Raw genomic sequence first — 143,105 nt, forward strand, 5'->3', positions numbered from 1 at the left:
AAGTAAAAAAGAAGATTAAAGTAGGAAAAAATAGAAAAGAGAAAAGAAGAGAGAGAGAGAGAAGGCAAAAGGAAGTGACGGCAACTACAAGTGAAGATGGGAAAATGAAATTGGATTTGGGAATGATGGAGCACGCCTTGTAGCCTCACCAAGACACATCAGCCGTCATTCCATAAGAACCCACCATCCTCATCATCGTCTTCATCCTCTCATCTCATCCTCCTAACTTTTTAAATCATTCATAGAGCTTTCTTAAACAAATTCAAGGACAACTATCAGGGAAAAAAAGGTTTAAAACTTTGCAGTATGCTAACAGTTTGACCATTTTTTTCAAGATTTATACATCTTTGATCTTCCAAATACCTAATACATGAGCTCCTATCGAGTTATCCTGTGTCTCGTCTTCCATTCGATACGAATTTTGTTTGATCCGGTTGTATATACTCGCATGTCATATATGCAATCTCCCCATGGCTTGTGGAACCAAGTGATTAATAATTGGAAACCAAAGAAGGAAAAACAAAAGAAAATTCAGCTTAATCTGGGTACAATCATATTTTCCTAGAGCCATTTTCAAATGGTAAACATCAGTTTGGGACAAAGATAAAAGGGTCACTCTCATTGCAAACCCATCAATCTGCGCCTAGCAACGTTAAGAAACCTGTCTAATAATTAGTATAGTAAAGTATTAATGGTTTTTGTTTGCTCTTGGATGCTTCTTCCGGGTTTCTATATATATATATATATATATATTGCAGAAGCCAAGTGATCGAACAATAAATTTGACAGAATAAAAAAATAAATCGAACACCATATTTACGTGGTTCGGTCGTAGTGACCTACGTCCACAGGGAGAACAGTACGGAATTTCACTATAGATCAAGCGATATAACGGAGATTACAACCACACTCGAGTCACCCAAACACTCTAAGTATTTTTCAAACCTCAATTACACTCAATAACTCATACAATGTTTAGCCTTACAATTCCTCGCGAAATAATCTATCAATCTCACGAAGGAATTATACACAAATCTTACAACAAGATTTAATCGCCACAAATACTTAAACTCTTAGCGTAATTTCATGAATAAAATTATGAAGCCACTGTCGTGCACCCAGCACCTATGGATGTCACTCAGAAATTTAGCACTCACGGCACTCAGAGATAACGACGCTTCAAGAGGATTTTGGCGTGCACCCCTTGCGGCAAAAGAACAGATCTGCCCATATATATTCATGCGTGGCGTCCATGGTCAAGTTTCCTCTTGCAGAGTCCAACAAGGAAAGGAAAAATTGAGGAAAGTGCATGGTCAACTTTCCTTTTTAACTGAACTTGGCCGACTTCAGTAACTAAGGGAAATTGAGGGCGCCCCTCTTCCCTTTTCGTTTCTCTTACACAATTTCCCACCAATTCTTGCACACAAATATAATACCAAGACAAAATAAGAAAGGTTTTTTTCTTTCTCCAATGCCGAACAGGAAATCTGTATTTCCACGGCAAACGTCCGCAAATATTCAACTTATTTCGGGTCAAGTTTTATTTACGGGTTCAAATTCGATATATATTTTAACAATATATATACACATAAACTTGACATTTTTTTGTGGTCAAATCACAATTGAGATCCACAAGCGGTCAAATCCACACATTCTTGGAAAAAGAGGGAAGACCATGATACCTATTTGAATTTGTCAAATAAAGGGAAAAAAAAAAAACAAGAATGTAATGGAACGCGACAATATATGGTTTGGCAACACGCCACGAGTGAGAAAAGATTCCTTTTGGGAAAGCCACAGCCCATGATTGGAAATTGGAAAGTGTGCATATATAGTGTAAACTTGATGGAAGTAATAAAGGTTTACTTTTAAAATGTTTTAATGGTAAAATTTCGGTAAAAGCAAGTTCGAACTCATAAGATACGTTTTGTTAAAAGATAGATGGATTGATGCGATTTATCTATGTGACGTTATCGAGATGGTGAAAAAGATAAGCATGCCTAGGGTTTTATGCATCCACGGAATGCTACTCAATCTTTCATTTAGGGCAATCTTGTGGACGAGAACTAAAGTTTGTTATAGTTGATCGCCCAATGGTCAACCGTGAACACATAAGCACAAAATGAGTGTAGCTAATACTTTAATGTACTTACGTGGTTTGGAATGTAGGGCGAATGGTAGTGCTCAAGTAGAAGAAAAAGTTCAACAAATCATCCATTGAAAAGAGGAGAGAAAGACGAGAGAAAGTGATTCGAATAACAAAGCAATAAATTTTCGATATAGCATACGTTATATATGTGATTTTCACATGGCACACAATTTGTGAAAGTGCTATCCATTTATTACAAATTTACAACCATCGATGTTGATCTGAGTAGTTATAATTTGAAAATTTGATTGACTATTCTAAATTAATAGTTGTTAATGTGGGTTGTGCGACAAATGACTACACCGAAATTGTGTACTGTGTACTTATAAATTAATCCATAAACCATAAATTTTCAGATAAAGTTGATCATGGTATGATAGCTTCGGATTGGTGGCTTCATTATAAGTTGGGGATGGTCGCACTCCCAACGAGTTGATAAGATCGTGGGGTCACGATTTCACAAATGTTTGTAATGAATGCCTGAAGGCAATGTTGCCAACAAGTGGGACACGAGCAGGTACAATCCGATACGTGTCGCTCACCCGGTGATGGGAACCAAATTCTTTTTCTTTTCTGCTCGTGAATGCTGGTGTCACCAATTAAAGTGGGAAGGATCTAATGTTCACTTGTTTGATTTGACTTTGATGCTTTTTGTTTTTGCAGATTAGTTTTGAGTGAAAAGCGAATGAGATTGATTCTTCTTAGTGCCTTATGCATTTGATTAGCCAAGCAATTTGACTCTAAAATGTCAGTCCCTGTAATGGCAAACTTTCCCTTTGTCTTTTTTTGGGTAAAACTAGATGCATTAATGTGAATGTTTTTTGGATCTGATTCTCCGCCACTTTCTAAGCGCAGAAAATCACCTGTCTAGGAAAAAATATGAAAAATCCTAACACGATAATCATGTATAATGTATAAACTAAGTTCACTTTACCTACCAATTGCATTGCAAATAGACTATGTTCCCGATCAACCTAACTTCTTTAAGATTAAAATAAATAAAATATGAGTACTTAATAATACAACTTATTAATAAGTAATACTCTGCAATTTAACAATACCTTCATTTAATTTAGTAAAATTGCTTAATTTTAAGTGAATTGGCAAGTTTAAGTGAATTTAGTCTATTCACTATACATGATTACTCTATTTAGGGTTTTTCATCTTTTTTACAAACAAAATGCTATAGCAATTGTCGACGGGACTCGCCACTTGGCCTTTTAACATCTTCTTTTTTTAAAGGGAAAAATGCCGTTTAGAATCTATGAGGGTTAGGGACACATGTCGGCCAAATATGTAAGAGACACGAGATAGGGACACGACCGGGAATAGGTGATCTCCGTCCTTTCGTCGATGTACCGTGTGGATCAATTAAACAATTAATCCATCCCAAGATAAAAGAAGAACAAGAAAGAATATCTGAGGAAACAAAAGCTAAATGTAAGGAGCCAAAAAGGAAGTAAAGAAAAGTACTTGTTTGACTAATATACACAGACACAATTTGATTTGTCTCAAATTTGGTTAGTGTACGAGGAATTTGATGCACAAACAATCCCATTTCCTTAGATAGATGAAGAATTGTTTGGATTACGAGTTTAGTTACTTTTTGTATCATCGGTGCACATTCAGCATGATGCAAAAGTGGCCTAATACTTAGTTAGAGCATTAACCCCTTGTGGAAGAACCCTGTTTAATACTTTAAAATCACATTCACAAAGACATTTCAATGATGATAAGCTCTTCCACGTGTAGAAGATTTGCCTCTACTTAAAATATAGTATAGACCCATCTCATGGAGAGACCTAGGAAACATGGATACTTCAATCATCCGATAAAACTTTTCGTGGAGTTTCATGTAAGTTATGTATATTTTGTAAACATGTTACAATCCAATGCAATTATCGAATTGCGTGAATCCAATCATCCATCACCTGAGTTTGGCCACGAGGACCACCATTTATCTTCCCACTCTCTTCTTTGACCCCCACCCCAAAACACTAAAAAAAAAACCCTAAAAAACCCTAATGAGAGTAATATTAGGAAAACCTCCTTCCATATATGGTGGATCCATGGCACGATTTCACATCAAGATCTGGATTGGAAGCTGCTGTATCCTACACACCAGTTGACCAAGACCACGAAGCTTCATTGGCCATGAAGCTATCCAATAACATATGTTTGCGTCAAAGGAGGAGACGCAGCCAGTTGGGGAAGGTCACTTGCAGAGAGAGAATTGGAGGGAGATTCTAGCTCTAGTGTTCTAGCTCCATAAGGCATGGCGATCCCCCATTTGTTTCCAGCTCAGTTCCCACATTCACTGCATCAGATTCGATGCTGTGTACGCGACTTCAATCGAATTGATAAAATTTATCATGTGCCCAAGAAAAATCCACTGAGAATGAATAATAAAATTATGCTGGGGATGGGGTTTTTTCGGACAAAGGGGGAATCTCTCTATCTTCGGGCCAGGGCTTATCTGCTCTTGATCCAATGCCTTTTCACATCTTTCCCCCACTTTTAGAATAATATCTGCATCCCCACGTTGTTCGAGTGCCTCATTTAGTATGCCTTTTCCCCCCCCCATTTTCTTCTCGATTGTTATTCACCTAGATTTCTATTTCGATGATGGTTGTGCATATGCCATCTTATAAATGGGAAGCGTGATTGTGTCTTTCCCTAGGTATCATGCGATGTCAGTAATCATACAAGCGAAAGAAATGGATTCTTTCGAAGGCATCAGAAATTCATTTGAAAAGCAAGAGAAAAAAGCAATAGATGAGTGAGAACATGATCGAGAAGCTAAACTCTCTTAGTCGGTAGTTAGTCTTGAACACAAGAATTATATTAACGCAATATATCGCTTTAACCGCATGAAAAGGGAAAAAAAAAGGTTCGACTTAAGTTTCATGGATTTTCAAGTCGTAAGTTGTCAAATTTTTTTAAGGGAAAAATAATAAGATTTTCAGTTAAGAATAGTGAAAAAATCACTATCTTCGCTTTTCGAGAGGACATGAAATTAGGTGCATGCACATATTATTGGTCGAACGTGCGCGATATCCCAATGCTTGCAAGTGGAGATTTTTTCCTCTCTTTTTTTCCATTCTTCTCTTTTAATAGGTTAATTAGTTAATTATTTTTTATATTCGATAATTAAAGCATCAATTACAACATTTATGGCCTTAACATTTGATTATGTCACGACAGTTGGCATGTTGGAAAAGCGAGAAGCACATGCTTACTTTGCTCCTCTGGGTTGGGGCAAAAAAAAAAGTGTGAACGACTTCCCTCTGATTGAACTAAACTTGCTACTTTAATGTCCAATACTTAATTAAGAAATAAAGCCCTTAATTTTTTGAATAATTATTCTTAATCTATGTCTTTTCTTTACATGGAAGAGGCACTAACTGGGGAAGTTGGATTCCACAATGGAAAAATTGTGGAGTGGTGATCTGATCAGACAAGAATCTTAAATTTGATTGCTGATATTGCTGTCTAGGGATCAACTATAGATTTATCAACATGGATTGTACTCTTCTCAAGGTATCTCTAGGGAATGATGCAAAGTTCAGATGATGTTGTTGATTGATTGATTAATAAAAGCATCTTTTGTTCTGTTTCTGGTTCATTAGCCTGAAACAAGAAATGGGTTGCCTTCATATAAATGTGCCATGAACTTCTTGTGTAATTTCCACCAAGATCAATGTGAGTGTCGCCATAATAAAGTTCAATTTGCAGGGCAAACATTGGTACTTTCTGAATTTTTTTTTAAATAAGTAACATTTTTTAATCACGTTCAGAGGTTGCGGAATAATTGGGAAATGCCACCGAAGATTCCTTCTAAACAAACCAAATTCTAACTTTGAACTTTTAGCAAACTAAAGTTATTTTCTCTCTCGCAGTTAGGCCAATTAAATCAACCTCTCAGAGTAGCTATGGACGTTGATGTTTCATAGAAATACATTTGGCCATGAATTGCGTTTCGAGATGTCCGTTGAGATGAAAGTGAGAGTGGACATTCTTTGGTTATGATGTGACCGAATAATCAATGCGCTTCTATCTATTTCAGGAAGCTCTTAGGACTTATTTGCAACATTAATTGCTTCTAAGCTTCAAAAAACATAGCAAGTCCTATCCATTCCTAAAGGATATGGTTGTTGAAACCTGTATGGTCAGATTGGATATGTTTTGGGGGGAAAGTATCATCCTAAATTGAGATAGATATAGATCTGAGAGGTGCCCAACATGGAACAAAATGAGCCCACTAAAGAAGTTTAGAGTTTAGGGTCTTGGGCTTTCATGAAGCAAACGAGTGGGAAAAATGAAATTTAATGCGAGTGGATTGACCTTTTCAAGTTGCTAATATAGATAATTTTCTAACTTAGAGATGAGCCAATGTTTCTGTTAGGGAGGGGAAAAGAGGAGTAGTCCTAGAAAATGGTCATTAATACTTCTGTCTCATTCCTAGTGATTAGTTGTTCCAATCTATGTCCATAGTTGCAAAAGGAGGGGCAAAAGAAAGAAAAAGAAAAGTAAGAAAGGCAGAAAATGTGTTAATATTATGCTAGAATGGTAGGATATGCATAACCAGATAAAGAAACTGATTAATACTTTTCGTTTGTAACTTTAAAACAGGGAGGAATCTAGATATTTCTCTTACTAGTGGAAAATTCTATATGTGGTCACATACAGATTGATCTACTTTCCGACTGATGATTAGTAGGATAGTTTATAAGCTCAGTTTAGATGGATATGTTTCAGACTAATTAATCAGATTTGACCTCGATGCATTGCCTATGATTTCGTAATTATAAAGTTCATGTATCGGGCCACTTTTGATTCGTGGAGGGGAAAGTTTGATTAATGATAATTCAATAATTACTATGGAGGAGATGTCTGTGAGGAAATGCGTAGTCTTTCTTTCTGTTTTCTTCAGATACCCAACTAGTCTCAAAAGTCTAAAGCGAGTACTATTTCGTCACACATATTAGATAACTATGGAACCATAATGTTCATCATTAGAAGTGGACATGGTTGACTTGCCCTAATTATCACAAAGTTATCATGGGTCAAACTTCATTTTTGGAAAACCATATTGCCATAGGAATGGTTGCCCTTGATGAGAAGACTATAGGTACGAGAATAAGCTCATATGCCTGTGAGAAAATGAGAAAATGAGAAAATGGGACCTCTTCTTGTTTTGAGACATTGTTCAAGAAATTTGGCAAATCAGCCTTATCATGGATATATCCATCTATCCATTTGCTGTTAGTTTGTTCATATTAATCTTGAATTAAACAATTATTTTTCTGAAATCGGATCATTGTTTCCTCGAGATTTACTCCTACAAGGTTCACTGTCAAAAATGGCGTAGCTAAATATAATCGAAGTTATGAAATATGGCAGAAAGAGAGACAAGTTTAAAAGCTTGAATTAAAGACTGAGAGGATCATTGGTGTAACAAAGTCTTACATAGCTCCTCTATTATACTGGACGGTGGAAAAAGAGAGGGCAAAGCAAACATGAGCCTTCTTTCTGGCCTTCAAATACATGGAAAAAGAAGGGAGGGAACAAACAAAAAGAAGAACGCGCAGGGAGATATTATGATCAAGAAACCCTCTACTCCCTTGCACAAGTTTTTAGCTAGTTAGTCCTTTGACTCGATTGTCTCAACCATGATAATTATGAAAGTGGCCGACCTCGGGACCACCTTTTCCGCAACTCTTTTGACGGAGTTCGATGAAGTTATTCACACGGTGTAATGCTGCTGGATCGTGTCGATGTCCAATCCTTTCAGCTTCACCACGGACTCGACATGACCTTTGAGTGTATGGAGCTCCCGAAGCCTGCAAAATCCGAAAAAGTTTGCTTCTTATTCAGTTCACTAGGAAGCATTCCAATGAGAAAGATCCGTTTGAAAGAAAGAAAGATTGTCATCTTGTGTTATATTGAGCAATAACTAGGGGAGACCGGACAACATACCTTGCAACTTCAGCTCGTCTCTTGGCCTGCTCAGCAATCTCCGACAACTCCCGGTAGCTGTTCTTGTCATTGAAGATGCTGGAAGTCTCCGGGGGTTGAAGACCGTGAAGAGTCCTTTGAGCAAGAGCCCATTGGGCTTCTCTCTCCTCTTTGCCGTAATCTTTCTTGGTCGTAAATGCGGTCTATTGCATCGTCAAAATAGAGCAAAAAGAAATCAGTCATTCGCATTTCGCCCATTTAAGTTTAGGTCGATTACTGTATGTTGCGTTAAGGTAAAATGACTAAAACATACCTTGTTCTCTAGCAAGTTGAGCCATGCCTTTCCACTCAAAATGTAGCGAATAGCGAATTTGAGGAGATCCAGAGGCACGTAGAAGACGATGCTGTAGAGCCAGATGACCCCAGCCCATCCCCACCCGCATCCCTTAATTTCTGCAAAGCCCCAGTTGGCATATACAGCTATCAATGTAGCAACCTGCCAAAAGGAACGAAAAAAGAATTTGTTCATCGTGTATATTAGAATTACTATCTTTTGAGTTTCATAAGCATCAGGTGGAATAGCAGAAGTAGTAGAGTAGTGTAATTGAAGTTCCAAGAAATGAAGAAATAGCTCGAGGTTCTTACCAGTTGTGCAATCAAGAAAGCACTCATTAAAAGAAGCCCCGGGCGCTCAACGTATGACCAGCTACGAGATCTCGTCACAAATATCAACGCCTGACTCACAATACTCACTTGAAGGTACAGAGCTGCCATCATTTCGTCTCGGCTAGTCCTCAGTGATCTGACCCCAAATTTGTCCTATCATATAAGAAGCAACAAAAAAGAGTTAAAAAGAAAATTCTTTACATCATACAACAGAAGCAACGGCAAAATCTGTAAGGGTGGAGGAATCTCATGTCTCTTACTGAGAAGAAGTCGGTTTCCTTCATGACCCAAAAGAATATAACGGTCATCAGTGCCAAGTAGCCTCCAAGCACAATACCAGTGGCAAAAATCTCTTTCAGTTTCCAGCTGTCGGGCATTGGAGACGGCTTCACTCTGTCCTTTGAAATTGTCATGATTGTTCCTTTGAAGAGTAAAATAGGATGATATTAATTCACATTGTCGCTATGCCATTGTGAGGAAAAAAAAACTACCGAGAAAAATTAAAGCCTTTCCCGAATAAGTGTAAGTGCTTACCGTCATTTAGAATGGCGATAATCAAAACCATGAATGGAGAAAAGTCAAACCTCCAAATTAGAGCAATAAGCATGAAACCAAACTGCAGAAGAGGGAGCAAACACACAAAAAGAGAATGAATAATCCATCCATAGATTGGTGCTAGTCAGACGTAGTATGAGTAAAACTTAGAAATTACCACTATACGGATGGTAATGGAGACTGCATATATCTGCAAGAATCAAAAGAACAGAACCAATGATTAGTTCCATTCAAGAAGAAAAAAGAGAGAAAAAAAACATAAGAAATTAAAGAATGTGATACTGACAGTGAAGTGCCATTCAAGAAGGAAAAAGAGAAAAATAAAACATAAGAAATAAAAGAATGTAATACTGACAGTGTAGTTCTTCATCCTTTGGAATATAGCTCTGCTAGTCAAGACAGCGCTGATGATAACACTCAACCCAGGTTCCGTGAGGACAATATCAGAAGCACCCCGTGCAGCATCAGTACAATCGGCAACAGCAATTCCGATATCTGCCTTTTTTAAAGCAGGGGCATCATTGACACCATCGCCCGTCATCCCGCAAATATGCTTTCTCTCCTGCAATTTCTTCACAATCTCGTACTTATGCTCTGCCAAATAGAGAATTGGATAAGATTAGGCGTCACTTGTTAGAGTAAGCAAATCTTATAGTTGAAAACAGGCACAAGAGTAGTGATGAGAAAAGGAGGGACGAACCAGGGAAAACACCAGCAAAACCATCTGCTTTCTCAATGAGTTCTTCTACCGGAAGCGCCGCAATACTAGCATCCTTGTCTTGACCTAGCAGAGAAGCAGATGGGTACATATTGGTTCCCATTCCGAGTCTCCTCCCCGTCTCCTTTGCAATGGCAAGTTGATCACCTGAGAGAGCACGTGTTAACATATGCCAAACATTAAATATCCACTGCAATTTAATTGAGCAATGAACCAACACATCATTACCAGTAATCATCTTGACATTGACACCGAGATTAAGAGCTCTGCGAATAGTTTCTGCACTGTCATGCCTGGGAGGGTCAAAGAGGGGCAGTAGACCAACAAATTGCCATGGGGCGCCGGCACTCTCTTTGCTTCTCTCTGGCACTTCCTGTGAATGCCAAAAATAAAGAATCTCAGGGTTGCTTCCAAGTGAAAAGAACACTTCCATAGGAGTCTGAAAGGTTATATATCAAACACCTGTCTAGCGACAGCCAGGGACCGCAGCCCACGTTCAGCAAATTTGTCAATGACAGCATGGACCTTCTTTTTAAGGTCTTCTCTGGCATTGCAAAGGGTTAAAATCTGTATCCCAGAAAAGGCGAGAAACAAAGTCAGTGAACCAATCTAATCACATTTTACTACACGATGCATTAACGGCGCATGATGCATTACTTGCTCAGGTGCTCCTTTGCTTGCACGGTGCCAGTGTCCATCCGAATCAACGTAAGTCAAGGCAGTTCTCTTGTCCACAGGATTGAATGGGAAGAAATGCACCTCTGTGATCCCAGCTCGAGCCTACATCGAGCACATGAAAAGACACGTACATCAGTCTTATCTGATTAAAACTAGCTCACTAGAGAGAAGGCCGCGATGAGAACGCAAAAGGTACTGTACCTCCTTCGGGTCAGCAAGCATCCCAACAATGGCCGCGTCAATGGCATCCTGGTTTTCTGTCCTTGAAGCTCTGGCCGCGAGCAATAACACATGTGGCTTCTCCACTCCTTTGGTAAACACTTCGACCAGGTTTACATCGACACTCAACTTGTTCAAGGTCAGCGTCCCGGTCTTATCACTGCAGAGGACATCCATACCGGCCATCTCTTCGATGGCAGTCATCCTCTTAGTAATAGCACCTTGCTGAGATAGGCGATGGGACCCAATGGCCATGGTCACTGACAGAACCGTGGGCATGGCAATGGGTATGCCTCCAATCAAGAGGACCAAGAGATTGTTGATTCCATCTCTGTATTTGCGGCGCTGGATCGGGTACATCACTATAATCTCGATCAGCATTCCGACTGCTATTGAGCAGATACAGAAGTTCCCGATAGCGGTGAGCACCTTCTGGAAGTGCCCAACTTGGTTGGTGCTGTCTACGAGATGCGCGGCTTTACCGAAGAAGGTGTGAACGCCGGTGGCAATGACAACGGCTTCGATTTCCCCTTGTTTACATGTGGAGCCAGAGAAAACTTCATCAGAGGGATTCTTGGTCACCGGGAGCGATTCTCCTGTAAGGGCAGATTGGTCGACCTTTAACGGATCACCCTCAAGAAGACGGGCATCAGCAGGAATGATGTCTCCCAATTTGATACTGATGATATCCCCAGGAACCAAGATGGCAGCATCTTGTTCACTCCACTTGCCATCCCGAAGCACCTATGAAATGCAACAGAAACTAAGTTGATGTGCCAACAGACAAAGCTTTGTCAAAGCCTAGGATCGACACTCTCAATGAGTGATGACATGTACGACTCTGATCACTAAATATTTCATTATGGCCAAGGTCCTAAATCGACATGACAGCACAATTTACCACATGACAGCACACAGGTTTAAGCCATTCATGATATGATACCTTGGTTTTGGGGGCCAGTCCAGCCATGAGAGCCGCAGCAGCATTACCGGCGTTGTTTTCTTCGATAAAACTGATGGTGGAGTTGATCACTAGCAAGCACATGATACCAACAAAGTCTTGCCAATCTGGAGGCTTTTTGTCGCCATTTGCCAGTGCAATGGCCATAACGGCTGCAGCTTCCATGACCCACGACAGAGGATTCCACATAAAGCCGAGGAACTTGAGGATTTTGCTTTCCTATTGACAGAGAAACAATGTCAGACGTTCACAGATCTCATGAGTAAAGACCACTAGAAAGTGTAGCTAGCGAGAAATAACCTTCTTCTCTTCCAACTTGTTGGGTCCAAAGATCTCGAGACGGGTGTTTCCTTCGTCGGAACTCAAACCCTTTGGAGTACATTTCAGCTGCTCAAACACTTCTTCAATAGGAATTTTCTCCTGAAAAGATTTTTCAGATGATAGGGAGGGTTGAGTTTGAAGTCAGCTGATAAAGGCTGAGATTCACCACGTGATACTCATAATCCTAGAAAATTATCAGACATGCCAGGTAGCGAGGAAGCGTACATGTACATATTCAAAATCGGATACGCTCGGAATATCCAAAAGCCTATCAGTATTAAGTAACTCTGCAACGAATGCAGTACACCGCTAACACTACAAGCATCTTAACAGATTTTCTTCATTGTTTATGCCTATATTTACTTTTAAGAGATTCCTAATATTTCGTTTTCCTTGTAGGGAGATACAGCTTTTCAATGTTTCATCTTAGAAAATGTTTCGATTGAGAGCAGTACTTGTACTTCCTCACTCTTTTCTTCCTTCTGTTCTGCATTCCTCAATCACTTCAAACCATAAATTTTCTCATGATGTGATGTAAAACTTGTCTTGCTAGGCCCCACTAATATCGAAGACGAATTTCCAACTGCCTTGATCTTTTCAATCTAGATTCTCCATCGACGATAAAACCAATTTGTGCCTTACAAAAGTACAACAAATAGTCCAAAGATACATAAACCAAACACGCCATCACATCCATCGATTATAAAATTGCGATAACATTGCATCATCGTGAGAAAAAACATATACGCGAGCCAATTTTCTTTGTTCCTTCAGACATCTGGCAAGATTGTTTACATTTTACCGATCCAGCCATCGTTCTATTAACTTTATTCATTTTTTAAGAAAGAAAGTCACAGGCAAAACCTGCCATTACGGAGGGGTTTGGGAAAGAGAGTCAGATTTTTTTGTGACAGCCAACGCATTAGCGTTGACCGACGCCGCGTTGGTCCGTGCACGTAACGCGCCCAAGAAAAATAGAGATTAATTTTTTTTCTTTCCTGCTCATAAATTCAGGATTCCATTAAAATAATTTCGACTGCGTTTTCCAAGAAAATAAAATTTGGACTGACATGGCAGGTGTCAGAGCTCAGAACCGTTGAACGTGAGAGTTGTAATAAAAAGACGCAGAGAGAGAGAGCGTGTAACGGTTAAAGAAGAGCAAGATAAAATTAATATTAAAAAAAGGCAAATATGGCAAAATCTCATTTTATTTTATTTATTTTTGGTCAGAAATTTTCATTTTATTTCTCACGGCGGAAAATGAAAGAAAGAAAGAGCAAAAAAGAGGATTAAAAAAGTACCACGGAAAGGTACCCAAAATTCCCCTCTCCTCTTTCACTGTAAGAAGCAAAACAAAAACTCTCAGACTCTCTCCTCACACACAGTAGAGAGAGAGAGAGAGAGAGAGAGAGAGAGAGAGAGATTGGGGAACATGGGTTGGCATTAAAAATGGAGAATTTGCGAGAGAAAGATGATCGCTTTGAAACTCTCTATCTCCTTCCTTATCTCTCTCTCTCTCTCTCTCTCTCTCTCTCTCTCTTGCCCTGCCTCACATGTTTAGATCCGGTGATGAGCCGAGCTAAACCAGCTGGGGCCTGATCTGTCTGTTCTGATGGGAGAGGAGATGAAATGCAGGGCCTCAAGACATGTGGGGAAAGCATCAAGCTTTTCTCTACAGACCCAAGAAAAGCTTTAGCCTCTGGGGATGATGGAAGCAAGGATCTGATCGACCCTGAGGAGTCAGAGAGGCTTGCGCCTTTTTTTCTCATTTCTAGGACGATCCCTCTCTGCTTTTCTCAGCACACACAGAGGAGTCATGGCCAACAGCTCAGGGTCGGGTAGGCTCAGATCATTACAAGGGTGTGTGAAATCAGCACATGCACTTCTATATCTGAACAAGAGACCAAGGAACGGAGAGCGAAAAGGCACATCGCGAGACAGGACATAATCGTACACGGCTTAGCATTTGAGAAAAAGGCGCACGCCCAGATAAAAATGGAATTCCCGAAACGGAGAGCTAAGCTTAGCTACAAGAACGCCCCACAAAGAACAGAGAGAGAGAGAGACCCAATTTTCCTGGGACTACTGTGTAGTAATGAATGGTTCTTACCAGATCAACAGTCTCATTCTTGATCTCCTCCAGGCTGATGGCCGCCTTGTCTCCACCCATTTCTGTGTTCCTTCAAACCCAGCGCAAGAACAAAGAAAAAAAACAGAACACCAGAGACAGAGAGCAAGAGAACACCCAACTAGAAGATCGTAAAAATGATTGCTTTTCTTCAATGGAGAGACAACCGACGAAGAGTTAAGGCCACTGAATGATAAATTCTCTCCCTTTTTTCCTTACAAGAACACCCCTTCTCCAAAGGAAATGAGAGAAGCTGAAGTGGGCGGTGATACAACGAGAGGAGGATTGTGGTGGCTTCTGAGCACCTCTCCCTTTATACACCCTCCCAAAACACACCCTCTCTCCCCCACCCCCCACCCCCGACGCATCCAAAAGTGACCCGCCGTTTCAACCCCCTCCAGTGGGGCCCCACGGACACACATACACACACACACACACATGTGCGCGCGCAACTGTGATCGTGTGTACGTAAGCCTACATGTTATCGAGCGACTTTTGTCTGGTTGCGGGTCGTCTCCCTCGTGATCGATCATGATCATTTCTTCTTTCCTTCTCTTTCTGTGTTGTTTCGTGATGGGTTTCTACCACGCCTTTCGGGGTTTCAACCCGTTCCCAAGTACCACCTCGTTCTTGAAAATCGACATATAAAAGAAGAAAATTTATTCCACCGGCAGGAACCTGATCGGTGTAATTAGCCGGGCGTGCATCGTTTGCCACTGGTTACCATCTATTCGAGATCATCATCATCATCATCATCTGCCATTTCTTCCGGTTCTTCTTTTTTTTTATAATCTTTCGGGCAAGACTTCCTAGGCGATTAAGATACTTTTGTCTATGCCACGGGATGCCATCTAATCCGATTATTTATGTCGTATCATATTGAGCTCATCTCGAATTGAATCGAAAGCGGGTGGGTCACTCACGTTGCGATCGGGAGATTGCCAAAGGGTACTTTTCTTCCTCGTGAGATGGCATCGGTATAACACTGTCAGGAGTTGAACCTTGCTCAAGCACCGATGTTCTAGTCGTGTTCGACCCATATCTTAAGATGTTGCCGCACTTTTGTCTTTTAGGAAAGAATACTTGCATTTTTGCCCACTTCGTTGTTTCGATATAAAATTTATTCGCTTTAATTAGTTAATACTAAGGAGACGTTAGTTACATAATCTAGGAAGGGTTTATATGGCCACCGATTTATTTGCCTTAACTAAATCGATGTTCTCCTGCTTCGACCCAAAAAATAAATTAATATTCTCCTGTGCAATATGCTGATGCCTTGTAACTTAGCAAAAAGCAAAAAAAAAAAATTGAAGTTAATAGATCTTTTGACTTTTATTATCAATTGGAAGACACTATATATATGTCATCTTCATAAATACTAAGAAAGTAGTGATTGGTGGAGAAATTCATTCAAAAATTCTAGTAAATGCCCTCAGATTCTCTTGTTACATCCATCCACAAAAAGAATGCAAGGAATTAAAAACCTACCCTTCTTCTTATAAGTTCATAGACTAATAACCATATTTAGGTTCAAATGATCAAATAATTAAAAATGCTCATAAATAGTCTCAAAAAGGGAAAATCGGATGGAGAAAAAAGGGGTAAGGTCCAACTACGACCCCCATTCACATCCACTCCCACCACACAAGGATTCCAAAACAAATACGAAAAATGAAAAAAAAAAGGTGAAAAAAAAGGTGCACATTGCAGAAATTATTTTCTAGGAGCAAAAGGGAAAAAAAAAAAAAAGAAGAGGGAGGACGGGATAATATTTATTTGGAGGAGATATTTTGACTTTTAATTTAGTGGGGCCTCACCCCAAAAATAAATAAAATAAAATAAAATAACCAAAAGTCGTCGCAGCCTCGAAAGCCTAAACCAAGCTATTCGTACACGAATTGGGTACAATAACGGAGGCGTGGCCGGTGGCCGTGACCGTTGGACTCCCTTAAGAGGTGTTCAACCATTTCCATGGAAAAACAAAATAATAATAATGGGAATTAAATTAATTAAATGAAAGTAATTCGAGGGGTTTGTATTTTAATTGACAATTAGTGATCCGATGTTGTCGAGGCTACTGTTAATGTTCATGTTCTCGTGCCAAGTTGACTGCCGGTGGTCCCTCCCTAATAGGGCCCCCCCCCCTATAAATGTTCCAATTTTGTAGAATTTTTCTTTTTCTCTTCGGGCGAAAGTATCGATGTAGTTTCTCTAATTATACTTTTTCTCGAAATGGGTGTTCAGGTGCACGTGTCGTTTACGCAATTATTGGGGTGTATTTTGAGGGAAAATAAACCAAAACATTTTAAATGTCTGCGACACCTGTTGACCGGCAGAGAAAGAAGGAAAACAAAAGAAAGAGAAATATAATATAAAAAATATATAAAAACTTGGAAAAATAATGAAAAAAATTTGTCCGCATTAGTGCCGGTTGTGCCTTGTAGGATAGCCAGCGTCCATATCGGCAATCTTCGGCCAAAATTGACCAGATTGATTATATTGACAAATTGTCAAAATGTTTAAGACTAAATTGGTCAAATTGAAAGATTTATGACTAAATTGGTACGAGGACATATGATTTTTTGGGTAATTTTTCCGAATTTTTTTGACAAATATCTAAGGCTCTCTTTTATTTACTTTCATTGGCAGGACATTTAGTGCTACGGTAAAAGAGCAAAATTACGGAATGTAAGGACCAGTACCACGCGATGCTCAATTGACAATACGGCCATAAAATCTGTTGGGTAGCTTTCCTTGATCTAAAACACCACCTATGCTCTACAAATAGAGAGGAAAAAGAAAACATCAATCGGTTCAAATCTATATAAAGTTTATTTGCCCCTAAGTATTGATAATGGTGCTTGATATAGCATGATTTAATGGCGACTTTTTTGCTTCCAAAAAGCATTGCACAACATTCTATCATTCCAAATCCCCGAGATCTTGAAGAACTTTTCAATGGGTAGGTGTTTGCACCAAAAATTAATTATGTCGTCAACGTAAGTAAGTATGTGGCTAAAGGTTATCAATATCAGATAGGTGGGTCATTGTCGATGACCGTGAGAATTGTTATCGATATTAATATACATCGATGATCGTAAGTTGTGCTATCGACACGCGACAGCGCATGATTGACGATTGTCATGATAGAGTTGGTCGATAAGGATACCGATTAGAAAGAGATAGAACGATTACCGATTTAGACACCAAGTGAAGAGTGAGTATTTGGATGGCATCAAAACTCAATTATGATATTTAAAATCACCGGTGGATAAAGTATAGAAGTTAAAGCGATTTGTGGGAGAACGAATGGAGCTATAACTCGGCGACATAGTGCAAGAGATTGAGGTGCGGATTTTTAGGGAATAGCCATGTGGAGACGAAATTGTAGCGACGCGAGAACATGGAACCAAGATTTTTGGAGACATGGAGACATGGGTAAAACTGCAAAAAAAACTCTGCTTGTAGACGGTTGTGTTGCGAACACTATAATTACCGGTGTTCATCTCCTAAAGGGACCCACTCGTACAAACAAACAAACGTATTATCTTTCAATTCCTACACCGTAGTTATAGTTTCTAAATTCACGTCATTGATTAAATTTCAATGTTGCATCTTTACATTCTCGGGTTTTGTTGTCAATTAAATTCCAGCAAAATTTGTATACATTCGATTTCGTTTGAGTTAAAATGATCGATTTCCTTGTCTGTCCGTAATATTTCTTGTCTGGAATCGCCACAGAACCTGTCACATCTAATAAATACCGAAAAACAACTTTCGGTGAAAAGTGTTTCGTTACGGAGTCAAATCCCGGCGAGAAACAGTAGGAAAAGAATTGCATTTTGGCCTTAGTGTTGGGAAATAACCATTTTGAAAAAATGATGGAGTCGGACTTTGAGGTGTGTATATGCTCTCTTTTTGCCCCACAAACGTCACTAATGGTTACTGGCAAAAATCCTCAAAGATAAAACAAAGTCAAGCAAGAATACCATATAGCAATTATGGTATTTCTCTAGGAACTCTCAAATGAAGACAATGGAAAACAATGGTTGTATATCTTTATAAAGAAATGAAAATGGAAGTTATTCTATTGAAGAGAAACGTTGAGTGATCGATAGTGAAAAATATGTTTGAACAGATACAACCTTTTAAAGGTTATAAGAACGCCTAATAATCATTAGACAAAAATAATAAAATTCAAAATTAAATAATTAAAAAAATAACTATAACGCTATCGCGAACAGTCACATTGTTTCAATAGGATACAAAAATTATTTTATAATTATAAATCTTAATCTTAATAAATAAATAATAATAATTGTTGATTAGTGCCAAATATGTTCCTAAGTGCGCAATTATTCGCGCACCCGCACACGTAGAGTCCACCCCACTAAGCCCACCGTCTACATTTGTAGAAAGGGTGTTAATACCATGAAAAATCATAAATTAGTATAAAATATGACAAATTTACCCCAAACTAACTTTTTGACCTCCAAAAACTCCAAACTGGTATATATGTGACAATTTTACCGTCCATTAGTTTCTGTTAAATTTTACCGTCAAATTTCTAAGTTAGATAACACGTGGCAGTTGACAAGTGTATCAGTTTGTGATTTTACCCTCCGTTTGTTACAGGTGTACCAATTTGTGATTTTTCGTAGTATTAATTCAATTTAACAAAGGGTAAAATTGTCATAAATGTATCAGTTTGGGGTTTTTGGTGATTAAAACATTAGTTTGGGGTAAATTTGTCACATGAGTACCAGTTTTAGGTTTTTCGTAATCAAAAAATTAGTTTGGAGTAAATTTGTCATAGATGTATCAATTTAGGGTTTTTCGTGGTATTAACCCTTGTAAGAACGAAAGACCTTCACTCTTATATATCGACGCACATCTATTTTAAGTGGGACAAGGCACTTCAAAGTTTGTTTTCCTAACGCTTGGGCAGTCATAGGTTCTTGATTTTTGTCAAGGCTAATCACCAGATAAAGGTGCGCGAAGAACGTGGAATAATGGAACAATTGGGTGCCGACAGTAATGTGGCACATGGTGATCCCCCATATCATAGGGTCAACTTCATAATGCTACATTTTAATTAAGTTTTAAGGGGGCGGTTTCCGATATACACGGCGGTGTCAAATGCCTCCGCAATTATTTATTGATGAAATTGATTTTGGAGATTCCATTCTGGAGGCGAGGTTGGACTAGGAATGGAAACTGGTCAATTGGACTTCTAAATTAACTTTTCTCAAAAAGAAAATTCAATCCTTGGATTGAGAGTCCAAAAGATTACAAACCCTATCATATCTCGTCATTCAACCACGACATTTCTTTTGGCAGTGACCGTGAGTTCATGTGAGGAAAGCGGACGGAGTTATACGACACATCGAGTAATTATTATAAATTACGAGATGGTGTCTCAATTGGCGATACTGCGTTACTTATAATTTGGTTTTTATCGTAAAAACTTGAGAAAACGACACAAACAGTTCATAAATTTTGGCATAATGTGCAAAATGATCCCTAAACTTTTTATTTATTCAATATCGTCCCCGAACTTTTGATACATGTTCTGAAATATATTAAAATGTTCAATATAATCTTTCCATTAATTTAAGTTTGGGGACTACATACAACATTTTCATATAGTTCAGGGACTATATTGAACAAATTTAAAGTTCAAGAACTATATTGAACATTAAGTTAAAGTTCATGGATTACATTGAACAAATTAAAAATTCAGAAACAACATTACACATTGAATCAAAGTTCAGGGATTGTTTGTGTCGTTACCCATAAAAACTTTAAGACTGGCAATTGTCTTTCTTTCTTCTTTTTATTTCTTTTTTTTATCCCTTGCATTTTTCCATGTGTTAGTGGAAGGCCAATTTGGAAAGCCTAGGTGCGAGAGACCCACTTCGAAGAGACCCTTGCATCTTTATCCTTTTCCTAAACATTCAAGCCTGTTTGTCCCTTCATCGATATCATATGCTTTTTCTCAAAGTCTCCTGTCCTTTTGGCTCTCACCTTTTCATTTTCTTTTTGGGGGTTGAATTGAGACCCTAACTTTTCATATTACTTGAAAGGACATATTCATGTTCATTCAGCCCGAGAATTTTTCCTCTTATGTACAAATTTCAGGAGCTTGGAATGTTTCAGATAAACCTGCACGATGCACCTTCAGAGGCACATCCTATTTATTAGTGGTTTATATTCGGGGATCTCATTAACGCATTTGATATATGCGCCCCCCCCCTCACCAAAAAATTTTTTTAAGGCATTTTATATTTTTGCCAGTGGGGTATTCGATATTTTGTGCATTTACAATGTGATTTAGCAAGACCAAGTTGGATCGTCGCTTAATATATACATTTGTTTCGGGGATTCTTGATACCCCTAAGTTTATTCGGAATTACATGTTACGTTTAAGATTTAATTATATGATTGAGGGATTTGTCGTCTTCAAGGGATCTTCCCTGATAGATTCAACCCTTTTGATCTGAAAGAGACTTTGGTCCAATATTTTTTTTTATATAATTTATGTAGGACTATAACAATTGCTAAGAAATTGCTCATTCCTAAAAGATTGGCCCTATCACGGAATAAGTATGTGTAGCCGATCATGTCCCAATAACTCGTGGATCGCGAACCGTATATTGAATTACAACAGAAGGACATAATCGCATCAATAAAAGATAAAAAGTTAAAGAACAATAACACAAATGATATTTAAGACAAATCAAACAGGACAACATCGAGAATTGCAATTCTTGGCTAAGAGCACCGGGATAAATACGAATTTAGATCATACCGAATCAGTTGCAAGATGCACGATACAAAGAAGCTTGATTTATTTCCACAAAAGTTGATAAAAGATTAGTGTCTTGCAAGAGAAAAAAGCGTAGTAGAAAAAAATAAGTAAACTAAAGTTCCGTTTGTTTCGCGAAAAATGTGACAATTCTAGAAAATATTTTCTAAAAGGTCATTTTCCAGGAAAATGACAATATATTTCGGTGTTTAGATAAGATATGAAAATAAACTAGAAAATATTTTTTACCGTTTGATATCTGATTTGATTTTCCTTTGGGAAAATTACAAAAAATTTTAATTTTAATCTTTTTCCTTTTCTTTCTTCCTTGGCTGGTTGTCGAGGACTAGCCACAGGTGAGGGACGAGCTTGCCCTAGGCCGGCAAGGTTGAGCTCGCCCGAGGTTGGCGAGACTCAACCAATTTAGTCCTAAACCTTTTGATAACATGCCAATTTAGTCATAAAACTTTCAATTATAACAATTTAGTCCTAAACATTTTATGATTTGCCAATTTAGTTCTAAACCTTTTAACGATTTGCCAATTTAGTCATTATGGCCAATTTTGGCCGGAAATCGATGTGGTGGTCTAGTTAGCACTAGCTGTCCTACGTGGCGCAACCGACGTTGACGTGGACAATTTTTGTAATTTTTTTATTTTATTCTTTTTTCCTTTTCTTTTATTTTTATTTTTGTTTTTTTTTCTTCTTTTTACTTTTTCCCTTCGCTGCCCGTTGCCGAGCCTTGTTGATGCTTGCCCTTGCCGCGGGCCATCGATGAGGCCCGGCGATGGCCAGCGAAGGGAAAAAGGAAAAAAGAAAAGGACAAAGAAAAGGAAAAAAAGAATAAAGTAAAAAATTCACGAAATTATAAAAATTATCCACATCAACGCCGACCGTGCTATATAGGACAGCCGACGCTGGCCGACACTGACCAGACCACCATATCAGCGATTTCTGGCCAAACTTAGCTTAAATGATTAAATTGATAAATTATTAAAATATTTAAAATTAAATTAATAATTTATTAAGAAATTTATAATTAAATTAATATATTTAAAAGATTTAAAATTGAATTGATCAATACACATAAGGTGGCAAAAACAAAAGGGCGCGCACGCATGCCTTCTTGATAATAACATAATAACCACAAGGTCTCCGACATGCTGAAACGTCCACATCGGAAAAGCCAAGATTTGATCTACACCAGCCAATGTGGACTAGGTGGTCTACAAATTTAGACTAGCTCGAGCCTCTTTCTTTTGGACTTCAATCGCAATTCGCCACGCCCTCGATTTCTAATAGACGCCGCCGTTAAATGAGGGCATTACCTCCAACCACCTTTCCCTTTCTTTTTTTTTGGACTTTTTTTTAATTACTTTCAAAAAAATTCTAATTCATCTTTCAATCATTCGAATTATAAAAAGTATAATAAATAATGACTCGATACATATCAACTCATACCTACTTCCTCGGATTATATGTATTCTCCCGGCTACTGACGCCGGATTAATTAAATCGCACTCCACTTGTCAATGGTTTTCCCTAGCACTCGCTAACCCTCCCTAGATACATAATGCGAAGTTGCAAATTGAATAATATAGAAAATACTAAAATTTCAATATGGACCCGAGGAGAAGTCAAATTGGCATGCACCGCTAACCCTAACCCACACCTGGGGTTTCCCTTTGCTGTATGACAACAATCATGAACACGACTAGTTAGATAATTTTATATGGGTTTTTTGGGTCAATGAAATGTAATCGTCATGCAATAATTCGATTTTAATACACGTTTTTGGCATGGTTCGTGAACATGCTCGAGACATTGTTTGACATCTTAATAAATGTTACCGGAATAAATCACTATTTTAAGGCGCATTATTTCCCCCTCCATTAGGTGGATGATAATGCTCCATCTTCCATAAGGGAAAGAGCAAATTTGACTTGTAGAGTTCAATTTTGTCTTGATTTCTTTTCCTTTCCTTTTTTTTTAATCTAGCTAGTTGGATAGAGCATATAACAACTGGTATCATAATAATAACATTATCTATCTTTGGGAAAGAGTAGAGCCGGAAAAAAAGTTCGGGTCGTAAATGCCACGTGTTATTTTCTACATGTGGAACCACAAGCTCATCGTGCATGGAGACGACACAGACACACATATATATTATTCATTCTGAGGGAGGTTAAGGTGTTTTACCAGATCCGAAGAATGTGGTCACATAGGACAAAGTTACAAGGGATTTTCCGAATATTTTTCCTTGTCTTTTGCTTTTGCCTTTCGCTTAAAGCTACGTTTGTTGTCCCCGAGCTTGCAGCATTTGCATGAAAATCGGCAGTTCTAAGTACATAGATAGGGAGTGGAACAAAACTTAGGTTTAGGGTTTTCCGTGATTTATTTTGTATTACGAAAGATAAGAAAGAAAAATGACCCTAAGTTTGGGATATTATCGTCTATTAAATCGGGAGGATCGTTCTTACCTATGCCTTCGATGAGATTATTGTTGACCACGAAAATGGCAGGCCCAGGATCACCATAATCAGAAACCGAAACACGATAATTGAGAAATTGTTGATTCGCGTACCTGGTTTGGAATCCATCGAACTTGACGCGGAATTTGCGACGGTTTCCGAACACGAACTCAAATGCTTCTCCCCTATCCCTTTGTTAGAACACTGGCCTAATGAGATTGCCACTCACGAGAAGAAAGTTATCTCTAAATCCGTATGTGAGTCAAATTGTGCATTATCAGGTTAGGGGAGGGACTTGAGCGCTATTTATAGAGTCTTCGACCACGGACCCTCTCATTACGGGCCGGGCCGTACTCGGCCCACACCAGCCAGCCCCATATTAGACTTATTAAGAACCCATATATCTTACCTTTATTAGACCAAACTAATTCAGTTAATTTCAATTAATGAAGCCAACATTAGGAAATTCTTACATTCTCCCACTTGGGCGATATTAATTGAAACAGAACTGTGTGCGCACCCTTATATTGGTCTAGAGATTATTCTTAATAGTCAATCCGATCCCATAAAGTCTCGAACACCGAATCATGGCGGTAACTGCATGTATTCACGCAGAGCCTTCCATGGTCACGAGTGCTTTCAACTTTACTGATATGGATTCAATATGGTAGTGTGTCAAATGGACAATACCTCATAATGAGTGATACTTTATGTGTTGTCCACTTTGTTAGTCCAAATTCTCTCTCCTTAAGTGTCACAAAACCTAATATGTCACCAGAGAATATCCTTCATGGTTCCAACGAATCTTCATATGTCTTACCTCGATAGTTAACTGTACTTTATGTATAACAAGACATATCGTTAAGGCTAATACTAAGAATGCCCCATAGCCTGTACTCAAGGTTTACACAATGCCTCGAGATTTTCATCAAATATGTATACTCAACTTGATAAATCTACATTCACAAATACTTCATTGAATGCAAAAGAGTTGATACATATTCAAATATTACAAAATGTAACAAAATCAGATACAAACTTCATAAGAGCAACATAAAACTAAACAGCTCCCACTAATTAGCAGTATCCCATGATACTCCTAAGCCCATGTTAATGACATGTCGATCAAATACACAAGGGCGAAGGCCTTTAGTTAGCGGATCTGCAATCATATCATCTGTTGAAATGTGCTCTACTGCAATGTCACCATCCTGAACTTTTTCCTTTATAGTCAGGTACTTGACCTCCATATGCTTAGATCCCTTGATACCTCTGTTGTTGTTAACAAACAACACTGCAGAGTTATTGTCACAATACAACTGTATGGGCCTATCCACAAAATCAAATACGGTCAACTCCTTAATGAGGTTCCGGAGCCAAATTGCCTGAGTAGCGGCCGAAAAGCATGCTACAAACTCCGCTTGCATGGTAGAGGATGTCATTGATTTCTGTTTCTCACTTTTCCATGATACTGCACCTCCTGCTAACTTGAAGATGTAACATGTTGTCGACTTCTTTTCATCCTGACAGCCAGCAAAGTCTGAATCCGAATACCCAACTAGCTGTAGGTCCTGAACATGTTTGTAAATCAGCATATAATCTTTTGTCCTCTTTAAGTACCTCAAAACCTTCTTGGCAAGAACCCAATGATCGTGTCCTGGATTTGATTGATATCTCGCCTAGAAGTCCTTTGCAAAAGCAATATCCGGTCTAGTACATACTTGAGCATACATAATACTCCCAAGTGCACTAGCATAAGGTACATTCTTCATTTGGGCTTTCTCAAAATCTGATTGAGGACATTGTAACAGACTCAACTTATCACCTTTACTGACAGGAGCAATTCCTGGCTTGCATTGCTGCATGTTGAATCTTTCTAAGATACGATCAACATATGCCCTCTAAGATAAACCCAATAGTCGCCGAGAACGATTCCTATGAATCTCAATGCCAAGGACAAAAGACGCCTCACCAAGGTCCTTCATATCAAAGTTCTTTGACAACATCCGCTTTGTCTCATGCAGTAAACCAAGGTCACTGCTCGCAAGCAGGATATCATCCACATAGAATATAAGGAAAATGAATTTCCTCCCACTGACCTTGCTGTATATACACTGATCTACTTTGTTCTCAACGAAACCAAATGAAGCGACAATACTATGAAACTTCAAGTACCATTGTCTAGAAGCTTGCTTGAGACCATAAATAGACTTTTTCAATCTACATACAAGTGTACCTGAATCATCTGCCGCAAAGCCTTCGGGTTGCATCATATAGACTTCTTCATTAAGGTCTCCATTGAGAAAGGCAGTTTTAACATCCATCTGGTGTAACTCCGTATCGAAATGAGCTCCCAATGCCATGATCACTCTAAAGGAGTCTTTAGAAGAGACTGGAGAAAAAGTTGCTTCATAGTCTACTCATTCTCTCTGAGTGAAACCCTTGGCTACCAGTCTGGCTTTAAACTTCTCAATCTTTCCTTTGGAGTCCCTTTTAGTCTTATACACCCATTTGCAGCCTATGGGTCTATAACCTTCAGGTAATTCAACAAGTTCCCAAACTCCATTATGCTTCATAGACTGCATTTCATCTCTCATTGCATCCAACCACAGGTTCGAGCGAGGACAAGAAAGCTTGACTTCCGCATAAGTCTTTGGATCGCCCGGAACCGATATCGTAGTCTTGCTCTCCTATATAGACTAAGTAGTCCGGTGGTATAGCTGATCGTCTCTCCCTAATGGATCTCCTTACTGGAACAACAACAGCCTCATCCTGCACCTGAGAGCCTTGAGGAACTTCATTAGGAGCTGTCTCGACAACAGGATCCTGAGCCTCAACAGGTTCAGTCTGTGGTGTGGGAGTCTCCACAATTATCTGTATGGGAGGAGATAAAGGTACAACATTACCCACCGTACAATTATCCTCAATAATCTGTGAGCAGCTACTTTCTTCGGCCACATCAAACTCCAGAAACTTGGCTGTCTGTGATTCCACAATTCTTGTGCCTCCATTAGGATTATAGAACCGATATCCCTTTGAATGATCTGGGTAAGATACAAAGTAACACCGAGTGGTTCTAGAGTCCAACTTACTTAATGTTGGATTATATAACTTCACTTCTGCAGGACATCCCCAAACCTTAAGATGGTTTAAGCTAGGCTTACGTCCAGTCCATAACTCAAAAGGAATCAATGGAACAGCTTTAGTAGGTACACGATTCAGAATGTACAAAGCTGTTTCCAAAGCTTCACCCCACAGAAAATCAGGTAAATTTATTCTACTAATCATACTCCTCACCATTTCCATAAGGGTGCGATTGCGCCTTTCGGTTATACCATTTTGCTCAGGATTCCCAGGTATAGTGAACTGAGCCACTATCCCAGAATCCTCTAAGTATTTGGCAAATGGCCCCTTAAGCTGTCCGGCATCGCCATGCTTGCCATAATACTCTCCACCTCGGTCAGATCTAACAACCTTTATGACCTTTCCCAACTGTTTCTTGACTTCAGTCCGAAAAATCTTGAACTTATCAAGAGACTCAGACTTTTCTTTAATCAAGTACAGATAGCCATATCGAGAATAGTCATCAATAAATGTAATGAAATAAAAATTTCTACACAAGGTTGCCGTATAGGGTCTACTTATATCAGTGTGAACGACCTCTAATAGGTCAGAACTTCGGACTGCAGTTTTCTTCCTTATCTTGGTCATTTTACCTCTACAACAGTCTACACATATCTCTAGGTCATCTTTAAGAGTAGGCAGGATGTTAGTCTTTATCAGCTTTTCTACTCTATCCTTAGAGATATGACCAAGCCTTTTATGCCACAATGCATAAGACTGTTCCTTAGGTAGTGGTCTTTTGGAAACAACCTTTTCAGCCGTATAAACGACGTATATGTCATTGGGAGACAAACACAATCTGTACAATCCGTTGGACATATAACAGCACCCAACCTTATTTGAATTAAGAAACAAAGAAATAACATTGTTCTTGATTTCAAAAGAGTAGCCATACATGTCCAAACACGATATGGAAACTAAGTTCCGTCTAAAAGAAGGTAAATAAAAAGTGTCTTTCAACATTAATCTAAAACCAGAGTCTAGAATCAAGATTACATCTCCCACAAACACAACATCAACTTTCTCGTTATTTCCCACAATGAGTCTTGACTCATCCTGATTTGGCTTCCTCCGGTTTATGAATCCCTGTATAGTAAACGCAACATGATTAGTTGCACCGCTATCAAGCCACCAAGAACTGGATGGTGCTTCTGATAGGTTGGATTCACAAACAAGTGCCAAAGAATCATTACCTGTAGGCTCACGTTTGGACAACCAAGCTTTAAACTTTCCACAGTCCTTCTTTATGTGACCTTTCTTCTTACAAAAGAAGCAGTGGCCACCATCCCTTTTGAAGGATGTTTTCTTTGGACCCATATTGTCAGATTGACCGGTAGTGTCATGAGTACCTTTATGAGTACGATTTCTGAACTTCTTATCCTTCTTTTTGTGGGAACCAGAAACATATAAGGCTAGATGCCCTTTTTCCATCTTAAGTTTCTCTTCCTCTGCCACCACCCTTGCTATCAAGTCATTCACTGACCAAGTCTCATCTTGGGAATTATAATTTATCTTTATAATCCCAAAATCAGGTGGAAGGGTGTTCAAGGCTTGATGCACAATACAAGCATCAGGAATGGAAACATTAAGAGCTTGAAGCTTCGTCTTTAGGTTTACCATCCTAAAGACATAATCTCTAACCCCAGCAGTACCATCATACTTCATATTGAAGAGCTTTTGAAGAAGTGTACCAACCTCAGCATTAGATGAAATGCGGTTTCTAGCCTCTAAGGCTGCCATCATTTCCTTAGCAGTACAGTCAGCTGGCAAACCACTTTTCAAGTGTTCTTGAATGGATTTCTTCATTGTCAATAAGCAAATCCGATTGCTCTTTTCCCAGGCAGCATAGTCCGTTTTCTCAGCTTCAGTACTGGTGGCCATGATATCTGCCGGCTTATCCTTTGTAAGAGCAATGTGAACATCCGCCAGCTCCATTCCAAATAGAAAATCCTCTTTCCATTTCTTAAAGTTCAAACCAGTAAGGACCTCAATGGAAATGGAATTGCCGTTTACAGAAAAGGTGACTGGAAAACAAACAAACAATACAATCAGCATCATGTGAGTACTTATACAGAGAGTTACATACATCATCACATAATCACCTTTGGGCAGAAAATATGACATGCAGTTGTACACTCTCCACATGACAGCGGCCATGAGAACTTATTCTAATCTTTCGTGAAATCACCACTAAGATCAGTCATTTCTCAAGCACATGCTATACATGTACCCCTCCATGAACTAATACAAGATCACCTCCTTTGGGAGTATAATCACGTAATAGATTAGGAGACATCCCACCACAATATGAGACCGATATTTCTCAAACCCAGTCAAGTGTGCCACTTTGGCGGTCACAACCCAACTGAATCCTTAAAAATCTCTCATACCAGGGATATGAGCTTTATGTATCACATTTACTATATGCATGTAATGCTAGACGTAAAGACAGGGGCGTATGTCTCTGAAATTACATGCCATGCTAATTATATTGTTCCATTCATTGATAGACAATGAATTACACCCTACACAGTCCTTATGTGGTGATATACATGTGAGCTACCATATGTATTTCCGAAACCATAGAGAAATACAAGAAAATAAGCAAAAATACCCTAAAAATACGCGTATATAGGGTTCTATACGTATTTTCACATCTTTAAAAGCTTCAAAAATGCAAAATAAATACACCACAATGTAGAGAATCTCGATACGAGTGCGTCGGTACCAAGATCGTCCAAAACGGACGTCGGACGCGCCCGCACGCTCCGCCGGAAGGCGCGGCGTGTGGGCGCGTGTTCAGCCGGTCAAACCGTTCTGAACAGCTGGTCCGACCGGTTGACCGGTCCAACCAGTCAACGGACCGATTTGACCGGTCGGGTCAACGGTCGGGTCGGGTCAACGGTCGGGTCGGGTCAGGATCCGGGTCGGGTCGGGGCAACGACCGGGGTCGGGTCGGGGCAACGACCAGGGTCGGGTCAGGGTCAGGATCCGAGTCAACCGAATCCGCGCCTCGTTGACATCATGCTGACGTCAGCCTGCAGTTACCGGCGAACAAACGCGCCGGTTTGGCACGGCCACGCGTGGCCGTCACGCGCCGCCGCGCCTAGGGCGCGTGTAGGCGCGTGACGGTGCGTCCAGCCTCCTCCGGCGACGATCCGCCCACCATTCTTCTCGTCTCGACGAATAGATTCCAAATATATAATAAAATTTAACTTTTATCCGACAAAAAATTTCGAAACTGGGCAAAAATCTCTCGGACAAAACTAAAACGGTCTTAATCCGTATGTTTCAGTTCTAATCTATGGCAGGCTCTGATACCACATGTTGATCACGAAAATGGCACGCCCAGGATCACCATAATCAGAAACCGAAACACGATAATGGAGAAATTGTTGATTCGCGAACTTGGTTTGGAATCCATCAAACTTGACGCGGAATTTGCGACGGTTTCTGAACACGAACTCAAATGCTTCTCCCCCATCCCTTTGTTAGAACACTGGCCTAATGAGATTGCCACTCACGAGAAGAAAGTTCTCTCTAAATCCGTATGTGAGTCAAATTGTGCATCATCAGGTTAGGGGACGGACTTGAGCGCTATTTATAGAGTCTTCGACCACGGGCCCTCTCATTACGGGCCAGGCCGTACTCGGCCCACACCAGCCAGCCCCATATTAGACTTATTAAGAACCCATATATCTTACCTTTATTAGACCAAACTAATTCAGTTAATTTCAATTAATGAAGCTCACATTAGGAAATTCTTACAATTATCCACAAACCCGCCCTTTGGACTTCCAATTTAGTCACTTCACCTTGGGTCATCGACCCGTATGCTAAGAACAACAACCGCGATTTACCATCTAGGGGCGAAAGCTTTCGTGGACATGCGAAACTCGAATTCGACAATAATGTGTTTAAATAAGTGGCTAGAAATAGTTGAAGGATTTGGGTCTGATGTCAACTTACTACTAAACGTAAGAAATGGAGTATGGTTCACGTCATTCATAACAAGCAAATATCATGCAAATTGGGTTTTTGCTTGCCTTCTCTATCTCTTGAACAACAGTGTGTATGACATAGGACAATTTTATAGTTTATTATTATAGGGAGATAATTCAATAAAGCATCCAAAACTGATATATATGGGAAAATTGTCCAAAAAGTTTTAATTATATTGCACTTTGTCTAATTCAGTCATAAATCTTTCACTTTTGACAGTTGAGTTTAAATCTTTTCACGTTTTACCAATTCAGTCCATCCGGCCAATTTGAACCGGAAATAGCTGATGTAAACATTGATAGTACCACGTAAGACAGCCCTTTTTAATTCTACCAAATTTGGCGAGGGTCGCTTGCTGACCCTCGTCGGCCACTGGGTTGCGAGGGCCGCGAGCCCTCGCCGGCCACTGGGGGAGGGCTCATGGCCCTCGCTCGCAGCCAACAAGGGCTCGCAGGCCCTCACATAGTGGCTAGCGGGGGTCGCAGGGCCTTGGCCCGTAGCCGATAGTGGGCTGCCGGCCCTTAACAATAAAAAAAAATTAAAAAAAAAGTAAAGAAGGAAAAAGAAAGAAAAGAAGAGAAAATTTTTATAAAAAATCAAAAAAATAATAAAGTATTATTAAAAATTATCCACGTCAGTACCGCCCGTGCCTCATAGGACAGCTGACATCTACGTCAGTGATTTCCATGCCAAAATTGGCCAGATGAACTTAATTGGCAAAACGTGAAAAGATTTAAGACTCAATCGGTACGACTAAAAGGTTTAGAATTAGATTAGCAAATGTGCAATTACTTTTTTAACAATTTTTCCATTTGGAAATGAGCAGGAAATATGAAGGTGAAGATAGAGCAGAGCTAAAGGAGGACGGGGGGACAAAGCTCCAGTGGGATGAGACACTGCCGAAGCTTTAAAGCCACATAGAGAGTCAAGCTCTCTCTCAAGTAGGAGTTTAATATTTAGGGTTTCCAACTTGTGGTGGATAACTGTACAAATAAAACTCACATGTAACTCACCAAGCAGCTACTAGCATCACGTGTAAAATTGATTAGGACCTTTTTATGTCTCAAGAAAGTAAATCGAATCACGTAAATCTTTATATGTGTTTATCACTCTGTTTGATTTGAGCCCTTTAGTCTTACATTGGGTCACTTTTTACTTTAATAAAAGACATAAGAGTATCAAGTTGTATCTTCTTCTTTTTCTTTCTTTTGGGTCAAAGGAGTTGTATCTTTAAGCATGCTATAGATGATGTAAATTGCAACTCCCGTAACATATCTAGTTAGTCGGACCTCCACTCCCGTATCCCGAAATAATAATAATAATAATAGCTACTTAGAGCGTGCATGAGATTTAATGGACCTTTGTCAAAAAAAAAAAGAAGAAGATATGAGGTGGTGGTAGGCCGGCAACATCCTACAGGTCAACTTTGCCCATGTGTGACATCGAATTTTTTTCTATTTCTTTTGTTTTTTTCTCAATTGAACAGGTACAAGTGGGACATTCCTAAGAAAAGAACGCTTTAGTGCGCTAAGCTTCATGCCTAATAGTAGACATCACTTGTTTTTGTTGCTTAGTTCTTTTGTTAATTATTGACACAAGAACTTCTGCTCATACATGGAGCCCCACGTAATAAAACACGATTTAATAATGTCGGGAAATGCTTAGTAAATGCACGTAACACTCCTCCTCGCAAACAACAAAATCGTAAAAAACAGAGAACAGATAAAAGAGTTAGGTGCAAGATACAAAACCATCGCCATGACCAACATTGTCATCCAACCGAAACGGCACGCTTCAGTTTTTGCCATTTCTTTTTCATTCATCAATCTCATGTCAAGAGCTCCTATCTTAGGTTTTTCCGTTCAATTACTTGCCCGTGTTCGTCCGCATCTGTAGGACTCCGTATAACGGTTTATTTTAGCTTTCAATGGAACAAAAGGAACTTTCGATCGTATGTTACCATGCATATATGATTAAACGAGTTTATTGATTGTATTAAGAGTTGAAAATAGGTAATGGGTTACTTAGGGATCGGGTCATTTCCATGCATATATGAAACAGTGTGATTGCATTGTTAGGACCTTTAAAGTTTGGGAAAATGACACAAATAATCCATGAATTTTGAATTAATGTCCAATATAGTCCCTGAACTTTAGCTTCATGTGCAATGTGGTACTTAAACTTTTAGTTTGTTCAATGTGGTCCTTTGACTTATGGTACATGTTCAAGTTAGTCCCTAAACTATATAAAAATGCTCAATGTTGTCCTTCCATTAATTTAACTTCATGGACAACATTGAACATTTTCATATAATTCAAGGACTAAATTGAAGATGTACCAAAAGTCCATGAACTACATTGAATAAATTGATAGTTCAGGAACAAAATTGAATATGTACCAAAAATTCAAGGACCACATTGAACAAATTAAAAGTTCAGGAACCACATTGTACATTGAGCTAAAGTTTAGGGACAATTTGTGTCATTTTCCCTTAAAGTTTCGTTCAATTGTGTACGACTATGTATGACAATAGACAAAAAGACAAATTATTGGATTCGTTATATTGAATCATCCCACAAATTTATAATAAACAAATAATTTCAATGTTAGGAATTTGCACGGCTATTTCGGGTGATCTATCCTCTTTGGATATCCTATCCCCGTTGAACATAGCGTGAGGAATATGCATGCGGGCGGTTCTCATAGTGCAAACCTTTTTGCTATATGCCATGTAAGTCCATTTCATGGGCATACAAGGAATCTTTCTTTTTTTGCCCCCATTCTTCTCCGAACCCTTTTTTGCATTTTCAATAAATAGGTTATTCACTCTATTTCCACATTCAAATTGGTTATATAACACGCCCTAACTTATGAGTTGATGAAAATAACCTCAAGAGAACTAAGGTTTCTTACGTGTTTATACAGATTCCATCTCCTCTATCGTACTTACTAATGTGCTTGAGATGAACTCTATGAGAGACTTTTAGTAATAAGCTTGAAACTTGTTGGTAATCTTTGGGGATATTGTCTAATTAGTCATAAACCTATTGTACGGATGTCAATAGTCCCAAACTTTTCAATTTGTCAATTGAGTCATAAATGTTTGTGCGAAGTTCTAGTGTTGTCTTTCCGGCCTATCTTTGCCGGAAATCACTGACATTGCGGTGTTCCACGTAGGACGGCCAGCGATGACTGGACCGCCACACCAGCAACTTCCGACAAAAATTAGCCGAAAGGATTACATTGAAATTTCTCACAAAGATTTAGGACTAAATTGGTAAATTTTGGAAAGTTTAGAAATAAATTAGCATTTGTACAATAAGTTTAGAACTTATTGGGTAATTTTCTGTATCCTTTATTAATCAACGTATCTCAAAGCTAAATTGTGATCATATAGAGTTCACAACTTTAATCAAAGAATTCCCCTAAAAAAAAGAACTTGAACCAAATAATTGGATATGACAAGGAATTCTTAGAGATTAAAACTTTAAAGAGAAATTTCAAATAAATATTCTAGGCAAGAATAAAATAGAATTCCGATCATCAAGCTTATTAAAATACTCGAATCTCAGAAGATTTTTATAAGAAAAAGAAAAAGAAAAGGCAAACCTCTGTAAACTTCTCCGTCTTGAATACAAAAGAAGAAGAAACAACAGTCAAGAAATGATGGATACAGATCATGAGATTGATTGTTCCACGTTAAAGGTATGTTTTTCCTCATTAATCAAACTTGCCCTGAACGAAGACGCAATAAGGGTTATTTTGAACCGTTTAAATTTTAGGGTGCGTTTGAAATTATTCGGGGAGTGGAAATAGCGTGAGTATTTCTTTTCTTTTCCTTTGAAAAGTGAGCCATTGATGGGGAATTAAATTGGTTGAACACATATACAATGAGAGATTGCAATGCATCTCCCCCGATCACAAGCATGAAATGCTGACAACCTTCACCGGCATGCCATATAGTAAAAATAGCAATTTAATTCAAAAAATAAAGCGAAAAGAGGCTCCACCGAGACTAATTCGAACATGTGAACATGAGGTACACTTATTTAATGCTAGAAGTACAACGACCCCCCAACCATTCATGTATCACTTAGGTTTGTGCCACGACATGACAGTGCGTGACAACAGTTAGGTCTTATTTTATGTCTAGTACTTGTCCATGCAAATTACCATATCAAGTTGCCACAAGAATGTTCTGTCATTTAATTTTTGTGGCCCATGACGATAAACTCTACTCACTTTAAAAATGACATAAACGCGTTTATATTCTTTCGGTCACACTCCAATTAGGTAGCCCTACTATCCTTTTCTCTCGTGGTACGAAGATCTGTAAAATTATGTGTTCTTGTTGCATGGAAGATCTAGCGAGTCATATCGTAAGAATGGAACTATCTTTTAACACCAAAATGCACCTTAAGCATACAACCCTTAAGGAAACAAAGAAGATCAATATCGAATGGTGAGATGAAACCCTAGTTTTACTTCTTCCCCATGCTTTAACATTGTAATCTATTATACAGGGGACATGAGAGCCACTAAATTCGGACAAAATAAAACGCATGCTGACCTACTTCCACATGACTAGTGAAATAATTGTGGCCTGGCCAAGTTGGTCATCATATGCTGACCGACACAATTTTAATGGTTGATACTTTTTCTTGGCCAATTGCCACGCATTCAACCCAATTTTGTATTTTGCTTGGCCCTTGAATCTCGGCTTAGTTGAACATCTGTACTCCTCTATGTGAATGCTATGGATTATATGCTTGTCCAGCGAGGATGGTTGAGTCTGTGAGTATAAAAGTTGTCTAAGGAGAGCACTTCTGCTCCCTCGCAAACTTAGTACATACTTGTCTATTCTCATTAGCTATAAAAGCAAGTTAAATCCTTGGTCATGAGTACCAAGATTGTATGTAAATGATGCGGAATTTTACGTGAAAACATACACGATCGAATGTTAGAGATCGGAAAGACGATATGGTACCGTTTGAGTCCCAAAGAGGAGGACACTATTAGTCCCTATTATCGATATAGTGTCGTCACTTCATTCTGTATATTGGTCTTACTGCGTCATTGAACTGAGGTATCAAAATTCAATATATGAAGATTGGATGCGGCTGTCTAATAGTTTGTACTTTGTGGTCCAGGAAAAAAGAGCAATGGACCATGTTGCTTTTGGCCACACTATGCCCACAATGAAATCCCAAGAATCTTCTCTTTTATGACATTTCTTGCATTATTGAAGAACAAAGCCCTCAAGTTGACTAATCTCTCTCTCTCAAACACACACACCCACACCCACAGATTGGATAGAGGGACAAAGGGGACCAAAACCAATCAGGACGGCCAGATAAACGCAAATGGTGTTTTTCAATTGGTCTGTTTAATAGGTCGGACCATGATGTTTCTTACATACTTCCATGACCCTTTTTAGCTTCGAGGGGGGGAAAATGAAGAGTGGACTTAGAACTTGGTACATAATATTTATAAAATGATATTGTCCAATGGTATAGTGACTTTGGGCAAATAATGAAGGGTTTTGGTCTAGGTTCAATTATTAAAGTGGAAAGAAATAATCTAAGCGAAAGGTGCATATAAAAGAGAGTTAGGGGGGTGGGTGGATTAGAATAAAGAGTTGAAGATAGTCCAAAAAGAATCATTTTTTAAAAGGGTGTAAAACGATTTATCAAATCCATGAATGGGTGGCCTTTTGTGTTGTCTGATGCTCTCTCCACTCTCTCTTGGCTTCTCTTTTCCTCCTTCTCTGTCCTCATCATGGAGATTCTTGAATGTTGTGGCTTGTCTTCTTGAGACAAAAGAATTTTAGGGCTAAGTGCTCAAAAGCTGCGTTTGGATAGTGTACAATCTGGTGTGGCTTCTGATTCTTTCTTGTGAAAATGGAATGTCCATTCCTCCCACTTACCCAACCTGGCTTGACCTTTTGTGTGCTCTTGCCCATCCCCAACTTCAAGTTTATTGTTATTCTCATCATTTTTCTAAAAAAATAGAGAGAAAGGCTTCGGACGCTCCACTGGACAAAGAATTATCTTAGGAAAGAAAGAGCCATGAAACTGTTTTGTACTTTGACTCTTATACTGGCAAATATAATGGAGCAAGATACGGAAATTTAAGGTATTATGAACTCGCATAAGATGTGAAACGCGATGCACAAAGTCCTTTTGGTCTGTATTGAGATATGGTAACCTCGATCGAATGTTGAGTGACTTAGGATCGCATTCTGATTATAAAATTGATTAGAAAAGGATTAGTGGCCAAAAGTAAATATTAGCATAAGCTTCTTAGAATAAATGAATTTCCATGACCTATCACTATCATGTCTTGGAAGGGCTCTAGTTTAGAAAAAAAAAAAAAGAGGTCAAGAAAGAAGGAAAGTAAAGGAAAAAACTTCACCAACATTATGGTACCTACATAGTAAAGGTTTAAAACACAATGGTCCCAAATGACATTGAGTTTGGGCTTTTTAAGTTTATTAGGTCAATTTCGTAGAGGGACCAGCAACTTGCAAAGGTCTAGACCGGCTTCAGCCAACAGTGGCCCACTATTTCTAGACAATTTGGAATTTCTTTTGTGTTTTGTTTCAAGGGAACGATTTACAATCTCCATTCTCCAGAAACTCATCTTTGAATCCAACATTCCATTTCCCAATTCTCATTAAACGATTCCACTACATTTCTCTATATAAACAACATTTATTCTTTTGCCATGTTTCTGGGCTTTACTATGGTCCATAATTGTTACTAAATCAATGTATTTTATCAGTATAGGTTGGTTAGATGCAATTCATCATAATCCCACTACAATGCAGTTAATGTGCTGTTCATTGTTTAAGGAACACGAGAGCTCCACAAAAAATGATATTACGATCATCCATACTTGAAGAAAATACGCCTCATCTATGTATCAATCAATCAACTCTGAGCCAAAGTGTCCGACAGACGAAATATACTGTAACACGTAAACATTGCCTATTTCATACCCTTATAATATAAAGAAAATGAGTGCCAAAGCATCCAAGAATCAAATTAATAAAGTTGCAACAAAGTATATGCTTCCACATCCCTATTGGTAACAGTACTCCAATTTGCACTAAAAAACTACTGTAGATACCCAGATACTTTTGGGTCACAGTTGGAAGTACTGGCTACGATTCTAGGCGGATGGTGCTTTCCACTCGAATGGACGAGAAACACCAAAATATTCCAGATTTTAAGCATATCAACATCCCTAAGCTGATGGGGCTGCCAGATAACAATTCAGTCATCAGGCACCAAACTTATAAATATTAGCCAAATTAATAAACGGATGAATAAAAGATGACATTTTCCTGCAACAGATACATATTTGTACCTTTGGCCGGAGGCTCGTCTTGCGGTTTCATAGCCGGAAAGAGGAGTACTTCCTGTTAACATAGAAAGCAGAACATCAAAGCTTCAATCTTGTACGTGTACATGTGTGTGCATGATTGTATGTGGGCATGCAAGCATGTGTATATACAACACAGAGAGAGAGAGAGAGAGAGAGAGCACCTTAATATTCTGTGAGTCGGTCAAAAGCATGGCAAGCCTATCAATACCCATCCCCCAGCCACCAGTTGGAGGCAAACCATACTCAAGTGCGGTACAGAATGTTTCATCCAAAGCCATGGCTTCATCATCACCCGATTGCTTATCCTGAATACCATGCAGATTCAATTCAGAATTGCTTCCTGAGAGTATTACCAAAAATTGCACCCAGCAATGATAATACCTTGAGTTGTTCGGCAAATCGCTCCCGCTGTACTACAGGATCATTCAATTCGGTATATGCATTGCAGAGCTGACCAAAGACAGACCAGAGAAAAGACGAATAAGGAAAAAGAGACGAATGATGGAAGTACAAAAAACCAGGACAGAGAGAAAGCATACTTCGTGCTTGTTAGCAAACAACTCAAATCTTTCAGTCAGGCCTGGTTTCGATCTATGCCACTTTGCCAAGGGACTCATGATCTCAGGATGATTGATGATGAAAGTAGGATTCACACAGGTCTCTTCCAAGAAGTGCCCCACAAGCTGCAAATGACAAGGATGAAATGAACTCCAGTAACAGACAGAAGGTATTGCCCAAAAGAAAAACAAAAATAAAGTTGAAATTAAGAAGCATGTAAATTTCTGCTTCCAATATATACTTTTATTCAACTAGACACCTATACCAACCAACTTCTGCATCGCATTAAATAATGAAAAAGACAATTCAAGAGGTGACATGATAGAACTACAGGCATCTTTGCATGCTCGTCTTCAGAGGCAATTTGCTGAATTAATTATGCAATTAGCTAAGCATTGGTTCGTGAGTATCAGAACACGCAAAAGTATTTATGCTTGCCTTGTCCAACAAACGAGCTGTTGTTTGAGGAGGAGGACACTTGACATCAAACCTAACACAAGCATCCACCAAGTACTTGTTAGCTTCAACACTCGACAGGTCCTTTGGAATGTCAAGATTAGCCATCTTCTCCAACTCCTCTATCATGTCAATCCTCCTGCACAAGTTGAATCCCAACAAATGATCAAATGTGTAACAATAGATCCATCATCACATGAATTTGTCATGTGTAATCACATACCTGAAAGGGGGAGTGAAATCAATCTCAATTGGATCGTTGTCAAGTCCATTTGCATGATACTTAATTTTATAACCACCAGTAAGTTCCTTAACCATCCCTGTTTCGTCAAATATGTTAAAGTATAAGATTTTGTAAAGGGAGACGAATACCATACACTATAATTTCAATTTAAATATCAAAGACCCTCACCACTAAGCATTTTCTCGGTGAGATCCATTACATCATTATAGTCTGCAAAAGCCATATAGAACTCGCAAGTAGTGAACTCAGGATTATGAGTCAAATCTATTCCTTCATTTCTAAATTGCTTTCCTATCTCATAAACACGGTCCAATCCTCCAACAACCAGCTCCTTCAAGTAAAGTTCAGGAGCAATACGCATGTACAGCCTCATGTTTAGGTCATTATGATGAGTCACAAAAGGACGGGCAGCAGCTCCTCCGGCAATCATGTTCATCATAGGTGTCTCAACCTGAAAGTTTATAAGGCTGAGAAATCTAATGCGCTAGTTACAAACAGAGCAGACAAACAGAAAAGCATGGTTCGTTTACCTCCAAGAAGTCAAGATCATTGAGGAACTTCCTAACATACTGTATGACCTTGGCTCTGGTCTTAAATATCTGTCTAACCTCCAGATTCAACATCAAATCCAGATAACGCTGACGGTATCGAGTTTCCTAGAAAGAAAATATATAGAGCAAATAAGTAAGCCAACAAAATCAATTTCTGCACATCGGTGCATTTTATCGAACGAGTCATGAGAAAGAGAGGAAAACTCAATTCAATCAACAGATTACTAAGAAAAAGCTCAACCACAGTAGCTAAATGTTAATCAAGTAAAACAAATAACAGTATAATGAATATTCATATAACCAAGAACCTATCCCTTGCAGTACCACAGAATAGAGTTAAGTCATCCAACATAAACTAAAGACACAGTTGCTTTGTAGGGCACAATAGTGTTCTCCGAGGGCTATCTCCGACGTGTTGGATTTCTATTTACATGTCAAATTGCAATAAAGCACTGTTAAAAAAAACCAGTCCCAAGTAGAAAAAGTCCTAAAACTGAACTACGGAATATTAATAAGACCAATTAAAAGATATTGATCAAGTACCTGATCTTTCAAAATATAGGTTTCAGGATTCCTGGTACTTCCTGGAACCCACAGTTCTGTTTTCTGCACAAGAACGCAGAATCAATTGCAACATGACGTAATTCCTCTCTTAGATAATTCTAAATCACGCCTTCTTACCTTCACATTTGCATTTTCTGAACCTGGAGCAGCTTTTTGCCTCGGCATCATGTGAAGACAATGGGACAAAACAATAAAAGACCTTGGAAATATGCTTAGCTCACCCCTTTTGGTTTTTCCTGAAAAAATGAAGAAAAGAAAAACATTAACAAGGTAAAAGAGCCATCCAAGGAGATATAAAGGTCTAATAAAGAATAAGTACAGCACATATACTTATATGTAATATAGATATACATAAGACTGTTAAGATTAATGATATGTCATTAATCATAAATACATAATTTGATGTAGTCTAATATATAAAAGTGGTTCAATGGACTTTGACAACTGATCTCTTGGGACAGGAGGGGGTCTCTCTTTGACCCCCTTATTATTAAACTAATGCTTTCCTTGGGCTTGTCTAGATTGACTTTCACCTTTTGTTTTTGTTTAATCTAAATCTTGCAACTTACACACCTTGAATTTATTTAAATCCAAAACTCCTAAAGCATTCACAACACTCAAATGCTGACACGTAGATTTACATAAAATATTTTCATAATTTTCTGAAATGCAAGTAATATTTAGATTTTGGTGGGAAGTAAAAAAGTACTTTCTGCTTTTACACAGAAGCAGTGTTCATTGAAGTCTGCATTAAAGAGAAAAAATTAAACCAACCGACCTAAGAAATTGTTCCCTTTGAAATTTTTGTGAAAACCAATTTATCTTATTACATAGGTGTTTGCATCCATAAAAGAAGAAAATGGTCAAATTTGTTCACCAGTCGCCCTTGTTTTTTCCCCTCCAGCTAGCATTCACAAGAAGATGAGATGAACATAAAAGGAAACATCCATTGCCAGAAGAAGCGAAAGTATGCCACAACATACAATGTTTTACACCCCTTCTCTCTCTCAGTACTAGTCAACGAGTTAAACTTCCATGGAAGGCAACAGTACCATTCTCTGATTGGATATTGAATTATCATTTGCAGATCTATCAGCAAAAGCAATTTAATAGTTCTCTCGACCAGCTAGAAGTTTTCTTCCAGTCAAAGGACATAATGAAGTTACACTTACGGACAAAGAATAGAAGATCTTACTCTTAGCAATATCAATAGCAACATCTCAGGCATCAAAAGTAAAAATGAGCCGATGAAAGAAATACAGCACTTAAGTTGCAAGAACCAAACCTGGAAAACCAGTAATGCCAACAATATCACCACGCTTCACGTTGGAATGGAATCTTGAAAACTCAGCATCGTCCATACCTGATTTACTGCAGTTTGACATAGAGAGGATTCAATTATATTATCTTAAAGAACAGAATGAAGTGAGTATCACAAAACATATATTGTCTTGAAGAAAGGGTTGATATAGTCAATAAACAGAAGGTTCTCTCTTCTTTTCCTTTTCAATATCTTACAGGTTTTTGGTGATTGTACTTATGTGGGAGAAAGGTAATGTTTTCGCACAACTGGACGCAAGCCATTAACTGTTTTCGCACAACTGGACGCAAGCCATTAACTGTTTAAGCGTGCATATGTGCAATCATGCTTTGACTATTTCGACAAGGAAGTTCTGTAGAATAAAGGCTTGCACGGAGAGGCCATTCGATTTAGAGGAAGGAAAAGCAAAAATTGTGGGAGGAAAATATCTTCAAACACAGTCAAGCATCGATGTGTTGATAATCTCTCAAACTGCGATCCAAATATTAGTATGTAACCTTATGCCAAAATTGTCACTAAGCTTTCGAAATATTGCAAACAAAAGGGCATGGAAAAAATTTAAGAAGCAAACAATCTTGAAGCTATTGTATTTCGGTTTCCGACCAATATTGCCTAAAATTCTTGGATGATCAATTGAAAAAAAACATGCGAGCATTTGAAAGAGATATCTGAGGTAACTAAAGCCACTAATATATGAAAAATGTCCAGAATAATGATAATTTCTACCGTACGCGAACTGCTAACTAAATGGAAACATAAGATGGTAAAAGTAAAAGTAGACAAAAGAATATTGAAACAAAAATTACAAAAAAAAATAATTTTCTAAGCAATAAGAAAAGGAAATGAAAGTCACCTAGCATCAGCCATGACTTGCACCTTTGCTCCACCCTCATGCAAATCATAAAAAAACAGCTTTGAAGATGAAGATCGTTTGCTCATAACTCGACCTTGAACAACAGAAACAATGCTGAGATAAAAGCAGAAGACAAGCCAAAATAACATATTTCTCCCATAGAAAGAAAACACCGTGATAAGTACCAGCTAAAGCTATGGCTACATCCTCAAGATGCTCTCCTTTGTTTAAGCCTCCATACTGGTCAATATATTCAGTGATAGACATCGAAACTTGAAACTTGTGAGGATAAGGGTTTTTCCCATCTGTCTTCTGTGCCTCGAGATACTTCAGCCTGTTTTGAAAGTATTGCTGCCAGTAGGCAAGAGAAAACAAGCATGAATATGTGAAGCTCATAAAAAAGGAGTAATATGCAATACAACGAGGGAGGGAGTAATTGATACATACTGTTGGATCCATGTCCTCATCATCAGCTGCTCCAGATTTCTGAGACTGGGAACTTGCCTTGGCAGCGGCCTTCATATTTGTACAAGTCAAATTAGCATCAGGATTCAAATCATGGAAAGAAATGGCAGTACTGACATTAACAAAAGTCGGACCAGGATTGATCCACTCATGATCTAAAATGGCCATCTACTTAAGATATAAGCATCTTTGCCATTCAAGTTCATTCAAAATAAGTGTCCTTGAGCATTATTTACATTTACGGGCTTCGTTTATGTAGGTTTAAGAACGAAAATGAGCAAGCAACTATAATTAGTAAAGTGCCACCACCGCCACCACCTGATTTGCTCTGAACTTATGTGCGCAGTCCATCTGATTTGCTCTACGAGATATACTGATAATTTATCCACATCCAACAATGCGGAGACAAAAACAAATGCAGTTTCAGCTGCCGATTGTTGATGCAAAATGCCTTTACCAGAAAATTATCATAACTAACTATATCTGCACTTATAAATAAATAAATAAATATATATCCACACTGATATAGCCAGCTAAAATACATCCCCCGACAAACCAAGGGCCAAAAGCTAAATTCAAAGAAAAAGGATAGATTTTTTGTACTCCAGTTAAAACCAGTTAGTACCGCGATGCATCAAACGCCTCTACATTATGAAATAATGCGCGAAAAAACTCTCCACCTAACGTTTTGATAGAACCAATTTCACACCAACTAACAGAAAATTCATGAGCAAAGGAAACAGCTTTATACCAGCTTAGCCTTCTCCTCCTCCTTGCGCCGCCTCTCCTCCTCCCTCTGCTTGTTCTTCAACTCTTTCTTGCGTGCACTACGGTCAATTTCAAAAAAGAGCTCGACCCATCAGAATACATAAACCAAAACTAAAAGCAGAAAAAAAAACAAGAACCAAATAGAGGCAGGCAAGCGAGTTTGATCTCAAAGCACCAAACTTTGATCGATTATACAAAAAAAATACACAGACCCACAAATGAAGCAGCACGAGAACGGCGAAGAACGCATTCAGTGAAGCACGCGGACCGCAGAAAACTTACTTCTTGCTCTGAGTTTCTCCAGATGAAGCGTCCCCGGCCAGGTCCGAGACAGCTTTCGCTGCTTCATCAACAGGGCCCCCTTCCATTGCTGGGGAAGAGGACGGAGTCACAATGCCTTTCGGAGAGACCGAGCGCAAGGATTGAGAGACTGCAGCAGAAGGGTACGACGTAGAAGCCGCCGGCACTAGGGTTTTCGCTGGGATAAGAGAGAACTTTCGGCTTTGACGGCGAAATACACACGTGCTGCCGGGGTTGGCGCTGTAAAAACCGAAACTTTATGTTGTGAACTTGTTAATGAAAATCAATGAGTTAACAAACGTGCTTTATATAGTGCCCCAACTAAAAAAGTTTGGGTTTTTAGACTCCCGATTCACACGGAAATGTCGAGTCTTGCAACCCACGGAAATGTCATGGTCATGTGCGTAGGTTCCACGCTTGGATAGACAGAGGAAATTACTTTGTGGGTTCGTAAAGATTAATCTTTTGGTCTACTTTAGAGGGAATGACAATATGCGTTTGGCCTCCTCGCGTAGATTCTAAAATGTCAATAGTAAAATTCTCCGAAATTCACAAGACAGCAGATTATAAAATGTCAATAATGCTACTTCTTTTATAAGAAGAAAACTTAATGTGGATTGGAGGAGTCATGGAAGCCACGTTGACTCTTACTACCTATATAACTACCTATATAAGGACATTGTTCTCGGATTATTGTATAACATCATCAGCCACAATCGGCAAGACGTCATGGTAAATCGAAGCATTAATAAAGAGAGCAAATTCAGCTAACGCGTAGACAAAAGTGGAACATTTTATTTCATCGGCCAATTGAGAAGTATATAATCTAGTCATATTATAAAAGTTCGTTTATTTGTTTTTTAATAGCTTTATGTTTGACAAAATATCAAGTAAGGCTTGGATCAAAATCTAATTGGATGATCTAAATTTGAAATCTCGTTCATTAGGGATGGTACTCATATTACGTGTGAATTACCCGCTCATAGGGTGAGTGTATAGAAGAACCACTCACAAATTCTCAATTTCGGGTACCATTACAATCACCTATTGATATGACATATGCTTGCAATTACAAACACGTAGGATGATTTATCATGTTAGGATTGTTACCTCCATAAGAGGAGAAGAGGGATGGTCGATAACTTCATCCTCCCACTCTTGACAAAGGAAAAGTGTAAAATAGAAGAGGGAAGAAAAGTTCACACTTGCAACACGATTACATAAGGAGATTAATAAATAAGGAATATGGGCACTGAAAGTCCTAAAATTTGACACAAAAGTGTAATTGAGTCATAAAACTTGCAAAAAGTGCAATCAAATTCTAAAACTTGTTAAATTCTTGCAATCGAATTTTTTCGTTAACTTTGTCTAACTTAGATAATGGAAAATGCTAACATGGTTTTATTTTTTTATTTTTTCCTTCCTATATGACAATGACATGACTAGAACAGAAAACATAAGGCTAAAATAACGTCGTTTTGATTTTAATCTAATTTGTAATATTAATTTTATTTAAATTAGATTTAAATATAAGGTCAGCTCTCGCCGCCTGGTCTCAACCCTCTTCTTTCTTTATTTTAATTAAATCTAATTTGAATGAAATTAGTATTAAAAATTACATTTTGACCAAAATCACGGTCGATTTAGACACGTAGGAGAGAGAATTGAATTGATTATATTAATTAGATAGACTTAATGAAAAGACTTAATTATATTTATTTGATAAGTTTTAGGATTTGATAGTACTGTTTCGACAAATTTTAAGAGTCAATTAAGATTTTGTGATAAAGTATTAGAGATTTTGTGATAAAGTATCCCCATAAACAATGACTAAAGCCGGCATGAATTGCAAGGAAAGAAAAGGAAAGAGGGGATGATGGTGGTGATAATTTGATAACAGCAGGAGATCTGCAGAACTGGTCTGTCCGCAATCCTACTCTATCCAACCCCACTATCCATCTCGATAAAACTTGTCCTTCCTGCCCAGACCATCACCTTCTTCTTCTTCTTCTTCTACATATCTCTCTTGGGCTCTCTCTCTCTCTGGACAGATTGAAGGGCTACGGTTCTATGCAAATGGAGACCCTTTCTTCATCCCCTTCATTATCCACGCGACGGGCACTCGGGCCTGGCCATCCCTTGCCAGTCAACTCCTGGAGCGGTGGTGGGTCGGTCTCCGTTCTTGGGTTTTCGCGCAAATCTCTCGCCTTTCCTTCTCTCTCCAGGAGGCCCCACACGGCCAATGGCGTCGTGAGGGCCTCCGTCGTCGTCGAGAAGGAGACCCAGGAGGCGAGGACGGCTTTTCTGGTCATCGGCACCAGAGGAAGGTGCGTCCTTTCTCGTTTCCAGAGCTCGAATTTTCACTTCTTTTGTTGCTTGCATTGGTGGAACGTAGCTTTGTTTCTCTATGTGTACGGGGGGGGATACGTGCTTGGATCAAATTTAGCTTCTGATGGAATGCAAGACGATTTTGCTCACACTCTGTGACTCCATATTGATTGGGACTGTTAAATTAACCTGAGAGCTAAATCAATTATGGGTTCTAAGAGGTGGCTCAATTGGCAAGAGAACTGGTTACAAATTCTTAGCTGCATTAGAAGTCATAGTTCTCTCCGGAAAGGTTGTGAATGCTTCTGCTAGTGTGGTTGGACTCCTAAGATTCACTGAAATTCGAAAAGAATAGTTTTTTTGAGTTACTGGACAATAGAGTACTCGAAATTGTTTGTCTGATTCCGTCATTGTTCCGTATGTTTCATCTGTTTTGTATGAGTACTTATGCGCTTCCTGCATTGGACAGCCCATTGGCACTTGCTCAGGCTTACGAGACAAGAGACAAGCTTATGGCTAGCCATCCGGAGTTAACCGAAGAAGGGGCGATAGAGATCAAGATCATAAAGACAACAGGGGACAAGATCCTTACGCAGCCACTTGCTGACATCGGGGGGAAGGGGCTTTTCACGAAAGAAATAGATGAGGCGCTGATCAGCGGAGATATTGACATTGCTGTCCATTCTATGAAAGATGTCCCTACTTACTTACCGGATAAGACTATACTACCTTGCAACCTTCTGCGCGAGGATGTCCGTGATGCATTTATCTCCATGTCCGCGGGGTCGCTCGCTGAACTCCCTGCTGGAAGTATTATTGGTACGGCTTCACTCAGGAGGAAGTCGCAAATACTTAACAGATATCCTTCACTCCAAGTAAGCCAACATCCTGTTGTGATAAACAAAAGGCATCCTATGTGTATGGACATCATGATCATCTCGCCAAGGCTATTGACGTGTTAATTCAGTTAGTATTTCCGGATAAACTATAAATGGAATTTATCATGCATGTGACTATTCGTGAAGTTTCACCATTTTCTACAAAGACGACGAAGGCCATGGCGACCAACATATTAGGAGTTCCTCGTATTTCTTTTTTCATCTTTAATTTCTCATTGTGGAAAAGACTGATAATATATTTCAAGGACTGTAATCAAAGCTTATCAATCAAAATAGCGATGCTTTTTCTCAAAATTTCACTGCACCATCTATGTTGCAGTTGCGTATACGGTTTGTGTTTTGTTGGTCAGCTACTTAATCTTACTTTTGGCTAATTCTAACTTGCAGGTCCAGGAGAACTTCCGGGGCAATGTCCAGACGCGATTGAAAAAGCTGAGTGAGGGAGTTGTTCAAGCAACACTATTGGCGCTGGCTGGGTTAAAAAGGTTAAACATGACGGAAAATGTCACTTCCATTCTTCCAATCGATGATATGCTTCCTGCCGTTGCTCAAGGCGCAATTGGCATTGCCTGCCGAACTGATGATGAGAAGATGGTGGGTTTTTTACTCTGATATCTAGTTAAGGGCTAGCAAATTATTTTCGCTCTTAATAAAAGATCGAGCACAATTTATACAGACGACCCCGGTTAGTGGGATACAGTGTTGTTGTCGTAATGGATTTCTTTTTCACAGGCTAATTACTTGGCCACTTTGAACCATGAGGAAACAAGATTGGCGGTTTCTTGCGAGAGGGCCTTTCTAGAGACTTTAGATGGGTCTTGCCGTACTCCTATTGCGGGATATGCTTGTAAAGGTGAGGATGGCAATTGCATCTTTAGAGGATTGGTTGCTTCACCTGATGGGACCCATGGTAAGTTGACCTTGGACCATCTTGTACTTATGCCCATTCTTCATTCCACTGGAGGATGGGTAATTGATCTGAAGACTAATAATCTTTCTTTACTGTTTCGTTTAAATATCTCAGTGCTTGAAACTTCAAGAAAAGGCCCATATACCTATGAAGATATGGTTTTGATGGGAAAGGATGCTGGCAAAGAACTTCTTTCACGGGCAGGTCCTGGGTTTTTTGATTCTTAAGTAGTCTGATGATTGAATAAGCAGAAGGAATTCACTGAGCCCTCTTTCTAACTTGTTGCGCCCAGCAAGTTCATCATCATTTTGAGCTTTTTCCTTGTATTTTAACAATTGATTGTTTGTATTGTAACTAGAAGAGGCTTTTTTTAATGATTAAGTCAGAATGTAGGTTGTTGGTTCTCTAGTGAATTGAGTTGAACTGTTCCTTCCTCCCTCCCTCCCTTCCTCCCTACCTCCCTACCTCTCTCCCTCTCTCTCTCTCTCTCTCTCTCTCTCTCTCTCAATGTGTTCGACTAGTGTAACCCCAAATGTTCCTTACACGTGTTAGCTGTGGTGGTACTTTTCAGTCTTCAGCTTTGTTCTGTAAAGTATGGCCCCAATTGTGAAGGCTGAACCTATAGTGGAGTATGATTCTTTATGCTATTCTAAAAGGGAATACTTATATTTCCGAATTTTTTTTATAGATAATGTGATGGCTGGCGACAACGTCAAGAGTCTTGGACATTTCAGACTAAGTTTGCTGTTATGACCTCCTTTTCTAGTATTGGCCAGAGTAGTCCTTTTTTTTTGACTGAGAACAATTTCCAATGTGGAATTTGAAAAATCCCATGAGAGTAGATCATCCATAGATCACTGTTGAATGTGCACCATTCAAGTTTAATACTGCTCTGTGGATCTTTTTAAGAAGCTTCTGATCTTTGGGTGGATCATATACTAGATTTCTTAACCATCATGGCTCTCTGCTTACCTCAACAGCTGATCTTTTTTTGAGAGACAATTTTCTCATCCTTTTATTGGGGTATTTATTGTGGAAGTGGCTAGCATTAGCTTGGTCTGTAGTGTTGTGTTGTGAATAGTTCCATGTAATGCTGATTGCAATTGCTAGGCACAGTAAGCTTCGTTACCAAGGAAAAGATTACTTGATTTTGATATTGCTTGAGTTTGCAGACAGCCATTCAACATAACGTTTTCATCCAACTGAGAGCAGGTACCTTGATACTTTAGCATTTTTTTCCTCATTTGCTGCTTCTTTATAACTTGCTGTTGGTACCTACTGCTACCAGTTTCTGGCTTTTTTTTTTTTTTGCGGTTAATAGATGATGGCTCAGAATGAAACTGAATATAATCTTCCTTGTCGGAGTGGCTTATCCTCTTAAAATGGATTTCCAGCTTTCGGGGGAACTGTCCGTGAACAGCAGCTTGCTAATCGAATGTTATAGAAATTAAATCATGCTATTTGGTAGGTTGTTGTCAAGTGAGAATTGCTCTCTTATAGAATTCCTTCATTTCATGGATTACCTAGAAGTATCTTCTTCATGATGACATTTTTATCCCTAACTCCCATTTTCACTCTGCTTCTCTGCTGCGTCAGGTTTTTTCAACCATCTAGACTCATGTTTGGCTCAATTTTGCTTTCCGTTTTCTTCTCTCTGCTCGTAACAGCTGGCCCTTTTGCCTCAGTGCTGCTTTGGTCTTCTCGTATGGACAGGGCAGAGACAGCAGTATGCTTTTGGCTTTGCAGCAGATGAATTTTTGTGTGAAACTAGGAACTAGAAAGCTGTACGCGTGCTACTTCTCGTGTTGGTATTGTTTGTTTGTACTGGTGGGATCACTTGAAATCTTCTGATTAGGCCTTAGATGACTTTGCTTCTTTGTTAAAGTGATTTCTGCATTATGTTTGATGGCCTCACGCTAAGGCCATTTGCTTTGATATTGAGAATCATACGTCTTTGATTGGAGCGAGTGCTATATTTTGCCTTTTAGAATCTTGACAGAATGACAATGACATTTCTTGACCTGAATAGGAATTGTTTACCTAACTTGACCCCCTTGGGCCTTGGAACCATTTGATGACAACTGATGTTTGACCCTTTGATGGCAAGCCGGCGCAATGCTGCAGCAAGGCCATGTGAATGCAGCCCTCCGCATCCGCAGAAACTGCAATGTCTGAATGTTGTTTTGTCAACCGTGTCATCGCTTCCAATTATGACGATAGGATTTCATTTCCCTAAATGGGTGGTTTCAGATCTAATGCTGTACTATATGTCAATTTTTGTCGAGCATTTGCTCGATTTGCTTTAGGACTAGATTGATTACTGGGATGGCAGTGATTTTCCCCCCGTTGCCGCTGCTTCAGAGGCAAGAACTCTGTTATCTTCGATGCCCGGCTCATGTTTCATTTTCATGGGGTTAATCTTTCTTCACCACCTGGATTTCGACTCGCATCATGCGCGGTTCGTGAGATGAGCATGTCACTTCACGGCTGGGAGATATACCAGACATCACAAACTTGATCGACCAAACCTGATTAGACCACAGGGGAGGATCAAAGGGGGATTGCTCTGACCTTTCTGGATGACTTTCCATTCTTGTTACAGATTGTTTTGAGTAAAGATGATGCTTTTCCCCCCAAAACAAGGAAAACTAGAAAACGTGTGATCGATAAGGCATGGAACTAAAGTTGATACTTCCTAAGACAAGGCAATGGCACCGTAATAAGAAGGCCCCCCCAATTCAGGAATGGCGTTGAGAAACGAAATCCTTTTGTTAGGTAAGCCTGCCTTGTTTATATGCCAATAGGGTTCTGTTATATAAATACTATCAATAACAAATTTTCTCAATGACTTCAGCTGTGAATAACATTTTCTGATAAGCATTCCGTCATCGCAACAGCTCAATAGGTCATGTCGTATCTCGACCGGATTGATCGAGTCACAAAACATCACAGAAGAACAAGCAAATTACACAACTTTGCAAGGAAAAGGTTGGTAACAACTGACCAAAAAGAAGAGAGTAAATTACTGGATTACGTATTCTCAAAGGAAAAATTGAAGAGATTCCATGCGAGAACAAAAATCTGATGCAACAATTCTATCAACTCTTACAAGTACAAAATAAAAAGAAAAGGCAAAAAAGAAGAGGAAAAGCAAAAATATCAGCAGAATTTGGGCCACTCCGGACGACCAGATTTTTCTACCTTCATCCTAGTCGGTCTGCAACACATCTCTTTCTCTCTCTCTCTGCGTCGTCTTCTTAGCCAGACATACTCTCTCTCTCTCTCATCGTTCTCTCTCTCGCTTCCTCTTCTTGACACCCGCGAACCTCAAGAAACCTAAAACCCTCCATTCGCACCGCCTCTCCCTCTTCTTCCTCTGGCTCGTGCGACGCGGGGCAATCTCAATTGGGTCGGCGTCTTTCCCCCTCGCGCGTTCGCTGCCGCTCCTCCGCGGAGTTTCTGTTGATGGGTTGAAGAGAGGGGCGCCAGCGAATCGGAAAAGCTCGGAGCTTTGGGAGGGATACATGGAGTGGGACAGCAGCAGCAATTCGGATTTGAGCGGGGATGAGGAGGAGTCCGGGTTCATGCTCAACGACGGCGGCCCGATTCCGTTCCCCGTCGAGAACTTGATACAGATTGCCTCGCCCTGCGGGTTCGTCGTCACCGACGCCCTTGAGCCCGACCACCCCATCATTTACGTGAACGCCGTCTTCGAGATGGTCACCGGGTATCGCGCTGAGGAGGTCCTCGGTCGCAACTGGTCAGTTCCTAATCTCTCTCTCTCTACCCTTCTGTCTTCTCTGGTTGTTTGCATTTGATTGAGAGATGGGAGAGGTGCATTTTTTGTTGTTGTTTTTGGAGATTAGGTCATTAGCTTTGCTGTTATTTCCATGTGTTCTTGGGATTATGTTGCGGTTAATTGAGCGAGCTGGTTCCGGTAATTTCAATGGACTGATGTGAAATGATGTTGTTTCTAGCCTTTTTATCTTGTTTTTAAAGCTGGAAGGTTTTAGTTATCCCTAATCTGGAATGAAACCGTGGGAGGTTTTATGTGGAGAGAAGTACTGGATGGTGCTTTTTGGATGTGCCTGAGGAGGCTTACTTTTTTGTTCTTATGCTGATCCCTTCCTGAGAAGTCTTGGTGAAGCTTCGGTAACATGCGGCATCAAGTATGATACTTGATTGTCTTTTTACTAATGTCTAGGTGGTCGCTTGCTCCAAAGAAGTTACAGGCATGGACTATTCGATGGAATTTAGTAGTTGTGAACATTCTGATGTTTTGTGGAAACTATAGTCATCTTTTAACTATGGAATCATTTGTTTGTGACTCTTTTGACAGTTTCATTTCTAATTCATTCATCTTTCTTGCAAATCTTGATAACAATGTTGCTATATATCAAAATTGATGGAATACATTCAGATGCATTTTTGTCAAAGACATTGCTGAAGGAGAATTCCATACTGAAATTTTGAGTGGTAGAAATGTAAAGAACAAATAGTATGTGGAAATTTATTTTTAGCCGTTTGCATAACTGATTACGCCTTATCATGAAACATGGCAGATTAGTGCGTGCATTTTATTATACCTATCTACAAGAATCTTTTTCTTGGGGGGGCGAAGGGGGTGGGTGGGTTTTCCAAGTTCCGTCAAACAAGGAGCTGTCTGGTTGATGAGTAATGAAATTCCAATACAAGAGTGACTGAGTGTCGATTGCACCATTCTCAAGATTGAAATTGGCTTGCTTGCTGGAAGGATCTGCATGGATGAAATTTTGAAGGTGGTGAAAAGATGTGGCTTTACATACCATAGATCTTGATTGAATCATTTCCATTCGATATGGCAATCACCCAACGCAATGTGCTGTGGCACCTGCGTGGATGCCTCATTCCAGCATGGTGTGAGAATGAGGTGGGAAATTTTGATATGATGGAGCATGCAGTGGTGATTAGGGAAAAGGGCAGGGCTGGGAGAGGAAACTTTTTAGTCCACCTTTATCCCCTTGCCTCTTGAATGCATGCGTAAGCACTCAAAAGAAGGTTTGACTAGAGGCACAGATTTTTCTAGAAAAAGTTGGTGGGAACATAATTGAGGGAGAAAGAAGTTCAGTGGAGGTGGTTTGACATAGATTCTAGGAAGAGCATGCAACTTTCATAGATACGCAGACAAAATGTGTACTATAAGACCTAGCTGAACATGGTCGGGGGGCCTAAGAAATATTTGTTTAAGGTGGTCGGAGATGAAGTGTAAATGGCAAGTAAATAATTGGTTGCGGTTTGAATGAAACAATCATAGAGGCTTAGGCTCAAGATATGTCACACGGTGGGTTCATGGGGATGCTGAAATACAGAAGCTTACTGAGAGTCATAAATGAGGATAGAATGCTGCATAAGCTCGTGATGAAATGTTAAAAGACAGAAGTCATACCAATGATATGAAATTGAATGTTGGGTGGTCACAATTCAGCGTGTGCATGAAATAAGTAATTATGGTGATGATTAGTCTGTAGATTAAATGGTGGTATCAATTAAACGATCGAAATTTTTTAGGCTCAAGATATTTTACGAAGTTGGTGGGTTAATGGGGATATCATGCATGAGAATGGAGTGGATGCTGAAATACAGAAGTTTACTGAGAGTCATATGTGGGGACAGGATGCTGCATAAGCTCGCGGTGAAATGTTAAAAGACAGAAGTTATGCCAATGATATGAAATTGAATGTTGGGTGGTCATGATTCAGTGTGGGTATGAAATGAGTAGTTACAGTGATGATTAGTCTGTAGATTTTCTGGCTTTGTGTTTGAAAACCAGTCGGTATTGCCTATTTCAACTTTTCTCAGGGACCCACAAATTTCTCCTGTATGGGGTTGCAATTTCCTGGACATATTCTATGTCAAAGGGATTGGGCAACTCTGAGTAGGCACCAGAAATTTCAGAAAAGGGCCTTGAACATGCAAAGAATATGGACTAGGAGGATACTCAACTATGTAGGGTGCAATAGCCAATCCAAGTTGGTGGTATTGGAGTTCGTATTCAACCTATCCTGAATTGTGTTTTTAGCTGTCTGTTGATGTCATTGTTGCCAGCTACAATGTTTGTTGCTTCGACCGAAGTTGTAACGATCTTGGAGAATAGTAACAATGCATAATATGTGATCCAGAGGCATATAGAGAATCATGCAAGAATAATTTTATCGTTGAGTTCCTACATAATCTGGTATTTTGAAGCTTTAGCATATGCATAAACTGTGTTGATAAACTGTTTTAGATGAGAAATTATGAAAGGCATGTATGCCATGTGGTTTTGACTTTCCTGTGTAGTGGCAATTAGTGAAAATATAATTTGTAGGAACGAGAAAGGTCCAGCCCTGTTTAATTGGCACTATTAAATGGATTGCAGAAGACTACTGAATAAACTGCTGTTGTACTGGAAACTGTGTAGTTGGCAAGGTATATAGCTTCGGTGGCTAATTGGCAGGATGCTTGTCATCATTTCTAATGTGAACGCAATTTGAATGCGTCATAATGAGCACGAGGATATGTTACTTAATCATATGATATCTTTATTAGGATTATCTTTGAAATGGCTACTGAAGTGGATCAGTCACTTAATGATAAGAGAAATAAGGGATATGTGACCTTTGTTCTTGGTGATGGCATTGTACGAACTTTTTAAGTTCACGTGTGAGAGGTTGGCGGGTGCAGTGTTGGATATTGTTTCATAAGAAGTTCCTTTACAATATTTTTATGAGGGTAAGTTGGTACATGTCTTGATCAGATGTGTATGAATGTGTTCTAATTAAAGAATATCAGTGTGCTGAACTGCTTCAGGAGCTATGCTTTTGGTGCCTTCTCTAAGTCTACCTACATCTTTTGCTGTGTGATTGATTCATAAAGAATTTTGGATGAAATATTACTTGTCCAGAGTCTAATTGCTAGTTCTGATTTGTTCCGTCTCTGAAAGCACGTGGACTATAATCTAGGTTCTTGCCACACATTGTGGATTAGTGGTCTTAAGTCCTGGATTGTTGCTATTGGGTCGATCTTTTAGGCCAGGATTGTTGAGACAGCAGCATGATTTTGGGAGTTGCTTGTTCATGTTCATGTTCATGTTCATCTTGTGACTGGATAGTTGTTTTCTTTGCAATTTTTTTTTTCCTTCCATGGCCCATATTGCACTTCAACAATCATTTGGTGTTACTATGATAGCTTCAACTGAGTTGAAATCTGTAGCCTCCAGGATGCTGATTAAGTCTTAGAACATTTTATACATGTTTTGTGGTCATTGCGTTATCTTCTTTTGGGTCGTGTGCTCCTGAGTCTCCTCTTGTTGTGTACCACTATTAGGATTTACTGTCTACTATTTTTGTATTATTGCAAATTTAGCAGGTGTGTGTCAGTGCACGTGGTGTTAATAATTATACCATGTTTCTGAGTGAGTTGCTAACTATTGCGGTCTCTTATTATACCTAATTCCATGAAACTTGTGCAGTCGGTTCTTGCAGTGTAGAGGCCCATTTGCCAAGAGAAGGCATCCTTTGGTGGACTCAGCTGTAGTCGCAGAAATAAGGCGATGTCTAGATGAAGGGATTGAGTTCCAAGGGGAGCTTTTGAACTTCCGGAAAGACGGATCTCCATTGCTGAATAGATTGCGGCTAACTCCTATTTATGGAGATGACGAGGCAATTACTCATGTTATTGGGATACAATTCTTCACTGAAGCCAACATTGACCTTGGTCCAATATCTGGGAAGGATTCCGCAAAATCAACTGAACGGTTTCGTACTGGTCTATACTCTCTCCCTATGTTGTCAACGGGGGATCGAAATGTTGCACGTGGGTCGTGTGGGATATTGCAATTGAGTGATGAGGTAATTTCACTTAAGATACTTTCAAGATTGACACCAAGAGATATTGCAGCGGTTGGCTCTGTCTCTAGACGATTCTACGCTCTCACAAAGAATGAAGACCTATGGAGAATGGTCTGCCAGAATACATGGGGAAGTGAAACTACCCGTCTCTTGGAAACTGTGCCTGGTGCAAAGAGACTAGGTTGGGGTCGGCTTGCAAGGGAGCTGACCACCCTCGAAGCTGCAGCTTGGAGGAAGCTTACTGTTGGAGGTGCTGTTGAACCCTCGCGATGCAACTTCAGCGCTTGTGCGGTTGGCAATCGAGTTGTCCTCTTCGGAGGTGAAGGGGTTAACATGCAACCAATGAATGATACTTTTGTATTGGATCTGAACTCTAGCAATCCAGAGTGGCGACATGTCCAAGTCAGCTCTCCTCCGCCAGGTCGTTGGGGTCATACACTTTCCTGCATTAATGGGTCCCACTTGGTTGTATTTGGAGGCTGTGGAAGGCAAGGCTTACTTAATGATGTTTTCCTGCTGGATTTGGATGCAAACCCCCCAACATGGCGGGAGATATCTGGATTGGCTCCTCCTCTTCCGAGATCATGGCACAGTTCTTGCACCCTTGATGGCAGCAAATTGATAGTCTCCGGTGGTTGTGCGGATTCTGGCGTCCTTCTGAGTGATACTTTTCTGCTCGATCTCTCGATGGAGAAACCGGTCTGGAGAGAGATACCGGCTGCATGGACACCACCGTCCCGGTTAGGGCACACTTTGACGGTTTATGGTGGGAGAAAGATACTGATGTTTGGTGGCTTGGCGAAAAGTGGGCCCCTTCGATTTCGTTCTAGTGATGTCTTCACAATGGATCTGAGTGAGGAGGAACCTTGTTGGAGATGTGTAACAGGAAGCGGAATGCCTGGAGCTGGAAATCCGGGTGGCGTACCTCCTCATCCAAGACTTGACCATGTGGCTGTGAGCCTTCCCGGTGGGAGGATTCTCATCTTCGGCGGATCTGTTGCTGGTCTTCACTCTGCCTCACAACTCTTTTTGCTGGATCCCACCGATGAAAAGCCCACATGGAGGATACTAAATGTTCCTGGGAGACCTCCGAGATTTGCTTGGGGTCACAGTACTTGTGTTGTTGGAGGGACGAGAGCCATTGTTCTAGGGGGTCAAACTGGGGAGGAGTGGATGCTCACTGAGCTCCATGAGCTATCGTTGGCAAGTACCCTTATCTGATTGACACGCGCATTAAATCATGGCAACTTCTGCTGCAATGCAAGATCCTGGATCAGTATGACGTACTCTTGATCCAAAGTGGTGTTTCTGTGACTGTATTTCTGAGAAAGTTGTCGCTCTGGTCAGGACTGCATGTTAGGTTATCGGCCCTGTTTTTTCCTGTGTGACGTAGTTCTGGCTTGAGTCAAGGTTTTCAGCCAGTGACTTGGAACAGTATCAGATTTTTGGGAGGCCGGTAGAAGAATCTCCCCCTTGGCATGAATAGTGGATTAATTTTTGTTGGTAGATCAGTAGTACGTGGCCATAGTTTTAATTCACCTTCTGTAATTTGAACTAAAGTAAAAAAAAAAAGAGGAAAAATGCATGCATGTTTATATTGAATAAGATACTCTCCAGTCAAGTGTGGTGGGTTATTGTGTCTTGCTTTGATATTTACTTCTGCTTTGAATAGGTGTGTTTAACTTTGGTAGAGAGAGATTACCTTTCTCCTGGCTTTTGAGCTGGGAATGACCCAATGTTGAATGTATAATCCCTGTTAATTTTGGTTGCTAATGAAGTATTATATCAACATTTATATGTTTTTTAAGGTATTTTAGTTGTGGCATCTTATACACAGCACAGTTATGGGCTAAGTTTGCTTCTGGAGCGACATACTGCATGAGAACAACCATTTGAGATGGTTTGTGAATGAGTAGGGGCAGTCGGTCTTGTTCTAAGACAGATGAAGTAGCCATTGCAGTTTGTGACCTCATTGTACGTATGTCTGCTGAACTTGGAAAGATCACTGAGGTTGCATGAGTGAACTTGTGATATCTGGACTCCTCTGCAGATCCTATATAACTGTTGATTGTTTACCACCAAATTCAGTGCCGTTGAAACTGGTGCTCAATGTTTCTCATTCCCACTCTTTTTTTTTGGAAAATATAGCGGAGGTTAGTGCTTAACCTCAAAACATTGATATAAATCGATATGGAATCTTTGATTACAGGTATTGCATGTCTTTGTCATGGTTCTCCCTTTTAACTATTCTTACCTTAGAAAGAAATTTGACGTCTTTTTCCCCTTTAAATCATTGCTCTTAGAGGGATATTAGGGATTATCGTAGACGGAATAGTTGTAGTTGCAAGGGGCCGAACATGAACAAGTGTAGTAATTGAATCTGTTTTAAGAAAGTTGCTATTTTACTCGTGTAAAACAATTTATTGATGTTTCAACACACAGCTAAGGACGTCGATCAGTTGGTTAAGAGAATGTTACATTGTGGCTTTTTGATTGTAGAACTATTTGAGGGTGGGTCGACTGAGAAAATGATGGACACTTTACATTTATATGCTTCTTACTTGACACAACCTTTTGAATATACGAAGTGATACAACAGATTATCACAAATGGGTAAAGCGATGTAAATTAAGAATGGTCTGATCTTCTAGATAGACATTATTGTATAGCACCCTTTGATGCCGGATACGAGCAAGAAGTTTTGAGATAACTGGTGTTTTTTGAATTGATAATTTGGTATTCCAAAGTAATAGATTGAACGAGTGGATTCAAAATCCGAAAAAAGAGATGCCAAGTATGCTAAGATTAATTTGCAAAATATATATATTAAATGATGAGACAGATTGTTAAAATGTTTATGACCTACCGTTTAAATGACCATTTATAGTCAATCATATCACCTAGTAAACCAATTTTGTAAACTAAACTTGTCTTAGTAAATCTTACATTACTCTCGATAAAAATATGCACCATCACTTAAAATTCAATATATCTAGATTCATTCTTTACTAATTTTGTAGCCTTTACAAGATTTGCCTTTCGGTCGAACTTGAACTAAGTCTTTTAGGAGAAAGTATATATAAGATAACCCCTATCACCATGTAGAGTAGAAGGCAAGCGCAAGACCCGAGAGATTCAAATAAGATTTGGAATCCCCAACTTGGGCATTGGTCAAGAAACTCTTTGTTAGATCAAAATCTTGGAATGGTTTGGAAATGGAACAGATAACAGATGTGTGTCAATTAACAACTCCAGATCCATGCTATCCAGCAGAACAAAATAAAAACCCAAAACCAGAACAAGAAAGGCCCATATCTTTCAAAAGTAAGCCTCCTATTGACTGAATTTATTCCTGTGTTCCCATCTGCTGAAGTAGAAAGAGCAAAAGAAAAAAAAAACAGGACTTTACATAAATCAAACAAAGACAAAGATCTGATCTGACCACTTGGGTTGCGTGCTCTCTCTCTCTCTCTCTCTCTCTCAGAAACACTTTCTCGGCCGCTCTTTCTAAGTACCCTCATTCTGCTTTACTCTTCTCTTCCACTCTCACTGTCTCTCTTCCAAGCTCGCCGCCTCTCTCTCTCTCTCTTCGCTGGCTGTCCAACCATGGCTATCAACAAAGAATCTGTGCCTCCGCCGGTGATCGGCAAGATTGGACCCTACACGGTGTTCATGACCCCACCATCCACTCCCAAGCCAGCCGAGCCCCCAACTCCCGTTTTCGAACCGCCGAAGAAGGCGGTGCCTCCGCCGGTCCAGCCGCCGCCGCAGCAATTCGAGAAGCCTCCGCAAAATGGGTCCTTTCTGGGGTTCTTCAAGAATGCTGTCAACAGAGTGCAAGATGGTATGGTTGCCCTATAGTCACTTGTGATGATCGTGTTTAGTGTTGTTTGAATTTGGAAGAATGAGAGCCTCTTGTTTGGTTGGTGTGAAAATGGAGCCAATTCAGGGGAAAACTGCGAAAGTTTAAGACTTTAGCTTTGGTGATCTAGTGGTTGATGGCTTGGTTCTTTAAGTTTTGGTTCTAAAGATGGAATTTTTCGAGCGTTGAGTGAATTTCCTTCTAGACTGTATATAGGATCTTTATGATATCTGAGAAGCTTTAACATTTCTTGTTTTGGTTCCTTAAAGTTGGGATTGGGATTGAGGAACATAAAGCTGAGAATTTCTGAGTTTTCCGGCTTGATGAATGAAACCTGGCATGGTGTGATAGAGAAAGCTATTATTTTTGCTTGATTTACTTTCACTTCGAGAAATTTTTGAAGATACCTTGGGTTATTTTTGTAGCTCACTCAAGCTTGGATGACCATGTGGCGCGTTGGTTTGGTTTGAACCAATCGAAGTATCAGTGGGCATTGGACGATTACTATGAAAACAAAGGATTGGTAAGATTCGAGTACTTTTCTGGTGTTTCCTTCTGGACAGGACCCTGCTTGGTGATGCTGGCTTCTGTTTTCTTGTTGAAATTTTATTATTTGAATAATGCATGTTATGAACAATGGTTGACTAGAGTCACTTATGCTTAAAGTTGCTTGGTTTCTATGATGTGCTGCGTACCCCTATTTTATATACTGTTGGCACGTCAACCTCAGCTTTAAATACTGCAATCCACATTCCTAGAAAATGAGAAGCCGCTGAAATGCTACTTTTAGTAATTGAGTGCTCTCAAGATTTTCTCCTATACTTTAAGGTGCTCAACCCTAAATAATGGATCCATTTTTGTATTGAATGAAATTAGATGTCTCAATTTCAGTTCATTGTTGCATGCTTTACATTGTTTCCTTTGGTATATTGTCCAAAATATTAAAATTGCCATGTCATGAGCTATTTTAGTGTTCTAGCAATGCGTATTCACATCCTAACATACATTTAACTAAATGCATATTGTACGGTATGTGGGAGAATACTTGCTATAGGCATAACAGAGTGGTAAACCAAGACATGAGCTATGGGATTCTGCTGATGTACCTTATCCTGCATGGAGCTACAAAATTTATGGTTCCACTCATATTCATCATACCATTCTATATAATGTAACCATGGAAGGACAGGTAGCTCAGAGCTCATAAAAGTAGGGTTGTAAAACACTGCAATATTTCCAAAAATTGCCTTCCTTTTTTTTTTTTTTCAGTATTATAGACATGTTTTGCTTGGTGCTTCTGCCGAACTAGATCTAGATTGAGTAGATCCCTTATTTGTGAATGATTATTGTCCCCAGTAAAGATGATGACTCCCTATTTGTACTGCCAGCCGGCATCTTACTCTAATTTGTTGCTTAGTTGACATAGCTTTCTGCCTTTAAGCAACATAACTAGGCTTGTATTATCTTGAAATGCCATATATATTTACGATAAGAACATCATTAAATGGAAAATACCATGTATGAAATACCCTTTTTCTTTTCCTTTGGGTGTTTTGGGGGAGTTGGGGTGGGTGGGGAAAACCTATCTTAAATAGCCAATCAATTGATTCAAAATGTTAGGTTTGAGATTGTGATTGCTCTGGCTTTTTCCATTTTCTTAGCATTAGGTCCGGGAATTCGACTTTGTATACAATGTACTGCTAAACTGCAACACCGGGAGGTTCTCTTGTTGCATCAATATAGACAACATGACATCGATAACACAAACCTGTTAAGATGATCACCTCCCTAGAACTTGTTGTCAAGATCTTGCTTTCAGAAGTCTTAATATCAGTCTAAGTCTGACATAACTCACCACAACTGAATTAAATTTGAAAATTTTGTAAAAAAGTCATGCTTGGCATTGCGCAATGTAAACTGCCTCTATTTTCTTTTTACAGAACCACTTTCTTTGCATTACTGCATATATTGGATATACCCAAGCTTCTACTTGGTTTGCAAAATTGATGGTTTGAACTTCATTATGCTGTCTGCAGGAAAAGGAATGTATCAAAACTAAAGAAATTTCAAGCAAGCAACAGAATGTGTAACTTACTCAAAGAGGGCAAGATCATTTAGCTTTTCCTCTTGCTTGAATTGCTTATAACATCATAGTTTAGCTCTTGGTTTTGCGTGAAAGCCCCTATGACTTCTCTGTTCTCATGCAGAAACCATGCCGAGTTTAGCAGTGCTTGAACTCTTATTAAGAACTTGTTGCTGATTCAGAGTTATAGGATCTTGGGACCTTCGTTCAGGCAAGGCACCACTCTACTCCTTACTTCCACAATCTTCTAGTTGTGATATAGGTTGAGGTCCTGTCATATCATCTGAAGGCGACTTTTCCCATCAAGATATATCTATGGTAGTCGAATCTAGTTCTGTTCAAATCCTGAAGAGATCGGAATATGTGGACTATTGTTAGTAATTTCTGGTGTTTTATGTTTAAGAATGTGAAAAGTTGGAAAGTTCACACTGATATCCCCAAGAAGTTCATAGTTCTGAATTCTTCGTGTGCTGCTCAGTAGGAACATCTGCAGGACTATTTCTCCTGCATAGTCCCTCTGTTTCGCCTGCTATTACGATAAAATATTCCTGCTCGTGGACTTACAAAGTGAATTCTACTTTTGGGCCTGTTGTTTTTAGTAGTGATTGTGAGTCTCTATTCACACGGACATTTATTCGACTGATTTACTAGAAGAAGTCGCTTATAGATGTTACAGGTTGGAAGTATAATGTCCAGAGTGGTTTGAGTGTTTTTGTTCCATGTTTATCTTTTGTTGGAGCTAGAACTCAATTATTCTCAAATTCTACTTAGTTTGCAGTATTGATGGGTTGTCAAGTCTTTGTGCATCGATACCTCGCCGATGCCTTCTCGTCCTAGTTGCCGGTAGCTATAGAAACTGAAAAAAGAATTGAGATGAATGGTATGAGCAAGTCACCCATCAATGAATTAGTACAAATCCCTTCTAAGGTACCAGATCAAGTATCCACCATGTATATTATAAAAGGTACTAGAAATACATTTATCCAAATTCATTAGATAGTATTTGTATAATATAAAAAATGAGTTATATGATTTCAACAAAGCTTTGCACATATTCATACCATTAACCATATCAAAGTAAACACCAGTGGTCCAGTCCATTGACTAAGGCCACGCTTGACACCCCATGACTTATATCATGCCAAGATTTTCGCTTGGCGTAAGGCTCTACTTATATCAGCCGGTGGTTTGGCCCAATAGAATGTCTTGAAAATAATTTGCATACTTGCAATCCCTCAATGTTTCTATGGTCATTCGTGCTATGATGGTGATGGTCATAAAACAATCAACTCATCTTGCAATCACGAACGAATTCAAAATTTGCTTCGTAAATTAAGTTCAAACACCAATGCATTTGACCTCTCGCTATTCATTCCATCAAACAAGAGTTCTTTGCCGTTTTAAATCACAAAAAAGGTTGTAAATATCCGATCCATCTTTAGGAAGCAAATATATTCTAAACAACACTTTTCCTTTTTAATATACATCATGTCATGTGATGCCTGTTTCATATCTTATAATACATCTATCTCTTATAATTTTTCAAAACATGAGTTTCTAATTCATAAAAAAGATAAGTCCACTCACCCAAAAATGTGAAACCAAACAACAAAAGCTACCTCGAGCGGAACTCAAAATCCTATTCTTGAAGTGGGAAACGGATATGAAAGTCAAGTAGATAACTATTTTAACTAAGACTCAACCAAACTAAGCTTATTTGATAACAAAAGGACTCTGACGTGCCAATAAAAGCTTGCCTAAAGCAAAACAACTACTGTTGTCCGCTGTACAACGGTAGCTCACGTGCCGAATTTAAAACGGTTTATTTGAACTCTACCAACATATATTCTAGGTGGGTCTGGGGTCATTGGAAAGCTAACCTGACTTACTTAAAAGTCGAACTTTGCCCCTAACCCAAAAGATGGCAGCGGAGACTAGGGGTGTGCAACCGGACCGGATTTACCCGGAAACCGGATCGACCCACTCGAAAAATAGGTCCAGGAACCGGTTCCCGTTTGAACCGGTTCGGGAACCGGTTCTATTTTTTGGGAATCGGTTAGAACCGGTCCGGTTTCCGGTTCCAATTCCAAGTGAAAATCCACCCGGACCGGTTTTAGAACTGATTTTATATGGAGGTCCACTTGCAATTTTACATGGCAAGAATTCAAAGCATTCTATCATAAAGGATGAAGAATGTGATCATTATTTGCGGATAGTCTAACTCAAGGGCTTATAAATATTATAGGGATCAATTTCTTCTTTCTTAAATTTTTGTTCTGTAACAAAGAAACTACATATCCAACTGGAATTTATGCTATTTTATCACATTTATTAAATTATTGGGATTAAGATAATATGCTTTTGTATGAATACTTAAGATTATTTGCATAGTCAAACTTATAACCTTTGATTTGAGTTATAAGTTTTCCTATTTGCTACCCAGAAAAAATGAAACCAAAAAAAGGAACCAAAAAAAAGGGGTTCTCGGGTAGATCCTGTAACTGGACCGAAAAAACAGGGTAGGTTTCAAAACAGAATCCAGGGCAAACATGGTAGATTTCAGGTTCCAAAAACTAGGAATCGGTTATAACAGAGTTGATTTCAGGTTTCAGGTCTGGAACCGACCCACCTTAGAACCAATCACCCCTAGCGGAGACTAGTGGAAACCGGCGCCATACACAGTGGTTCAAATATGGTTTCGTTAGTGCTTGACAAACTTTAAAATTTCAGCTCAACAAAACTGTAACCCCAAATCATACGGTTCCACAACATCCTAAAATATCTTCCTGACAAAATTTCACAGCTCAACGACCTCTAAAGTCAATCCAACAACTCGAAATTCAACACGATCCGAAATTATGGCTTTGCGAAGGAATTTTCTTTGATTAAAGGAATCAAGGCTTGAAATTCTTACTTATGTCTGGGGTTTGCGTGGACGAAATCTCGCGTTTCTCTCTCACGGTTCCCTCTCTCCTCTGTTTTTCTTTTGCTGACCCTCCTCTCTTTCTTATTTCTTCTCTTTTATTTTCCTTTGAGGAACCAGCTGCAGAAGTAACAAAAGATGGGTCGTCTAGAATGGCGAGCTTCAAATCGAGGCTTAAGCCCTGGAAGATAAATGGCCTTTCAACAAGCGGATTGACTCTTGATCCTTGATGAATTTTAGGGCTAAACAAGTTTGGTCCCAGTATTAACTATATTCCGAGCTGCGAAAAAAGATTGTTTGACAAACGATGTCGGTTCGAGGACGTTGCATTCACTTTTCTGGGAAGACTTTGTTCGACTGGTCGTGTTTGTAATGAAATAGCCTTGTTCCAAATGGCCAGCCAAGTTGGTTTAATCGCGAGGGCGATTGAGCTCAAGAAGCAAATTCCCTTTCGGCTTTATTCGCGCATCTTTCTGTATTCAGCTATAACAAGATCGACAAACAGATTCGATACGAGCATCTACCACTTTCTAAATCACCTGAGAAAACTTTGTAACCGGAAGGCCTTCCTTAATTCTAAATGAGCAGGTGCTATTTTGCATAATTTGAATAGCATCTTTGGCTACAAAGAAAGAAATCTCAGACGGGATCTGCAACATTGTGTGGCCAAGCATTCCACCAACCAAATGATCAAAACGACAATCAATTTCCAGACCGAGACCAAGCTATGTGGCACGAGAATCATGCAAAACGAACGGAGTGGGACTTTTAGAAGAAAGGTGGGTCTCACCTCACGTAAGGCCTTTTCAAGGTCTAATCCAACGGCTGTAAGTCACTGTAGACACATATCGCGGGTTGAATTTCCCTCTTTAGGCCATGGTCCAAAGTACGCGCCCAAATGTGAAATTTGGCAACAATGACAACGTGCAGGTTTTCATGAGGAAAAGTGTAAAAAAAAAGTCATAAATCTTTGGCATTAGTGTTAATTTAGTCCTAAACCTTTTTTTGGTGCTGATTCAGTCCTAAACCTTTGGCATTGGTGCCAATTTAGTTCTAAACCTTTTTTTGGTGCCAATTCAATCATAAACCTTTTGCATTAGTACCAATTCAGTCCTAAACCTTTTTTCTTTGTGCCAATTTAGTCCTTTCGGCTAATTTTGGTCGAATTTTACTGATGTGAACGCTGGCCGTTCACCGGCGCCGACATAGATAAATTTTAATAATATTTTAATACATTTTTGAATTATTATTATTATTATTTTTCCCCTCCTCTCCCTCCTTCCTCAAGCCGGTCGACCTCGCCAGATCCGGCGAGGTCGAGCCTCACCCAGCCGCAGGCGAGGGCCTTCGACCTTGCGGCCTCCGGCGAGGGCTCGAGCCTCGCCCCGGCCGGGCGAGGCGAGGCCTCGACCTTGCGGAGGTCACGAGGCTCGAGCCTCCGGCCGGGCGAGGCGGCTCGAGCCTCACGATCGGTGGCCCGGGCGAAGGGCCCAGCCTCAGCCATCGGGCGAGGGCGAGCCTCGCCGGCCTCTGGCCGGTCGCCAGTTCAGCGACCGACTGAAGGAAGGAGGGAGGGGAGGAAAAGAAAAAGAAAAAGAATAAATAAAGTTTCAAAAAATATAAAAATATTATTAAAAGTTGCTTATGTCAGTGCCAGTGGCCGGTTGATGTCCATGTCAGCAAAATCCAGCCAAAATTAACCGGAAGGACTGAATTGGCACAAAAACAAAAGGTTTAAGACTGAATTGGCACAAAAAAAAGGTTTAGGACTAAATTGGTACAAATGCAAAAGATTTAGGACTTTTTTGACACTTTTCCCGGTTTTCAAGTATCCTTTTGACCAAAAAAACACAAGACTTGTAGTGCTTGTGAGCTACTGTGTTTGGTTCTCAGGCCGATTGGGACCACTCATTCCTAATAACTTGACAATTGAGAAAGGGAATCATAAAAGTTACCCTACCAGTGCAATGAAGCATTGTTCTCCACAACAAGAGAAAATATTTAGTACTTTCAAAACGCCACAGAATTGAATTGAGCCTACCACGTTCTCATGTTACAATCTTTTCTCTTATTTCGCACTACTTCGATTAAAGTGGCTTCTTCGTATTCTTTAGTGCATAATTGGAAAAATTACCAAAAAAGTCCAAAACCCATCAGACGGATTCCAGTTCAGTCTCATACTTTTCAATTTGGCCAATTTAGTCCTGAACCTTTTGATAATTTGTTCATGTAGTCCTTTCGGTCAATTTTATTCGAAAATCGCTAACACGGACTCCGGCTATATTATTTGACACGATCAGAACTGACGTGGAATTTTTCAATTTTTAAAAATTTTCTTGTGCTTTTTTTTTTTTTCCATTATGGCCAACAAGGGGTTAGGGCCTTAGCAATGGCCGGTCACTGGACGAGGGCTTTCAAGCCCTTGATAGCCGCTGGCAAAGGTCGTGGCCCTCGCTGGCTGCGAGCGAGGGCTGTGACCTTCGCCAACTGTCGTCTGCCATAGTGGAAAAAAATGAAAAAAATTGTTAATATCAGTGCTGGCCGTCGTTGGCTATGCCACGTAAGATGGAAAGCATTTACGTCAGTGATTTCCGATCAAAATTGATTGGAAGGACTACATTGATAGATTGTCAAAATATTTAGGACTAAATTTATCAAATTGAAATGTTTAGAACTGAATTGATCTCCGTACAATATATTTATGATTTTTTTGGTAATTAAACCGCATAAAGACTTCCAATTCTAAATCGATAGATTAATTACAATCCACTTATAATTACTTATACCAATCCAATCGAGTATCGCGAGAACACTTGCTAGCGGGCACCTGAAAATCAGTTGAAGTACGGTATGGAAGATTTGAGACATGATCAGTGAGGCGCTTCCTAGTCCGCAGAATTTGTTGCAATGACATGTGAATGGGGGAATGATGCAGGTGAAAGGTATGTCTGCGTACGCGCGTGTTTGGCCCGATGCGGTTGTGCCTCGGAGTTTCTGTGAATAGTTGGTCTGAGAATTTGGTAGCGGAGTTACTGTTGAACGTAATAGTGCTTGTATATGCAAAACAAAGTTGTTCGACAAACCTGAAATCACGTTTTGACGAGTAATCCGAATGTCGACGAATGATCCGAGCCCAACGAATTCACGTTGTGTCCTTAAGACAATTTGTCCCATCTACCGGTACCCAAGGTTGTTGAACAATTGTCTCCCAGGATAGAACGGATCGCCTTTCCAAAGAAGTGGTACTTCTTCAAAGGAAATGTTCGAATGCAACTTCGCAGAATAATCGCACAAATGACAATGATGAAGAAAAGGAAAAAATGAAAATGTCTAGAGTGCATCGGGAAAAAAGTCTCGCGGGAATAAAAATGCCACGAAGAGTCACTGTACCGAACAGAACAGTTCGGTTATATATAGCGAAAATGAAGAGTCGCGAGCAATGAAGACTCACTTGAACCGAAGCGGTTTTCGTTCGGGCTGTGAACAGTTGTGACTTGAACCGAAGCGGTTTTTCGTTCGGGCGAACCTCACCTCACGAACAGACATGTTTATTTGTCCAAAATAAATAAATAAATAAATAATTTCTAACAAAACATGTCTGTTCGGGAAAAAATAAAAACCAATAGAATGGACCCGGGCCCGGTTCGAGCTGGCCGGACTGCGGCGCGCGTGCGCGCGGGTGGGGGTGGGGGAACCGACTTAGCTTGGCATAGGTCCTCTTCCTTCCACAAAAGTGGGGTTTGAGAGGCTCATCTAAATAAAACCATCTCCCATCACAACTTCTATCCAATGTGGGACTATTTCCATCCACACTTCTCATTCACAATTTATGGATTTTGGATACTAAAATCCCAACAATCCCCCACATGAATGAGAAGTTCAGATATCATGACTCTTCGTGTATGCATGAGATGTAATGTGCGATTATTCCATGAGAGAACGTTGCATTGGGATAAGTAGTCTGAGGTTTTGAACTTTCCCTAGTGAGACCTATCGGACTTACTCGGTCAATCAGAAGACTTGATGTCTTTGAACTGTCGACCTTCGGTGTAAGTCTAGACAATAGAAATCACACAATTATCTCTCAAACAAAGTTGGTTCTCACTGTTGTGTTCGTTTTGGCCATGAACACCGCCTGGTTTCATGAGTGCTTTGAAGAATTTGGCCTTTCAAATTCTTTATAGAAGCGGCCCTCACTTCACACTCACATAAGTGATTTCTGATTGTGTGGTATATTACATACTCGAATCAGAATCATTAAAAGCTTACATTTAACCTCCACATGTTAGTACTGTCTCCATACGAGAATGAGTAAGAGTTGACAGTACACTACTCCGCCTGCATAACTTGGTTGTCCCTTTGAACCTAGATCTTGGGATCTCCAGTCAACTAGGTTAGGTTTCCGCTATGATTACTTATTTTATAGGCCTTAAACCCATTCCCCTTAATGTTTTTGCAACTAACTCTCTAGTTAGGCCTTTTGTTAATGGATCCGCAACATTATCTTTTGACTTCACATAGTCAATCGTGATAATTCCACTAGAGAGTAATTGTCTTACAGTATCGTGTCTTCGACGTATATGTCGAGACTTTCCGTTATACATGACATTCCTTGCCCTGCCTAGTGCCGCTTGACTATCACAATGAATACACACAGCTGGCATTGGTTTAGACCAATTAGGAATGTCTTCTAGGAAATTTCGAAGTCACTCAGCTTCTTCACCGGCCTTATCCAAAGCAATGAATTCTGCTTCCATAGTAGACCTTGCAATACAAGTTTGTTTGGATGACTTCCAAGACACTGCTCCCCCACCAAGTATAAACACATACCCACTTGTGGATTTTGTGTCTCTTGTGCCGGTTATCCAATTTGTATCACAGTATCCTTCAAGTACCGCTGAATACTCTGTGTAGTGCAAAGCATAATTTTGAGTGTGCTTCAAATAGCCCAATACACGTTTCATAGCTTTCCAATGATTTTCATTTGGACTAATTGTAAATCGTTTTAGCTTGCTCACAGCACAAGCTATGTCTGGCCTAGTACAGTTCATGACATACATTAGACTGCCTAGTATACTAGCATACTCATTTTGAGCTTTGCTTTCACCAGTATTCTTTAAAAAATGTAAATTAACATCTATCGGAGTCTTTACTGGTACAATATCTAGATTCTTACACTTTCCAAGAATTGTCTCAATATAATGGGACTGTGATAGAGCTAATCCTCCAGATGTCTTATGGATTTTAATTCCTAAAATAACATCTGTAACCCTCATATCTTTCATATCAAATTTACTTATGAGCATTCGTTTGGTTGTATTGACAACCTCACTATCGCTACCCATTATAAGCATGTCATCTACATACAAGCACAAAATAACAAAACCATTATGAGTGTTCTTAACATATACACATTTATCACACTCATTAATCTTAAAACCATTCGACAACATGATTTGGTTGAATTTAGCATGCCATTGTTTTGGTGCTTGTTTCAATCCATAGAGTGACTTGATAAGCCGACATACTTTCTTCTCTTGTCCTGGAACAATGAACCTTTCGGGTTGTTCCAAATATATTTCTTCTTCCAAATCCCCGTTTAAGAAAGCTGTTTTAACATCCATTTGATGGATTTCAAGCCTATACACCACTGCTATGGCAATTAGCATCATCATAGATGTAATTCTAGTAACAGGTGAATAAGTGTCAAAATAATCAAGGCCTTCTCGTTGCTTGTATCCTTTTACTACAAGCCTAGCTTTATACTTATCAATAGTACAATCCGCTTTCATTTTCCTCTTGAAAATCCACTTACATTGTAGTGGTTTATTACCAGGAGGAAGGTCAACCAATTCCCATGTATGGTTTGACAGGATGGATTCAACTTCACTATTGATAACTTCTTTCCAGAACGGGGCTTCTGGGGATGTCACAGCCTCTTTAAAGGTCCGAGGCTCATTCTCTAACAAATATGTTAGAAAATCATTTCCAAAGGACTTAGAAGTTCTTTGTCTTTTACTACGTCTAGGTTCATCCTCTATAGGATCGCTTTTAGGTGTAGTATCCTGAGGCCTCTTATCGTTGTTAATTAGCTTATATACTATGTTATACGGAAATATATTTTCAAAGAACGAAGCGTCCCTTGACTCAATAATCGTATTGACATGCATATCGGGGACATCAGACTTATGAACAAGAAATCGATATGCATTACTATTAATAGCATATCCAATAAAGACACAATCAACGGTTTTCGGTCCTATTTTAACCTTTTTAGGTTTAGGAATCGCAACCTTAGCTAAGCACCCCCACACTTTGAAATATTTCAAATTAGGCGTTCTGCCTTTTCACTTCTCATAGGGAGTTTGTCGTGTCTTTCTTTGGGGTATTCTATTCAAAATAAAATTTACCGTCAAAACAGCTTCCCCTCACAAATTCTGTGGTAAACCGGAACTATTCAACAATACATTCATTGTTTCCTTTAAAGATCGGTTTTTCCTTTCCGCCACTCCATTAGCTTGTGGCGCATAAGGAGGAGTAATTTGGTGAATAATACCAAACTCAGAACAAATTTTTTCAAAAGGAAATTCATATTCACCTCCTCTGTCACTTCTTATCATCTTAATTTTCTTATTTAACTGAGTTTCAACTTCGGACTTATAAGTTTTAAAAGCATTCACAGCCTCATCTTTGCTACTAAGCAAATAAACATAACAATACCTCGAGCAGTCATCTATAAACGTTATAAAATACTTTTTACCACCTCTTGACGGTATTACTTTCAAATCACAAATGTCTGTGTATATTAAATCTAAAGGTTCTGTAATTCTATTATCTATAGAATGAAAAGGAGGCTTAGAAAATTTTGATTCATCACACACTTGACATTTTTCACTTGGACAGTCGAATTTTGGCAATAACCCCATGTTCATTAATTTCTTTATTGACTTATAATTAACATGTCCTAGTCTAGCATGCCATAAATTAGGAGACTCAAGCACATAAGCAGAAACAAATTTATTCATAACATCATTGGGTATAACAGTCATTACATTCAACTTGAATATACCATCATTAAGGTAACCCTTTCCTACATACATCTCATTTTTGGAGAGTACAAACTTATCAGATACAAACACCAACTTGAAACCATTCTTGCTAAGAAGAGATCCGAACACTAAATTCTTGCGTATGTCTGGCACATGTAGCACATGGTTTAATATCACAACTTTCCCAGATGTCATCTTCAAAGCATCCTTTCCAACACTTTCAACCTTAGAAGTTGATGAATTACCCATGTAGAGTTTTTCATCACCTTCCATTGGTGTGTATGATGAGAACATAGATTTATTGACGCATATATGACGAGTTGCTCCAGTATCAATCCATCATTCTTTGGGGTTTCCCATCATGTTGCACTCGGATATCATAGCACTAAGATTGATATCATCAACACCATTGGAAATCTGTTCCACCACATTCGCCTGAGTCATCTTTGTTTTCTTGGCTCTACAGTCTTTGGCACGATGTCCAGACTTTCCACAATTGTAGCATTTGCCAATGAATTTTTTCAGGCCTTAGGTGGATCCCTGTCCATAGTTTTTCCTCTTCTTGTTAGTTTTTGATCCTTCTTCAACAACGTTGGCCCTTGAGACTGCCAGATTGCTGCTAACTTTCTTCTCGGAATTCCTATTGTCTTCCTCTATCCTCAATCAAACAATTAAGTCTTCAAGTGATAATTCCTTTCTCTTGTGTTTGAGATAATTCTTGAAATCTTTCCAAGACGGTGGTAACTTTTCAATAAAAGCAGCCACTTAAAATGATTCACTAATCATCATACCTTCAGCATGAATGTCATGCATGATCACTTAAAGTTCTTGAACTTGATTTAAGACGGTTTTAGAATCTACCATCTTGAAGTCCAGAAATTTGCCGACGATGAATTTCTTCAACCCAGCATCTTTCGTTTTGTATTTCTTGTCCAAACTTTTCCACAACTTCTTAGCCGTTTTCAACGGACTATAAACGTTGTAGAGGGAATTGTCCAGACCATTGAGGATATAGTTGCGACACAGGAAGTCAGAATGCTTCCATGCATCTACAGCAGCAACATTTTCCTTGTTTGTCTCTCCTTCATCCAACTTCGGAGCATCCTCCATGAGGAACCTTGCCAAGTTCAAAGTGGTGAGATAGAACATCTTCTGTTGCCATCTCTTGAAGTCAGCCCCATTGAACTTTTCTGGCTTCTCTCCATGAGTCGGAATAGACGCAATAGGCGTCATTGATGTTGTAGCCATTTCTGCCACGAAGACAAAAATGATTGAGAAATGCAATTATACAAACACGATAAAAATTGTCTTAAGATTGTTGAACGTAATAGTGCTTGTATATGCAAAACAAAGTTGTTTGACAAACCTGAAATCACGTTTTGACGAGTAATCCAAATGTCGACGAATGATCCGAGCCCAACTAATTCACGTTGTGTCCTTAAGACAATTTGTCCCCTCTACCGGTACCCAAGGTTGTTGAACAATTATCTCCTAGGATAGAACGGATCGCCTTTCCAAAGAAGCGGTACTTCTTCAAAGGAAATGTTCGAACGCAACTTCATAGAATAATCGCACAAATGGCAATGATGAAGAAAAGGAAAAAATGAAAATGTCTAGAGTGCGTCGGGAAAAAAGTCTTGTGGGAATAAAAATGTCACAAAGAGTCACTATATCGAACAGAACAGTTCGGTTATATATAGCGAAAATGAAGAGTCGCGAGCAATGAAGACTCACTTGAACCGAAGCGATTTTTCGTTCGGGCGAACCGAACCTCACGAACAGACATGTTTATTTGTCCAAAATAAATAAATAATAATTTCTAACAAAACGTGTTTGTTCGGGAAAAAATAAAAACCGATAGAATGGACCCGGTGCCAGCCAGCCGGATGGGCGGCGGCGCGGGAGCGGGTGGGGGGAACCGACCTAGCTTGACATAGGTCATCTTTCTTCCACAAAAGTGGGATACCCCTTGGGGCCCAAACCCATTTGAGAGGCTCATCTAAATAAACGATCTCTCATCACAACTTCTATCCAATGTGGGACTATTTCCATCCACACTTCTCATTAACAATTTATGGATTTTGGATACTAAAATCCCAACTGTTACGACATCGCATGAGTTTTCATCTGTACTATAAATGCTAAAAAAGGATGAACATAAAGAAGACGACAGTTTGTCTATGCAGAAACAGGAAAAGAAGAAGTTGGTCTTGATAGCTCTAATGCTACCGAGAAAAGGATTTAAGGCGGTTCAGTCGACCAAGCAGAGGACCCTTGGAAGCCTACATCTACAATGGGCAACTCCTAATTTTTCATTTTACCTCGGGGGGTTTCATTATCTTTAAATAAGATGAAATACGTCTCCGAGGATAAGCATGAATATCGGTTGAAAATGTAAATATAACCGTTCTTTTCTTCTTTATCAATTTGAGACAAATCTCCTAATAAATATGGACCCTACTAACTGGTCGCCCTTATCTTTTCAATGCATGCGGAGTTGATTACGCGGTGAATTTCTTGAGGATATCACATCGGTTACATGCTGATGGAATGGTGCTACCGTGATTTGGATAATGGTGAAACGAAAGCCCACCATGCAAAGCTCTCCTCTCCACTACAGAAGACAAGAGCTTCCATCTGGAACTGAGAAGGTGACAACAAACGGTAAACACGTGATAGGATACATATGTTTGTTCGATCGGAACACCACGTGACCGTCCATCCTTTTGGTATTCAAAGCCATATATGTTTACAAAATATGCTGATTTAACGAAATAAAATTGCTCATTACACATGAGTTAATTTATAACATATTCGCGAAACGAACGTGATCATAAGTTTACTGGCTATATGAATAAAGAAGAACGAGGCGTATCTATGTCTACTGGCTAAAATTTGCATGGACTTTGATTACGATGCTTCGATTATTAAATGGACAGCCAACTGTGGGAATATAACAAACTACCCCCATTGAATAACACCCCCATGTTAGTCATGGGAAATTATGTTTCTCCCTCCGATGGCAAACCCTTGATTATAGAAACATTTTTTTCGTACTTACGTGATGAATTTTTCAAGGATATCATCGGTTACATGCCGATTAAATGGGCGCTAACATGCTTAATTACTCAATTAGATTACATGTATACATGCTCTATATGAATGAAGAGTGTGCTATGCAGGAACAGACCCAGTTTCCCCAATCATTTTACGTGATTAAATGTGCTATGAATCGAATCGCCTTAAAATCCGGGGCCTACTATGCTCTGCCCAATACGAAATGATGGTATTAAATTCTTCTTTTGGTCACATATGTGAACGGTATTATTGACCAGAAGGCACGTATCAACTTACATTCCTGATGCTTCACTGATGATTCAAAAGCTAAGCTCTCGTGTGACCCACTCACTAGTTGCAGTGTTGAACAGCAGCTAACTACATGCAACTACGTACACCTTTTAGATTGAGTACGGGCTTAATATACACCATGTTTAAATCCAATGAAACGATGGATTCGATTTCAAACCTATTCTTAACGAAATGGTCATTCGAAATTACCATGCATGGAACTTCAGCCTCTTGATGTTTTTTTCAATTCCTGGATGCACTTAGGGTGCGTTTGGGAACCACTTTCCCGAAACCCCTTGAGCTTTAAAGGCCCTTGGGTAATTGCAAGTACCGTTTAACAAATTATTGGAGAGTTTTGGGAAGATGCAATTGCATTTCCAAAGGCCTCTAAAGATCTTTGACTCAAGGTAGGTTCGGAGTTATTTCCGGAATGTTAATATTTTTTTTTCCCTCGCTAAACTTTCATAATAACGGAAATGCCCTCACCTTACGTGACGTTGCCAGCGAAGGACTCAGCCACTAACAAGCCGCCGGCCAGCCGTCCCTAAGGTCACGCAACCCCAGGCGACAACAAAGGGTTGAGATTTAAAAAAAAAAAATAACTAGCATACAACCGTTAACGCCCATCAGGATGGATCCAATTTCGTTCAGATGTTTCTCGGCCGAGTTCAGCAATATTCAATTTCAAGCGCGTCTCATATAAACATTGAAAATATGTAATGAACTGAGACCTTCAGAAATGAACTCTGGAGTGAGCAATTACCGGATTTGCTTCTAATGAGGACAAACAGAAATCGACTACAACTTATGCAATAGAGTTAGACAAGTGAAGCCAGCGAAGACATTAAACTCAATCAAATCTAGACTCGGGACGTTCATTGATGCAACTCAAGGATTTTGTAGAGTCTCTCGGTTAAACATAAATCTGAACTAAAATTGGGGTAATCAAGGCAAATCCAGGCCATCGATCCAAGCAAATTCAGAGAATCACAGATGCAAACGGCATCACAAGGTGAACACTAAATGCTGCAGCAGGAACACTAAACATCAAACAAGATTAAGAATGAGTATGCGCAGAAAGTGCTGTCAAGAGCATCGATCATGACCAAGTCATGATTGCAGACAAATCAAGCACAAAAACGCTGAGAATTTGAGCCAACGAATGAGAAAGGAACAAGTTGCGAACTTGAGAGAACTTGGAGCAAACTAACCGGAAGACGAGGCAGAGAACAGAGGAGGCTTCCAAAGCGGTTGTGGAAACGGCGAGTGACCGGCAGTGAAGGCGGTGGTTGCTGGTGGACTGAAATGCGACCGAGAGGAGTAAAGAAGCCACTGGAAATGCGGGAAAAAGACTGAGAACAATGGTATTGACTGAATCGAATCTTAGCTTTTAATCCTTTTGTACGCGATCAAATGATACAAAAGCTAGAATCGAAGTTCAATTAAGTTGTAACCATCGAGAAGCTAATGTGAAAAAGAGCGAGTTGATCTCGATTCTAGAGGAAGAAAAGCATAGAAGAATTCAAATTCCATCGTTCTCATTGTACGTATGACATGCTTAGCCTCGAAGCGCGAGTCTTCAGTTGGTGTTGGCAACACGGATCCAGAGAGATTGACACAGAATTCATATTCCATCGTTCTCTAAAATGCCTTCTTTTTATCTCAAAGTAACTCCTTTCACAAAAAGGTCATTCATATCCCCTCTCATTTTTACTAAAGAAAATACCAACTACATCGATACCGTATCGGTGGATAATTTTTTAATCACAAGTGATCATACAAGTGATTGGAGAGCACTGCAGTCGATCCTTTGGAAGAAAATCTTGCCCTGTTTGATGTCATACCCTATATTATAGGACTATTGTGCCAGCACTCCAATCACGGATACGCCGTTCATATCGGGGAAATGACTTACCGATGGCCATGCACAAGACATTCGTCGATAACTGGAAGAACATGCTGTTGGTGTCTAAGCCGAGTTGTGCGCCGCTCGAGAATTGAAAGGTGACGACCGGGAATCCCGTCAAATCTCTCTCCACGCTCCCTGCATAGCAAAAGAACTCCGGATGACTCACCCTGTTCAGCTTTCCCACCAACAGACTCTCGACCTCATTTTGCAACGGAACTTACGCCTTTTCCTTCAGGAAGGTGAACGTGGCGCCCGAGTCTATATATACTCCTCCTTGACCCATAAGCCCTCTTTTGAATACCAAGGGGTCGATCTGTAGCTTCTTCTCTCCGACGCTAATACCTCGGAGGTCCAAATCCCCAAGCTGAGTTCATTGTATTGATACTGGGGGTCGTGTATGTTGCCGAAGCAGTAGGAAAATTTGGAGCCTAATTGTTTAACCAGAGTTGGCAAATTACCATCACCAACGCCCAGTCCTAATATCCCGCTTTCTTGCCCATCCGCACTAAATTTATTTACGTGGCCACATCCGAGCACCTCAATCGACACTTTTACTGTGCCCTCGTCGGATGTTTCAAAGGTCGCTTGTTCAGAGGCGAGGTTTCCGGTTGTGGTGGTTTTGTCAAGATACGAACTCTCGTAAATGCAATACTCATTATTAGGATCGCACTTGTCACCAGATTGTACACAAGCGATGGAACCGTACGTAGCGAATATTGGAGTACGTTGACGATTTGGCGGGATCGAAAAGAGGAGGAGATTGTTTGAAGCAAGTAGAGCAAGGTAGGCACTGAAACCAAAGGAGGTCGCTTGCCGTGTCAATTATCACGAGTTGTGTCTATTTGATTTTTTTTTTCAAATTTGATTGAATTTCAATCATATGTCTTTCCCAGTTATCATGTAGTTATTCTATCATCTCCTGTACATGAACCAATCGAGTATAATCCCCTGTGGCAAGCCTACACAGTATATGAATTAATAAAGGAATTTCATATTCTGCGAAAGTTCCAAAGTTTAGTGAAGACGCTTATTCAAAGACATTTCTAGAAACATGAAAAAAAAAAGTTTCACAAAATGAAAATGAATGTGAACACTTGTGCATTTCTAAAATTCGAAATGTTTAGCTTTTAAATAAAGTTCAAATTGCAATTACTACAAGTGGAAACTTAAGGCTTCATTTGTTTCATAGAAAATAACTTTCAGGATAAAGTTTTCCAAATTTTCCGACGTTTGGTTCATAGAAAATAAACTAGTCAAGGAAAATATTTTTCATCAATGGAAAAAACAACTTCAAAAGTAGGGACAATGATTTTCCCTCCTCTTTATTTCACCCAGACTAAGCACGTTCTCCTTTGTGCACTTCTTTTAATTATTTTTTATTTTCATTTTTAAAAAATTGATTTTTTAATTATTTATCTTTTTCTTTTTCCTTCTTCTTCGGCCGGTCGCCAGCCACAAGCGAGGTATGAGCTCGTCCAAGCCGGCAAGGCTCAGCCTTGCGATTTAGAGCAAAGCCAAAGGAGCCTAAAATTAGATACCCTATCCAGGGTAAACCGATTCTTCAACCAAATTGATTCACCCCAAAACCAGCCTAAAATCAGATTTACCAAGTTGGTTTCGACCAGTTTCTTGGTTGATCCGAACCCAATGCTTATCCCTACCAGGCTACCACACGCCCCACTATGTACAACTGCTAGTTAACCACCACTCCTTCATTACATGCCTAGCCGAACCTCCACCACCTTGCCAACATCACCAGATCCTGCTCGCACCTCTTAGAGACCCAATTCATTTCCTTGAGCCCTTACGCCCCCGGCCCCCCCTCCCCCAACGACAAGGAGGGTGTCATCCCACTGAACAATTTGCCAATTCAATTAACCAGTTATTTTTGAACGGAATATCACCGAAGTAGACACCGGCCATCTTACGTGATGGCAATTGGCACTGATTTCGACAATTTTTTTTCTCCTTTTCTTTTCTATCTGTTCATTGAGGGCGGCGAGGCGAGTTCGCGGTCAAGATCAAGGTGTTGAAGATTTGGACAAGTGCTCATGTATATGTCCGAAGCAAAGCCAGAAACAGAAAAGAGAGGATCGGTTAAAAACGGCAAGAGAGAGTCCAAAACTAAGCACACTCTTTGCTTAGTCATTCGCTTCTTCCTTGAGCCATTTCCATACTGAGAAGAGCTATAGATCAGATGGCGCAAACGGCAAAAACTAAGCCGCATCAAGATCAAGGGGTTGAAGAAGATTGGGCGAGTGCTCATTTATGTCAAATAACGCTGTTCTTCGCGGAAGGTTCTCGTTCATGTCAAATATGGTGTGGCATTCCTCAGTCCCACGGCCAATAGTGGAAACTCGATCCACCATCAGGAACAGTGAAGGATACAATCTGGTTTCGCATACAAACCCAGATTTTTTCCTGCAATGGAGCTCGAAACACTACGAGTTTCTTCACATTTTTCAAGCTCAAAGATAACCCATCCGAGGTATTGTCTCTCCTCTCACTTCCGGTTCGTCTTTTTTTATTCAGTACCTATCAAGTCGCAATTTTTATGAGATGCCCCTTTCATAATGTTACCGTGAGTCTACCCCTCCTTAAGTTTGTCATGCTCCTGGTAGATTGTAAAAAAGAGTGGACAACTGAAATTTGTGATGAAAATCTTGCCTGGCCTGACTAATATGCGTACCCATAAGGCCATTAGCTGCATTCTCTATCCAACTATCTGTCTCCATCTGCACCGCACAAGACGCAGTTTAGGCTATGTAAGAAGCAATGAGATGCACCAAGGATATGTCACCGTTGTTTAAATTACACTGCTATGTTTTGTATATCAAAAATTGCGTTGGAATGTATTTGACACTGTCGAATTTGGTATGGCAAGATAGTTGTGTTGGAATGGTTGTGGCATCTTGTTGACATAGAAAATTCATGGACCAACTGGAAACAAAATGCTGCAATACTTGCCCGTGTTCTCAAATTTGGTTAATTCACCCCCACAACAGAGTCGACTAGTCAGCTGCGTGTTGTTTCTGATTTGGATACTTTGTTTTCTGAATTATTTTGCTTCTGTTTAAACTTTGGTTCCCATTGATTATTGTTCCATTTATACACAACCAAACTCGCAGTGGTGTTCAGCCTCCCTGTTTGTCCTGGTATTGTGTTCCTTTTCCGTTATTTTGATTTTGGAAGGGTGAACTCTTCCGAGGATTAAATGGAGTGTGCCTCATGTGAGGTTTGCCGGATGTTTAGATTTTTGAAATGTTGCCGGATGGACATTTTATGGGAAAGCTTTCCTTACCAAAAAAAAAAAAAAGACATTTTATGGGAAAGCTTTGATGCATTAATCTAGTCTTCTTGATGGAAACAGCTGAAGGTCGGAGATTCGGTATGGATTGTGTCCAAATTTTGGTGGCCAATCGCCCTCGTCTTCCGTTGAAGAAGATGATGTGCACTATGGTGGGATTTGCAATGGGAATTATATTCCTGATTATCGTGTCCATAAATCCTCCCAGTCACAGTCTTGCCCACATAATTTCTTTCAGAGATTACCACACTTTTCCAGATTGGCGTCCTGCAAGGGAATACTCTGATGAAGAGCTGGCATCACGTGTTGTGACCACGGACATACTTAACACGCCTCCACTTAAAACAATGAACCCAAAAATAGCTTTCATGTTTTTGAGTCCCGCTTCGCTACCTTTTGAGGAGTTGTGGGATAAGTTTTTCCAGGTAAGATTTCACATTTACTCTTTCTATTCCTATATGTTGGAATTTAGATTGTGCGGAAGGAAAAATTTGATATGATAGTCCGTGGTTTGAGTGTGTGCAAGTTTATATGTGTATGGTATAGTTGATGGGGAGGGGCAAGGTATTGTTGACCACAATTGTTGACCTATTTTACAAGATTGTTCTAGTCTAAGTTTTTGGCTTTTGTAAGCCATAATCTTTGACATCTATTTGGTAGTGTGCTGGCCTATTCCTCAAGCATAGCTGATTTTGTTTTGTGGCCTCCATTGCCGACATCCTCAAGCCTCAATCTCTGACATCTTCTCAATCTGAATTCCTCTTGAATGCTGCCCACGTAGTCTTCAAGATGTCATCTTCAACTTGGGCCATTCTTACTTTTTTTTTTTGCTGCTGCTTGCTTGCTTTCACACTTTGCTTCTCTCGTTGTTGAAGTCTTCTTTGACTTGCTTCAGCAGCTGGTGTAAACTTGTGGCTCTCATTCGGCTACTTCTTGATGAAGAAAATGTGTTTGTAGATTTGGTTGAAAATAGATCACCAATTTCCAACATTGTACTTGCTGGCATCTCGAGCCTTTGTACCATTAAAGATTGATAGAGTCTTTCTTTTGTGGCTCTGATAATCACTGCTTGCACACTATGGAATGAATAAGAGATGATTCCTGCAGGGATTATCGCTATTTGTTTCAGTGGATGCATTTAGTTTGTGCATTCTGAAGTCCTTTGAAGTCCCATCTGTGGAAAAGATATTTCTAAGTTTCTTGACCATCTAATGCTTGTCCCAGATATTTTTATCTTGTTTGATCAAAGAGTAACTTCCTTTGTTCTCATTATTCCACTCTTCTAGAAAAGTCTGATAAAACAGAAGATTACCTTTGCTGCAGGACTTTGCTTGCGGGTGCTATTCTTAATACACACAATTTTTGTAGAGCATAGTATACTTATGTATGAGCAGACATCGATGTAGTTGAAGAAAGAATAGTAGCTAAGCAGATGCATACACAATACCACTGCTGCTTAATTTTGTCTTTCTTGACTAACGATATCTTTGTCTTTGCTGTTAGGGTCACGAAGGAAGATTCACGGTTTATGTCCATGCATCTAAAGAAAAACCTATGCATGTGAGCCATTTCTTCCATGAACGAGACATTTGGAGCGACCAGGTTCAGTAACTTACTTTGCACTTTGGCACAATTGAAAGTTGTTTTGGTAGAGGCACCTTGTGTTTGTGGAGTGCAAGTTTTTTCATGAAAGCCAAAATCTGCTAATTAAGTTTTATGCAAAAGAAAGATAAACGAGGAAGAATTTGGTGGGTATGTGCCTAGTGCATTTTGGAGCTAATGGTCTCAAAACACACTAAATGCAATACCATTGAACTTTTTTATTTAAAAGAAAAATCCATGGGATTGTTACTGTGCAAAATTCCATTATGTAATTCTTTTTCTCCGGTTGAGCGCTTTAGCCAGATTATGAGAGATTCCCCTTTTAACGAGAGGGACATTTACCTATGCAGGTGGTGTGGGGAAAATTTTCCATGGTTGATGCTGAGAGACGGTTATTGGCAAACGCTCTTAAAGATGATGATAACCAACATTTTGTGTTACTCTCTGATAGGTAATGAGGCAAAAAAATTAAAATTTTCCTATCTCTTATAATGAAAAAAATTGAAGAAGCTTGCTTCTAAGTTCTGATTTCTAATCTTGTGGTGTTGCAGCTGTGTGCCATTGCATACTTTTGACTATGTGTACGATTATCTTATGCACACAAATATCAGCTACGTTGACTGGTAAGCACACATTGTTTTTTTGTATTGTATTACGCTTCCTACTTATTTTCTGTGCCTCGTGGCTGTACCTCTTTGGTTGCAACTGTTCTTTAAGTGAGAAGGCAAGGTGACTCGTTCTCAACTATTTTCTATTTCCCATGTAGCTTCTTGGATCCCGGTCGACATGGCAATGGCAGATACTCGGAGAAAATGCTACAGAAGTCAAGAAGAGTGATTTCCGGAAAGGTGCCCGGGTATGTCAAGAATTAGTGAGATGTTATGCATTTATATTGCTTTTCAGATGGTAGAAGTCTTGCAACATCTAAATTTGTTTTAGGACTCTCTACGTTGTCTTTTTTTTTGTCTTGCTGCAATGTGTTTTAGTGGTTTTAAACCACATATGTTGGCTTCTGAACTCAAGAGTTTTTCACACATATTTCGAATTAATTGCTGAGTTCTCTGCAGTGGTTCACAATGAAGCGGCAGCATGCTTTAATTCTTATGGCTGACAGTCTATATTACTCGAAATTCAGGGACCATTGTCAGGTGAATGTGCTTATTCAGTTGCTTTCAATCCTATTGCGTATCATCTTGTTATTATTGGGTTTGTGGATCATAGTTTTTGCCCCTATTGTGAACATCGCCTGCATGTATCCCATTAAGATATTTTGCTTTCGAAGAGTGTTGTTGTTCCGGTTTCTTTCGTTCTTCATTTTTTCATTCTGGACATTTCTTGGCCAAAATTCTCTGGACAGTTGACTTGTCAATTCATCACATCATATTTGTTTGGTCCAGTCGCTTTTAAGATATCTATCGTTGTAGCCATGATTCTTGAACATTCTGTGATATAGTAAGATGTTAATTAGACATTCTTTACACCTACAGCCAGGTTTGGATGGTAAAGATTGCATCGCCGATGACCATTACATCCCGACCTTTCTCAATGTAAGGATCCTCCTGTGTTACAACCTCGGTTTTTGATGTCATCTCACCAATCTCCAACTTGACAAGTTTCTTCCTGCACGTGTTCTCAGATGGTGGATCCTGGTGGAATTGCAACATGGTCGGTGACACATGTCGATTGGTCCGAGAGAAAATCGCACCCCAAATCCTACAGGGCTCAAGATGTCACATATGCGCTTCTGAAAAATATTATGGTATGCACAACAATTTACCATTGTTTGTACAAGATGACAATTTAACTATCATCAGACTTCAAAAAAGAAAAAAAAAACTATCACTCTGTGAAGTAGGAAACTGCCAACTGTGACTTCTCCTTTGTTTGTGTGAAACATAGTTATAATGTATGTAAATTACTGTTCCCATATTTCTGTCATGAGTTTGACCGTGCCTATATGTCATTTGTGCAGTCTATTGATGTGAGCGTACATGTGACGAGCGACAGTAAGGTATGCAATGTTTGTATCCGATCTCGAAATATTCATAAATAGGCTGAACGAAAATTTTGTTGCTTGGATTTCTGCAGCCTGAAGAGCAGATAAAACCTTGTTTGTGGAATGGGGTGAAGAGGCCATGTTACCTGTTTGCGAGGAAGTTCCACCCAGAAACATTGGACAATCTTTTGCATCTCTTCTCCAATTATACGACATTCTGAGCAGGTAAAACCTAGTTGGTGGTCCCATTCTGTTTATTTTATCCCCTCCAGAGGAAAAGCCTCATGTAGAAAAGCCTCTTTCCTCATATAGCTTAGTTAGGCCGCTATCATGATATGAACTGGGGATCTACACTTATTTGAAACTTGCATCAAGCAAGTTAAAGGAACAACCATCTTTGGGTTCGTGTTGAAACCATTTTCACGTCTCATTTGGATTACGTGCAGTCGAGCATATTCCTTATGTCAAATACATGGTGCAAAAGACGCCAGGGATGAAATAATTGAAGCCAAAACATTTACCTTCAAAATCACATAGGAATCTCCAGTGAAGAATTTTCCGTGAGATGATTGAGGAACCGGACTACGAATGGTTAAGGAGAATCCTACATGAACCCTTAGATGGTAATCTGAATAGAAACAAAGAACATAGCGAAGGGTAGAGCCATTACAGAAGCTCTGTCTGCCAATATACTGTCATTTTGAATTGCAAATAGATGCACCAGAGAAATTGCAAGATGCCTCCTCATATTGGTAGTTTTTTGGCAAAGCATTGTAATAAGCAAACCCACCAACTATTCAGACAGAACGAGGATACGCCTTTTGTCCAGCTCCCTGGAAAGCTGGAACCAAGTGTATCATGGAAACAGACATGTTTTCTTTTCTCTGCAGCTCTAATAATATGTCTGCTGCTAGTTTGCTTAAATTAAGCAAGAGGTACCTGCAACATCGTTACATTTTTTGCACTAGTCAAATGACATGAGATGAAATTGACAACAACATATTCAGATCACATTTTCCAACATATTTAAAGCTATTTTTGAGCAGATATGAAATAGTGCACTACATATGCATAAATATAAAACGGGTTTTTTGTTTCTTCTCCATCTTCATTTTCTTTATGACGTGTTGATCATACAATCCGTTGCATAGACGCAACTGATGAGGTTTCGCATACCATTCAGCCTATTCATATATTATTTTCTTCAAAAATATATCCACAGCAAATTTCACAACATAAAATAACCGAAGATTAACCTATCTAAGGTGAGCTTTCTGGTAGTGAGAATAAAATCAAAATTACGACCATAGTATGTAGGTTCTACATTTATTATTCCCTTTCTTTTAACTCTCTTATTTTTATCTAGCTGATTATCATGCATGCTAAATAACCCTTGTCCTTCTCTTTGGGCACCCATTGACAGTGAACGCTCTAAATCAAGCAAGGTTAGAAGCAAATGTGAGGGTCTATGAGGAGATAAACCATCACAAGATATGGCCAAGTCTTTATGCAATCGCTTCTCGGTTCTTACTCCTATTGTCCTTCTTGAAATTCGTCTACCATCCATTCCAATGGCTGGCTCTCGGCGCAGTTGCAGCCAGCATACTTCTGGTGATTCTGAAAGGCTTCCCGGCTCTCCGGAACTTTCCAGATCGACATCAACATCCTTGTTTTGGTCGCGGGTGAGTAGATATGCATACCACAGCTAACCTCTTTACTGGATGTTGCTTGTAGAGTCAGACTGCTGTATCGAGTACCTAGGAAATGGAAGCGAAATACATAAACTAACCAAATAATTACCAAAAAGATTTTTTTTTTCTCCAAGAAGTATTGTTGTCGTAGGTACGATTCCCGGGAAGTCATTGTCTGCGTGATTGCTCATGAGAACTACATGAAAAACTTAATGAAAGTAATAAGCATTTGCATCGTTTAGCTTACGCAGCCATATTGGTTTGCTCTTTATAGTTGTCGTTATGACTGTAGGAATATTCATTTTAATTGATTAACCTATGAAAATTTCATCATGTGAATGAGTAACCACTAGCATACTGGGCCGGCTAGAAGCCAAGTGAGATACGAAAGTATATTTCACTCCCTACGCAACCAAAGATCTAAGTACAGAACTCGATTACACTAGCAAGGTCAGGCCCTAATTTGAAACTGACATTGCCACTATAGGCTCTTTTTCTGAAACAAAATCCACTTCAGGTTCTTATTTGAAAAAATGAGGACACTTTAAGTTCATATTTGGAATTTTCCCTAGAGCTCGTCACTCACATTGGCATAGGGTTTCTTATGAGCAACCTGAGTCTAAAACCTTGGGTGAACCCCAGAGGTTTCAAAGAAACAAGAATATTTCTCCTTATTTACTATTAAGGGTGCATTTGTTTGGGGGAGAACTCCATAATAAAGGAAAATGTTTTCAAAAAAATCATTTTCCACAAAAAATGGTTAGTTTATTTTGTTTGTTGATATGTAAATGAAAACGTTTTCTCATGTTCGGATTTTATATGAAAAATGATTTTCAATCTCATAAATAACATTTCAATCTCATTTCACCCTCCGGCTAGCCATGACTTGCCTCCCCAATCAATCAGGGAAAGAGAAGAACAATTTCGGATAGTGTTTTGACTTTTTTAGATTTAGGAATTCATTTTTCTAATTTTATGCATGAATATTTTCGTTGATCGAAAAGTGTTTTCGATTGACTAATCATTTTCGGCGAAAAGTGCGGAAAACTAATTTTCGAAAAACACTTTCACTCAATAAACCCACCCTAAATGTCAATTCAAGTATCTCAAGGCCAAAGAGGATCATAATCAGAAGTCAGGTCCCCCACCAAGCATGACCAAATTATTGTTTGCAACGGCAATACCATGTCACGTTCAAAAAACAGAGAACAGTTTAGCGCTAAAATAATAATAATAAAAAAAACGACACCATAACAAAACAACTATTACTTAAATCGTCACCAAATGAACCTGCAATCAACCGTCACACAGTTCACTATTTCACTATTCTCTGCCCACATCTGTCTGCACACAGACAAGTTTCTCTTTTGAAGATGCGGATACATTCCTCAACCAATGAGTCAATCAATGAATTTATTTCATAAATCTAAGTCTTATTTTCCTCACTACCGGACTATTTTTTACATACAGACATAGAATCTCATCAAATCTCAGCATGAACATATCAACTACAAATGCTTCTCGGCCAAATCCAAATCCAAAGCATACGAGCGTTAATGTCCATAAGGATGGATCCAATTTCATTCAGATTTCTCTCGGCCTAGTTCAGCAATATTCAAATTCAAGCTCTTCTCATATAAACATTGAAAATATGTAATGAACTAAGACCTTCGCAAATAAACTTTGGAGTGAGCAATTACCGGATTTGCTTCTAATGAGGACAAACATAAATCGACTACAGCTTACGTAATAGAAATAGACAAATGAAGCCAGCGAAGACATTACACTCAATCAAATCTAGACTCGGGCGTTCATTGATGCAATTCAGGGATTTTGTAGAGTCTCCCGGTTAAACATAAATCTGAACTACAATTGGGGTAATCAAGGCAAATCCAGGCCATTGATCCAAGCAAATTCAGAGAATTACAATTGCAAACGACAACACAAGGTGAACACTAAATGCTGGAGCAGGAACACTAAACATCAAACAAAATTAAGAATGAGTATGCGCAATAGGTGCTGTCAAGAGCATCGATCATGACCAAGTCATGATCGCAAACAAATCAAGCACAAAAACGCTGAGAATTTAAGCCAGCGGATGAGAAAGGAACAAGTTGAGAGCACTTGGAGCATCGATCATGACCGCAATAGGTGCTGTCAAGAGCATCGAGCATGACCGGAAGACAGGGCAGAGAAGAGAGGAGGCTTCCAAAGCGGTTGTGGAAATGGCGAGTGACCGGCAGTGAAGGCAGTGGTTGCTGGCGGACTGAAAGGCAATCAAGAGGAGTAAAGAAGCCACTGCAAATAAGGGTAAAAGACTGAGAACAGCGGTATCGACTGAATCGAAACTTAGCTTTTAATCCTTTTGTACGCAATTGAATGATACGAAAGCTTGAATCGAAGTTCAATGAAGTTGTGACCATAGAGAAGGTAACGTGAAAAAGAGCGAGTTGATCTCGATTCTAGAGGAAGAAGCGTTCTCATTGTCCGTATGACGTGCTCAGCGTCCAAGCGGAAGTCTTTAGTTGGCGCTGGCATCTTGGATCCGGAGAGACTGACTGAGAATTCATATTCCATCGTTCTCTAGAATAGCTTCTTTGGAGAAATGGCTCTCAAAGTAACTCTTTCTTTCACAAAAAAGTCATTCATGTCCCCTCTTTTTTTTTACTCAAGAAAATACCGAATACATCAGGTGCATAATTTTTAATCACGTGTGATCATACAAGTGATTGGAGAGCACTGCAGTCAATCCTTTGGAAGAAAATCTTGCCCTGTCTGATGTCATACCCTATATTATAGGACTGTTGTGCCAGCACTCCAATAATGGATAAGCCGTTCCTATTGGGTGATGACTTACAGATGGCCATGCACAAGACGTCCGCCGTTAACTGGAAAAACATGCTGTTGGTGTCTAAGCCGAGTTGTGCGCCGCCCGAGAATTGCAAGGTGACGACGGGGAATCCCGTCAAATCTCTCTCTACGCTCCCTGCGTAGCAAAAGAACTGCGGATGACTCACCCTGTTCAGCTTTCCCGCCATCAAACTCTCGACCTCATTTTGCAACGGAACGTACCCCTCTTCCTTCAGGAACGTGAACGTGGTTCCTGAGTCTATAAATACTCCTCCTTGACCCATAAGCCCTCTTTTGAATACCAAGGGGTCGATCTGTAGCTTCTTCTCTCCGACGCTAACACCTTCGAGGTCCAAATAGTATAAACCCCTGTAAGTCTCTAGGGTCGTAGAATCGCCTTCCATGATTGCCCCGGCTCCGAAGCTGAGTTGATTGTATTGATACTGTGGGTCGTTTATGTTGCCGATGCAGTAGGAAAATTTGGAGCCAAATTGTTTAACCAGATTTGGCAAATTACCATCACCAATGCCTAGTCCTAATAACCCGCTTTCTTGCCCTTCCGTAGTGTCTTTATTCACGTGGCCGCATCCGAGCACCTGAATCGGCACCTTTACCGTGCCCTCGTCGGATGTCTCAAAGGTCGCTTGTTCGGAGGCGAGGTTACCGGCTGTGGTGGTTGTGTCAAAATACGACCTCTTGTAAATGCAATACTCATTATTAGGATCGCACTTGTCACCAGATAGTACACAAGCGATGGAACGGCAACGAATATTGGAGTACGTCGACGATTTGGCAGGATCGAAAAGAGGAGGAGATTGTTTGAAGCAAGTACTGCAGGGCAGGCACTGAATCCAAAGGAGGTCGCTTCCCGTGTCAATATGCACGAGTTGCGGGACTGGCGGAGTACCGATGGATATATTGGCGAGGAACCCATCGGCGCCATTGGCTGGGATGAGACGGGCACGAAAGTCGACTTTATTTGGAATAGCGATTATTTTGCTCAAGAAGCGGATGCGGGCGAGCGAACTGTTAATGGCACGTTCAGCTCGCTCGGAGATGGTGGCCTTTGGATTGTAATATGGAGATTGAATAGAATCGTGGTGGATGAGCTTGATGGCTAATCCCCAAGGTTCAAAGGGGGTGGTCTTGGACGAAGCGACATTAGCCGGGTACGACGAAACGATATTGATAATGCAGATTATAAGAAAAAAGACATAAGATGATGTCACTGTAGTAGCCATTAGCACAATCCAATTTTCTTCGAATGATTTTTGCTGTCCTTCTCTTATATAATTGTACTTCTTGGTATTGCAATTAATGCATGGATTTTGCTTGTGACGAAATTTTGGATATGGCCACATTATTTGCGGGTATATAACTCATCTGAGATAAATGCACCTGGATTTACTTTCTCAGTCGCATAAATATGAGATTATCTCCCTAAACAAGTCTTGGGTGCGGCTAGCAGACAGTGTAACGGTCAAAGGCCAGCCCCAAAAAGTTTTTAAGGTAATTGATTTTAATGCTTCACTCAAAGGTTTTTTTTTTTATGTATTATGCGGTGACGGAGGGATTGTACCATTCGAGCCACTAGACAATGGGGGCATACTTGCCCGACTGCCATCATATTACAAGCTCATATTGAGAGACAAAATCATGAGAAGGCCCACAAAATCAATTTTCTTGAATATGAAGAAAGGAAAAATGTTGAGTATGTCTTAAATTCTTTATGGGCTTGGGCTAACATTAGGGCTTGAGAACAATATAAATATTATTTTTCTCAAGTTATTAGATTAAGAAGTTGAGACATAAAGAGTCTTTAGTTTTTGAGCCACCTTTTATAATCATCGAATTTATATAGTAGATTTTGCTTCTACTCTCCCCGTGGTTTTTCCCGCAAGGGTTTTTCCCGTAAATCTGTGTGTTCTTTATTCTTCTTAGTTTTAATTTCGTTATAGTTTCCGCATCAGTTATAATAAAAAAAAAATTAGATACCGAAATATAAATAATTACAAGTAGAAAAATATCGTCACTTACGAAAAAGAAATCGTTATTGTCATTATATAGATCTATTAAATTTAAAAAATGAAAAAACACTTGAAACGTTGGCTTTGCAACTAACAACGAAATCATTGCATAATGAAATGGCTTCTCATTCCTTTCGACGACAATGAATGCCTCTTACTTTCTTGCAATCAAAGAAGCAGAAATAAAGGAACAAAGTACAAAGAAGCAGTTATGACTTATTCGATTACAAAATCCTACAATAATTGGAAGTTCAAAGTATACAAGATAATTACATTCATATTTTTTTGGGTTGTTAAGTTTTTTTATTATTTGGGAACAATATCCACCTAATCTTTTTCTTTGGCCAGAGAATAATATTCATTATTTTAAAAGTTGCAACTGAGTTCTTCATATATTTCTTATTGTTTAAATATTATCACTTTGATTTGTTTCTTTAAATAAGACAAGAAAATCGCTATCTTCTTATGGCTTTTTTTTTATATGGAAAATGCATTTTTATATATAAAATAGGAAACGTGTTAACATTTCACCAGTCTCCCATTTTCAAGATGGAAAATGCTTGGCTGACATTTGACCGTATCTTTTCCATGCTAATAGCACCGTTAACTAAGTATTATTAAAAAATCTTTGTATTTATAATTTAAGTAACTAGCTCAATGAGGAAATTTAGAAATTTGTTTTCCTTTTTTTTTCTCTAATTTCCTTTTTTTATTGTCAAAGTTGGTCTATTTCTTGAGACTTGAATTTTGTCAATCCATTTAATTGTTCATTGCATAGAAAATTATGGACCAACTTCGACCCCTGAATAATATTTTTAGGAGCATTCAGCATATAAATAAATTCATTGCATTTTAATCGGATCGGCGGCAAATGGTTTTGAACCTAAATGGATTGGACTGAGCCACGGGAGATGGCAATTTCATAGGACCGCAATGGCCAAATTGAGGGGCCTCATTGAGCTTCATTGAGTCTAATTTAGCCCATTAGAGTTTAATTGATAAGATGCCTTATGTCATTAGAGCCCTCACTTTATTAAGGCCTAAATTAAGCCCGGCTAATTGGGAAGAAACCTAGGATTTCACTATATAAAGACATGAGGTCTCACAATTCAAGGGGTCGGCAATTGTCTATAACTTAGAACACAGCATAAAGAAGAAAGCAAGAGAGAACACACTTGAGAGGAATCGGCCACAATCGAAAAAGAGAGTGAGGGAGAAAAACACATTCGGAATTGAAAAGATCTTTTAGAGAGAGAGAGCACACAATAGAGTGCGGCAATACACAAAGTCGGCAAGAAAAGAAAAAGGGTTGAGAGCCATGAGTGAATGAGCGCGCCCCAACAATCCAGGTAATTTTTTGCAGGTTCCTCGGCCAAACCTTGTAGCCGTCCTGACGCCCCCAGTCCAGATCACAATCCCGGCCTGTCGTCCTAAAGCTTCGTCACGCCCAGCACTGCCTCGCAGCCGTTGCATCGGACACATGAGCCATACCACGTCGCTCCTTTGCTGCCTCTGCACAATTGGTCCTGTCTTGCCGCCACACCACAAGATCCGACGAATCTCAGATGCTCGAAGCAGCCACGTTTAGTTCTTCTCCCTTGCAGGTTTTGATGTCTTCTAGCCCAGCGATCTGAACATTCCTGCCTTATCTCACCGAAAACGCCCTGGCGGTTCATTCATCTCGGTCAAGCATTGCGGCAGGGGTCAAAATTCTTGAGCATGCAACGTTGGTTTCTAAGGGAGTAAGAAGAGCACAAACCGGAGGGAAAGTCTCGCATTCGCTCACTAAGATTGCTCTGTCAATCTCATTTGCGGGAACAAGTCCCTTTGCATCCGGGTCCTTGTTTGAACTGCGGCGACCTCACTGCGACAAGCTACTTGCCGAGCCGTCCACCGGCAAGACACCCCACACCCCCTCACCATTGGCCGCCAAGCCCCTTTACTGCCAGTAACTCAAGCTAGTTATTAACTAACTAATTTGAAAAAAAGAAAGTGAGTCACTCTAATAAAAGTTTGTAATATCCGATAAAAGTTGGTGAATTTAAATAATTGGTGAAAATTGTAAAGATAAGTTTGTAAATAATAAGAAAGTTGAAAAAAATGTCTCCAACTTACTCAAACGAGAGTCGTTAACTTAATAACTTAATAGTATATCGTAATTTAATGAGAGAAAAGTTGGCGAGTCACTATGCTTTAGGTCAGTAATCTTAAAAAGAATTCTTATATATATGGGGTTGCTAACCAAGGTACTAAAAAATTAACAAATAAACATTGATAGGTAACTCGTGTGAGAGTTGATAACCCAAAACTATGTGAAAATTTATCTAGATAAAAGTTTGTAAATCGCTCTAATTTAGATTGATAATTTCACATAAAATTCAGTAAATTTGACGTGTTGGTAAGTTGTGCTACTGGTGAGCATGGTCCGGGTTAGGCCGGTCCAGCACCTAACCCAAGGACCAACCCGCACAGTGTTGGTCCCCAATGTTTGGGATCAAGGACCGACCCTGTTGAGCCTGGAACCGAGACCGGACCGATCCTATGGGTCTAGTCCGATTTCAGGGTCAACCCGGGACCAACCGATTATCTTTTTGTTTCATTTTCTGTATTCCTTGAAATGACAAATATACTATTTCAAATTACATATCCATCAACAATACGACATTAAGCAACCAAACAATGAATACCGGTACATATCAACATAAATATAAGATAAGTTAACAACATAAATTTCACACTTGCTAAAAGCAACAAACCATTCGACCCAAAAAAAAAAGCAACAAACCATAAAAACGAACACGTGAAATATAATTAAACCATAAGAAGTTCAAAATACGTAATATAAATAATGAATTATACAACTTCATATCTTGTTCATTCTTAAATGCTTGCTTCCACTTCCAAACACCTTAAAAAAAAACAAATAACACACTTATATTATCAACAAAGTATGTTTGTCCAGTTGTTCTACGCTCCTGAGGCGAGCGGCAGGGCAAGTGAACAGAGACGAGTGGTGAGCCAAGGAGCGGCGAGCGAGGCGAGAGGTCGAGGCGAGCGAGCAAAGCGAGGCAAGCGAAGAGGGTTTCTTATTTTATTTTTTTTGTCGAATTAGGATTGGTTTCTTTCTACTTTCTAATTTACACGGCAAATTGAACTGCATAAAAAAGAAGAAAATAGAGAAGGAGGCGCTAGAGTTTAAAGTAGATAAAAGCATATATTATATAACATATAAATATATATTATGTATAATATATACAAGATTGGTTCGGGTTGGACCAATCCTAAATTCCCAGGACCGAGGACCAATCCGCACAGTACAAATTCAAGGGTCCAAGGACCAAGGACCAACCCAGTCCCCTTGGGAACTTGACTAGGACCGGTAGGGTTGGGTCGGTCTAGGATTGACCCTGGACCGATGCTGACCCCTAAGTTGTGCAAACAAAAGTTGGTAAGTTAGTACAAAAAAATTGAACTTTGCAAACTATTAAAAAGAATTTGTAGTTTCATGAAGTGTTGATACCTTAACGGCAAATCACTCGGAAAAAAGTGATGAGCCACTTTATACAACAGTTTCTTGGCACTTATCAAATACTTATTGAAATTTACCCATTGGGTAAAAATCCACAGTAAGGGTACGGAACAATAGAATTCTGCTTAAAATTTTGGCTGATTGAAGATCCTCTTAGATTTCAAAGGGGCATCTCTTTCTTTCAAGTACAATGTTCTAATTCTTGTTATGCATCTTCAAGTTAGACAAATGAGAACCATAACTTTAACATGAGTTATGTTGCCATATTTTCGGCGTTCTAAACAAGGTTGTTTCGCGCCCACAAATCGGTTTCCCCAACACAAATGTTTGTTGAAATTATCAATCTTCATTTGGTTACTTACCAACTTTATTCGGGATAAATAACCCAACAGAAAAGTTGGTAAATTAAAAAAAATCACATAAGCATTAATAATTAACTTAATGAGAGGTAGTAAAAAAATAGTTGATAACTTAATAGGAATAAAGCTGATAAATCGCTTAAATTGAAATTAGTAATACTTTAAGGTGTAATTATAAAATTTAATTAAAAGTTTGTCAAAGATTAAAAAAAATTGATAATCAAAAGAAAAAATGAAGTTGGCAAGTAACTCAAAAGAAAGTTGGTAACTCAAGCTAGTTAGTAATCAATTAATAAAAAAAAGATAGTAAGTTACTCTAATTAAGGTTAAATTTCTAACTAAACTTGGTAAATTTGAGTCGTTGCTTTAAAATGCAAATAAAAGTTTGTAAATGATAAGTAAAGTTGAAAAAAAAAACAAATAAATGTCACTAACTCACTCAAATGAGAGTTGTTTATCCAACACTAGAAAGTAGTTAATTGTGAAAAAATTTGGTGAGTCACGTTAATTTAGGTTAATAATCCTAAAAAGAATTAGTAAATGTAAGGAGTTCTAATCAAGGTAAATGAAAATTGGTATCCTAATAGAAAAATTGGTAAACTTTAAAAAGTAAACTTTGGTAGATAACTCATATGAGGGTTTTATAACCCAAAACTATTAGGCAATTTAATCTGATTAAGTTTTGCAAAAACTCTAATTTAAATTGGTAATTTCATATGAGAGTTATTAAGTTCAACGTGTTATTAAGTTATGCTAAAAGTCAATACAAGAATTGATAATTAGCAAACTATCAGAAAAAGCTTGTAGTTTTATAAAGCGCTTATAAGTTACCAATAAGTTACTTGGAAAAAGTTACGGATCATTTGTTTGTCAACGGTTATGTGACACTTACCCAGTACTTATTGAAAATTTACCAGTCTTCAAAAAATCCATATTAAGCATATGGAACAATAGATTTCTGGATCAAATTATGGTTGAACGAAGATCGTTGTAGTTTCGTACATCGTTAATAAGTAACCAACAAATTACTTGGAACAAAAGTCACCGATGATCTGTTTGTCAACAGTTCTTTGACACTTACCTAGTATTTATTGAAACTTTGCCGGTCCTCAAAAAATCCCTATTAAGCATATGGAACAGTAGAATTCTTGTTCAAATCATGGCTGAACGAGGATCGTTCCAAAATTCAAATGGGCATCTCTTTCTTTTAAGTATAGAGTTGTTATTTTTGTCATGCATCTTCGAGTTAGACATATGAGAACTATAGCTTTAATATGGGTCATCTTGCCATATTCTCAGCGTTCTAAACGACGTTATTTCACTATATGTGCAGGTTATTCAAAGGATCTACATAACTACGTATAGACTTGAAGTGGTTGCTATATTTCCAATAAATAAGCGTTTTGGATTAGAGAGGTGTAACTGTATATGGTGAGTGAAGATCTTATCCTAATAAAAATCTAAAAGAGACATATAAAATGATAATACTTCACAGTTTGTCTAATTGAACCATCAAGTTGATTGACTCCTTTTGGCTGCGTGGTCACGAAATGATTATTGTTAGCATATTCTTACGATCATATAAGTCGTCGGAAAAACATAAATTACAACAACACACCTTGATTACCCTTTTCTAATTGAACTCAACGCATCACCCGTTTTCCATTACATAAAAAAAAAACAACCTACTAAATCAAAAGAACCAAATGATTGATTTATGAAAGTCAAAAACATGTGCGAGATTAAAGCATGGTAGCACATTAGCATTTTCCAATTTTCTTCCCTTAATTTATATCTTCCTTTGGCATTGTGCTTTAGTTACAGGGAAAAAAGTATAAAAAAACCCAAAATTATATCCATTATGACACATTTACCCTATTTTTTTTGTGATACAAAAAATCTCAAACTTTTACCACACTACGTCAATATTCCGTTAATGAGCACCGTTAAAAACATGCCTTCGTGGACAACGGAAGGCAAACTGTGTTAATAATGGTGCCTACGTGGGTTAAGCATAACAAAAATGAGTCGTTTTGGCTAAAAAATCAAAAGGTAAATGTGTCATGTAGGTACAAGCATATGAATTTCTATGTCATAAGAAAAAGTTTAAGATAAATGTGTCACAGTGTGTATAGTTTTAGGTATTTTATATCGCAAAAAAATGTGAAGTAAAAATTTCACATTAGACATAGTTTGTGTTGAAAATATGTCTCGAGTTTGAGCCCGAAACGAAAATATGAATATTCTGAATTGGATATTTTGCATACGTCCGAAATCGAGCATAACAAAATACGATAACTGTTCTTTGGCAAGTTGAAGTCCGCGAAGAAAGAAAGAAAATATACGCACAAATTGGTTTCTACATTGAAGTCAAAGTTGGAGAAGTCTGATTGTGTCAGAAAAGGAAAGTCACTATTCTGGACTTTGTTTCCTAATCCCAGTCGGTGTGGACTCCTTTGACTGAGCAACAATGGACTTCTTTACTCGGTGCATATATATATATATGGCTCCCACGATTAGTACTGGAGCAGAAGTTGATCGTGAGTCTTGAAGCGCCTTAATGTGAGTGCTTGGTGTGCTGTGCAAGTAAACAAGAAGCACTGTTATTGTGCACAAAGAAGGAAGCGCCGCGTTCGTGAGTGCTTGGCGGTGGGTATTTTCGTGAATTCTCGTTCGTGAATTACATCCAAGAAGAATTAGTGTTCAAGCGTAAATCTTGTGATAAGATTTGTGTATAATTCCTTCGCGAGATTGAGAGATTATTTCATGAGGAATTATGTGGCCAAACACTGTGTGAGCTATTGGGTGTAATTGGGGTTTGGGAAATACCGAGAGTATTTGAGTGACTCGAGTGTGATTGTAATATCCGTTGTATCGCCTGATCTATAGTAGAATTCCGTGTTGCTTTCCCCGTGGACGTAGGTCACTACGACCGAATCACGTAAATCTGGTGTCCGATTTATTTTCTTGTTCTATCAAATTTATTGTTCGATCGTTTGGCTTCCGCAACAGTTTGGGGGTTTTTTTTAATGATTTTTTTCCCTTAGTTATAAATGATGGGTTTTCATAATATGCTAATTAATTGCTTTCAAAGCAAATGTAGTCTCGCCCGTCAAGGAACGTAAAGACTCGAGAAAGTATTACTAGAAAGAATTTTACCGGGTACACAACCATGTAACTCGTATATGAAAAATGAGATTAACAGATATTTTTTATCATAGACCTATGTAACCCTTTGTAACCCTTTTGTCTACATAAACTGCATAAGCTACAAATGAGATTTAAAATTATTGGTTCTACTTTTCATGAAAATGCATCACATTCAATGGACACTTCATGTTTAAATAAAATAAATCCCTATATATGTATAGAAAAATATTATTTTTTCATAAATAACAGGTTAAGTCGGTTAGGAAGAATAAAAAAGGCAAAAAGAAAAGAAAAGAAAAAAAAATTTAGGATAATTCGACACGTACGTGTATAGAGACTTCATACACTTGGTCTCATCACGTATAATTGCACATGTATCTTTGCCTACTTGCTTTCATTTTTTGTAGATACGGATGCCCACAAATCAATCATCATATTCAGTTCTATTCTTTACCTTTGATATTTAAGGAAAACATTTTATTACCATGATGGTTTCATAGAATGATAGCTGCTTTAATTTTAACTTACCATGGGATTTTCAAGAATCAACATCAAGAGCAATCAAGAATAAAAGCTAGGTCCAGGAATTGACAGGATAAATTAGTAGATGGTCTAAAAATGTTGACAAAGGTGATGTTACCATCTGAAACAAAGAAGTTGAGGAACACATTGAGAACCCATCATTCTTTTTTTCTTTTTCTGTTACCTTTGCCTTTCTTGCAAATCTTTGTCGGCATTGATTCAATACTTTGTTGGTGAAACTACGCTTGCCCATTGGAAGAGCATTCTTCCCTTCACGCATGGCCAGTTGTGTGATGAAAATTGGCTACCATCACTGGAATCCTCAGCCATTATTGGATCGATATGTTGTCCATGGTCAAATGTACATGTTGCCACACTAAACATGAGCTTAATCCATCTTGTAGGATCTAAGTGGAATATCAATGAATATATGTTGATGAGAATATGTTAGGATGCACGTGTATGTTGTGTTGGAGAAGTCTCATATTGGAGAATTAGTGTGGTGAATAACAGTTAATATATTCTAGTTGGCTTATAACTCATTAGCTTAAGTTTTAGAGTGAACGTGAGTGTAACTGGATATGTTGACGGCTCGAACTTGGGCTCCCTCTTGACGATCTTCCTTAGTGAAGGTCTTAGGCTTCTCCTTTAGTGAATATGTCAAGGAAGGAATCTGGTGACCAACGTTATACGCTCCTGGAGGACATGCAAGAAGTTCTCAAATAGGATCTTACATAGTTACATCTTGAAGCCCAACCCCTACAATATACCAGACATGTAGTTGCGAAAAGTTAGTCAAGCTGGCTTTATCCCTTACTCGAACAAAAAGCCATGCATAGTTCATTCTAATGTCTATTATATGGCTCGATTTTGGGGACCAAATTGAGGAAGTCTATTGCCACTCCAGTGTTGCTTTAGTGCCATTACAGTAAAATGTAAAATGTCCCTGTACAAATCGTCATTATTTGGACAGTTCCCTACGGTTTGCTACAGTACATTGAGCTACGGTATTTATCACATTAACTTGCAAGATTGGAGAGTACGTATCAGTTCCATTCCAGCGCTAATACTTCTTAACCTCTAACCTTTTGTTATAGATGGCATATAACTAACCTATGTGCAAGTATTACAGGAAAATTACTAAAAAAATTCTTAAACTTATTGCACTTGTACTAATTTAGTAGGGATAATTGTCCAAAAAGTCATAAACCTATTGTACGGTGACCAATTCAGTCCTAAACATTTTGATAATTTGCCAATTTAGTCATAAACCTTTTAATTTGTCGATTTAGTCAAACTTTTTAAAAATTTGTCAATTCAGTCCTGGACCTATTATTTGGATAATTAGCCGGAAAGACTACATTAGAGACCACGCTGTCGCGACGACATGTGTCCAAGATTCGGCAAAAACAACCAAGAAATTAGCCCGAATAAAGTAAAATTCAGCCAAAACGCAAACCCTAACCGCCACGACTTCCGCCACTCAATTTGTCTCCGGCAATCATTGTAATGCCGAATTAACTTAGGGCTTTTCTTGCTCATGGCGGTGCGACCGTACCGGTCCAAAGCCGCGTGGTGGGTCACCCGAATTTGATCGGAATTGACAATTTTTCTCTCAGCCAGAAAAAACCCCAATTTTTAAATCATTCATAATCCCAAAAAATCATCAAGACAGAGATATAAACAAGCTCTGATACTAACCGTTAGAATTAATATTGATGGATAAACAAAAACCATGCATAATCAGAATCGCGTGTGGAAACGTGAACAATTCTGTACTAACCTCCAGCCATTGATGAAATCGTAAACCGAATACGCAGAACCTTGAACAATCATAATTAGGTACTTCTAGCCAATTGCCTTCTCAACGTTGATGGTATGTTTTTTATATTATCGGATAATCAGATAAGATAATAAGAGATTTTGGCTTAAATGATCTATTTATATCTCCATTCGTACATTTATATATAATTTTTTTTATCAAGATAGTTATTTTAATATTGGGCAATCACCATAGTTATCAGATGCGGACAATAAAACGTAAATAAAATTAATTAATGTAGATAATAATAAACTAATTGTGAGATCACATTATTAATATTATAACACACAACACTGCAAGACCTACCTCTCATCGTGCTCATCATCCGAACGCTCTCTGCTCCATTCTCTCTCTCTCTCTCCAAATAAACTTTGAGATGTTTCTTTTCTGACTGAGCTAATTCCTATGAAATCTCTCCGTTGATCTGTTGTCCTCTTTTGGTAGTTATTTTTTCTAATTTTTTATTTTCATTTTCCGGTGCCCACTGTGATGAAGAACAGCCTGGGAAAGGAATGGGAATGGATAGATAGTTAAGGGGGATTGTGAGGTCCTGAAGGCGGTCGGGTGCATGGGGATGGTAATGACTAGCAAGGGTGTCGCGACTCGTGAGCGAGCGAGCTCAGAGGTCCGGGCTCAAAAAATGCGCGTGAAAGGTACTTGTATGTGTGTGTGTTTGGCCGATGCATTGGCTTCTTGTGAGGATTATGCCTTCAACTTATGGGAATGGTTGGTACGGGGCGTTGGTAGCGGAGTCACAGAATCACATGAGATTTCATCTTCATCTTAAATGCTAAAGAGAAGAAAGATAAAAAGGGACGAAAGTTTGTATAATCACAAAAAAGACAAAGAAGAAGTTCTCCAACGCAACTACTGATATCCGCATCGCATCAGATGATTTGAATAATGCTGAAACGAAAGCCCACCATGCAAAGCTCTCCTCTCCACTACAGAAGACGAGCTTTCATTTGGAATTGAGAAGTGAAAACAAAAGGTAAACCCATGATAGGATAATTACGTTGTTTGATTGGAACACCACGTGACCGTCCATCCTTTCGGTTATCATAAGCCATATATGCTTTACAAAATATGCTGATTTAACGAAATAAAATAGCTCATTACAATTGGGTCCTCGCTGATTCGGTAGCGTACCAATTCGGAGTCTCTAGGGTTTGATATTATACATTTGTTATAACATATTCAAGAAATGCACATGATCAGAAGGGTCAACGACAACGATTTTGAAAAATCAAGAACGAGGCGTATCTGTGTCTACTAGCTAAAGTTTGCATCAACTCTGATTGCGATGCTTCAATTATGAAATGGACCGCGAACTATGGGAATATGACATATAACGAACTATAACACCCCTATGTTAGTCATGGGAAATTATGTTTCCCCGTCCGATGGCAAACCCTTAATTATAGAAACATTTGTTCGTAATTACGTGAAAATTTTTCAAGGATATCATCGGTTACATGCCGATTAAATGGGCGCTAACATGCTTAATTACTCAATTAGATTACATGTATACATGCTCTATATGAATGAAGAATGTGCTATGCAGGAAAAGACCCGAATCCCCCCATCAATTTACAAATTGAAATTCACAATAAATAGGCTTTAATTTCCATTTCCCGATGGACTAAAAGACGAATCGAATCACCTTAAAATCTTGGGCCTAGTATACTGTGCCCAATACGAAATGATGGCATTTAATTCTTCTTTTGGTTACACATGCGAACGGTATTATTGAACAGAAGACACATATCAACTCACTTTCTTGATACTTCACTGATGATTCAAAAGCAAAGCTCTCGTCGCATGTGACCACTCACTAGTTGATGTGTAGACCAGTAGCTAGCTACATGCAACTACGTACACCTTTTAGATTGAGTACGCGCTTAATATAAACCACGTTTAAATCCAATGAAACGATGGATTTGATTACAGACCTGTTCTTAACGAAATGGTCCATTCAAAATTACCATGCATGGAACGTCGGCCTTTCGATGTCTATTTCAATTCCTATATGCACTTGGGGTGCGTCTGGGAACCACTTTCCCAAAGTCCCTTGGGTAAATATAAATACCGTTTGATAAATAATGGAAATGCCCTCACCTTACGTGACATCGTTGGCGAAGGACTCAGCCACTGGCGAGGCTGGCCGACGGCCTGAGTTTTGCCGGCAATAGCTATGTGTACTTTAGAAAATTGGAGAATGGGTCTTTAATTTATTTATTATTATATGTTGATGACACGCTAATAGCATGTAAGAATATGTTTGATATTGATGTGTTGAAAAGACAGTTAAGTGTTGAATTTGAGATTAAAGATATAGGTACTGGAAAGAAAATATTGGATATGAAGATTTTGTGTGATAGGAGTTTTACATCTATCTTGAAAGAAATATATTAAGAAGATCGTTGCACGTTTTAATATGCAGTAAGTGAAATCCATGAGTACATTTTTAGCAAAACACTTTAAACTCTTTAATAAGTTATCACCGTACACGAAGAAGGAGGAGGAGCATATGTCTCGTGTTCCCTATTATAGTGTAGTAGGTAGTATTAATTATGTATGCTATGGTATGCATCAGACCTGACATTTCACAAATTGTGAGCGTAGTTAGCCGTTACATAAAGTGTCCCAATAAAGTTCATTGGGAAGTTGTGTAATGGATCCTTAGATGTTTGAAGGGGACAACAAATGTTGGTTATAGTATACTGGAGGGACGGCAATGGTAGTGAAACCACTGGTTATGTGGATTTGGATCACGACGGTGACTTGAATGAGAGCATGTCTTTCGCCGGGTACATGTTTATGTTAGTAAGTGGTGCAGTGAGTTAGAAGGCATCCTTATAGGACCATGTTACCTTGTCTTCGTCCGAGGCAGACATGGCATAGACCTTTAAATCGAAGGAGGCAATATGGCTGAGGGGTTTTCCTCTCGGATTCTGGGTTAGAGGACAAAAAGTGTTGATATGCATCGTGATAACTAATGTATGATGTATCTGACATATAATTCAGTTTAATACAAGTGAATGAAGCATATCGACATTAGGTACCATTTCATCCGAGATGTTTTAGTGAAGGGTAAGATTATTGTGAAAAAGATCACTACAGCGAAGAACCCCGCAGACATGATGACTAAGCATCTTATATGGTGAAACTCAAGCTCCAGTTGAGCTCAATTGGCATTTGGCATCTATAGAGAGTGAGCACCCGTCGGGCCGTTAGGGGAGCTGGCATGAATAATGAGCATTACGACTTAACTTCAAATATCGAGCTAAGGTGAAGAATTGTTAAATTATGTTTCAAGTTTGAGCTTTTTACGGGACACAATCCGGTTGGATAAAAATTAAAATTTGACCGCATAAAGAAATTCAAAAAGGGCAACTTCTTTCACGATAAAAATAAGAGGAAAAAGAACTCTCTGGCACTACAAGACAGAAAAAGGGGCTCACACATATACTTATTTTTTGGGGTAAAAAGCAAGGATTTAGTTTTAAAAAAACGATTAAGTAACACTCCTTAATCAACTATGAAATTAACAATATGTTTTGGATTACCAAAAATTAATAATAAATTATTATAAATTATTATGGAATCTATTTAAAAATTTATGGTTCACAATATATTAATATCGTGGCTCAAAACTTGTTACGTTGACAAAGCCTTTGTTTTATTTTTTCTTTTGCCTAGAGTAGCCATTGGCAAATATAACGGAAAAAGAAGACTTTGTGGGTCCCTCCCTTTCTGAATAGCCGCGCAGGGAAGAGCAAGAGCCCCGCATAGTGAAGCTGTCGGTGTTAATCGGCCCGTGGTGATTTTCTTGAGAGAAGATACAAAGAACTTTAACGGAAGTGTTCTTTGATCAGCCGTACGGAGACATTCAGACACGGGTGAATTTGTGCTGTGAGTTTTATTTCAAATTGAGCTGTTTCATTTATAAATACTTTGGGTTTAAGCTTCATTTAAATATAGGAAATACTCGAGCGTGTGAGCATTGTATAGTAGATTATTTACTGCTCGTATAGGTACCGACACTCGGACCGAACCGCGTAAATTTTTTGTGTCCTTTGTTGTTTCTCGTCTATTTCTCTGGTGATTTCGCATTGATTCGATTGCAAGATCCTATCAGTTTCCGCATTAATTTTACACCACTATAGTTGATTGCATTCTTCTTTTTTTTCTTTCATGTCAAACTATTTGTCCACTTTTACTTTCTTGCACAACACGCGCGCACATTCATAGATACACATATTTCTTTGAGACTAATACTTTCATATTCAAACATATTTCGAATATGAAGTTTGGCCCTTTCAGAATGATGCATCTCATACCACAAGGATCTTTTGTGAACTGAAATGCGACGTTGATCACTTTAAAAGATCAAGCTCTAAAAATGATAGACATCATATTTCATCTCGTGTAAAAGACGATATAATATATGAAAGTTCATATGTGCACGTGCAAACAGGACATGTGCAAACAAACGGTTGGTAATTATAATATATAAAAAATGTATAGTTAAAGTCAGAGTTGAGAGTATGTTAATTTGCTCCCGAATGAAAAAGAAAAAAAAAAAGCCCACTAAAATCTCTTCCTCGAAAAAGCTGCGTCACTTTCAATGAGCTTGATATTGTTTAAATAAGCAATGCATGTACTTTGATTTTCCTTTTGGGCAGTTGGCTAAGTCAAATAGTTGACTATCCACATTGGACAGTTAGGTCCCATCTTCCTCCCCTTCTTGGTTGTTTCGGTAGCGATACTGATGTGCACTCCAAATTACCACCGGACTTTGAACTTCGGATGGCTTTGCAAAAACGGAAATACAGTATCACTAAAAAGAAAACGCGCAACTCATGTTAACTCATCCTCCGTACTTTGATTTTCCTGCATTCTCATGTTACGTGGGGATCAATGTTTTCTTTTTCTAGGATTTTGGTCACGTGAAGACGAGGATGTTGTCAGGCTACTTTGTACTATTCTGACCAGCATCGTTGAATTGTCCCATTTCTGTGATAACTGGGGCAAGCATGTCCTGTCCCACGCCAAGTTTACCGAATGGAGGAGGAGATCAATTACAGTTAGTTCATGTGTAAGCTCACGAGCCAACTTTGGACCTTACAAGGGAAAGTTAGTTGAACCAAATAGACCGAGCTTGACAGTAATTTTGATTCTATAGGCCGCATTGGCTTCGTCACAAGCCATGCATTTCGTCGTTGTCCATAGTTACTTACGGAAAGAAAGCAAGTTATGTTAGGAAAATTTCCATCTTTAATGCTTTTTTCGGGTTGGTTTCCTATCGAGTCGAGGCTGAGTGTCGAAAGCCCGAGTAAAAGTTCTTCCATTTGCTTTTTTTTCAAAGGGTTAGAAATGTTTAATTCGTTGTGATTCACTTTTCGCAACGTAGATCAACTAAAACCGAAAAAAATAAGGGAGCAATTACCCCTTAAACCCCATGACAATGGTGGACATGAGATGGTGAGATCACTCTAGGTTTGACTCAATGGGAAGTGCAAAGCTTGTCTGCAAATCTGCACGTGGGCTCTTCTTGCCAACTTCGTCCCCTTATAGCTGAATGCTAGTGAGATTGATAATGATGGCATTACAGGCAGCTAATCGAAGAACCATCTATGCATGGATCGTGAAAAATGAGGCCAGAAAGGGGGATTGATTAACTTAATGGAGCAGCCAACAAAGATCTCTTGACCTGCGTTCCATTGGCCCATGATTAGAAATATAATATTACTTCATACATGGGAGCATCGACGAAACCAAAAGTGTCTGATTTTTCTATGAGCACGAGAACGTGGAGTCATCATGACCAATCCATCTTTCATTCCCCTCGATGTTACCCCACATGCGGTAAGCCAATGACCCAACGGAGATTCACCCCAACGTCATTTCAACTGCGGGGGAGTGTGTAGCTGTTTCCACGCTGAGGGGTCCAAGAAAAAGCAAGACAGAGCCTCATAAAAGACAGAGACGAGAGAGAGAGAGAGAGAGAGAGAGAGAGAGAGAGAGAGAGAGAGAGAGAGAGAGAGTAGATTTTCCTATAAATGAAGATTTTTCATCGCGGGGACACTGCAAGCCTCCAAGACAACCGACCTCTGCATTGTACTTTGTTCAAATAGAGCGCGTCTTTTGTAGGGGCTGGAGTAAATGGGGAAGAGTAAGGAGGACAACCTTTGCATGCAGGGCCGGTGCTTGATATTTGGTCTTCTCGTTCTGGTTCTTTTCGCGGCCAGCGCGTCGTCTCGCGACATCATCAAGAACCTCCCGGGCTACGATGGCGAGCTTCCCTTCACGCTGGAAACAGGGTATCTGTCAAGTCTTGGGCTTCCTTCTTATATTGTTTTTTTTTTCCTTCTCATTGGATTGCAATCAAGAAAAGATAAGTTTTCTCATGAGTAAATTAATGGACGAATGCGAAATGGGAATGGCAGATACATAGGAGTGGGAGAGACAGAGGACGTGCAGCTGTTCTACTACTTCGTGGAGTCTCAGAGATCGCCGTCGATTGACCCTGTCTTGCTCTGGCTCACTGGCGGTCCTGGCTGTTCCACCCTCTTGGCTTTCTTCTACGAGAGCGGTTGGTTTTCTTTCTCTTTTCTGCATATGTTTGTTCATTGACATGTTAGCTTAGTTGTTTGAGATATAATGCGAGTGCATTGCACATTATTCAATGGTGTTTTCACAAATAGACCCACTCCTAGTCGCGGCGGATTTAGGAGGAGATGTGAGATGATCGAAGGTGCGCCGCTGTCCTCACGGCGTTTCTCCGGAACTTCCAAAATATTAAATCTTCTTTTCTCTTTCTTTAAAGACAAAAGTCCAGTTAAATAAGTTTGTTGGCGGCATAATGAATGTAGGTGAGCCAAGCTCTCATTCCTAGATCCCACCTAAAATAGTAGTTGAATCTGTTTAAGCTTAATGGCAATTGTCAACTTTATTATCTCTTTGTCCTAGTTAAGCGACAAAGAAGAAGCTACCAAACTACACTCCTGCTGGTCATAAAATCATGAAGTTGAATATGTGATTTTATTGAACAGAGAGAGAGAGAGAGAGAGAGAGAGAGAGAGAGAGAGAGATCTGCATATACAATAAATACACCTTCAATGACATGCTCAAGATAGATTTAACATTTTTTTAATGTTTCTCCTCAGTTAAAAGAGTAGGAGCGCTGTACATCATATGACAGTACTCATAACAAGGAGATTGATTGCTGTTCCAAGATTTACGGGTCGAAGATGCTCTGACCTGTGATACGGTCAACTTTAGCTTCTTCTTGACTGCAATCACAGTCTTGGCATTGTTTCTTATGACAAGCAATTCCTAATGTTAGACCTTAACTTGCTCTATAAATGCAGAGGCATTGTGGAACGAATTATTCGGACCATCATCTCATCTTCTCATGATTTGTGCAGGTCCATTAAGTTTTACATATGCAGGATACAATGGGAGCTTGCCGTCCCTTACATTGAATCCCTATACATGGACAAAGGTCCCCTACCACCTTCATCTTCTTCCTTTGCAATGTTCTCCAATATTGTTCTCCAACAATGTGGTGACACACTTTATTTTTTTTTCCTCAGGCCCTCAATATAATCTATCTAGATCAACCAGTAGGCACTGGATTCTCTTACTCAACAAGCCAAGAAGGTTATGACACTGGCGACGTAAAATCCGCAGCCTTAACTTATGAGTTCATAAGAAAGGTTAGCGTCTATTAATCTACTACTGTTTGTCATTCTATTAATTTATCTTTTGATGAATAAGAAAATTTCTTCCCGAGTCTTTTGTGCCATGAGCCAAACAAGAGTGATAGTCAATGTATCTAGTCCTGATATATAGAAGGGATTGTTATGAGTGATCTCCTGTTTAAATCAGCAGCTCCTATGATGACATGCATGTGGGTTTATCTTGATTATGTTTAGTTTAGAAATGGTATGACTTCGAAAGAAGCTCTCTACTAGGTGTAAGGAATACCTCTAATATTTTTCCCTTCTTTTGGAATGAGTGCAGTGGATGTTGAGTCATCCCGAGTTCAAGTCAAACCAACTGTACGTCGGTGGAGATTCTTACTCGGGGGTAACTGTTCCCTTAGTCGTCCAAGCAATCATGGATAGTATGTTCTAATTCTGCAAATGGCATTGTCAACTCAAAGCTATTTTGCTCTTTTAAATTTACTATGAATGAATTGTGAAAGTCTTCATGCTCGAAGGTGTCTAAGAGCTTCTTCTATTCTTCATTTTCAATTCTTCAGGTAATCAAGATATGGTATATCCACAAATGAACCTCAAGGTACGAGATTGGACTTGCTGTTATGAATTGAGCTACTTGGTTACCCCTTGCTAAAGCTGGAAAAATTTGCTTCCATTTTAGTCGCCTGTATAATGTTTCTGCTGTTTCGTTTATTGTCAATTGTTTAACAACAGCAGAGCAACAGGGTTATGTCTTGAAATTATCTTTATCTTATTCTTTCAGGGTTATGTGCTCGGGAATCCTAAGACGGATACTTTTATTGATGATAACTCCAGGTTATCATTTGCAAACAGGCTGACCCTTATTCCTGATGAGCTCTTTCTGGTGAGTTGATGGATTGTTATCTCTGCATTTTTCAGCTGAAAAGTTAAGACTGTCACATAATTTATCGCCAGGAACTTTACAGTGAGACCTACCAGCTATCTATCTGCTTTATTTTCTGGAAAAAATTGGCTGTTGAAGTAAGTAGGGGGAAACTGAAGTAATATTCATCACACATTTTCCTCTAGATACCGTTCTCTGTCCAGGATTTTCACTATTGTTGCTCCAAACAGAGGACGCACTCTTTAGGACTCTGAGACTACATCAACTCATAAGCTTGCATAAACAATTAATTTCATCGATTTGAAGCTTATTAATGACTGAAATCTTGGATCTGCGTGTCTTTTGTACTACAAGACGGCCAATGAAACTTGCAATGGGGACTTTGTGACTGAACAAACAGACAATGAAAAATGCGAGGCAGCTATGCAAACCTTTGAAGATGTAAGTGAGACTCCTGCTCCAATTTGCTTGAAAAAACTGCCTTAGTCTCTGTAGTTTAAATTGTCGGCATGAACTTCTCTCTTATGCAGTTGATCCGTCAAATAAATTTGCAACAAGTTTTAGAACCAGCATGTACGATGACATCCCCAGAACCAAATGAAATGAATTGGGACAGGAGATCTTTAAGAGAACAGTCCCGAGAGCTTCTCCGTTTACATAATAAGGACACTGCATACTGGTGCAGGGTAATATTCTCTCTCTCTCTCTCTCTCTCTCTCTCTCTCTCTCTCTCTCTCTCTCTCTCTCTCTCTCTCATACACACACACACACACACACACACAACGAGTTCAATTCAAAGATCTAATTGATTTTGGTTCCCCCAGAATTATCGTCATGTGCTAAGTGGAGTTTGGGCAAACGATAAATCCGTGCAGGATGCTCTTCATATTCGACTGGTACGTAAATTTGTTACTGGAAATGAAAAATACTCTTTTTTAATTTTGACGAGAAACTGAGAGTTTCGGCAATCAAAAATAGGGAATGATAAATCTTTGGAAGATGTGCAACAGCAGTATATCTTACGACCAGGAATTCGATAGTGTTATTAGCTATCATCAGAACTTCTCTCAGAAGTCAGAGTTAAGAGCTTTGATATACAGGTAAATCCCAACTTTGCCTTTTGGAGCTTATTCCTTAATCAGACTAATGTTTGAAACTAATATCAAGTATGCAAGGTCAGGAATTCTGATTAAATGCCCATAGATTGGATATGAACTCAGTCCTGTGAAGCCTACTACTAACGGCTATATCAAGGCTATTGTCACATTAAAACAGTTCATTTATCAAGAGCTTAACAATTAAATTTCCATAAGCATCTTTGAGAATGATGTTTCTTTCCCCAACAGCGGCGACCATGACATGTCTATTCCCCACCTTGCAACTCGGCAATGGATCCAATCTCTCAATATGACTCTGTACGATTCATGGCGAGCATGGTACCTAAATGCACAAGTCGCGGGGTACGATTCACGATCTGCGAATGATTCATTCTTTCCATGCAGTCGTTGCTTCTTTTACTTTTCTCGCTTCGCATCTCAAAATTTTTTTTTTTTTGGGTGCATCAATAGTCATAATATTGTGTTTGATTGGTTCAGTTACACGGAAGAATACGAGAATAACGATTATACTCTCAACTTTGTGATTGTAAAGGCAAGATCATCTGAACCATATCATCACCTATTGTTCTCCAGAGATGCATCGGGGCAAGAAATAACATCGCACTGTTTTGGCTTTTACACAGGGCGGGGGACATATTGCCGCAGAGTACAAGCAGGAGGAATGCTATGCTATGATAGATAGATGGTTTGCTTATTATCCTCTCTAGACGGCCAATGGTTACACGAGGAACAGTAAAGAGTGCCTCATCAGGAGCCAATGCATCTATCATCCCATGAAATGTATCGTTTCACATTTCCAAATTCTGCGGCCGGATTACAAGAAGCGGTAGCATTGAGAGAAGTAGGCATATTGATTAAATCGAAAGAGTGCGTAGCGCGTATCATGAGGGTCTGAGCTATGTATGCATCCGAGAATTATTTCCATGTCACTTGATAGAGAGACGATTGAGCAAACCAGTTGTGAGAATGGATCTTAATTTTTTTTTATTTTGAAATTATTGAATAATAATAAATTGAGCATACATCCAACGCCGATCTTCTTCTTTCCTTTTATGCATGGACTGCTCCAATAAATGTATTGCACTATAGTGCGCAAAAGTATAAAATCCCACAGAAGTTCTTAATGGATGAACCTGAGAACTGTCAAGTATCAATAATCAAGAAAAGTTCTCTCTCTCTCTTTCACAATGGATTTGCCACTGATCTCAGACTCAGACCCAAGAATTACAGAACAAGTTTAAACTATGACATTGCTCGTCACTTGTCGCATGCTCGACCGCAGACAACATTGTCGCGAATGCGACTATAATGCGCAGCACAAGAAAAAACAACTCAGGATCTTTGATACCACGTGTGGTCAATGGATCATTCTAAAACCATTCACATCGTTTATAAAACTGATTACCTGGTGAAATGTCCCCTTGTTGGAAAGTTTGTTGGGGGGAAGGGTGGCTCTTCAGACAGACAGATGATCCGGTGGTTTACTGATAAGTAAATACCAAACAATCTAACGGTTGGGGGAGGCGGAAAATAGAGACTACATAGAGCTGCGAACAAACTTTTCTAACTTCTGGTCAAAGACTTCCTAACATTATCGGGAAGAGTAAGTCTCCAGGCATCTTCAAATTTTGAAAGCATGAAGAAAACGAGGGATGGGTCATCTGGGGTTTCAGCAAGATTGCAGAAGATGTATCCCTCGCACTGCGGATAACAAGCCAATTACAATTTGACAGTAGCTGTGCCTTACTAAAAATCTGTTTTTGAAGTGAAAAATTTACAAACCTTATAAGGGCGCGTTTGACTGTAAAAATCGTTTGGTTGTTTGGTTGTATATAACAGGGTTAATACCAAGAAGGACCTTAAACTGGTACATCCGTGATAAATTTACTCAAAATTAATTTTTTTATCACAAAAAAATCTTAAATTGGTACACCTATGACAAATTTACCTTCCGTTAATTTTTTTTGTCAAATTGCCGAGCTGGATGATACGTGGCAGATGACGCGTGTACCAATTTTGAGGTTTTATCCTCCGTTTGTCACGGGTGTATCGGTTCATTATTTTCTATAGTATTAATTTAATTTAACGAAAATTAACGGAAAGTAAATTTGTCACAAATATATCGATTTTGGATTTTTGGTGGTAAAAAATTACGTACGCTGGTTTGGAATTTTTCGTGAGATCAAACTTATATATAATAATGGTACCAATACTGCAAAACATACAGAAAGTACCCGCCGTATAGTGGCAGTGGCACTACTTGCTGACGGCTTAATTCAATTCTGCACGTGTTTCTCTCTTGCCCGGAAAATGATAGTCTTCTTTGAAATTCCCGCAGCTAACTTTCTCACCAGCAGTCTTGAGTACACCACCCACTTCTTCAGTTCTTCGTTCACCTTGCTGAGCGCTCCCATCTTCCTCTTCCCGCAGCATACAATGTATAAAAGATGAACACTTGTAGTGTCCTCGGGCCAATCCTTGTTCTTGTGTCCTCGCTCTCCCGTACGTCTTCTTCCCCTTCTGCACGAGCTCGGACCAGCATGGCCCCAGAGCGCGCGAAGTTGCGGGGTTCGTTGATTTGCTCGTGCTTCCTGCTTCTCCTGCTGGCTTACTCTCGCGTCGCCTCGTCGCAGAAGGTCGTCACCACGCTTCCTGGCTACGATGATGATCTGCCCTTCTATCTTGAAACTGGGTATGTCTCGCTTCTCGTTCTTGATGCAGAGAGAATTTTGAACTTTTCCCGTTCTTTTTTTCTCGTTCTTTGGTTCCAAGGGAAATGGATGTTGTTCTTGGTACCGAGCACATGGGGCAATGTCCAATGAGGATCGTGCCTCCTGTTTGTTTGAATTATTGTGTGGGGTCAAACATGTTGGGTTAATGGCGTCCGCAATGTGTGTTTGAAAATGACCGGTTTGTTTATTTTTGGTTTGTGTTTAATATGAATAGGTACATTGGTGTGGGGGAACTGGAGGAGTCACAGCTGTTTTACTACTTTGTGGAGTCACAGAGGTCCCCTGCGCTGGACCCAGTCATGCTTTGGCTCACTGGAGGCCCTGGTTGCTCTGTTCTCTCTGCTTTCTTCTATGAAAGCGGTACCATCTCTTTCACTTCTGACTTTGCCTGTTTTAGTGATTGCCCTTTTTAGGCATTTCTTACATAAATGGGAAGTTTTAAGTTTTACCATGAACTAGAAAATTTGGTAATGTAGCAGCAGTTCTTGTATCAAGAGTTATGTGAAGTTAGAAGGGTCCCAGATCCAGTGAGCCATTACTACAAGGGAAAGTGTGGCGATGTTATGCGTACCCCTGCATAAACGAAATAGTGAACACTGATATAATATCTCCCTGGTGAAGTTATGCATACCCCTGCATGAACAAATAAAAAGGGGCACTGATAAAAGTTTTCTGAACCAGGGAGACATAACTTATGGGATTCTGGTATATGGGGCTAGTTCTTTCAGTTAGATATCAGATGTTTCTTATATTAGGAAAACTAGTTTGTACCGTGTGGTGATGTCCTCCATGAATTGAAAAGCGAAAGAATTGAGGGGGCCTCAGATAAAACTAATGAAGGAATCGAGTAGGTATATGATCGTTCGTTTCACGATATCGGTACATAAGGTCCTTTTGTAAAGAAATCACTGGGAATGTCAGCGGACAAGGAAAGAATTAGTCGGGTATGCTGCATGGAGGAATAGTTTCTGTGTGAGTGGTTTCCGAACTGCAATTAGCAAACAAGAAAGTTGGGAAGCATGTCCTCTCTTCCTGTGCATGATAATTGGATTTCACACTTAACCTTGCATGCAGGTCCAGTGGAATTCACTTATGTTGGCTACAACGGGAGCTTGCCATCACTACATTTGAACCCTTATACTTGGACACAGGTGCTTGTTCTTGTCTTGTTCTAAATTACTGACATTTCACCAATTCCTGAGAGACGCATGATGTCATGATTTCACTTACAAGAACTTAATGTTGTCTAGGGCCTCAACATCATATACGTAGATGCGCCAATTGGCACGGGATTCTCTTACTCAACAACTGCAGAGAATTATTACATTGATGACTATAGATCTTCTGAAGAGATCTACCAGTTTCTGAGAAAGGTGTGTGAATGTGGGTGCAGGCCCAAAAAGAAACTTTTTTGGTTCAACAAAATCGAAATTGGAATTCATGGATGATGGGCGTTAATCTACGATGAAATTGCAACAGACGTCACAACAACATGATTTGAACGATGATTACTGAATCGTGTTTGCTATTTGTGTTGCTTTGCAGTGGTTGATAAAACATCCTCAGTTCTTAAAAAATATACTGTACATTGGTGGGGATTCTTACTCTGGCGTACCACTTCCGATGGTTGTTAAGAAAATATATGACGGTAAATATTATCTTTTGGCTGAATATGGTCGAATCTTTCACTTCAAAATATTGAGCTGTTATAACCATTCAACTTTGGCGAATTTAATTGTGGTGTGCACCTGCAGGTAATGGTGATGGTGTTGTGCCATACATGAATCTTAAAGTAACTATCTAATTTCACTAACTCGGCTTTAGTTTTTAATGGACAAGCACTGAGAAACAGCAATGTGTGGATTTCTTAACAGGGATATGTGCTTGGAAATCCAAAAACAGATGACTACGTCGACGACAATTCGAGAGTCACATTTGCCCACCGACTTACCCTCATATCAAGTGAATTGTACGAGGTATGCCTCTCATATTCTTCCTTTTAGATGAATGGAGATCTACCTAATTGGAGTAGATGGCCAGACAGTGCTTGATTAAGCAATGCACTGCCCCTACTTTTTGGTTCGACTCAGATGCTCCGTGTTTGTATACAACTAGCATTGGACACTAGAATCTTATCTGCATGCTTGTGTAAATTCTGGACCAAATTGAATATGGTACTGGGTTGTGGTTATGCTGAACCTGTTATACCTTCTGTTAAATAGGAAGCTACGGAAGCTTGTAATGGTGATTTTGTGAACGTAAATACAAGCAACACAGACTGTGTCACAGACGTTGGCGCCATCGATGTGGTTAGCAGGATAGCTCCTAATTAGTTCCATTAGACACTGTTTTGCTAGTTCTGTTCGTTGGCCATTAAGAATCTACTCTCTTTGTAGATGTTGGAAGAAATAAATCTAATGCATGTTCTGGAACCCACCTGCCAAGTTGCATATTCAAGACCGGTTAAATCAATCAGAGGAGAAAGAGTAGTGTTTGAAGAAAATTACGAAAATTTCCTAGCTACAGGAGCCAAGCCTGCACATTGGTGTAGGGTAAGTTACTCATATCTGTATATGCCCACCATGCACGCACGCACGCACAAACATTATATGCAACTACCTTGAATAACCTAACGTTAGAAAATTCACCTGGATATGGTTTTTCTAGGAATATAATTATGTTCTCTCTACCATATGGGCTAACGACAAGAGTGTCCGAGCTGCTCTTGGTGTTCGAGAGGTATGCAAATGCTGTGAACATGTTGATCGAGTACTTTAACATATCGATCTTTGGGGTAACAATGTTTGTGATGCTTAACAGGGGACCAAAGGTGTCTGGAACCGGTGCAATAGCAGTTTAGCCTATACAAAGACTGTCACTAGTACTGTAGGTTACCATAGAAATCTGAGTACTACAAACCTCAGAGCTCTTATATATAGGTAAGACTAAATTCGTTCATGGTCTTCCTATATAGATTTGTTTAATTACATTCCTGTTGCATATTTCACATTATTCAGATAGAGAGACTTTCTTTCATGAAAATTACTTGGAATTTTCTTATAACAACTAGCACATAGCTAAAGTAAATATGGACAATTTTCATCTGAACGAGTGGGATTAAGCCAGCTTTAGAGTGATTGAAGTAGCTTGTGGATTATATGGATTAGAAATTTTATCTCGTAACAAGGATTAACAATTCTAATCAGTGATTTTCTGCACACACAAAATCCCAAATATTTCCAACATCTTTTATGCCTTACGGATCTTCTCTTTTTCTCCAGTGGTGACCATGACTTGTCCGTTACGCACATTGGTACACAAAACTGGATCTATTCTCTCGGTCTGACTTTGTACGACGTTTGGAGGCCGTGGTTCGTCGATGGCCAAATTGCAGGGTAGGTCGAATAATCACCAAACTTAGAATCCTCTTTTCTCGCATTGTCGTTGCTTCCTCTGTTTCAAAATTTGATGTGCAATAATGAAACTTTCCAGTAGATAAAACCTCCACAATGCTTCATGCAGGTATACACAGGAGTTCATCAATGATGATTTCACTCTAGATTATGCCACCATAAAGGTGAGTAAAGTGAACATAGCTCGTGTTTAGTAGTACTGCATCACTAGAAACTTATGCAATTCCTGTGCTTATTAGTCATATATACCTTCTTTGCCGTGTTCAGGGCGCTGGCCATGTTGCTCCAGAGTACAAGCCTAAGGAATGCTACGAAATGATGGATCGCTGGCTTGCTTACTACCCTCTATGAAGATCGACAGTTAGAAGCTGCGACAACCTTCCGCACCATGATTTTTGTCCTAGACACTTATGAGGGCACACTCTATGTAGTTTTTAGGGGCGAATAATTTGCGAGATCACCCTGTTTTTCGTATGTTCTTCACTCCACGTGAAATATAAAAAAAATACATAAAGGGAGTGGTCGTTCGAAGTCACCTGCAAATTGCAGGATAAATCGCGTAATCTGCTAATCCTAATTATAATTCTACCGGCAAAATTACAATACAAAAGACGACGTGAAAGCCGAAGATGCTTCTATGATCAACGTTAGAAAGATGAACAGAAAAGACCCCCCATGGTGATCATGTTGTCGTAAATACGCGACATTGTTGAAGACAAAGGGGAAAAGGAATACTAGTGAATCAAAAGATGTCTAGAATCAAAGAAAAGTTTACCATAGAGAGAGCCAGATCGAAATTCACTGATAATCTGATGTGCTAGTTACAGAGTCTAAAATGTAATGTGCATACAATATATGTACTAATGACAAGGTTCTTATCAATACGCTTATGCTCTTGCCTTCGGTCGTCTTGATAGGTTCTTAATCCAATGTCTAAGCAAATGCTAACAACGCTAAGAAAATCGTTGACGAAGCTGGTGTCTTTAAGAAAGGATGGACATGCTGATATCGAAGAAATTTTTGGGAAAAAAAAGGCATTAGAACATAACTGACATAATGTAACGATTTTTGATGTAGCTAGCAAGGATCACCTAGAGGAGGGTGAATAGGTGATCTTAAACAATTTTTATAAATTTACGCGGAAATAAATGATCACAGTTGAGTTTGAATAAAATTCAGATTCTAAACAGTTTATATAGACAGTGCTCTTAATGTGCAGTGTGTAAAGTGAGAGATGAGGGAAAGAAAAACTGCACACAAGTTTATAGTGGTTCGGCTTATAGCAAGCCTACGTTCACTCTCCCACGCTTACAGCCTACCGGCTGGATTTCACTATGTAATCAAGAGGAATTACAACTTCTGAATGTTATCACTCTTGTGTATGATAAGACTCTCTATCTCACACAATCACTCTTACAAAGTGTTCCTCAAGATCTTAATGTTTGGCTTAGAAAGACAAGACAAATGATCAGAGTATGCTCAGACTTTGGACTTGATGATTCTTGATTCTCTTCTTCCTTCTGCTGCTCGTTGATCTCCTTAAATACTCCTCTACTTCCAAACTAGCCGTTGGACAGCTTTCAGAGGATCATCTTCCAATCTTCACGTTGGACAGATTTGTATAGAAAGGATTGAGTAGCCGTTGGATGATTGGTCTCGAATCCGCCGATTCCGATCGCCCATACAATCGAATCTTGGTTTCCATAAGTAAAGATTTGTCCGTTGTAATGCATTTTTGTCGTAATGTTTGATTGTCAATCAATTTGATTGAGATTGAGACAATCAGAACTTTCCTTCTGTGAAATCCATGTCAGATCACTAGCTGTTATGATACGTTCTGAATTCTCCTTCTGTGAAATCCATGTCAGATCACTAGCTGTTATGATACGTTCGAATTCGCATCGAAGAATTTCTCAACGTCTCGTCAGCTTCGAAAAATTTCAGCACGAAAATTTCAGCTCGCAGACTCGCTTCGAAAATTCCTCCGTCTGCATCTGAATAATTTCAGCATCCGAATAATTTCAGCGTCTGAGTCTCAGAACTTAGATTATGTGGGTCTTCAATAATGTATTTACCAGCTTGTAAAGTCTGAAAAACTTCTTTCTGAGCTTCCAGAATATACATACCTGGAATAAATTAGTTCGGAATAAGTATCAAATTTACAATAACATGGAAGGTTTTGTCAACTTCAAAATCAATAGGAGTTTTCCTCAACAATCTCCCCCTTTTTGATGATGACAAAACTTTCCTGCAGATTGAATTAATTTGAAATTGATTTGAAAGTAAATAAACATATTAAGCTCATGAAGCATAGATTGAAAGAGCAAACTCTGTTGATATCTGTGTCTTTTTCTTCCTTTGTATATAACCTGCAAATCTGCATATAATTTCTCCCCTTTTTGTCATCAGCAAAAATAATAATGATAGAGAGAATAAATCATTGATATTAATCAATCAAACAGTCTAACAAGAATTGTTAGAAATATTACAGACCAAATGAAAAATAGATGTTTTGAAGAGAAATGTTAAAAAATAGGCTATTTTTTAGAAGGGGTACGAATGAGTTGAAAATTGTCCAAAATAGAGACAGCCTTCTCAATCTTCGAACTGCATTGACCAATAACCTTATCCATGTTGGATGAGCACATGGCAATGGTTTCCTCAAGTTCTGCTTTATCTGCTGCTGCCTAAAGTCGCTGAGTCTTGTTGTTTTCCTCAACAATTCTCTGAAGATTCTTCATATCTTGTTCTAGAGCAGCTTGCTTTTCTTTAATCTCGAGCAGAATAGAGAGGATGTTCTGATTTTCAGATGGCTGACCTTGGACATTAGCTTCCTCAGACTGATTGTACCCTGTGGCTGATTCTGGTTGATTCTCCCCCTGAACAGGTGCTTGATCTTCAGAAACATGTTCTTCATGAATTGGTTCTGAAACTTTGAGAACTTGTTCAGGAACATGTTCTGGTTCTTCAGTGTGTCCTGTTTCAAAGTGCTCTACTTCTGCTTCATCACTTTTATCATGCAGAAGAATTTTTCTTTTCTTTCTATACACTTTGATTGGAGTAGGAGAGTCAGGTTGCTTGCTGGCTGAACTGGTTCTTTTCCTTTGCTCTTTTTCTTTCTCAATTTTCTTTCCAACAGATTTTGCCGCCGACTATTGAGCCTCTTTTCCTCTTACTCTTTCTTTTACATCATCAAACTGCTTCATTTTGGAGAGCATTTTTTCTCCAACAAACATGCAAGGTATAATGTTTTCGCGCAACTCATCAGGAATAGATATCCTTAAGAACATGAAGATTCTAGTGATAAGTGCACCATATGGAAGTTGACCCTTGTCTTTCTGTAATGCTCTGTATATATGGAATATGATGATGTGAGGGAGAGAGAAGGATTGACTTTTTATGATTGCCCAAATGAGCTTGATTTCTGATTTTGATAGGTCAGTTTTTGAGGCAGCTTTGGGCTTCAAACAGTTGATTATGATCTTATGCAAGATCACAGATCGTCTGGACAAGTCAGAGTAGGAAAGATGGCGCTTAGATTCTTGAGCAAAGTTTGGATTTTCAGAGGCCACCTTGGAAGCATCTTCTATGCTCACATCCAGTGGAGAGAAATTGGAATATTTTGCTCCAATAATCAATGCCAACTCCTTCGCTTTTAAATCAAACTTTTTGTCACCAACAGTGAATTGAATCCAGTTGGGTGACAAAATGGAAAGATTAGAGTAAAAGTATGCAGTGAGTTCAGCATAGACATGTGCAGATTGCAAACAAAATTCAAGAATGCCCAATTTTGCAAACAAGTGCTCTACTGAAATACCAGCCTTCTCTAGATAGTCGAAATCCACAGTCCTATTGTTCATGACCCCTCGAGCAAGTAACAACTAATAACAGACATTATGCTCAGTACTTCTGAACAATCCTCCTATCCCTGGCACACCAGATGCTATTCCCACCTTCATTTCAAAAATATCAAAAAATCAAGCATCATCATCAGGAACAACAAATTTTGAGGCACTTGTGGACTTAGGGCTTATAGGAACAGATTTCTTTTCAGAAGGAGTGGATGATTCTCCGACTTTCTCCTTGCCCTTTCTGGAAGAATGCTCTTTTGGGGTAAAGCTGGTTGGAACTGGGTCAGATTTAGTGCAAAAAAGAGAATAATTTTCCACAAGATGTGCTTCAGATTGAAAACCATTGTCTTTCAGACATTCATGAAGGATCGACGCAGAAGCATTATTCCTTTTCAACTTTTGATAAACTTTCCACACAAGTTTGATGCTTCGGAAGCGAAAATCAGTTTTACCAGACGATTTCGGTGGCGACGATCGCTGAGGTGGTGTCGCTTCATAAGGGTCTTTATGATGGTCAGATTCTGAGTCTGAAACCTCCATATACTCCGCCGGTGCTGTAGACTTAGAGTCTTGGTCAAGAATACGTGAAGATCTACGACGGGCCACCATCTTGAACGGCATTTTGATCACTTTTGGAGTGAAAAGATTAGATTTTTTGAGTGAAAAGAGAAGAAGGCGATTCTGAGTATCGAGAGGTTTTGGAGAGAAAAAGTTCGTACGATAGGGTTTTGAAAAAAAAAAAGGACGGGTTTATAAAGGAGGAGGATAGGTTTTGGAAGGAAAACTTATTTTTAGAAAATATAAAAAGAGATTCCAAAAATGTAGGAAGGAAATATACTTGATGAAGCACAAACGCTCATGATAATATATTAAGCACAATTAATCAGATAAATTAGAATACGTACCTGATTTGCTTCCTAAAGTAACGATTATGAAAATATCCTGCCAAAAATGCCAAAAATATACCCGCCAAAATTTGAATAAAGGACGTACCTTTCTTTGTGAGTCTGAAAAATGTTCAGACTGAGAATATTTGAGTCTGAAAAATTCCTGTCTATCAAACACTTCAAGAAAATGGATAAGTGATGCACAGTTTGTTTCTTATGAACTCAAATGAAGATTTTTCAAGAGGTTTTGTGAATATATCAGCTAATTGATTCCTAGAATCAATGAATTGAATATTCACATCACCATTTCGAACATGATCTCGAATAAAATGATGCTTGATTTCAATATGCTTAGCACGTGAATGAAGAATAGGGTTTTTGGTCAAATTGATAGCACTTGTGTTGTCACATTTGATTGCAACACTTGAATCTTCAATAGCATAGTCTCGCAACTGTTGCTTCATCCACAGAATATGTGCACAGCAACTTCCCAAGGCTACATATTATGCTTTTGCTGTAGAAAGTGCAACTGTGTTTTGCTTCTTTGAGTACCAGGATACCAACATGTTTCCAAGTAGTTGACATGTTCCTGTAGTACTTTTCCTGTCCACTTTACATCCAGCTAGATCAGCATCAGAATAACCAGTAAGAGTAAAATCTAAATCTTTGGAATACCAAAGACCTAATATTGGATAAGTTCCAATGTCTTTGATTATCCTCTTTACCGCAGAAAAATGTGATTCCTTTGGGTCTGATTGAAATCTTGCACACATGCAGACACTAAATAGAATGTCAGGTCTAGATGCAGTAAGATATAGTAAAGATCCTATCATGCTTCTATATACCTTTTGATCTACCTTTTTACCATTTTCATCTTTGTCCAGTTTAGATGAATGAGACATAGGAATGTCTGTTTTCTTGCAATTCTGCAATCCAAACTTCTTGACAATCTCCTTTGCATACTTCTCTTGGCAAATGAATGTACCACCTTTGGTTTGTTTCACTTGTAAGCCGAGAAAGAATGTCAATTCGCCCATCATACTCATCTCGAACTCATTCTGCATATTCTTAGAAAATTCTTTACAAAGCGGTTCGTTAGATGATCCAAAAATAATATCATCAATATAAATTTGAACAAGTAAAAAATCCTTACCTTTTCTTTTAATAAATAAAGTTGTATCAACCTTACCATTTGTGAAGTCATTTTGCAGAAGGAAGTTACTTAACCTTTCATACCAAGCACGAGGTGCTTGTTTCAGACCATAAAGGGCCTTTTTGAGTTTATAGACATGATCAGTCTTCCTTGGTTCTTCAAAGCCAGGTGGTTGTTCCACATATACTTCTTCTTTGATATATCCATTCAGGAAGGCACTTTTCACGTCCATCTGAAACAATTTAAAGTTATGGAAACAAGCATAAGCTAATAGTAGCCTAATGGCTTCTAACCTTGCAACTGGTGCATATGTTTCATCATAATCTATGCCTTCTTCTTGAGAATAGCCTTTATCTACCGGTCTTGCTTTGTTTCTTGTGACTTTCCCTTTGTCATCCAGTTTGTTTCTGAATACCCATTTTATTCCAATTACTGGATGATTTTTGGGTCTTGGCACAAGCTCCCATACTTTATTGATTCTGAACTGCTGAAGTTCCTCCTGCATAGCTTCGATCCAGCTTTCATCTGATAATGCTTCACCAACTTCTTTTGGTTCTATTTCTGATATCAACGCCAAGTTGCTGATGTTCTCCTTGTGTTTAGATCTAGTCTTGATACCATCTTCTATTTCTCCAATGATGAGGTTCTTCGGATGACTGGATTTATGTTTCTAGTTTTTTTCAAATCTTTCCTTCTGAATATCTGCAAACTCTGAAGGTTCTGGTTGAGTCTGAATTGTGTCTTCTATTTCTTCTTCTACAGATTCTACGATCTTTGGAGATTCTTGTTGAGCTTCTGATAACTCTTGAATGTTGGGAGATGGTTCAGATTCATCTTTGTGAGTCTGAATATTTTCATCAAACCTTACATTCATTGTTTCTTCCACAGTCTGAGAATTCTTGTTGAAGACTCTGTATGCCTTACTTGTAGTAGAATATCCAAGGAAAAATCCTTCATCTGCTTTCTCATCAAACTTACCAGGGCAATCATTTGGATTTTTGAGAATAAAACATTTACAACCAAACACACGAATATATGAAATATTGGGCTTTCTACCTTTGTAAAGCTCATAGGGGGTTTTCTCAAGAATGGGTCTGAGAAAAGCTCTGTTAATGATATAGCATCTTGTAAAATCAGATCCGCCTTAAAATGAAAAGGAATCTTGCTTTCAATCAACAAAGTTATTGCCATTTCTTGCAAAAAACTATTTTTCCTTTCCACAACACCATTTTGTTCTGGTGTATAAGGAGTAGAAAAATTGTGTTGAAAACCATTTTCCTCACAGAATTCTGAAAAACTTTGATTTTCAAATTCTCCCCCATGATCAGTTTTAATGCAGGAAATGGTATAGCCCTTTTCATTCTGAATTCTTTTTGCAAATTTTGAAAAATATGAAAATGCTTCATTTTTATGAGCAAGGAAGAACACCCAAGTAAATTTTGTGAAGTCATCAATAATAACTAAACAATATTTCTTACCACCAATACTTTGTGTTCTGGTTGGTCCAAATAGATCCATATGAAGAAGCTGCAAAGCACGATTAGTAGAAACATGATGTATAGATTTAAAAGAGCTTCTTACTTGTTTTCCTAGAGTGCAGGCATTGTATAACTCTGTTTTCTTGTATTTCAAATCTGACAAACCTCGAACCAGTTTCTTGTTTGAGATTTTTGAGATTTGTTTCATACTGATATGCCCCAATCTTCTGTGCCATAGATCTTCATCCTCTTTGATTGAGATCAAACAGTGAGTGGAATTTGGATTGACATCTAGAAGATAAATATTGCCATGTCTTCTTCCTGTGAATGTTTGAGAAGAATCTTTGCTTGTTCCTGAGCATGTATCTTCTTGAAAGTTGATTCTGAAACATGTATCACTTAGTCGGCTTATGCTAATCAGGTTGTAGTTGAGTCCTTTTACCAATGAAACATCATTGATTGTGAGTCGTCCAATTTCAACAGTTCCTTTGCTAACAATTTTTCCTTTGTTATTTCCTCCAAAGGAAACTTTTCCACCATTCAGGTTTTGTAGTTCAACAAATATGCTCGGATCTCCTGTCATATGTCTAGAACATTCACTTTCTAGGTACCACTTTCTTTTTCTCTTCGTGGTAACCTACAAAAATTACAATATCTCAAGTTTTCTTTGGTACCCAAATTTGTTTGGGTCCTTGAGGATTAGTATACGCTGTCTTAACAGTGACATTCCGAAATTTTGCCCATTTGGGATTTATGAAATAGCTGATTTTATTAATGTGCTTGTAGGCAGTCTCGCCCGGAGCTGATCATTCCTGGGATACTAACCTATAGGGAAAGGCTAACGAGGGATTTAAATTCGCACGACTAGAGAGAATTCGATTGTGGACGGACTTTTGATCAGAAGATCGTCGAGGTGACATTTTGAGCCAATGTAGGCCGATCTTAAGATAGTGATGGGCCGATTCGTTATTGTCATATACGTGGATCACGGGTGATTCCGTTTGACCCCGAAATGAATTGACGAACGATCCAGAACCTATTCCAAACGATCGTACTCATCGGAACTAGTGATCGATCCTCACGATTTTATTGACAATAGAAGTCATTACGGTCTGAATAAATTGCACGTGACTCGATTTAGTATCAGTCACGGGTCGAATCTGCGAATTTCCCGGAAAGCCGCCCGTTAGTCAGAGATATGCACGAGTTACATTATATAGAATTTAATTATTAAATTTAGACCAAGTTGGGTATCGGAAAATTAGGAAGTCACGGCAGAACGTTAGGACGACGTTGCGGGTGTAACATGCGATTTTTGGGTGTGCCCGAATCCTTCAGAAAAATATAATTTGGGCAAGAAAATGATAAAGTGACCATTTTACCCCTAAGGATTTCTAAAGGGGTAGTTTTAAAGGGCAAGGGCATTTTGGTAATTTTGCCCTTGGACTTTTTGAGAAATTACAAGTATACCCTTGGATATTTTTGGTAAGATTCGATCTGGGCCGTCGGTTTCAAGATTAGATCGAATCTGGACTATTGGATCAAAAAGATTAGTCGAGGGCGTTTTGGTAATTTGCCGTTTTAGTCAAATTTCACTATTTAGGTCAAGAAGACCCATTTCTCTCCCCCCCTTTGCCGTAAACCACCCCCCCGTGCTCTCTCTCTCTCTCTCTCTCTCTCTCTCTCTCTCTCTCTCTCTCTCTCTCTCTCTCTCTCTCTCCTTGCCGATCGCCGCCGAGCCATCACCGCCGGTCACCGCCGCCGCGCCACGCCGCCCATCGCCACCGTTCCACCGCACCACCGCCTCACCCCCTCTTCCGTGACTCTCTCTCGGTCTCTCTTGGCCGTGAGCCTCACCGGCCCAAGCCGTGAGCCGCCGCCGACCGCCCAAGCCACCGCCATCGCCGCCGCTTGCCGTACATCGCCGCCGCCGCAAGCCGCTGTTAGATCTCGGGTTTTGCCGCCGCTTTCGCTCTAACCGCGATAGTTTAGAGCTCTGTAAGTTCATCCTAAAATTTATCTTGTATATCGGGTTGTTTCGGGCCTAGATAGACGCGGTTCGTTGTGGTTTTGCGGGCGAAGTTGATATGCGGGGCCTAGGATGGAATTTGGGGAGTTTTGATGGAAATTTTAGAGGCCGATCAATGCTGCGATTGCGTGTTTGGTATGCTGTGAGGTGCTGTTGGAGACACGGTTTGTACCGTTAAGTTAGGCTCGGGATTTCACGCAAGTGTCGTGAAGAGCCGGAAGTGTAATATTGTGATTTTGAGTGCAGAAAATACTGGTTGCTGGCTGTGATGTGCCGTGTGATGTACTGAGGGTTGCTGTTGGGTGCGAGACGAGTACCATTAGGTCTGTCTCGGAATTCTGTGAAAGTCCCGTGAAGGACTGAAATTGATTTGAAAACGTTTGGGTGTGGAAAAATGCGGATTTGTGCGCGAATGCACGTTTGTGATGCGATTATGTGGTTGTGGGTGCAATTGTGTGCAAGGAAATTAATGTGAACGTGTGTAAGTGCGAGAATGTGGGATCAGGCCGAGATATTATAAGCTCGGGTCGCGATCATATAGGTCAGTCGCATTTGGCGCTGGCTGAGGTATGAGAAAGCAGGAAAAATTGAGATTGGTCCGAAGCATGACTAGCTCGGATGAGATCGGGATCGGGCCGAGACATTCTAAGCTCGGGCTGCGATCACGTAGGCCTGTCGCATTTGGCGCGGGCTGAGGCAAGAAAGTGAATGTGGGATCAGGCCGAGACATTTTAGGCTCGGGCCTTGATCACGTAGGCCTGTCGCATTTGGCGAAGGTTGAGGAAAGTGTGAACGTGGGATCGGACCGAGGCGTGTTTACGCGGGCCGAGGAAAGTGAGATCGGGCCTGAGGCGTGTTTACGCGGGCCGAGGAAAGTGAGATCGGGCCTGAGGCGTGTTTACGCGGGTCGCGATGGCAATTAACGAAAATGATGTGATTGGTGCGTGACCGAGTGTGGAATGTGGAATTGGAAATGTGGTGTGTTCGATGTGTACGTGGGCATGAGGATGTGAGTGATTTGTAGGGCGTGTGGTTGAGATGCGTGTGAGAATTGTTTGTTATGATTGCGGACTAATGTGCAGGCTGTTTATGCCAAGAGTCCAGGTTAGTGTGATCGTGTGGATGACGATGTTTGCGTTTATTGCTTGGTTGTGTCTGGATATGTCTGGAATACGTGGTAGCCTAGGTAGGGTTTAGGTTGTGACTTATTGAGAAGTGTCTCATGGTTGTTTCAACCAAATTATTTCAGAGCCCCCGCTTGAGCCATGAACATATTGAGACTGACTCGGAGCCGTCGGGTGAACAGACATCGAGGAGGATTCAGGTGGTGATGTCAAGAACAGTGAATCAGAGGGGACGCCAATGAGAGGGCGTAAGGACTAGTTCTGGGAGCGAGGCAATAGTTTGAGAGTGCCTCATTTTTGGATAATGCTGATCCACTTTGTATTTTGAAAGTTAATAGTTACTGGTTCGGTGTGATTGTAAATTATAATGGATATTGTAAATCTTTGGAAGTGTAATGTATATATATACATATGTTGGCGGTTCTGCGATCTAGTTATTCCTGGTAGTCTCCAATTTTATTGTCTGGGATTTTATAATTGTTTCCGCCGCGAATCAACTGTGATGGGATCATTGGGTCGGCGACGTGTTCCTGGGACGTCGCATTGATTCGACCGAGCTAGAGATAAGTCACGGGTTCGACGAGGTTCGGGGCGTGACATTAACAAAGTCTCTTCGAACAGGTCTCCAGGCCTTAGGACATTCATTCTCAAAATGTTGTGGATCTCATTTTGAGCACCTGAGTGCACTTCGGCCAACAGGTTTGACGAAATTCCTTTTGAAATGGTTTTTATAAGCTTGTCGATGAGGTCTTTGTCTTAATCTCTCCTTGACCTTTGGAAAATCAATCAAGCTATCACTTTTCTTCACAAATCCGAGACCAGATTTGTTATAGTAAGGGATTTGAATAGAAATGATATGTTTCAAGGTTTCTGAACCTTTTGAAAACTTGGAAGTAATTTCTGAAACTTCCTTTTTCAAAACAGCATTTTCTTTGGAAAGAAAATCTCGACTTTCCTTGATTTGATGAAATTCTTTTTGAAGGAAATCGATTTTTTCTTTTTGAGAAACATCATGTTGCCTCAGTGATGAATTTTCCTTTTTCAAAGAAGAGATTCTTTTAAGAGCAGTCTTAAATTCAAAACATAATTCATCAATATAATTTGATACTTCAATAGGCATATCAGAGTGCTTTACCTCAATTTCCACTTTAGGATCAGAATCTGAATCTAAATCTGAGTCTGAATCTGACTTAGCCATTAGACAGAAATTAGAGATATCTTCATCACTGTCTTCGCATTCTATGTCATTCCAGGTTTCTGCTTTTAAGACCTTCTTTGCTTTCTCAAATTTGGTCTTCTTTTTCAGAAGTGGACAATTTGGCTTGATATGCCCACGTTTCTTACAGTGAAAGCATATAACATCTTTTGATCTCTCTGTTTCATCGAAAGACTTCTTCTTCTCAAAAGACATCTTACCTTTGAGGTTTCTTCCTTTGATCTTCATTTTCTTATACTTCTTTATGAAGAGAGCTAGTTCTTCATCGTCAACATCTTCATCTTCAGAATCTGCATCAGAATCAATGTTAGTTTTTAATGCAATTGACTTATTACCTCTAGATTCATTCTCCTCATTCCGATGCTCAATCTCATATGATTGAAGAGTTCCAATCAACTCATTTACTGATAGAGGCTTGATCCTTTGTGTCTCTCGAAGAGATGTTTTGATATTATCCCACTTCTTTGTCAGTCCTCTCAGTAGTTTGCTGACTTTCATTGCATCTGGGACTGGTTGTCCTTGATATGCAAGACCGTTTACTATGTCAGTAAACTTGTCATACATATCAGCAATTGATTCTTCAGGCGTCATTTTGAAAGATTCATATTGACCGAGCAAAAAATTGATTTGAGTTTCCTTGGCTCGATCTGTTCCTTCATAAGTAGTGTGGAGAGTATTCCAGATTTCCTTAGCTGATTCACAAGCAACAATTTTTTTATATTCAACAGGAGATAAAGCACAATATAAGGAATAAATTGCTTTGGAATCTAAGGTTTCTCTTTTGGATATCTCAGTTTGAGATAATGGAGGATCTGCTGCTTTGCTTGCATCTGCCTTTTCTTTTAAATCAGAAGATTTTGGATTGACTCCTCTGATGATGACATCCCATTGCATGTGATCAATTAACTTTATGAATGTCTTCATTTTATTCTTCCAGACACTATATTCCTTGCCATCGAATATGGTGGTCTGTTGTTGCTCTGTCCTTCAATGAGCCCTGGAGCACCAAAGCTAGCCATATAGATCGTTAGCTCAGAAGTAAAACACTTCAATAAATGAGCAACCTGCTCTGATACCAATTGATGTAGCTAGCAAGGATCACCTAGAGAAGGGTGAATAGGTGATCTTAAACAATTTTTATAAATTTACGCGGAAATGAATGATCACGGTTGAGTCTGAATAAAATTTAGATTCTAAACAATTTATATAGACAGTGCTCTTGATGTGCAGTGTGTAAAGTGAGATATGAGGGAAAGAAAAACTACACACAAGTTTATAGTGGTTCGGCTTCTAGCAAGCCTACGTCCACTCTCCCACGTTTACAGCCTACCGGCTGGATTTCACTATGTAATCAAGAGGAATTACAACTTCTGAGTGTTATCACTCTTGTGTATGATAGGACTCTCTATCTCACACAATCACTCTTACAAAGTGTTCCTCAAGATCTTAATGTTTGGCTCAGAAAGACAAGACAAATGATCAGAGTATGCTCAGACTTTGGACTTGATGATTCTTGATTCTCTTCTTCCTTCTGCTGCTCGTTGATCTCCTTAAATACTCCTCTACTTCCAAACTAGCCGTTGGACAGCTTTCAGAGGATCATCTTCCAATCTTCATGTTGGACAGATTTGTATAGAAAGGATTGAGTAGCCGTTGGATGACAGATTCTGAATCCCGCTGATTCTGATCGCCCATACAATCAGAATCTTGGTTTCCATAAGTAAAGATTTGTCCGTTGTAATGCATTTTTGTCGTAATGTTTGATTGTCAATCAATTTGATTGAGATTGAGACAATCAGAACTTTCCTTCTGTGAAATCCATGCCAGATCACTAGCTGTTATGATACGTTCTGAATTCTGCATCTGAAGAATTTCTGCGTCTGCGTCTGCTTCTGAAAAATTTCAGCTTCTGCATCTACTTCTGAAAAATTTCAGCTTCTGCATCTGCTTCTGAAAATTCCTCCGTCTGCGTCTGAATAATTTCAGCGTCTGAGTCTCAGAACTTAGATTATGTGGGTCTTCAATAATGTATTTACCAGCTTGTAAAGTCTGAAAAACTTCCTTCTGAGCTTCCAGAATATACATACCTGGAATAAATTAGTTCAGAATAAGTATCAGATTTATAATAACATGGAAGGTTTTGTCAACTTCAAAATCAATAGGAGTTTTCCTCAACAATTTTGACTTAACAATGTCATGAAATAACAAGAAGAAACAACTAAAGTAGAGGAAATTAAATTCACCCGATTCGATCAATAAGACTTTCGCTTAATGAACAGATTGCAAAAATTCATGAGATACAATAGGAATTACTTACTCTTTGGGCTTTCAACTCTAGCATTCCATTACACCCTTCCAAGAGAGTTCTCTCTTGACATGGTATGTGAAAGAAACTTAAATATACTTTCTCAAAATTGTTATTGATTAGAATAGCCGTAAAGAAAATAACAGTGCGAACAATATTATCGAATGCCTCCGCAAGTGGATGAAAATGGGTCAAATCAACTTTTCCGTGGCCCCAAGCATTCTAAACTAGAAATTTCCTCCTCCATATGTTCGACTAACGTCGATCTTCTAACATTAAGTTGGGATTATTCAAAATGTGCTGCAACCCATGTGACACACAAAGGAGCTCTATATATAGACTCAAGACTTAGTCCGCGGTCCAATTGTATTATGACCAAAGATTAGGATATTTTCTTAGGGAAAAGTACCAAAGAAAAGTCATAAATCTATTGCACTGGTATCAATTCAATTTAGTCCTAAACTTTTTAATTGAACCAATTTAGTCATAAACCTTTTTACATTGGTATCAATTAAGTCCATCCGGCCAATTTAGGCCAAAAATCATTGACGTGGATGCCTAGCATGGTCGGCGGACGGCCCGCACTGACGTGGATATTTTATGTTTCAGTTTTTGAAGTAACTATGTGGAAAATTATCTAACCATCATCCCCCACCTTCCTCAGTGAGTAGTCCGAGAAGCTTGTCAAGTCATCCTTTCATTTTTTTTTTTTAAGTTCTCTATTTCAATAGGGTTAGTACAAGAAAATCTCAAGGTTTCCTTCAATAACGATCGATTTCTCTCCATTTGTATATTCCACTATCTATTGCATCCATAAAGTTGACCAGAAACAAGGCATAAAAGTTTGGTGATGAGCCAACTGCTAGCTCCATTTGATTTCTTTTTAGAAATCTTGGCCTTCCTTCCACAACATTCCGCTCGGGTTTGATCAGAACCGGTGTTTTAACATTTGATTGATTTGAGAATATTCATTCCCACGAAGCATCTTGATGGCATGTATCATCACCTCCCCAAAACCCTAGACCATTCTTGTTTTCTTTTTCCCTTTCTAGGGTTTTAACTATCATACCTACTGGGATTCTCCAAAACCGCCACGCTTCTCTTTGTCGCTGCACTACCTATCCTCAAAGTCATTTCAAGGTAAACAACTTCCGACCCATGCTTATTATATAACTCAAGAAACATTACTCGAACCAAAAAGCGCCACACGCAGCAGCTTCTCTGCCTCTCTGTTGAGAAAAATAAGAAAAGTTAACTGTCTTGCATTAGGGTCTAAGCGTTCAACTAACACATTATATAACACTATGTACGTGGATCCATCGTATAAAGCAATTAATCTTGATATGATGTATCAATTATATGTTACAATGTGTACCGACCCCATTATGCATAGTATATGTGGCAAGTCCAATCTGGTTCATCCATTGCCACCTGCTCATGCTAAGGTCTCTAATTACAGACAAACCATACCTAGGGAAACTTGTCCTGACCAAAAAAAAGAAACAATATGGAGTACGTTATCATATGCAATTCTTTTATGACTGTGGAATTCATCATTGCCCAATAACCATAAGGGCGGCATCATTTTAATGACTCCCCTCGACAGGTGATGTAAACGACACATTCCATACTATAGGTGCAATTAAATAGCAATGTAAAAAGACTTATATAGCATGTTACTCATACATTGACCGGCAGAATGTTTTCTTTACAAAAATGTTTTTGGAGTGCTCCCAACATGATTTGAACACGAGACCTTAAGTAGAGGGATTTTTTGTTCAACATGAGTATAAATAGATGATTACTTATTATATATGTAGTAATTTGCATGTGTTTATGTCTGTTCAAATAGACTCTCGGTTCGTGTGATTCATCCTACATTTAAATTTACCACATAAGATTTTTCAATTACAAATAGCACTACATGTGTGTACATTAATGTATTTGTCTTTAATAGGCAAGATGCCATCCTAAGTCTTGCTACAAAAACATTGAGAAGCAGTTGGTAAGCTTTGCATTAGTGGAAGATATACTGTCCAATTGATCATACGAGCAGCCTCAGTTGAATCGATGCCTAATTTTCAGCGCAACCATGACAAAATTCATGCACGAGATAGAGCTCATTGCTCCTACACATTTCAAATAGAACCAAGATATCAATAATATATAGATAATTTGAAGTTTTTTTTTTTTGGCTTCCAAAACAATAATGAGCTGGAAGTGTATTATCCGTCTTGTTGCTCTTGCTTCTTGCTCACCAACATACATTTATTAAGCTGAATTTTATTTTCTTGTCCAGCTATACAAAATAATTCTTATATATGCTCCAGCTGATAAACTTCAAAAAAAAATTTGTGCTCGTAGGAGGATGAGACAGCCCTTTCATAGGAAGAAGTTGCCAGCTAGGGTATCCAAGGAATCCCTACCACTTATCAAATTCCCACTTGGAGTTTCTTAACATGAATAGATAATGATTCAATATAGTAGGACACAGAAATACAGCACATTGGCATTTGAATTCATGAGAGGAAAAATGAAATCATATTTTGGGTTATGCTTAGGGTTCTGGGGTAGGCCAACATGACCAAATCTCTCCACTAGTCTTTATGTAAATTTAGTTTTTTCCCCCATTCTCTTTTGTTGGTGGAACAAGTTTCATTCAGCGATTCCAAAGATTGATGAGGAGGCATGAGAATAACGTAGCAAACCCCAATTATATCACACATGAACGCAAGGGAGGACAGCTATATATGGTGGTCCATTTGAATGGGACTACGTGGAATGACAAAGATGAGACATTAATTGGTGAAGTTTCATTTCTTGTCTACGAGTGTGTCCTCTTCGACATGTCTCATCGGGCCGGTTTTGGTGGCTGATAATGCTATGTTTCCCAATCCTTTGTTGTTTCTCTCAATGTCTTAGGGCGGCAATAATGTATGCTCGTATCCTTCACCCATAAAATAGAAAAAGTTGGAGAAGAAAAAGAAGCGAAAATTGAAGAACAACCTTTTCATGAAATAAAAAATCATTTATGGTCACATTTTTTCAAGGAAAAAGATACTAGAAGTGTCAAAAGTTATGTACGGCTTTCACTTTAGTGCCAAAAGTGTTTTTGGATCACTTAAATGCTACTTTAAAAAAAAAAATGGTCACTTAAGTGCCAACTCTTATATGGGTCACCGGAAATCCGACGTGGCAACATTTTATTAATTTCTTAGTCATATGTGGCTTGCCAGCGTGCCTAGCTAGTCTGTATATAATCTATAAACGACGTTGTCTAAAAGTTGTAAATAATAATCGTTGAAGTGCCAAATTTGGTTTAAAATGATCACTTCAGTGCTAGTCGTTGTTAAAAAACGATCATTTCAGTGCTAGTCAGATTGTACGACGTCGTTTGGAATCTTGGATGTCCACGTGGACCAGATTTTTAAAAAAATTTGCCAAGTCATATTAAAAATTTTAATTATAAATGTCACATAATCAATTTGGTCAGAATTAGCACTTAAGTGATCACTTTTTCTCTGATTTGGCACTTAAGTGATCGTTTTTTCTCCGATTTGGCATTTAAGTGATAAAAAAAAAAACTTTTGGCACTAAAGTGAACGCCGTACGCAACTTTTGGCACTTCTAATGTTCTTCTCCCCATTTCTTCACTATTGGACAATGAGTGAGTATGTGTGTTTCTATAGATTTGTGTCTAGGTTTTTTCTTTTTGTTAAAAAGTGTCTTAGGGCAATTGACAAATAGTACGATTTCCACTGCACTGCAGGCTACCTTCGTAATACACACAATCAATGCCTTCAAAATTGAATATTTTCGCATTAGATATGCTTTACAAGTGCTCTGGGACGCTTGCTAACAAGACTCTTATGTCTCTTGATGTTTGTTTTCTTCCATTTGCCATGTCCGGACACATTACCAGAGTCTCAAGATTCATAATTCCCGCTAGATTTAATACATAATTGAGGTCGATTCAGATAACGATTTAATAAGAATGAGTAATTAAACTAGCATGGGATGCCAAATGAAACTTGTATTAGATTATTAATTGGACACACCTGAAACTATGGACTGCCGACGATGCTTGGAGATGAAATTCAAGGACAGCCGTGTAGTGCCAATGCTTTCCCTTTCAAGGTTACAGTGAAGCCTAAAGGAGACGTTTGCTCGTGCCAGTTTGATCTTTAAATGAAACAGCAATTCAGCTACAGGGCGTGCCTGAAATGAATTGAAGTTGGCTTTCCAACCACCACCATGATTGATGGACAGATTGTTCTTTCTAGTGTGGCATATCCCTCTTGCATGGATGCCTATTGCAGGAGCTCATCATAAATTCGTTCCCTGCCAATCTTAGGTTTCTTTTTAATTGCTTCTCCACTGTTTTTTCTTTGTTGGACCCAAGAAGATTCTCACTTTTTCAAAAATGGTAAAAAAGGTACTTGCTTTGAAACCAATAATTCGAATTTCTCTGCAACAGGATAAATGATCACTGCTTCTTTTCACCAGCTAAATGGCATGTGCAATCTTTCACAATTGTCAACATCTTATGAACGGAGTGATTCTGCAACTTTATGAGGTGGGTAAGTTTTGACTTGTGAACCTGTCCAGAAATAAGAATGGATCAAACAAAGATGTTTAGGAGCAGTGAGTTTGATCAGTATCCACTGTATGTCCATGGAATTGCATATCCACAAAACTTTTGTCACATAGGGACAGCTGAGAAAAGGAGTGGGGTTGCTCTAATAATGCCTCTCCCCATGCCTCTTTCTACATATCTTTTTTTTTTGTGCAAATTCATAATATTTACACCACAGCAGGAAATTCCAGTTATATTCTCATTTTTTTTTCAAGTACCTAATTAAAGAAGCCTATGAATTCTAAGAACTTCCAGTTGACATAGAGTCCTGAGGAGAACCAGAGAAGGAACAGGATTCATGTTCATGCTCGCATTCCAAGTCCTCAAAACCCCAGAACTCCTCTTGATCTTCTTCTTCTTCCTTCGGCATTTTCCACCTCTCTTCGTCGAGCTTCTCTTCAGCCATTACCTCTACAACCTGCCAAAAATTCACCAACAAAAACATTTGAATATCATCTTGATTAAGAGAGAAGTTCAATCGTGAATTTCACTGAGAAAGGCTGAAATCTAAATAGTTGCATTTTCGACTGTTTGCGGAAACTGCTGTGCAAGTGGGGTCAGTGTGTAATTTGATGTATAAGATACTTGAACCACCAACACATAAAAAACTTATATAAAACCAGTGTTGTCTGAACAGAAGATTACCTAGGCGGATTGGATTCCATTACTGCTCAGCTTGAAACCAGAGAACATTGACATTTCTTTTTTGTTTCCGAGCCATGTATACGACGAAATGTTGATTTAAATAATGACATTGAGAAGCGGGCCTGATTTCTCTTTCGTTTTACTAATCATATGTCAATAGCATTGTCACATGCAAGTTCATTGCTCCATATATTTGTTTCTAGCATAAAGATTTAGGTTAGGTAGGATAGAACATCTGCTGACTAAGGTGGAATTGCGTGAAGGCTTGGATTCCGACCTATCACCACCGCAATGACAAACAAATAAGGAAATTTTGTACAATTGGCTGGTGAAAGAGGGATGTGCGAAGTCCTATCAAGGCCAATAGTTTTAAGCAATTAATAAATTTTAATTGCTAGAAACATATGCAAAAATCAACGCTCTCTAATCAATCCCACAGTCGACCAAATCATGGCCACCACCAGATTCATTGTGTATTAGTATGATGTAACTGTTCCTTATCAAGAACTTGAGTTAATGACCAAGATTTCGGTGACAACATATAAAAAGTCATATCAAGTTCATGAGAACATGTATATTGCCTAGGCTTATCAGCTTTAAGCATAAGAATAACTTCCTCATTTGGCAAAATGACACTTTCTCAAGAGACTACTAGTTGTAATTATTTGGTGGTTCCACCACAACACAGCGACATCCTTGATTAACAAATTATAAAAAAGTGATCAAGTCTAACTTCACCATCACATCAAATTGCTTTATTATCTTGGACAAGTGAGACTATAATTGTAAAATCATTTGTATGGTATGAGATAATCATAGCACCAAGTATGTGATTATCAAAAAGAAGCAAAAGCAAGAGATTCAGCTACCTTGTTCATGGTAGGGCGCCACATGGATGAAGACCGGATGCACAACGATGCTGCAAATGCAAGTCTTTTCATCTGTGAAACATCATAGGCACCTCCAAGCCTTGGATCCACCAGCTTCTCAATCTCCCCTTGATTCACTATTGGCTTGGCCTGTACAAAAGTTCAATTGAAAAGAAATGAATATGCTTATATTGTTTAGTCATTAAACAGATCAGAAGTAATCGAAAACTTGAACAACTTGTAATGAATTCCCTCAATGAGAAGGCAAACTTAATCGAGAATTGAGTTTGAAGGCATATTTTCTTTCTATTTTCTAAGCGAGGTGGTTGCAGCTGCTGTTATTACCCAGCTATGTAAGCTTTGGTGAGACCCATCAACAGGTTTCCTGCCAGAAACAAGTTCCAGTAGAAAAACTCCAAAAGCAAACACATCTGTCTTCTCATCCACTATTCCATGCATGAAGTACTCTGGTGCCAAGTGTCTGCAAAAAAAGACAACTTTTCAGCGTGTCGATCACACTTAACTCTGGTCCATTACAGCTTCATTTGAAAGGGAAAGAGTTTGTCAAAATATGTGAAATTACCCAAATGTGCCTTCAATAGGAGCAATTGAATGATGAGACCACTGAGATGGTAGCCATTTTGCAAGCCCAAAATCAGAAATCTGTAACATTGAGAACAAGAGACCTTATTAGAAAGCAAACCACACTTTCTTTTTTTCCAGATTTTGTTGCTATCATTCTAAAGCTACCGAGAGAAGGTGTAAAAGTACCAGTGGCTCAAAATCTGCAGTTAATAGAATGTTTGAAGACTTGATGTCTCGGTGAATTATCCTTCTCTGACAATCTTTGTGCAAATAATGGAGACCCTTAGCCGTGCCGAGAGCAATCTTGTATCTGGTTTTCCACTCAATTGTGGGCAAATTCTCATCTGCCAAGAATTATGCACAGAAACAGAGAACAAAGTGAGATATTTAGGACTTCCAAGGAAAAAGAAAAAGGAAATGAGCAAGGCAAAGCTTACCATGAAGAAGAGAGGCAACAGAGCCTCTTGAAGAGAACTGGAAAATGAGGTGGAGACCATTGTCAATGCAACAACCCAACAGTGACAACACATTTGGATGACAAACATGGCCAATTGTGCCAATCTCTGTCAAGAACTCCTTCACTTTTCTCTCTTCGCTAGAGCCTCTGGTCAGCCTCTTCACTGCTATTTCTTCCCCATCTTCCAGCATTCCTCTGTAAACCTCTGCATACCCTCCTTTCCCAACTAGATTCTCTGATATTCCCACAAAAAGATACAAACTTTAAGCCCCATTGACGATGGAAAAGAGGCAGAACCCAAAGGGTCGAGCAAAAGAGTGAAAATATTGCAGGAAAAGGGAACAACCTGAGCTGAAACCCTGAGTGGCTTGAAAAATCTCTTCAAAAGAGAAGCATTTCCAAGTGGGTCTCTGAAAAGGCTCTGTTTCCGGAGCAATCTTGGAGGTGCTTTTGTTGTCTTGTTCGTTGACGCTACTTGGGCTCGGAACATCTCCATCGAAACCGCGCCTTTTCAAAGAGAAGAGCCGCTTCAAGCTGTTTGTTCTGATGTATCTCATTGTCTCTCACTCGCCACACTTCACAAAGCTGTGAAACTCACTGTTTCATCTGTTCTCTGTTTCTTCTCTTTCTTCAAAGCGAGGATTAAGGGAACCAACACATTGATATGATATAAGAGAGCAGACACAGGGAGAGAGAGAGAGAGAGGGCTCAGAGGGATATTTTCTTCTAAAACTTATTTTACTCTCTCGATCTTCTTTTAGGTGTTCTAATTCCAAGGGTGGTTGCATGCGTAGGGGACTTCTGCCCTTATATGGGGGAGAGATTAATGCAACCTGTTGCTGATAACATAGAAGAAGGGGCATGACAACCGATGTCACTTCAGACACCATGCATACACATGCATGCCATGTACTTGACTTCAAAAAGAAAAGAAATTGATAAAACCTTGTGCTTGCTCTTATGTTGTGAAAAGGGTATGAGAGGAATTTGAGGAAGCAGGTACTAATACTAAGTACTAGAAGTATTGTAGCTGGACGGACAATACAAAATTTGAGGGTGAGTAATGTGGGGTCAAAATAATTTTGTCTAGAATGATGATGGACTATAACGGTTTGGTTTGGCTCCTCCAATTAGGAGATGCAATTGCATGGTCTGGCAACACGTGCTTCCTTCTGTACTTTGTGCCAAAGTCCTATCTCATAGAGGGGCCCCTAGCTCAATGGTTTTGCTACAGCAAATTCATTATGGTCTCTCTCTCTCTCTCTCTCAAACTCTCTCTCTTATCCCTTTTCCAACTAGATCTTGTGACCAAGTGTTTCTGAAATACTTATTGAGCACATTTCATAAGAAATGTCTTGATTTCTCAAGTACTCGTAACACGAGAAAGAGCGAAATATCGTGATTGATTATCATCATTTAGATTCGGTCTAGTTTTCAATATCTAAACTCAAAGAAAGCGACTCAATTAGTACATCGAATATGCAGTATATTGTGTTGGTGGGTTAAGTGCGAAAGCACGTGATCATAAGTAAGCAATCAATAAACCAATCAATAATAGACAGATAATGACGCTAGAACTAATGTTGCATGACTTTGCATGATTCATCAATCATCCACCGTGAAGGAGGTGGGGAAAATTGTTCGAAAAACCCTAAATATATTAATCATAAATCTTTTCGTATTTTGCAAATTAAGTCTATCCAGCCACTTTGACTGAAAATCGCTAACATGGACATTAGTAATCATACGTGGCATGGCCGGCACTAATGTGGATAATTTTAAATAATATTTCATAATATTTTAGAATTTTTAATTTTTTTATTTTTTATTTTTCTTTGCTTTCTTTTTCTGTGCAACAAGGGTCACCAGCGAAGGCCTCACCCAGACTAGGCGAGGGCTGCCAAGGCCTTCGCTGCCTCGCCGACATCAGGTGAGGGCACAAAGGCCCTCGCCAAATCTAGGTCCCTCACCCAAGGCCTTTGTAGCCCCGCCGGTCGCGGGCAAAGCGATTCTCGCCTAGTCTAGGCGAGGCCTACATTGCCAACAATGGTCGTTGGTGACCCTCGCCGACACAAAAGAAAAAAAGGAAAATAAAAAATCAAAAATCAAAAAATATTAAAAATTTCCACGTCATCATTAGCCATTCCACGTATGACAATCGTCACTCATGTTAGCATTTTCCAGCCAAAATTTGGCAAGTAGACCCAATTGGAAAAATATGAAAACATTTAGGACTCAATTGGTAAAATTGAAAAATTTAGGACTGAATTGGCAAAAGTATAATAGATGTAGGACTTTTTGAACAATTTTCCTAAGGAGCTTTGTTATGATATAAGGTAGTTACCAAGAAATTAAATCACGAATTCTATTGCTCAAAATCCAAATGCAAATTCACTCGACAATAGATCAAATTTCGTTGCATCTTCAAGTTGGGCAACCTCACCGACTCATTTCAAGATAATCAAAGGTCCAAATCAGTCACCAACTCAAATCAAGAAACCAACATGCATATTTCGAATTCCCATCACGTGAAATATATGAAAGGGACATGTTACTTGGGAGAGCTTCCTTGTCCTATTTTACGCCACTTATTTAGGTGACCCTTCTCTTAACACTCTAGCCACATGAATTTGGCATATTCAAAGTCAGCTTCGGCCTTTGGCAAATTCAAACTCTACTTCATTAAAAACTGGTCTTGCTCTTTCGAATTGCATAGCTCATTTTAATGTTGAAGATTCTCTAGCTCTCCTCTAGTCCTCGCAATTGTAGACTGTTCAAAGTCAGCTTAAATCACGCTCAATCAAAAGCGACCAAGTTATAGAACTTCCCTCAATGTTAGGGTAGGCAACACTAGTGGGGTAGCTTTATAAGCTCTAGAAGATGTTTTTACAGCACAGAACATGAAACCCAAATCAAGAGACCTTGCTTGTTTCAAAAGCAAAAGCTTCTATTAGTTTAATCTCACTTGATTAACAACTGTCTCTATACCAATATATTCCATATTGCACTTAAAATTAGATGACCAATGTGTGTAGGTTTTGTCCTAATGTCCAAGCCTCAGAAAATGTCAAAGTTAGATAGTTGAAACAAGAATTGGGTATCAATTCCATGGAGACCCTCTCCCGCAATTTGAATTTAGATGAATGAGATTTGAAGCTCGTTTGATTGAAGTGTTTCTTGTACCATCGTTCTCTAAATAGGGTAGGCACAAAGAACTAAGAGCAGAGTGAGGAATTGTAACTAGGGAGCGGAGGAATTAGGATCTTTGCACTTCAAGTTTGTGCTGGCTAGCTAATGTAAGTCAAAGAGGTTATTAAACAAACTCCACCTACAAGTATGCCTAATTAGATGCTCAAAACTCCATTTAAGGAGTTAACTGGCTTGAGAAACAGTGACCCGAAGTTAAGTCAAAGGGCTAATTAACAAACTCAACCTTCAAGAATGCCTAATTAGATACTCAAAACTCCATTTAAGGAGCTAATTGGCTCGAGATACGGTAAAATGCGAACAAATGTCAAAAGATTACGAACATCCGAAACCTTTTAGCTGAGATTGGTGTTCTTATCACTAAGAAATCAGTTTGTAATCAGGGAAAACATAGTGAATACAAAAATTGTTGGTATACTAATAAATTCTTACTTATGTTTCTCCAACTTTGTTTCTTTTAGTCTATTTGCTGTTCTCTATACCATGGACGAAGGTGGTTTCATGTACTTAAACCTAAGTAATGATTTTCTCGCTACATCCTCGGTTTTTTTAGCAATGTATCAGATAGGAACTAGATAAATCCAGACCACAGAATGCAGCAGGTTGATATTGAAGTTAGAGTTCATAAGGTCAGCTCCATGGAGTAGTTTTCTTTAGGAGAATCTTATGACTTTTATATATCTTTTCATAGAAATATTTTGGCAAAATGCATTGCGTAAACAAAAGCATGAGTAAATGTCGGTGTGCTACTTCGGATAAGAGTCAACTCTCATGCAAGTCCTCCGAGATAAATCCACACCTTTTTTCGAGTTAATATAATTGGGGTAGGTTAAATTATGTCATCATTCGACACATAATGAGATTTCTTTGGAAAATGCTATGTGCAATAAGAAATCCTATGAGAACTTACTTGCCAAGTGATGTGACAAGTTCCGATTAAGTATCATCAATTTCTTTAAATACCCAATAAAAAGTTATCTCATCACTTGTTAAGATCTCTTAGTATATGTCCGTTGATCAATTTCTTCAACAGTATGATTTTGGATATAACAGGAAATGATGATCACAATATTCTGTCGCAGTATGTAAAATATATGCGTGTAAATGGTAACTTTGTTTTGAAAGTATGTAATTACCATCTTGAACATTGAAACCCTTTTGTTGAATAGGGTTCACTTGCTTCACTTGTTTAGCAACCACAAAATCGTGCAAAGATCTCCTTAACTTTTTAAATATACAGTGTTAGAGCGCTTCATCTAGACTCAAGGCTATTGTTGGCTAACCTACTTTAAACAGTCACCAGATCTCGTGGACAAGTGGAGACCCCTCAATCATACGAAGCTCCTTCTCTTTTTCTTTCACCTTCTCTCCCTCTCTCTATCGATTCATAGGCTCGTAATCGAAAGCATTGATTCAGCAAAAGTAGCCACGCCTTAGGGGTTTGAAGGAAAGATTTAGTCACAGTCACGTGATTAATTACAGTCTCAACATGAACTTCTTCTACTTGAAAGCTCACTAAGTGCAGATAATTAATTAAGATTGCTACCGTAGAAATATTGTTTGATCACTTTAAAAGATCATGATATTGACCCACTTAAGTTGACCATCGATGTGAGGGACGAAATTGACCATGCTTTTATGGTGCATTGTATCAATCTCACTCTTTTTTTATTATGTGATTGATTTGGTAGAATAAGATAAATCTCTCTCTCTCTCTCTCTCTCTCTCTCTCTCTCTCTCTCTCTCTCTCTCTCTCTCTCTCTCTCTCTCTCTCTCTCTCTATATATATATATATATATATATAATTGCTTCCAACGAAGCAAAGAAAGAGAGGTGAGAAGCACCTGATCCTTCGAACCGTAGCCTCTTTGTCTTGGAACAATGGTCTGTTACCTACCATGAGATAAACATGCTTAATCCATAAACCAGCTCAAAAGAAAAGAAAAAGAATAGCCAAAGTCAGAACCTTGCTACCAAATCCCACTCACTGGTAGCACCGGCCATAGCAAAGCAATAATCTTTTGTTTTTCTTTTCCACTTTTGCATTGCTAAGGCAGAATTGCATCTTGTCCAAAAGATTGCACATTGAAAACCAAATGCCACACTCACAAGATTACTCCAAGAGTCGTCATCTAGATTATGGTGATCCTTAATGAAATTAGACATCGTTCATGTGATGCAATGTTATATGTAAAACTTTAGTCAGACATGATCCACTGATTCCTAACCAAGCAACCACTACATTCACTGCTTTTCAAGCTCAGTCAACCGAAACACCTCCACAGACAGAGAAAAGCACTTTAAACACCAACCAAGAAAATCAAGAATGTCTTCTCTTCCCCTTCCTATTCCTAACCAGAATGTCTGCTGCTTTCTCTCTCTCCCTCTTGGGCATAGAGAGAGAGAGAAGAGAGAGAAAGAGAGACGGGTCTTTAATATGATGACAGAGAAAAGCGACATATCACTGTTTTCACGAGGTTCATCGATATCATCACCTCAGCAGAGATGGGCACAGAACAAAGCGTTGGTGTGTAAAGACACAAAA

General features: G+C 39.1%; 9 protein-coding genes and 3 pseudogenes across 10 annotated transcripts; 6 read left to right on the plus strand and 6 right to left on the minus strand.

Moving 5' to 3' along the window:
* Nucleotides 1-7,555: 7,555 nt before the first annotated feature.
* LOC115677361 (plasma membrane ATPase 4) lies at nt 7,556-14,650 on the minus strand. The gene is made up of 16 exons (XM_030600516.2): nt 14,336-14,650; nt 12,205-12,324; nt 11,887-12,123; nt 10,926-11,687; nt 10,704-10,826; nt 10,509-10,613; nt 10,275-10,419; nt 10,029-10,193; nt 9,684-9,922; nt 9,486-9,518; nt 9,308-9,389; nt 9,034-9,194; nt 8,753-8,926; nt 8,421-8,603; nt 8,129-8,310; nt 7,556-7,992 (listed from the first exon to the last, which is right to left on the minus strand). Exons 1-16 carry the CDS (start codon nt 14,393-14,395, stop codon nt 7,896-7,898), a joined length of 2,868 nt encoding a protein of 955 aa, XP_030456376.1. The 5' UTR covers nt 14,396-14,650; the 3' UTR covers nt 7,556-7,895.
* Nucleotides 14,651-37,729: 23,079 nt separating this feature from the next.
* Nucleotides 37,730-44,487, minus strand: LOC115677410 (lysine--tRNA ligase, cytoplasmic). The gene is made up of 17 exons (XM_030600576.2): nt 44,209-44,487; nt 43,910-43,985; nt 43,141-43,209; nt 42,879-43,044; nt 42,694-42,787; nt 41,805-41,890; nt 40,637-40,755; nt 40,499-40,561; nt 39,935-40,060; nt 39,573-39,855; nt 39,384-39,480; nt 39,143-39,299; nt 38,686-38,829; nt 38,528-38,596; nt 38,308-38,451; nt 38,129-38,180; nt 37,730-38,019 (listed from the first exon to the last, which is right to left on the minus strand). Exons 1-17 carry the CDS (start codon nt 44,292-44,294, stop codon nt 38,006-38,008), a joined length of 1,845 nt encoding a protein of 614 aa, XP_030456436.2. The 5' UTR covers nt 44,295-44,487; the 3' UTR covers nt 37,730-38,005.
* A 1,608-nt stretch (nt 44,488-46,095) lies between these two features.
* On the plus strand, nt 46,096-48,792 carry LOC115677421 (porphobilinogen deaminase, chloroplastic). Its single transcript, XM_030600588.2, has 5 exons — nt 46,096-46,553; nt 47,024-47,429; nt 47,841-48,047; nt 48,186-48,363; nt 48,478-48,792. Exons 1-5 carry the CDS (start codon nt 46,297-46,299, stop codon nt 48,588-48,590), a joined length of 1,161 nt encoding a protein of 386 aa, XP_030456448.2. The 5' UTR covers nt 46,096-46,296; the 3' UTR covers nt 48,591-48,792.
* A 2,869-nt stretch (nt 48,793-51,661) lies between these two features.
* Nucleotides 51,662-58,042, plus strand: LOC115677360 (adagio protein 1-like). The gene is made up of 2 exons (XM_030600515.2): nt 51,662-52,123; nt 55,853-58,042. Exons 1-2 carry the CDS (start codon nt 51,888-51,890, stop codon nt 57,450-57,452), a joined length of 1,836 nt encoding a protein of 611 aa, XP_030456375.1. The 5' UTR covers nt 51,662-51,887; the 3' UTR covers nt 57,453-58,042.
* A 1,628-nt stretch (nt 58,043-59,670) lies between these two features.
* Nucleotides 59,671-62,954, plus strand: LOC115677483 (uncharacterized). Of its 2 annotated transcripts, XM_030600661.2 has the most exons (4): nt 59,672-60,075; nt 60,519-60,616; nt 62,130-62,197; nt 62,301-62,954. In XM_030600661.2, exons 1-3 carry the CDS (start codon nt 59,838-59,840, stop codon nt 62,181-62,183), a joined length of 390 nt encoding a protein of 129 aa, XP_030456521.1. In that variant the 5' UTR covers nt 59,672-59,837; the 3' UTR covers nt 62,184-62,197; nt 62,301-62,954. The 2 variants fall into 2 exon arrangements, with proteins under 2 accessions (XP_056176700.1, XP_030456521.1); XM_056320725.1 differs by lacking the exon at nt 62,130-62,197 and having other exon boundaries at nt 59,671-60,075.
* Nucleotides 62,955-71,567: 8,613 nt separating this feature from the next.
* LOC130140743 (uncharacterized) lies at nt 71,568-72,592 on the minus strand (annotated as a pseudogene).
* A 4,544-nt stretch (nt 72,593-77,136) lies between these two features.
* Nucleotides 77,137-80,140, minus strand: LOC130140744 (aspartic proteinase CDR1-like; annotated as a pseudogene).
* Nucleotides 80,141-80,765: 625 nt separating this feature from the next.
* On the plus strand, nt 80,766-84,579 carry LOC115677401 (glycosyltransferase BC10-like; annotated as a pseudogene).
* A 1,264-nt stretch (nt 84,580-85,843) lies between these two features.
* LOC115677288 (aspartic proteinase CDR1-like) lies at nt 85,844-90,092 on the minus strand. The gene is made up of 3 exons (XM_030600414.2): nt 88,859-90,092; nt 88,126-88,299; nt 85,844-86,067 (listed from the first exon to the last, which is right to left on the minus strand). Exons 1-3 carry the CDS (start codon nt 90,090-90,092, stop codon nt 85,844-85,846), a joined length of 1,632 nt encoding a protein of 543 aa, XP_030456274.2.
* A 16,248-nt stretch (nt 90,093-106,340) lies between these two features.
* LOC115677504 (serine carboxypeptidase-like 18) lies at nt 106,341-110,995 on the plus strand. The gene is made up of 14 exons (XM_030600680.2): nt 106,341-106,586; nt 106,713-106,858; nt 107,694-107,770; nt 107,862-107,984; nt 108,292-108,394; nt 108,533-108,570; nt 108,754-108,855; nt 109,210-109,296; nt 109,386-109,541; nt 109,680-109,751; nt 109,834-109,955; nt 110,202-110,315; nt 110,451-110,505; nt 110,597-110,995. The coding sequence occupies exons 1-14, from the start codon at nt 106,429-106,431 to the stop codon at nt 110,678-110,680; spliced, it is 1,437 nt and encodes a 478-aa protein (XP_030456540.1). The 5' UTR covers nt 106,341-106,428; the 3' UTR covers nt 110,681-110,995.
* Nucleotides 110,996-112,342: 1,347 nt separating this feature from the next.
* LOC115677254 (serine carboxypeptidase-like 18) lies at nt 112,343-116,701 on the plus strand. The gene is made up of 14 exons (XM_030600379.2): nt 112,343-112,665; nt 112,920-113,065; nt 113,780-113,856; nt 113,956-114,078; nt 114,251-114,353; nt 114,460-114,497; nt 114,580-114,681; nt 114,928-115,014; nt 115,102-115,257; nt 115,373-115,444; nt 115,526-115,644; nt 115,987-116,100; nt 116,228-116,282; nt 116,386-116,701. The coding sequence occupies exons 1-14, from the start codon at nt 112,421-112,423 to the stop codon at nt 116,467-116,469; spliced, it is 1,521 nt and encodes a 506-aa protein (XP_030456239.2). The 5' UTR covers nt 112,343-112,420; the 3' UTR covers nt 116,470-116,701.
* An 18,109-nt stretch (nt 116,702-134,810) lies between these two features.
* On the minus strand, nt 134,811-138,328 carry LOC115677474 (probable receptor-like serine/threonine-protein kinase At5g57670). The gene is made up of 7 exons (XM_030600650.2): nt 137,700-138,328; nt 137,334-137,588; nt 137,083-137,240; nt 136,895-136,974; nt 136,657-136,792; nt 136,312-136,461; nt 134,811-135,215 (listed from the first exon to the last, which is right to left on the minus strand). Exons 1-7 carry the CDS (start codon nt 137,908-137,910, stop codon nt 135,039-135,041), a joined length of 1,167 nt encoding a protein of 388 aa, XP_030456510.1. The 5' UTR covers nt 137,911-138,328; the 3' UTR covers nt 134,811-135,038.
* Between the last annotated feature and the right edge of the window lie 4,777 nt (nt 138,329-143,105).

The sequence above is a fragment of the Syzygium oleosum genome, unplaced genomic scaffold (assembly GCF_021117445.2).
Source record: "Syzygium oleosum isolate NSW1041296 unplaced genomic scaffold, Sole_v2.1 Sole_v2.21, whole genome shotgun sequence".
In the NCBI taxonomy this organism is placed as follows: domain Eukaryota; kingdom Viridiplantae; phylum Streptophyta; class Magnoliopsida; order Myrtales; family Myrtaceae; genus Syzygium; species Syzygium oleosum.

Bases quoted from the DNA above. Each gene is read 5' to 3' on its own strand.
- LOC115677504 (XM_030600680.2), top strand. From the start codon at position 106,429: ATGGGGAAGAGTAAGGAGGACAACCTTTGCATGCAGGGCCGGTGCTTG. The intron at 107,771-107,861 runs GTCCCCTACCAC...TTTTTTCCTCAG, and splicing joins ATCCCTATACATGGACAAAG to GCCCTCAATATAATCTATCT. The intron at 109,297-109,385 runs GTAAGTGAGACT...TCTCTTATGCAG, and splicing joins CTATGCAAACCTTTGAAGAT to TTGATCCGTCAAATAAATTT.
- LOC115677410 (XM_030600576.2), bottom strand. From the start codon at position 44,294: ATGGAAGGGGGCCCTGTTGATGAAGCAGCGAAAGCTGTCTCGGACCTG. The intron at 43,986-44,208 runs GTAAGTTTTCTG...AATTGACCGTAG, and splicing joins GGAGAAACTCAGAGCAAGAA to TGCACGCAAGAAAGAGTTGA. The intron at 42,788-42,878 runs GTACTTATCACG...CTGTTGTTCAAG, and splicing joins TGTAGCCATAGCTTTAGCTG to GTCGAGTTATGAGCAAACGA.
- LOC115677421 (XM_030600588.2), top strand. From the start codon at position 46,297: ATGCAAATGGAGACCCTTTCTTCATCCCCTTCATTATCCACGCGACGG. The intron at 47,430-47,840 runs GTAAGCCAACAT...TCTAACTTGCAG, and splicing joins ACAGATATCCTTCACTCCAA to GTCCAGGAGAACTTCCGGGG. The intron at 48,048-48,185 runs GTGGGTTTTTTA...TCTTTTTCACAG, and splicing joins GAACTGATGATGAGAAGATG to GCTAATTACTTGGCCACTTT.
- LOC115677360 (XM_030600515.2), top strand. From the start codon at position 51,888: ATGGAGTGGGACAGCAGCAGCAATTCGGATTTGAGCGGGGATGAGGAG. The intron at 52,124-55,852 runs GTCAGTTCCTAA...AAACTTGTGCAG, and splicing joins GAGGTCCTCGGTCGCAACTG to TCGGTTCTTGCAGTGTAGAG.
- LOC115677254 (XM_030600379.2), top strand. From the start codon at position 112,421: ATGAACACTTGTAGTGTCCTCGGGCCAATCCTTGTTCTTGTGTCCTCG. The intron at 113,857-113,955 runs GTGCTTGTTCTT...AATGTTGTCTAG, and splicing joins ACCCTTATACTTGGACACAG to GGCCTCAACATCATATACGT. The intron at 115,258-115,372 runs GTAAGTTACTCA...TGGTTTTTCTAG, and splicing joins AGCCTGCACATTGGTGTAGG to GAATATAATTATGTTCTCTC.
- LOC115677361 (XM_030600516.2), bottom strand. From the start codon at position 14,395: ATGGGTGGAGACAAGGCGGCCATCAGCCTGGAGGAGATCAAGAATGAG. The intron at 10,194-10,274 runs GTAATGATGTGT...GTGCTCTCTCAG, and splicing joins CAATGTCAAGATGATTACTG to GTGATCAACTTGCCATTGCA. The intron at 9,195-9,307 runs GTAAGCACTTAC...TACTCTTCAAAG, and splicing joins TATCGCCATTCTAAATGACG to GAACAATCATGACAATTTCA.
- LOC115677483 (XM_030600661.2), top strand. From the start codon at position 59,838: ATGGCTATCAACAAAGAATCTGTGCCTCCGCCGGTGATCGGCAAGATT. The intron at 60,076-60,518 runs GTATGGTTGCCC...TTATTTTTGTAG, and splicing joins TGTCAACAGAGTGCAAGATG to CTCACTCAAGCTTGGATGAC. The intron at 60,617-62,129 runs GTAAGATTCGAG...TGCTGTCTGCAG, and splicing joins ACTATGAAAACAAAGGATTG to GAAAAGGAATGTATCAAAAC.
- LOC115677474 (XM_030600650.2), bottom strand. From the start codon at position 137,910: ATGAGATACATCAGAACAAACAGCTTGAAGCGGCTCTTCTCTTTGAAA. The intron at 137,241-137,333 runs GTAAGCTTTGCC...AATTCTTGGCAG, and splicing joins TGTTGCCTCTCTTCTTCATG to ATGAGAATTTGCCCACAATT. The intron at 135,216-136,311 runs GTAGCTGAATCT...AATTTTTGGCAG, and splicing joins GGCGCCCTACCATGAACAAG to GTTGTAGAGGTAATGGCTGA.
- LOC115677288 (XM_030600414.2), bottom strand. From the start codon at position 90,092: ATGGCTACTACAGTGACATCATCTTATGTCTTTTTTCTTATAATCTGC. The intron at 88,300-88,858 runs GTAAGTCATCAC...CCTTATTTGCAG, and splicing joins CGTCTTGTGCATGGCCATCT to TGGCTTCTTTACTCCTCTTG. The intron at 86,068-88,125 runs GTGCTCTCAACT...TCCATTTCCTAG, and splicing joins GGTCATGATCGATGCTCCAA to GTACTCGATACAGCAGTCTG.